This window comes from Aplidium turbinatum, chromosome 14 (genome assembly GCF_918807975.1).
Source record: "Aplidium turbinatum chromosome 14, kaAplTurb1.1, whole genome shotgun sequence".
NCBI lineage: Eukaryota > Metazoa > Chordata > Ascidiacea > Aplousobranchia > Polyclinidae > Aplidium > Aplidium turbinatum.
Window position 1 is genome coordinate 4,729,058 of NC_137485.1, and position 133,599 is coordinate 4,862,656.

Sequence of the window (133,599 nt, forward strand, 5' to 3'; positions counted from 1 at the left end):
TGGTAAATGTCCCAGAACCGACTAACTGACAAGCAGTTTTTTGGCTGGACAGTGAACAAAAGAAGTAAACCATGTTATTGTAAAATATGGGCTGCTTTTGTGCAGCCTACTGTTTTAATAAAACAACGTTGCTTCGACATAGCGGTGCTACTGAATAAAATCGAGATTAAAATAGCTTTAACTGAGATTATAATAACTTTAAAATTGTATTAGCACCTTTTTTAACCTAAATAACGTCAAAAATAACCTCGCCTATGAAGGAAATTTTGAAAGATTTCCGACTGAGAAAAAAGGGATTTTTCGGGACAAAAAAGGAAATTGAAGAGGATTTATCAATTGTCAGAAGTGGAAGCACTGCTTCGAAGTTAGAGAGATTTACCTGTTGTTGGCTGCAGTGGGTTACTGGGCTACAGCTTTTTGGGAAAAAGTATGAAATTAAAAGTATGTATGGCCTACTGTGGATAGTCTGGCAATGGGCATAGGCGCATATCCCAAACTGCTAGGGCGAGTGAGCCGGTTGGGCAATTATTTAGAGACAGGGCACACTTGAACTTTGTGGCCAAACTGTTCAGCTCTATGACTGAGCTGCCTTTTATATAAAATTTAATGAAAACCTGAAAAAAATAAATTCTGTGATGATGCATTGATCTTCAAACCGGTACAGATATTGCGTATGTATCTGAAAATGAGCCTCTCGCCAAACATTATGTAATAACAGCAGGTACCGTTAGGCCTACTGGTACAGTGAAGGACAGTTTCACTTGTATGTGTTGTAAGCCTACTTGAACTTGAATATGTGTTTTTTTTTGAGATGGCAGAATACAATACTGTAGCAGTTTAATATTTACCCGTATCTGCATTCAGCAGTACCGTAACAATTTAGCTTAATATAAAACATTAGGCTGCTAAACCACTGTTGATTAACTGTAAATTTTAAGGTTGATCAACCTAATTAGCTAGAGTTGATACGAAAGCTGAGCAGCAGATTAAGCTATTATTGTCATACAGTTTTTTGTACAGTATTATATATGTGGCAAGTAAATTTCTTATTGTTTGTTAAATTATTGTATGCAGGTCACAAAGCTGTTCAACTGTTTATAAATTGTAAGCTAGGCAATAGGGGCTGCTCTAATAAACGAAACGTACAGGACTTACAAAAGAAGCAATTTTTTTGTGCAGTGAATTTTGATAAAACTCTGGTTCGTTTTTGATCTGCTGTACAATTTCAATATGCATTAACATTTTCTTTATTTTGTCATAGATGTAGTAGGCCTACATGCTAATAACTTGACACGCATGCCGTCATACTAATTTTTCTGGATTTGGAGTGAATTCAAGAACTTTGGAAGTTGGATGGATATCGGAATCATGAGTACAGTATCCGAATACCACTTTTATACTTAAACGTAACCAAGGAGGAATTTAAAAAGTTTATTGGAGGAATTTATATTTTCACAGTTCTGGATTAGAAAGATGGTACTGCTAATTTGCATTCATCAAATGCTGGCATTTGCACAACAATCTAACCTCTTAGTGTAATTTATTAAGTTAAGAATCGATTTCGCTATAGTAATAGCATCTTCAGCTAGCACATGTAAAAAAAGAAGAAAATTTGAAAAATACGTAAAACGAACAAATAAAGCAAACTCCGATGTTATCAACACGCATAAAAATTATATTTTAAATAGATGGTTACATAATATTAAAATCAAAACCTGCAAGCCTAAATCTTAACTGGTGTTCTCCCACGATTTCCAATAATATACTGGTGCAAAATTCAAGAAATACATGATCATTTGTCTAGTAAATTACAACAGTTTAAGAAGGCGAATACAAAGAAAAAACGCAATTTAGTTTCAGTCCATTGCCGTAAGTTTATATCGATAAAGCGTCAATAAAGAATAAGTGTAAATGGGCATCCATCTAGTAAATTACAACAGTTCAACAAGACGAATACAAAGAAAAACGCAATTTAATTTCAGTCCATTGCCATAAGCTTACATAGACAAAGCGTCAAAAAAGAATACGTTTAAATGGGCATAGTTGAAGAATCTACACCACAGGGGTCGGAGGTTGCTGATGACATGGGATTTAAGTGGTTGGTCGAATCAATTTCTGTATGTTTATGGTGGCTTTGATTGTATGTAACCATTTATCTTCAGCGATGTCTAAATAATGTTTGCTGGGTTGTTCGGCGAAAGTAACGACAAAGCAGTCTGCCAGAGCTGGTTTCTTTTTGAGTTCAATATTGTGGAGTTTCGCATAATGTTTCAATAATGCTGCTTTGTCACCGGATTTATCAAAGTAATTAAAACTGTTCCAAATAGATCTATGTGTGGCCCAACGTGTGGAAAATTTTGTCATGGTTTGTCCTACATAGTGTTCGTGACATATGGTGCATGTTGCAATGTATATCCCGTAATTTTGGCAAGTTAATTTTTGTTTGAGACTGTATGTTTTGTTGAGTTTACATTTAATAGAGGTGCATTCTTTTACCATAGGCTTATGCGCTCCATGGTTACCACACAGTGCACATTTGCCGCATGGTTTGGAGTAGCCATTGGTTGGTGTTACTGTATTCAGGGCAATTTTTTTGTATTTTGTGAGTAAATTTCCCAGCGTGCTTGGCTTTTTATATGTCATCATTTGATTGGGCTGTAGTTTTTTCTCTGCGTTGGTGGTCTTGAGTAAATTAGGAAAAGATGTAGGCCAGATTACTCTGTGGGCTTTGGTTGCATTTTTTTCTGTGGGTTTAGGTATCCGTTCTGTCCATTTTTCAGCAAGTTGAATTTTTTCTTTGATAAGTTTTTGGGGAAAATTTGATTTCAAAGCCTTGTTTTTAAGATGTTCAAGTGCTGCAGTGTAGTCGTGTTGTGTTTCACTTTTCAGCAACAACAGAAAAGCTCTTCGCATTCTTATTTCTTTTCGCATCTGAGTGAGTTTGCGTATCAGGATTTCCTTCTCTATTACAAACTGAAAGCAAGAAAAGATATCAACTTGATGTTGAGGACGTAGTGTGTGAATGTACCTGTACCTACGTAATGCACTCACCGTCACAAACCATACCTTGTATATAATATACTGTACACTGTACAGTAGAGCTTGCATGTAAGTTACTGGTTCCACAACCAGCACATGCGAATACAACATTGGAGATCTACCTTCCCTGATTCATGTACACTGTACAGTTACTCACGGCGTCAGACAGGGTGAAATCCTAAGCCCTTATCTTTTTGCTGTTTATGTAGATGACTTGACAAAGCGACTAAATGCAATATCAATAGGCTGCTACATCGGTCATGCATGTTTAAACAATCTTAAAACAATGAAAACTATTAATACTACAAAAAGTGCTCAATGCTAAGCAAAAAAGCAAAGCAGAGCGAATTAAATCAAATATAGTTATTACTATCTGAATCCTTAACAGCCTGTTTCACCTCAAACGGATCATCAGAAGAGTCCTATTCAAATAGAATCTATTATAGAAAGATTATATTTGAATAAGACTCTTCTGATGATCCGTTTGAGGTGAAACAGGCTGTTAAGTATTCAGATAGTAATAACTATATTTGATTTAAACAATCTTATGTTTGCTAACGATATGTGTTGTTTTGCCCAGAGTTTGAAAGGTCTCTAAGCTATTTTGTCACTTTGCTCCGAATATGCTAAATCTCATGATATTATGTTTAATGCATCAAAGACACATTGCATTTGCTTTAGTAACAAACGCATGAACTTACAATGTGATTCTGTTGTGACCCTTCAAGGTCAACACGTTGAGTTTGTGCAGTCAACCAAATATATTGTTGTGCTTATTGATTACATGTTGTGTGACAATAGTGATGTAAAAAAACAAATCTGAGCTTTGTATTGTGCCGCTAATAATGTGCCTTCGTTTGTCAAACATTGTAGTGTGGATGTAAAACAAGCTACGTTTCGAGCTTATTGCATGCCTCTTTATAACGCACACCTATGGACCAATGTCTCTGTTAGATGGAAAAGAAAGTTTAAAGTTGCTTGTAAACAACAAGTTATATAGAGGTGTATTTGGTTTATGTGGATTTGAAAGTGTGAGCACTCACCAAGTTCGCTGTAATGTACTAACGATTGATGCTCTACAGTCATTCCATTATAATTCAACAAATGGTGAACACCACCATCTCTTAGATTTTCTTCATTTTTACACATTTGGTACATAATTTAGAATGATTTTCATAGCTGTTGGAATTTTTTTGATACGTTTTGTCGTTTTCAAGTTATCGCAATTTAAAGTTTTACATTTTTGCCACTAGTTTCTTGTCCAATTATGATGAACAAAGTGTCTATTCCTATGTTCTCAGGGGTGAAGAATTCAATTATATTGAGAAAAAATGTATATATTTTTTGTAACGCTGCCCAGAGTCTAAAAATAACCTGATTTGTACCATGCTAAATGCTGATGTTCATTTAAAAATCGAAGTTTTGTGATGTTGCTTGTAATTTGTTGTACAAGGAAGACTGACATGCAGCCTACTCATAGTAGTGGTAAAGTGTCATCGTCCAGCGATTTTCTCTTGTTTCACGTATGGTTATGTTTGTAGTTTTCTGACCTGAACGTGTATTTTTCTTTTCTTTTCTTCTTGTATCACCACATGGATGTGTAACATGTATATTGTATATATATCTGAAGCAAATAAATAAGCAACGGACAAGTCGGGACCAGCGATATTCATTCGTTATATACGAAATTGACCCTCGGCACACCGCGCAGAGTTGCTACGTCGTATTCATTACGTCTGCAGAGTTAATTACAAGACGTTTTCAAGACATAAAAAACACTGTATTTCACTGTGAAATGAGTGCTGTCACAAGTAGAAGATCTGCAACAATAAATTTCTATTTTTCTTCGTATGTTTTGCTTTTTCTTTTTTGGCGTTCTGTTTAATATAGTGCTACAATATAGGCAACATACCTCAAGGTTTAATGGAAGAGAAAGGGAAGTGAGCCAGGGAATATGTTGATAAATATCTAAGTCCTTAACTTTTTCTGAGCTGTATGTATGTAATTTTTAATAGCCTAGCAGCGATTTAGCCAATTATAGATATGCAAAGTGCAGAAATTTAATTTTTTGCATCTGCTTGATAAAGTTTAAATCGCGAAAGTTTTATCTTAACTTTTCATTACAATTTAGAGCTGAAGATGCGCACAGAATGCACCAAATTAAGTGTCATTTTTCAAAATTTTCTGGGGGGGGGCCCCCAGACCCCCCGCCGTTTTACTCGCCTTCGGCGAAGACGCGGCCGGGCTGCGCCCGTCCGCAGCACCACCACTTTCACAGCTCACCAGCCGCCACTGATAATAGCATTACATAATACTTTACCTACAGTATGTAGGGTATGTTCAGTATGTACAGTATGTTCCAGGCATGTATTTTTCTAGAAGGTGGACTCCAGGGTAAGCATTTCCGTCTCTCATGACTTGACCAGTCTCTTTGGAGCCATTGTTTAAATATTCTATTAGCGGACGTTGAGAGTAATAATTACCATATTGCAAGCTGGGAAGAATGGTGCCGTTTATTCTAATGCACGAAATTTTTGTAATTAAATCTCCCTGGGTAATAGCGGCATGTGTTCCACCTAACAGGGCAGAAAGTGATTCACCTGGATATTGTTTTGAAATAAGATGATACAAAGTGGTGAAGAGGGATTGAATTTGGCATTCTAGAAAGTGAATCTCGTTGGTTTGTTTTTGAAGAAATTCGGTGATAGTGTCAGACGCTTCCTGTAGCAGGCGAGTGGGGACCAAGCCTAGTTTCCTTCTAGTTATTGGGTTAGCATTTTTTATTGTTTTTCTCATAGTGTCGTGAAATGCAATTGAAGAAATGTTAGTACAATTAAGCGGTTTTAATATTAGGCCAGCGACGTCACACAGCGCATTTTTTCCATAACAAGAGGAGGTTTTTGGAGGACACTTCGCCTGTTGATGAAGACTGATTCCCAGATCCTTAACTTCTATACGGTATGGTTGAGGCGATTCGGAGTGGAAATGCATCAATAGAGTATGATTACCCATTGGTGTTGTGTTTGGACAGTGTATGCGTGGTGGGACAATCCAAACGAATCGTCTGGATCCGACAGTACAAGAACCCCGATTAATATTACATTTAGACATTGTAGCTAAGGTATTAAATATGGTGTTTGTTAATGGGTCGTAACGGGCTTTGGTTTGAGTAACTACTGAATTTAAAGTCTTCCCCTCGGTAGTTGTAGGCCATTTATATTCTAATTTAACTGGGTTATGGGTGCCCCACATTTTTTTAGAGATTTGTTTTAGAAAGCCTATATTGGTAGCGTGATGTGCTTTTGTCCAATACCAACAGCTACTGCTAGATGGCGGTGTTACTGATTTTGTTGTCTGATGATGGGTTTGCGCTCCGAAAAAATAGTGCGTGGTTGACCATGTTGTTTCAAAGATTTGACACCAGTGAACAGTTAGCGGGACATAAGCTGCAGACGGATTATATACTTCAGCAGTACAGCTGTGTACTGAATTATGTTGATGTTTGATGTATCGTATCGGTTTTTCTATAAAATATTCAGCTTCCGTCAATTGCGGTCTGCACAATTGAATTTCTATTTCCTGTGATTGGCCAAGCGCCAAAAAACAGAGGCCCAGTAATGTATAGACCATACATCATGCAACGTAATCACTTAACTTTGCAGGTCTGTAAATGACTCTTCCTCTGCGGCTGACGTGTACTGGTAGTTTCGATGGGCGTGGAGAGTGTTGTTTGTCGTTGCGTTGCGTGGATGGAGACGTGACGTTTGTCTTCGTTGTTCCAACGTTTGGCGTGAGCGAGTTGGATTGTGCGGAGTTTTCTGCAAAGGAATTGAGTGTAATTAAGTTTGCTAGCCCAAGTAATTGATTACTATCGTCTGACATTTCCTCATTTCTGTTTTCTTCCAATAGATGTTGTGGGAGTCTGGCTGCTTTTAATCGGTCAATTGATACTGAATCAGATTTACCGTTTATTGCTAAAACGAAATACTTTGACTTTTTTTCTAATACAAAATAGGGTCCTCTATACGGCGGTACTAACGTCCCTGCCTGCAGGTCGGTTCGTACAAAAACGTGCGTGGACTGCCAAAGTGCATTGTCGATGTATGGTTTCCTTGACGTGTTATGGTGGCGTGTCGCAGTGTACCTTAAATTTGACATAATTTGTGATAGTTCAGCGGCATAATCTGATTCTTTGTGTGGTGGCGCTGTTTCGTCAAAATATTCACCTGGCAGCCTTAATTGTGTGCCGTACAGCATTTCTGCTGACGAACATTTTAGATCTTCTTTCACAGAAGACCTGATGCCTAGCAGATTTAAGGCTAGATGGGGGAACCAATTAGGGGTGTCTGAGCATGCTTTTAAGGAGGCTTTTAGTTGCCTATGGAATCTTTCTACCATGCCATTCGCAATTGGGTGGTAGGCGCAAGTTGTTGAATTTTTCGCTCCTAGTTTTTTACACATTTCTTGCCACACGTGAGATGTGAATTGTGCGCCTCGGTCCGTTGTTACAATGGCAGGGCAGCCATAACGGGCGACCCAGCCCAAGAGGAAATGATCAGTAACTGTAGAGGCTTGTATGTCTCTTAGAGGTATTGCTTCGACGAAGCGGGAAAATCTGCAAATGCATGTTAATAAATAGCGGTAGCCATGGCTTTCGGGAAGAGGGCCGACGATATCTACATGTACGTGCTGGAATCGTTCTTTCGGCTGCTCAAACCTTTGAAGTGGTGCTACATTGTGACGCGTTATTTTAGAGTGTTGACAAGGGATGTAGGAGTTGCATCGCAGCTTGACGAAATTGCTCAGTGCAGGCCATATAAATCGACGAGATATCAAGTCTTTGGTTGCTTGAAATCCTGAGTGCGACAAGTTGTGATAAATGTCAAAAACAAGCTGTCGCTGATGCATTGGTACAAGTGGGCGAAAGTTTCCTAAACTGACGTCACCTTTTAGTACAACATTGGTGCCTGATAACGCCCTGTCTTCTATCACCATGTTGTTATGCGACTTGTTGAGAAGTTGGCTTATAGAGGGGTCTGTGAGTTGGTCCTTTGCCATTTCTACATAGTTAAGCTCTCCCTCTGGTAATTAAAGTGAGTTAATCTCTATGCGTGATAGTAGGTCAGCGACGTGATTGTCTTCGCCTGGAAGATATTTAATCTCAGAAGCGAATTGGGAAATAAAATCATAATGGCGGACTTGTCTCGGGGTCATTGTGTTTGGCGGTCGGTGGAATCCAAACATTAGGGGTTTGTGATCAGTAAAAATTGTAACTGATCTGCCCTTCACATCATTTTGAAAATATTTAACGGCAAGGTAAATGGCCAACAGTTCGCGGTCATACGTACTGTAGCGCTTTTGTGCGGGAGATAGATTTTTGCTAAAATACCCGAGGGGTTCGCATACCCCGGCTTCATTTACTTGCTGTAATACAGCGCCAGCGGCGACGTTAGAAGCGTCTGTGTTTAGTTGTAGTTCCGCGCCGTGGATTGGATGGGATAGAGCCGTAGCGTTAGAAAGCTTTATTTTTACGTCTTCAAACGCTCGCTTGCCTTGGTTAGTCCAAGGGACAGCTTTTTTGCACTTTTTTGGATGATTACCCAGGTAGTTGTTGAGCTCTAGAAGAGTGCTGGAGCAGTTAGGAATAAACTTGCGGTAAAAATTCAAACAACCTAGAAATTTGCGCAGCTCGGTGATAGTTTGCGGCAGAGGCGTATTTCGGATTGCTGCTGTCTTATCGTTTAAAGGCGAAATGCCTTCTTTGGAAATGTGATGGCCTAGAAAATCGAGTTCTGATACGCCAAACACGCTTTTCTCAGAATTTATGTTTAGACCATATTCATTTATGCTCTCAAACAATTTTTTTAAGTGGCGAAAATGGTCGTCGTGCGATGTGGAAGCGATTAAGATATCGTCTATGTAAGGAAAGCAAAATGGTAGTTTTTCTGTTACCTCATTTATTAGTCTTTGAAACACTGAAGGGCAATTTTTAAAGCCAAATGGGGCGCGGTTGTAAGCAAAAGAACCTAAAGGCGTGCATATTGTTGTTTTCTCAATAGAGTCGGGGGCCACTGGAATTTGAAAAAAATGCGTTTGTTAAGTCAATTTTAGAAAAAACTGTGCAATCACGTAAATTGTTGCGAAAGTCTTGCAAGTTTCTCAAGGGGTATCTGTCTGGTTTTGTAATATTATTTATTCTTCGGACATCGGAACATATACGTATTTTTCCATTTGCTTTTGTGACCACATGAATTGGAGAAGCCCAACTAGATCCAGAGATTGGAAAAATGACTCCTTTCTCTTGGAGGCGAATTAATTCTGCTCGAACCTTTTCGAGCATTTCTGGGTGAAGTCTGCGTGGCTTGCTAAAAATTGGTTGCGAGTCATTCGTAATAATATGCAATCTGTGTCGATGCTTTACTGCTTTCGTACAATCGAATTCGGCTGTTAGCGCAGGAAATTCTGCCAATAGGGTGTTATAAGTATTTGCGTGTGAAGGGTTTGCGTTACGTGAAACCTGATTTACGGAAAAAGTTTTGGTAGAGATACGTGTTAATTTTTTTTTAGCGATGTCAACGGTTATTTCGTTCGCCTTTAGAAAGTCGCAACCTAAAATTCCTTTATTGATATTGCACAAGTAGAAGGTTTGGTTGAAAGTTTTCTGCAGTCCGATATCTATTTTTGCTTGAATCAATCCATAGCATTTGATGCTTGGTCTACCAGTTACGTCGCTAAAGTGCATGATTGGTTTACGCTTAGTTTGACGGCTGTTGACTGGCAGAATTGACACTTCCGAACCGGTGTCGATTAGAAACGTAGACCCTGTATTTTTGTCGATAACATGTAGTAGGTTTGTGTGGTTTTCACAATTTTCCTTCCCAACAACCCTACTTATTGTTGGATAAGTTGCGCGTTTTTTGGAAAGGGACAGTTGCCTTCGCATTTTCTTGCTCTGTGACCGAAGCGAGCGTGGTAAAAACACGGTTGTCTCGGATTAAATTGCGCCCTAAAACCGCTTTGATTTGGCGAAAAGTTAGATCGATTCCCGTTCTGTTGGGAAAACTGCCGATTCCAAAGCCTAGGTTTAGGTTGGGAAGGCGTATTTCGGTAAGGAGGTTGGAACGGTTGTCTCGGAGACCAATGTGAGAAAGAAGCGCGCGGGTTATTGCTTGCAACGTTGTGGTACGGAGGCGTATGAGTTGTGCGCTCTTGAAAATTTACCATTGTCTCCAATTTTTTTGTCAAAGTTAAAAGTTGTTGCTGGAGATGATCATTTATCAGACCTTGACTAAGGTTTTCCGCATTCGACAGGTTGTCTTGACCACAGGCGTCGTTGTTTTGTTTAATTAGAAATATACTGTCTGCGATTTCCGCCAGTTGATCGACTGTTTTTTCTTGTAAATGCCCTGCCAAGGCGACGCGTACGTGACTAGGCATTTTTTGAATGAAAAGATTTAAAAGTAAATTTTCGCAATCCCTACCGAAGTATCCAATCTGCCTAACGAGCGTTTTCATCTCGCCTAGGAGGGTGGAAGGTTTTTTATTTTCTAATTTCAGGTCGGTCAGCAGCAACTGCAGCTTTGACGCTGCAGTTTGTTCATAGTGTTTAATCAGTGTTTTTTTTTAGTTTAGTGTAGGGATGTGCATCTACGTCGTCAAAGATGTGGTGCACCAACGCAACCTGGTCCTCGTCAAGAAATTCTAAGGCGTTAGTGAACAGATGTTCTTCATTGGCTGTATGGTTCGCTGCTGCTTTTGCCTCCAGCATTTTGAACCACAGTTCCGGTTGATTTTTGTAAAATTTCGGGAGAGATATTTTTTGTCTTGCATTAGCCAAATACAGCGACCGGTCGTTCCTAGAAGTAGCAAATGTTTCGCTTTCTGTATTAAAAAATGCGTTGTTAAGCGTGGCGTTTGGGGGTTGAATCGCGGTCTGCGACATCGGTGGCGGTTCGTGATTTCCCCGGCCTGATTCCAATGAGCTGGTTGTCGCGTTTTCGTTGTTCATATCCGTGTTTGCGGCCGAGTTACGTGGTTGGGCGCTTAGTACAACAGCGGTCTTAGGCAAATTAGTAGGTGGATTTAAAAAAAATGTAGTGGCGCTTTTTGCGGAGAAAGTTGTCGAATTTTCAGGCGTTCGAGGTAAAATTGTTGTGTTTTCTACCACCGTGACTGGGTCAGAATGGTGTCTCGTTCTTTGGCGGACGAATGGGAAAAATTTGGTAGTTGCTTTTAAAAAAGTGGACATTTAATATAAGTAGCCTAAATATAAATATTAATACGTTACCGTTCTTTTGGTTCCTCTTTTCTACGTCTTTGTTTCATACACAATTAGTTACCGGTACTTACTTACAAGAAAAATTCTTCCCAAAGCAGAAAGATTTGGAGAAAAAAGCAGAAAGATCAGCCATGAAACATTTGGCATGTAAGCTCTGCCACAATTTCTATTTCTAACTTAAAAATGCACGAACTCATCAATCTTTTAAAACCTGTTAGGCCTACACTTCGCCTTTGGACGAGCCCCCAGTGTAGGGTTTTATTATCTAATAGTCGTAATTTGTCGTAAAAATAAAATAAAAGGAGAATTTAAAAGGATATTGAGAGACTCTAAGTCTCTAATTAAAAGGATAATAAGGCTTCTGGCTGTTTAGTCTAGGGGTATGACTTCCTACAAAAAAACAAACGAATTAAATAGAATTAAACATTTTTTATTTAAATCAAAGTTACAATTTTGCTGTTCGGGAATTGAAAAATATCTAACCAATCTAATTTATTGCGACCGGTGTCAGAAGAGCGACATTCTCCAGTCGTGAATTTTAGTTCTCTCGTTCTGCCGTTGTTTAGTCTGTTCGCTTGCAGTCTAATTTCGAATGCCTGTCTGAGTGTTTGCATTTTTCAATTCCCCGCTTATATCATAATATCCCGGTAGAGCCTTTTCATCAATAATAGCTATCGTAAGAATCAAGGGAAACGCTATACCGGTTTCATAGTTATGTCGCATTAGAAATACAGATGTGTTGAGCTAGATTCTGTGTGAGTGGCGTTTGTTAACAGGAAGCTTGACTTGACTTATGTTCTGTGAGAGCGTTAGGTTTTGAATTTGCAGCATTGAAATGCACTTTGCAATAATGATGAATTTCGGTTAAATGTTAAAATATAAATTTGTTATTTAAAAACATGGTACATGTTACAAGTAAAACTGCAGTCGTTTCTACATGATAAAACGGCTTTTGTCCAACCGCGCACCAGTGGAAATATTTGTGCTGACCTTTTACTAATGTTCAGTTTTTACTCATTTCAGAAATGAAAATATGATAGGCTATTTAGTTTCATCACTTAAAACCTTTTAAAGCAGAGATTCGTAAAATCTTTGGCACGCCCACCTTTAGGTCACTTGGAAAACTTTGTGCCCTCCTTTCCTCGTTCAAGTTAAAAATCAAAGTCAAGCTACAAAACTGTTACAGGTTTTGGATTTTACTGTAAAACAAACTTTATTTTTTAATTTTAGCCATCAATAAAGAATAAAGTGGATCACAATTTACTTTTCCCCTCGTGAATGAGAAGTATGTAGCTGACTTTTTTAAGCCAGCGGTTTAATTCGTGTCTTAGTTGAAGACTATTCACATTGCACAATTCAGGGCCGTTGACAGGATTTCTCGGGCCCGGTACCAATTTATTTTCGGGCCCCTTTCATCGACAATGTTATGAATATAAAAGTTGCTCTTAAAATGGGGATGACACATGCCGTTCAAAGTAAAAAAATTAAGAGGAATAGATCAAACCCGATATGCCAAAAGCATGGTTGTTTAACAAATCTTGCGCAATCTTAAAATTTCCCGAACAGCGAAACTTACTATCTCTATTTAGCGATTGTTTTTTTGAACTTTTATTTGTCACATGGCGCTAGATTATTACTTCCGATTCCATTAATGTTTCACTGGTCATTCTAGGCTCACCAGAAGAGAATTTACAGCAAAGTTAGTGCAGACGGTCAGAAAGTTTTCAATTTGATTTGGGAAAGGTTGGGCCTAACTCAAACATTTGATGATTGCTGCAATCTGAAAAGCCGTTTTGGTCTAATTTTTAGTCCAGAAATAGGGATGGCAATTGATCTTCTTACTTGTGCCATTTCAGTTTTTAAGTTTAAACAAACATTAGCTTATATATTTTGAAATTCGTGTTTTGGGTTAATATTATTCGTGGTTAGGGAAAAATTCGTGGTTTGGGAAATCACTATACAGTACTAGACTAAACTAAATTCTTATTTTACTGTTAAGTGGCTGAAGTGGCTATTTTAGCACCACAGAGCTGAAGTGGGCCCGGTACTCAGAAGGGGGCCCGGTACTTTACCATCTGACGGTTTAAAGGACTGTTAGTGTTTTAACCTCTGATGCCAATTTCTTTAGATCTTGATAATGTTTGAAGTCGCGACAAATCTTTTAAATCCGGGCCCCTTAAATATTTCGGGCCCGGGTCCAAAAGTACCACCTAGACCCCCCTGTCAACGCCCCTGTTGCACATCGCTTGTCAGGTCCACAGTTGAGTTCATTCCAAGCTTGTGTCTTCACACTTGCAAGTGCAGAAAAGCAGGGGCTCTATCCACTTTTAGAATTCGGGGGGGTGATTTTTGGACAGTGGGCTAAAATCGTCATAGTCATTTCAACTTCTGGGGGGCGCAGCCCCCCAGACCCCCCATTGAAGCATCAGCTTCTTTCTGATGGTAGCATAGGGTTTCCAACTCGTTTCACAAAGTATGTTTCGAAAAGGGAATTTTTGGGTAAGCAAACTGGTAATCACTTAACAAGAAATAATTTTGGCACTGCAAATGAAAACTCGAACCAATCATAAACTACGTTTTCCGTGACGTGAAAAATGGCGAAAAGAAGATGATACAAAGCAAATCAAGTGCTGGATTTTCTATCAGCTGTTTGTTTGTTTATTTGGTTTTCATATTTTTATCCTGCATTGCGACAAAGCGGACTTGAGCGCTATGCATCGGTGTACGCCTTCCGACGTACACCTGACCCACGCTGCAGCTGACGGCAATGTCTGTTTCCGGTTGTCTACTCTACTTATGACTTAAGTTTGTTACTACCCATTACTCGAAATCGATCACTGGGTAGAGGCAATTATACTTATAGTGAAGTTTCTTCCCCAGAGAAACAACAGCAAGTGCGGAGGGGGGTGGAGTCGAACATGCAGGCTCTCGACTGCGAGCCCAACGCGTTAACCACTCGGCCACTGCTGCCGACTAAGTTGGCAGCTAGTTGGCTTTTTAGAGGTTAGGGTTAGAAAGTAGTCATTTCATTCACGCGCGTTCAATTCCCACCACTGCTATTGCTCTTTTTTCTTCTGTAATTACCAAATAAAATTCAAAACAAAGATTAACTCTCTGGCTAAGTGCGAAAAAGGTCACACTGTACAGTTACGTCACTAAAGACTATAGCAATCAGCTAATCTCGCAATAATTGTTACTGCGGGCGATTTGACTGTAGGCTATGTATGTAGCCTATGTATGTACATCAAAACAACACATTTCAACATCAAAACATCAGACAGTTTGCTCAAAACATCAGATGTGGTAACGTGGCTTTTGTTATTGCTATCTTTAGTGACGTATTCTCGAGCAGTGTTTGCACTTTTTGGTCATTTTAAAAAAAATGAAAATAAATGAAACATTGGACTTTGGGCCTTACCAGCGCCATTAAAAACAAATTTTTTTCGGTAATTTTTTTTTAAATGTATTCTTGAATGTTCAGTTTACTCATTTTAATGCTTAATTCCCGTTTGAAATTTTCATTTAGTATGCCTTTAAAGTGGCTACCAAGCAAACTAAGTTAAAACACAGTGTAAACGCCTGGCTCGTAGTTCAGGGTTGCCAAACCAAAAAATCATATTGAAATGAAATATATAATCATATTGATAAAAAATTCAAAATGTGCTAACAACGAAAATATTTTTTTCAAAATTTGATCAATAAAATATCACAAAACCTTTTCAAAGCCAATTGAGTGGGGGAGTGATTTTGCATTGATCACCCCCCCACTCCAATTAGTGGGGGGGTGATCACCCCCCCTCACCCCCCCTTGGATAGAGCCCATGCAGAAAAGCCATTTTCATTCAAAATATTATCACAAACAGCTATTGTTACCGAACAATGGACTAAACAAAAACCACAAAAATAAGCACTGGAAACAAAACTCTAAACTATGTCACATTAGCAGTCAATAATGGTGACACAAGATAATGTGTTGTCAACGTTTCTGTTTGCGACTTGTACAAAACAATAGCATACTAGTGCAACAGTCTACCTCATAGAATAGACTCTACTGTACCACATTCGCGCACGCTTCCCAGTTTGAGAACGCTTAGAAGGGTTTAGAACCGTTTTAAAGCAATTTCAGCATGCTTTTTTAACAAGATTGAGGTTTATCTAAGTTCAACAAATATTTGTTATTGAAAACTTGTTAAAAGAGGAAAACTGTAAGCAGTTTTTTCTTTTTGCTTAAAAACAACACTTTTTGTGGTTTCGTTTAACAATAATAATGTGTGTCTTTATACAGCGCTCCTCTCAAAGCGCACAGTGCTTTCAATATCACTCTGACTCATATTCTTTGTTGAGTACAAAGCAGGAATAACTCAGTACCAGGTATAGAAAAGTCTTTGGGATGACTCGACCTTGGGGAAGCAATAGCAAATGAGAAAAATTAAGTTGAAAAACGCAAAATCAAACTGTTATTGAAAATTAACAGTCTGACTAAAATCTTCGAAATCAAATTTTCTTTGTTTTTCAACATGTGAGGATGTTAAAACCTATTGTGTCATCTGGGAAAAAAAATAAAGAAAGCGTAAAAATCTAATTTTTAGAAAAAATTATTTAAACGTTCGCCCAAAGTTAGAAAAACTTGGAAATTTCTGCAAAATGTGACAAATCAGGCCGTATCTTTAGGTGGCCATGGTTAATATTAAATTTTCAGTTTAAAGTGTCTTGCAAACATTCACTTTATAGAAAAATATCGTAGTTAACTTGTAATAAAGTAATGCAACAGTAAACAAAGGAATTCGTCTAGTGTAGCTTATGTTAAATTATTGCGATAAAAGTAGATTAAAAATAATTAATCGTTGTCCAAAAGTAGAAACTATTAAGACGGCAACTACATAAAGAAATGTTGGTTGATATAAAAACAATTGGACAATCACATTCAATCAATGAATACGCATTGAGGATACTTATTGAGAAAACAAACGGGTAATTAACTCACACGGGTTGAACATAACTAGTTTGGCCAAAATATTAATCACCGAGTGTAAGCCTAAACACGCCAAAATTTCTCATAATAATAACCACTTAATATACTTATCGCTCTCTATTAAAGTTTTGAACTAACAAACGACATTATTAGTTATTACGTATCAATACAACTTGACTTTTGTTGGAAAGCGCATTATTGAATACAAAAACCTTTTGTTTACAAAATATGGAAATCTTTGTTATTGCGATGCATCTGCAAATTTGTGACTGTTACTTATTTTCGGATTTCAGAATTATAAGTTCTGGTCGAGAGTTTTGGTAGAGAGTTTGTTTTGTACCACAAGCACACAAAGCCGAATAACGTATGGTAACTAGATTTAACAATTAATTTTCTGTGAGTGTTTACAAATGTATATGTTCAATCTCGATATGTTACTCAGCTTTGTGTCCTTTAATTTCAGAAATTTTATGGTATGTTTTTTAATATTCGTACACTACGCATATACTGTACATTTTCATTATGTTTGTATTTACAAAAACTGTTGTAAGTTCTTGTTTGGCGTATTTAAACTAGTTTTATGCTGATTGCAAACTGTGCTCTACTGCGTGTAGAATTTAACTCTTATGACTCATACTGGTCACTCTCGATCTCTGCTCCTATTTAAGTTTCTTTTTGATTGAAACAATTTAAATTTATTTTCCCAGTTCAAACATTTGTGTGCGATAGTTTTGTTTTAGAAATTGAATTTCATTTGGCATGTTTAGCTGTTTTACAGAGAGAAAGGAACTGGCCACCCTACTCTCGTTAGTGCGGATAGCTTTGTATAATGAGAACCTTATCTTCTCATCCCCTAAGTTTGGATTAAGTATAAAAATCACCTTCACCTTTTACATCTATAGGGTCGGCTTCTCTTTTTTGAAAGTTGTGAGTATTGTTTTGCTGAAAAAGTTTGAAAGTTAGCACAAATGGTTTATTTAGAATTTAAAGCTTTGTAATTGGAGTATTGTATATGATTTAAAAACATTTGCTTTGTGATATCTTAATCATTTTCCGTGTTTGTGAAAAATTTTGTTGTTGTTATGTATATAAATATAGTTTTTGTTTGTCATACGCGAGTAATTACTGTATTAGAACATTGCATAACCGCATTGGCTAATGAACGCATTTGTCAAAAAACCTGTCCATTGCTATCTAATTACTTGCAAAGTAATGCCGTAGGCTATGCTTGCACGAAAATATGTTTTTGAACAAGCAACCGAAACCAATTATTCAAGGATTTTGTTGTGTAAGAATAATTAGCCTATAACAGTAGTAGTAGTCCCAGTGTTGGGCGCGATAACTCATTTTTCAGTTAAGCGATAACGATAATCGATAAACGAAAAATGCCTAAAGCGATAACGATAAACGATAAATCAAAAAAAAGTTAAGCGATAACGATAAACGATAAATTATCGCCGATAATGTCCGATAACGATAAAAAAAAATTTCTTGATTAGCGTTGCCCCATCCCATGCAGCACGAACTGTTTTCATCAACATGACGAAAAATCGAACATAATATACTGTAAAGGGACAAAACTTTTTCTAAGTTATGCATCAATAGATTCGCAACAGCGGCAGTATAGGTATCGAATCTTCAACCTCTTGATCCAGAATCAAACCATTGAGGTAACCGCCGTGCTTATAATTATACCTTCAGATACCAGTTGGATGCTTTTATCAATTGAGTTACACTGCCGCTTACGTGCAGTAGGCAAAATAATTAAATCAAATGAAAATACCATGAAAAATTCCAAACTTTGTATTTTGCTTTCTGCGGGCTGTTAGCAGCAAAATCAGCAATAATTGAAAAAATTCCAAAAAACGCAAAATGCTTGAAAATTTATCAGTAATCTTAAGCGTTAGTGGTAGTAAAAATGTGCATACTGTGAAATCCATCAAGCTTGTCAAATTAGTCGGGTTTGTTTTAGAACAATAACATAATTATTAGGGTGTTTTTAGCGTAATATGCAAAATTCTAACCATTGTTAAAATTAATGTACAGGGTGGTGTTCATTTCCTTTCAGTAAAAAAATCCTTTTGGCAAATTTTTGTTGAAATCCGTCGACATTTACTACTTGCGCAAGGAAGCTAAAGTTTAGTTTAGCGGCTTAGCCTATAATCTAGCAGCGGAATATAAGCAATTACTGGTACTTGTAGGCTACGTCACTCCACAGAACAAATAAAGCATTGTTACGTCACAATTGCAACACCTCGTAAAACTACAAAAATTACACGGTCAAGTCTGTTGTGCTATTGCATTTATTTCAGTTTACTAACAGTTTGCGGTTGTACAATGGCTGCGACAAGGTCTAAAGATAAAATTTGGCTGGTAGGTAGCAGTTCAGGTCATTTCAGCGCTGTAAAATTACCATCGAGGGGAGAAGTGCTTCAAGTTTTGTTTGATTTTCATTGTAAAAAAGGTTTTGATTTGCAAAGTAGTGTCAAGAACACAGTATCTTTGCTTTTGCCTATTTGGAGTCGAGCACGAATTCCAACACGCCATCAAAACCATGTGATTAATCAGGTGAAAAAATTACACTAGGAATGGAAAAAACTTGAAAAAATCTATCAATTCGTAAGAGTGCGCTTGAGTTAGTAAAACGGACAGACTTTAAGAAATCATTGGATCACCTATTTAATGCTTTGGAAATGATCAACATAGAAGAAGATCGCCAGTTCCTTCTTGCCCAGAGAGAAGAGGGGCGCCTAGGTTCCATGGTTGGCGTTGATATGGTTCTATGCAGGAGAGACGAGCGAGTGAGGAATAGAGCATTAAAGGAGAGAGAGCGAGTTGAGGCGGAAGCAGTTCGTGTTGCTGAATCTACTAATTTAACCATACTGGAATCCAGTGATTCAGAAATGGATACTCAGCAAGAAGATAATCTCGACAAGTCTGGAGATGGGCGTCATCCATCAGCTGGTGGATCGACGTGCTCCGAACAGCTTGGGCTCAGTGCTGCAAGCTGTCTGCCGAAATTCCGACGAGGTAAAATTGCTGTAGTAACCCCCGAGATAGCAGCAGCATTGAACAGGACCAATACTACCTCGAGGAAGGCCATTCATATTTTAAATGCACTGGCGGTGTCCAAGCAATTGCTCCATCCAACCGGTGATCTGATGATTAGCCCAAGTTCAATTCACAAAGCTCGCCAGATCTATCGCCAAAAGCTGTCGGACGAAATTAGGGAGGCTTTTGACCCTTGCACCCCACTGACCATACATTGGGATGGGAAGATCGTGGGTGATTATGAGCAATACAATCACATCAAAGTAGACCGTTTGCCAATTTTAGTGTCTGACAAAGACTTTACCAAACTTCTGGCTGTACCAAAACTAGAATCGGGAAAATCAATCGTCAAAGCTGAAGCAGTGGTCTCCGAAATATATAGTTGGGGCATAGCGGATCTTGTACGTGCAATGTGTTTCGACACAACCAGTGTCAACACTGGCTGGCAGAACGGAGTCTGTGTTTTGATCGAAGCTTCTCTCAAGAAACAACTCTTGAATTTAGCCTGTCGACATCACATGTCGGAGATTGTCCTTGAAAAAGTTTTCTCTCTGGTAGATGCTGTTTCTAAGTCCCCAGTCATCGACATATTCGCTCGGTTCCGCGACTTCTGGCCAAATATAGATCAAGCAAACTTCAGCACATCTCTGGACGATCCTGCTGTTTCTGATCAGTTACAACCGTTCAAATATCATATGACGGTATTTTTGGCGATTCTGGACCGCTACACGGCTGACTGACACAATGTATTGCCCCCCCCCCCCCCCCCAATAAGCTTTCTAAATACGCCACTGCTTCCGATCATCTCGGTTATGGGTGAAACAAGGTGTAACGTTTGTTAGAGGAATAGTTGCTTTGTTGCTATATTTGCTTTGTTATCTTATAAACGTGCCTGAAATGCGTGCATATTAAAAGTACTGAATAAAGCTGGTTATTTGGTTGCGTGTTGTAAAGTTGCTTGTTTTATTGATTTTGCGAATTTTTCAACCTCCTTGCGCAAGTTGTAAATGTTGAAATAATTTCGTGAAATTTGAAAGACATTGTTTTCTCACCAATTGTAACAACCTGGTGCCCTGTACAAATCAAACTTACGATATAAGAAAATTAAAAACACCCTAATAATTATCGTAATTTACTGATAATTTCAGATAATTTTTTTTATTTTCTTTGTGAACACCATCATTAAAGCAATGACAGAACGCTGAGTTGTTGTCGAGATAAAAATTACAATATAGGCACTGTATTATTAGTGGGAATAAAAATATTTGATTGAGGTAGGCTATGTCGCATAGGTAAATCGTCGTCGTATCCAGGCTTACGCCCGGTAGTTGAAGATTTAGATTAAGTGGACGGTAAGATAAGGAAGCCAATCTTCATGTCCACCTTCAGGCATGCCTTTAAGTGTCCTGCCAAAGACACAGCTGTATGCTCATGAGCGGCGTCGAACCGGCGCCCTTTCGATTGCCGTTCCAGCGCTCTCACCACTCGGCAATGCAGCATAGGTAAATGAGAAAGGTTAGGCTATACTGTATTTTACCACGCAACTCGATGCGCCTATTGTCATGCAAAAACTACTACAAGATGCAAAAAGTGTGATGTCGGTCTGCATGTCAAATGCTTCAAGCAATATCATATTCTGCATTGACTTGTTTCAGTGATGGTGACGCGAAAGACCATGTTTCCGATGTAAAAGCGGCCTCGTATTGCGATACTTTCATAAACCACTTGCCAATTTCTTTCGCTTCGCTTCAAAGGAATCTGTACCGCCTGTGCGCTTACATTTTAATTGTAAAATTCACTCGCAATTGCTGATTGCCGCAAAACAACAAGAGACTTGTTGCATGCATTTCATTGCATTGCAATTTGCAACTCTAAAATTTATTGTGTTGTCAGGGCCGTCGCTGCAGGGGGCGTGCCCCTCCCATGACAACGACCTGTGCACACACATTTCAGGCACTGAAGAAGAACTGGTTTTAATTTTAGTTTCATGAACTAGGTGGCTAGTAAAAATATTACTTTTCATGGTCTTCCCACTTGTGTGTTGATCCGAAATAAAATTTATCGGCGATTAATTATCGGCGATAATCAAATATTGCCTTTGGCGATAACGATAAACGATAACTGAAAAAATAATTAAGCGATAACGATAAGCGATAAAAATTTATCGCCGATAATTATCGCCGATAAATTATCGCCGATAATGCCCATCACTGAGTAGTCCAATATTAATCCGGTGATGTCCCCGTTACCGAGAGTGACCGGATTCACCTCAAAGTGCCGCAATCGCCTTCACACCCTGCCTCCACATCGATCTGTCTAAAGCAGGGGTGACAAACTATTTTGCGGTCGCGGGCCACTTTGTCAATTACACATGAGTTATCGGGCCACACAACTTAGCGCTTGTCAAAATTATATGACGTCATAGATTGGAATCGACCAAAAATACAAGGTGAAGTTGGTGAATGGTGTTTTTACAACTTTGCCTTATAGCTTTCCTATTTTCTAAATTTAAACCTTGAAAGTTAGTGTTTAGGGCAAGAAAATAGCAAAGGAAAGGTGTACCAGTGAATGCATAAAACAGCTTTGAGATGTCTTTGTCTTTAATGCATGAGCGATTGTCAAATCGTTTTGCGGGCCGCACAAAACTCTTTGACGGGCCGCAGGTTCGTCACCTCTGGTCTAAAGCGTCCTCTCTTGTCAAGCCCACCTTGCTGTGTTGGATGTTGGATAATAATTAATTTTGTGTTAAACTTTGAATAATTTTACAAACAGCAACACTTTATCAGACAACAAAATCACAAACTTCACTCTGTCAACATCAATAACCGAACCTCGGTCAGTAGTTCAAAGCCAAATAGTACAAATATGCAAAACCGCCAGAATTAAGCTCTCAAAGTAATTTTCCCAGTTTGTGAATAAACATTCCCAGAACCAATGTTTAGACTGATATGCTCAGCTTCATTATCCCATTTATTAGTTTTATCCACTTTAAATTAGGTTTATGTTAAATAAACGTTTAGATACCATTACGACTGAGCTACTATTGATTTTGTTAATCTTCTACTTGTGTGTTCATTACTTTGTTTATATTGTATTTGCATTGCAGCTAAGAGAATTTAATGAAATAGAATTACGACTTTAATTTACGTTTCACTATAGACCAGTTTTTTAATTTTCAAGCTCAGTTTCATGATTCGACATCTTACTTTTATTGTTTAACAAACCACAGAACTAAATTTATAACCTTATATTTTGCTTTGCCATCCGCAATAGTTGATGATCTTTCTGATCAAATTCTCTCTCCAAGTTCCGTATCAGTTATTTTTGTTGTCATAAAAGTGATACATGCGAGTTAATTTTTCGATATTTTCTGTATGCACACGTGTTCATTTTCTCATCTCATGTTTATTCTTTGCAGATTGTGTTTTAACTGTTTTAGTGGAGTTCTGTAGTGGCTAATTTGAGACTTTTAATCAATGTACAATAAACATAATCACAACATCATCTTGGTGTTTATCTTGATCTAGCATTAATTTTCCACAGCATAGAAACTATTTGCTCAAAGCAAATTGTGCTCGAAGTTAACGCAACAAGCATTCTAGGGTTTCCGGCAACACAATTGGCAATGTCATAAGCGTCGCGCGCTGTTTACACAAGGAAGCATGCCATTTGTCAATCGCGTATAACCTGCCACGTTACGCAATGGTTACTTTAAAGTCTTTAGTTTGATATGTCACGGTTGAAGTCTGGCCTATAAGGAAGCAACGGCATAAACAAGGCTTGGACGTCACTATAATAGAATCTGGACTGAAAGCCGTCCAAAAAGGGGCCTGAAAAGGGTTGCCATATTGGCGGTTTTAACACAAAATTTGAGAAATTTGGCGTTTTGTTTTAATAGATTCTCTGGTTGAAAATGGCAAGGTCGCAACACTTTAGATTAGACGATGGCAATGATCATGTTGTTGACAAAATTAGCCCAAGATGCAATATTAGGAAAAGCATCATCACGTGGCTGCATCATCAGGATTTGAGAAAATGTTGCCTTTTTAAACCTGATGGTTTGTAAATAGGCTATTGCGAATTAAAAATAAGAGTTTTTTAACTATTTAGAATGCTAATAAAATTTAAAAATAAAAACAAGAATATGTCAAATGCCAAGCTCAAAATATCCTGTCAAATGCAAAAACGTCAAATCTCTTAAATTCGGCGTTAAAACCACCAATATGGCAATACTTTCAGGCCTCATCTTGGACGGCAGCGTTTGGCTTCCAGTCCAGATGCTGTTATAGCGACGTGCTTCTAAAATTCACTAGAACTACTTGTGAGTCCTTCTTTTTTTCAATTCAAAATTGTGTAGTTTGTTCAGTTGTTTTTTACTTCTGACCATCACAAGGAAAACAATACACGTCAACATAGCAAGGGTCTAGAAAAACGTAGAAGCGACAAAACGCGAACGTCATAACATGCTTGAGATCGAAATAGGCTAAGTACGGTACCGCAATTAAGTTAAAATAATGGCGCGGTTGCAACGCCTTCATTGCAACACCTGTTGCTGCGAAGGTGGTTCATTCAATCGTAGCAACTGTATTTTGAAGGGAAACTTAAAGATTCGTATCGTAAATCTATTAAAACAGTTTAAGTTTATTTGGCAATGTTTGTTATGAGCACAATGGCAACGTCGGTACTGTACTGCAATCACAGTCTCTATATTACTAGTCTGGAAGGCTAACGAAAAAGGCAGTTGTCGTTGCTCGTGAAACAGCGCTCCTAGTGGTGGTAGGGTATATTATGAAAGCAAAGCACCAAAGGTATGCAAATACAGGCATATTGTCTACTATCAATGGTGAAATTGTGAAAGAGATTGTGGTTGCAGACTTGTTTTTAACTAATGTAGAATGTTTAGGATGTTAGTTCCAGTATTTATCTAGAAAAATTCGTTTGGTTTACTTTTCTGAGGCTTAGGTTAGCATAACTACAAGTAGTTAAAAGATGATGTGAGTTCAAATTATTAAGGAATTGAATTTTGGCTTCTTCAGCAGAAGACCAAAACATAGGTTGTTGAAAGGCTGGTTAGTTGATAAACTTTTCTGCCAGGAATATTAGGCACTGGTTAGTTTAAAGGAAGGCACTTGTTGCCAATGGAAATTGACCTAGACTGAAGACTAAACAGTAGGCTACTTTTGTCTATTCAAAGTCTATAAATATATATGTACAAGGTACAGGTTATTTATACTGAAGAATTTTTAAAAGATATTAATTACATTATGTAAATCTAGATAAGGCTATACTAGACATGTGCAAATTATGATGCACTGGTCAAACCTATACTTGTCACAATCAACAATTTTGCTGTTCATTAAGAATATGTGAATTACAGTCAAAAAATTTCCCATTCTTGTGGCTAGTTTTCTAGGTTAGGCCCAATAAGTTTATTCTAACTTGCCATTGAATATTTATTGTTTGTCAGTTTACACTACAGACTGCAGATATACTGGCAAAAAACTTGTTTGTTTACTAGCCTACTGATAAAAATGTAAAGTTGCATATGTTATCTCCTTTCTTGTTCCTCTTAAGATATTTTGCACCAAAATGAAGAAGTGCATTTGACATGACACATTTGTAGCCTATATATTATGGGGTTCTTACTCACTACCGTAACTATGGTTGATTTTGAGCCAATTCCACTAAAAATATGCTGGTGGTAATTCTTGTAAGCACATACATACGGTAAGCAAAATAACTCTGTTTGAATAAAACATCGGTGGGCTAAAATATTGGTTACCGGTACTTACTTTTGAATGCAAACAGCTAGCTTCATAGAAAAGGAAATACAGTACTTCTATATTTCAGATATGTCACATTTAGCATGTTACTCGTGGGCCACTCATGATAAACAAAACAATTTATATGCTTAATACAAATAGAGAATGTTCATAAATACAGTATGTGTTTATTATAAACAGCAATAAGTGTACAGAAAGGTTTTTTATTATATTGTTTTAAAAAGTCATTAAAATGTTGTCACAATGTTTGGAGGCTCTTCAAGACATGAGTGAAGAAGAACTTATCGTACAATATTTTTTGATAAGGTATGTTAAACTACACTTAATATTTTTGCAGCTTAGGCCTACTCGTTAACAATTCTCCGCAACAGCATTATCTGTTAACCGGGTTATTGTGATTATTCTTGTATTTTTTGTTTTTGTCTTTTTGCATGTATGGTAATTAATATGGACTGATTGGTCTGATGCAAATAAATAGTAATAATAATATTATCAATATCAAATTTGGAAATATAGCCAATGAAATACATAATTGCAAGTTGAAAAAGTTAGCTTTCAAAAGCATAATATGCAATATACACCATTATGATGACAGTGCTACTTTAGAAGTGCATTAATTCAATAATTCCGTAGCTATATTTACATTTTGAGGTCCCGGTAATGAACGTTCTTCTTTGGGTGCCAATTTTGCCTACTATATATAGCAATTGAACGTGACTTATGTTACACAAAACATATGCATTACATTACTGGTATGCTAAAGAACTATGACATCAAATGGTCACCCAAGTTCGGAGAGATTAATGGCACTTCATGAAGATGATGCATTACTGAATTTATTTGTATTTTACAGTTGAATGAAGATTTGGAAGGTGGAAATTCGCATATGACGGGGATATTCCCTTCGAAAAGTGGGGTATTACACCGACATATTGCGCGCAATGAAATTAACAACCTTAATCTGCCTAATGCATATCATGACTATTATGAAGAAAGCTTATTGCCTGACTTGGACTGTGCAAGGTATACAGCAATCCACACAGAAACCCTCTACGAAGGCGCTTTTAAAGAACTTTTCTAGAACCTTACTATGTTGACATGTATTGTTTTCGCTGTGATGGTCAGAAATAAAAAAAAAAACTGAACTTATTAAGTGCTGTATACATATGAGGAGTCATATTTTTTGCCACTACAAAAGCTGTGGCGACATTTACACTATATAGTGTAATAATTACCTCAATAGTGTTGCCAGATAAGGAATTCTGGTCTAATTTGAGAAAAGTTTAAAGCTGTTGAAAACAAAAGCCTGAATTTTGTAATTTTTTTTAGTCTTGGGCAAAGATGAAAACGCTAATTTTATTCCTAACTCTAACCCTTACCTTGACCCTTCTTAACTTTAATCCTAACTCTGGCAACACCTGCTTGTAACCACGGCATTAAGTGTGGAAAAATAGCCACTTCCAATTGAGTATATGGTGAGGAAAAATATGCAAACACTAATAAAACGTAACTTTAGTATTATAAACATTTCACTATAACATTTAAAATCATAAGAATACATGGAATCGCCAATAATATAAGACTGTAAAGATTCATTTTTTTGGAAAATTAAACAAAGATAATGAATACCGCTGCAACGCCAACATTGTTAGGCCTATGTGTTTCCGGTGGCTCCAGGTCCCCTGCTGCCATGGGCAAGCATATTAACACTTGAAAGGGGGGTATCACGACTGCCACGTCGCTCATTGTTGCCTGGTTTCGAAGGATGTTTGAAGTTCCTTGATTGTGGTAGGATCTCTACACAAACATATAGAAAGTCATGTAGTGCAGTCAAGCATCTGTAGGAGCAGACAAACCTACACGATCAGCTAACTCAAACAACTGGGCATATTCCTCTGGTACACAGTCTTGGATTTTATGTACATTTATAATCTTGCACAAGCAATTCTTTGCAAGCCGAGCACTTTCTTCGGTGAGATACACTACGTCTAATGTGTCCACTAACAAAGCACGTACCGTAACATTAGCATCAACAGTTCAACATCAGATAAATCATCTATGCTAACTGCAACAAAGAAATCATCAAACCAATTGAAAGAGAAATTCACATTCAAATGACCGTCGCGACCCCCAGGTTGAGAAACGCTGCTATACCGGTATATGCTATATATACAAGTTAAATCTCAGAACTTTTAACCTTTGTGACTTTGTCGCTTTAAATTACTGAACCTGCATACTTACCAGTACCGTACTTAAAATTGTCTTGCTAATGCTCTTTGTTTACAAATTATTTTTGGGAGTGACTATTTTGAGTGCCACAGATTGAAACATATCAACTTTTTGTTGTAGGCCTATCACTAAATAAAACAACTTTATGCACTTTTTTAAAATAAGTGTCAACTGAATTAGTTGATCAATCAATGTTTTTGGAAATGATGCTGGCTAAGTAGCATCTGCCAATTACGGTACTAATTTCAAGCCTACTTCAGCTTAAAGCTTCCACAAATATTTAGTAATTATAAACCCTTCAATTATTAAGCTGCTGTATACACTTGGTACATTGAAACTTATGAACTTTAAAGACCACTACTTCAAACTATAAAGTAATCAATTCCTTAGCAATTTGAAAACTCACATCATATTTTAACTACTTGTAGTCATGCTAGATATTAACTGTAACTAACATCCTAAACATTCTACATTAGTTAAAAACAGTCTGCAACCACACTATCATGCAGTTTCACCGGTGATAGTTGGCAATATGCCTGTATTTGCCCCAGCCAGCAAGCCCATATGGGCCCCATATACTATTTTAATGGGCTTGTGGGCATGTGGGTTTTATGTGGGTTTTTTTGTTTTTGCCATATGCGCCCAATATGGGCTTTCTTGCAGAATGTGTTGCTAAATGACAAGGTGGAATATAAAACTTCCAATCTTCAAATGCGTGATCATATAAATGCATTTTAAGAAATTTAGCCACATAAAATTATTGATCTTACTTTGTTTATGGGCAGACCATGGGCTGCCCACATTTTTTATGGGCAGAACATGGGCAGCCCACATTTTTTATGGGCAGATCATGGGCTACCCACATTTTTCATGGGCAGCCCATGGGCTGCCCACATTTTTTATGGGCAGACCATGGGCTGCCCACATTTTTTATGGGCAGACCATGGGCTACCCACATTTTTCATGGGCAGGCCATGGGCTGCCCACATTTTTTATGCGCAGACCATGGACTGCCCACATTTTTTATGGGCAGACCATGGGCTACCCACACAGTGATTCAAAGGTTTGTGGGCAACCCATACTAATATGATATACACCTCGATCAGCATTTGTCTAGACTTTCAGATTTTTTAGTTGTCTCAAACGACTTTTGTTGATCTTTTAAACAAACACAAAATGAAATTGAACAAGCAAAATTACTGGAGGCACCTTGCTATGCATTGCGCAAAGCTCACTGCTTGCAGTTGGAGCACTTTGGCAAGGTTAGCAGTAGTACTATTTTTTGTGCTTACGTACCACAAATAGGAAAATGTCACATGGAGCTATATACCTACTCGTGCGTTGTTGATCAAAATAAAACAGTTCATCGTCGTGTGCACTGTCTGCAGTCGACGCTCTTGGCTTACGCCGATTGAGCACTTTACTGGGGGCACCTTGCTATGCATTGCGCAAAGTTTACTGCTTGCAGTTTGGCATCTGTCTGCAGTTATATACCTGATATACATATGGGCAGCCTGTATTAGATTTATGGGTTACATATGGGCAGCCCATATTAGATTTGTGGGTTGAGTGTGAGCAACCCATAAATGAATATGGGCAGCCTATATGGGGGCAATGTGATGCCCGCGGACACAATGTGTATGGGCCCCATATGGGCATCTCACATGGGGCCCGTACATCAGCCCATATGGGTCCCCATGTGGGGCCCATATAGGCTTGCTGGCTGGGGCATAGCCTACCTTCCAAGCAGATTCTGTAATTTGACCACAGTCTCCATATTAAAAACTTAAGACTAACTTAGAAGGATAATCTGATAATAAGAAAAAATAGCCTAGGCCTATTTAGCGGTAATCTGCAAATAAGAATTTAGCCTACTAAAAGTTAAAACAACCTGCAGTTGACATTACTCGGCTAAGCCTACCTAGTGCCTAGACTTTTGGCTACGACTTGCAAAAGTACCCTACCAACACTTGAGGCGCTGTCTCAAATGCAAAGACACAGCCTTGCCTAGCAATGCCATTGAGTTTCCAGACTAGTATTATAGAGACTGTGCTGCAATAGCGGACATCTAAGGGTATGAGATATGACACTTTATGAACATTTTAACCCTTTGAGTGCCCTTGACGTTTCTCGTACGTCATAAGAATGCATTATTTGTATGCCAAGGACGTATGTGATACGTCAAGATATGTAGTTAGTTGTATGCCAGGCTTTTTGTTTTTTTAAGATGGTTGGACGTTTCTGGTACGTCCAAAGCAAATTCGAAATACATTCTGAAGACAAATATGCACTGACAAGATACTTGATGAGGTTGAATTTTGCCTCCCAAGTGTATAACCATTAGTCATAGCAGTGCCTCTCTTAAGGGGGTACCTCTAAATACCCATTGTCAGGCATTGTCGGGTATTGTCAGGCATTGTCATGCATTGTCGGGCGTTGTCAGGCATTGTCGGGCATTGTCGGCTATTGGGGGGGTTGTGAAGCATTTCTAGGGGTTGTCGAGCATTTTCAGGGGTTGTCAGGCATTGTAGAGTACCGGTAGCTACTTTCAGGCATTGTCTAGGATTTCTAGGCATTGTCGATCATTATCAGTGGTTGACGGGTTTGTTAGGCATTATAGAACATTTTCAGGCATTGTCGAACATTTTCAGGGGTTGTCGAGCATTTTCAGGGGTTGTCAGGCATTGTAGAGTAGCTACTTTCAGGCATTGTCTAGGATTTCCAGGCATTGTCGATCATTATCAGTGGTTGACGGGTTTGTTACGCATTATAGAACATTTTCAGGCATTGTCGAACATTTTCAGGGGTTTTCGAGCATTTTCAGGGGTTGTCAGGCATTGTAGAGTAGCTACTTTCAGGCATTGTCGGGAATTTCCAGGCATTGTCTAGGATTTCCAGGCATTGTCGATCAATATCAGTGGTTGACAGGTTTGGTAGTCATTATGGAACTTTTTTAGGCATTGTCGAAAATATTCAGGGATTGTCGAGCATTTTCAGGGGTTGTCAGGCATTGTAGAGTAGCTACTTTCAGCCATTGTCGATAATTTCTAGGCATTGTCTAGGATTTCCAGGCATTGTCGATCATTATCAGTGGTTGACAGGTTTGTTAGTCATTATAGAACATATTCAGGCATTGTCGAACATTTTCAGGGGATGTCGAGCATTTTCAGGGGTTGTCAGGCATTGTCAGTTGTCAGGCCTAATCCTAGACAACGCCTGAAGATGTCCCACAATGCCTGCCAGAAAGAATCTAAAGTACTTTACAATGCCTGAGAACCCCTGACACCTGAAAATGCTCGACAACCCCTGAATATGTTCGACAATGCTTGAAAATTTCCGACAATGCCTAACAAGCCTGTCAACCATTGATAATGATCGACAATGCCTGGAAATCCTAGACAATGCCTGGAAATTCTAGACAATGCCTGAAAGTAGCTACTCTACAATGCCTGACAACCCCTGAAAATGCTCGAAAACCCCTGAAAATATTCGACAATGCCTGAAAATGTTCTATAATGACTAACAAACCTGTCAACCACTGATAATGATCGACAATGCCTGGAAATCCTAGACAATGCCTTTAAATTATAGACAATGCCTGAAAGTAGCTACTCTACAGTGCCTGACAACCCCTGAAAATGCTCGACAACCCCTAAATATGTTCGACAATGCTTGAAAACTTCCGACAATGCCTAACAAGCCTGTCAACCATTGATAATGATCGACAATGCATGGAAATCATAGACAATGCCTGGAAATTCCCAACAATGCCTGAAAGAAGCTACTCTACAATGCCTGACCACCCCTGAAAATGTTCCACAACCCCTGCAAATGTTCGACAATGCCTGAAAATGTTCTATAATGCGTAACAAACCCGTCAACCACTGATAATGATCGACAATGCCTGGAAATCATACACAATGCCTGAAAGTAGCTACTCTACAATGCCTGACAACCCCTGAAAATGCTCGACAACCCCTGAAAATGTTCGACAATGCCTGAATATGTTCTATAATGACTAACAAACCTGTCAACCACTGATAATGATCAACAATGCCTGGAAATTCCCAACAATGCCTGAAAGTAGGTACTCTACAATACCTGACAACCCCTGAAAATGCTCGACAACCCCTAGAAATGCTCCACAACCCCCCAAAAAGCCGACAATGCCCGACAACGCCCGACAATGCCCGACAATGCCTGACAATGCCTGACAATGCCCGACAATGCCTGACAATGCCTGACAATGGGTATTTAGAGGTACCGCTCTTGGGGCATTTTGGCCCCTGTGCAGAATATGCTTTGTGGGCCCCAATGACAATGATCCAACTCAGTAGCGTAGATAGGTATTTTGAAAGGGGAGGGGGGGTTTGACGGCCGGCGGGCGAAGCTTGACAGCTTGTTCGCTGAAGGCGCCACCCAGGGGTGGGGGGTCTGGGCCCCCCCCCTATCAATGATCATTTTTATGACGTCATAGAAACCATCGATGACGCAAAACGTAACCTTGACAGTTCCAAATCTATTTTGACAAAACAACCTAAATCAGCCTTTCAAAAACGCGCCGAAATTCGTTTTTCATAAAAAGTGTCAATTTTGGCAAAATACCCTTGGCACAGAGGTAAACCCAATTGAAATAAGCTGTGGCAGTCAAAGGGTTAATAGAGTTTCATGAAATAATCTAGTTGAGTGAATAGACTGCCACGTAGTATGCAGCTAAAGTCATGACGGCTGAAGTGCACACTCAATACTTCTCAAGTTTGGCAGCAAGTGAATTCTTTCGCGCAATCAAAAATTCAAAAAATTAAAACGCAAACATTGAAATAAAATGTGTCAAATTGCATGAAACGTAGCATACAATATGGAATAATTTTTTAGTTTAAGCTATTTTACAAATACATTTTTTACAAATTTTGCAAATATAAAAAGCGAAAAAGTGCGTGACTTTTGAACAGCAGTTTCATAGTTATTGCAATTTTTCATCTCAAGATAAAAACTTCTTGATATATAAAAAAGTAAAAATGTCATTTCACAGTATAGTCTACTTCACTGCAATTAGTTGTAACATATTATATCAATTGTCTTGGTTTTTTGTATTTGGCTAGTGTAGTTCTACCAGCAATGATTGCCCTCACCAGCATCACCAATGCCTGCTAGCTTGGTAAAAAATGTCCCAGCGTATTTCGTTTCAGATAGCCCAAAATATTAAGCGATCAATGAGCAACGAAAAAAGAGGTACAGAAAGTGATAATTCAATAGTTTGCTGGAAAAATAAATATGGTTTGTCGACAAGCCTCGCTATAACAGAAAAGGAAGAATTTGAATTTTGTCACCCACAGCCATAGATTTTCATGAAATTTTACACAGTTGTAAAGCTTACTTTTCTGATCAACACTAATTTGAGAAAAATTGGGCCAGTATTTTTCAAGCTATGGTCCTTGGAAAATGAACATTTTTTGTGGTCACTTAAGCATAAAATTATAAAAAATTTAAAACAAAAGTTTTAAAATTGTTACAACAGACGAAATTTTCAACTTATAAATATGAAATTTGATCAATCAACTTGTTGCTCGTTCATAATAATTGTGACATGTAAATTTCAAAAAACTTTGATTACGGTTGAGTGATTTACGACACACTTTTCTGAATCTGCATTTCTAATTTTTTTTAAATCACTCAACAAGTTGATTGATCAAATTTCATATAAGTTGAAAAATTCGTCTCTTGTTACAATTTTAAAACTTCCTTTGAAATTGTTTATAATTTTATGCTTGAGTGATCACAAAAATTATTTATTTTTAAAGGACCATAACTTGAAAAATACTGGCCCGACTTTTCTCAACTCCGTGTTGATCAAAAAAACTAAGGTTTACAAATATGTAAAATTTCATGAAAATCTGTGACCATGGGTGACAAAATTCAAATTTTCTGTATGATTTCACAAAGAATGACCCTGGAACGTTTTTTCAATTTATGCGGCAAATTCAGTTAGAAGCAGTTGAGTTCATAGCTTCAACGCATAGCTTCAAACAAATTCCACAGCATCTTGGAGCATCTTCTTCACTTGACTCTGAAGAAATTTTTCAATCTTTCAAATCGCTTGTCTCGTAGATTCCAAATCAAACGGCTCAATGTCAATAACATAGTTTTCAAAGAAACTCTGTTATGGCATAACAAAGAAAACAAAATAAAGTTAGGCTATATATATAATATACATTAGGCCTACAACAGTTTTGTTACGTAGCATTCAAGATGTATTTTATGTGCTTTATAATTATACTGTGGCATTAGCAATGATTTGGACAACAAACATCACAAAATGGACCAAATTAAACTATGAAAATGCAGTACGAACACCTCATGCTCGAGAACAATGGCGCATTGTATCCAACCCTCCATACGAGGAAGGAACATAATGATGATGATTAGCACAACAACAAAAAATGACCTAGCCTGAATAGCATCAAAATTTCTATTAATTTTTGCTACCTTCAGTCTATGCTTTTGTTAGGGTTTATGTTTATAAGGTTTATAGGCCTATAGTAGAGCTGTTTGAAGTAAAACTAGGCTACTGTCGGCTCAGGCGGACAACTCACGAGTTTTATAAGATTGTTTTTATTGGTACAGAACTTAATTTCAGTAGACTACCGTTTCAATCGTTTATTGGATCACTCACTCAGTTGTACATCTAGGCAATATTGAAAAGTCTTTAAAAAACATTTTGGTTCGTTTCGACACTAAACAGTTTGGTGTACTACCATTTTAAAATTGCAGAAATTTTAATCAATGCCTTCTAAACAAATATAAAATAAATTAGAATATTTACCCAGGAATCGTTATGAAGTTCAAAAAGCTTGACCTGGCATACAAACTCCTGGGTTAAAATTTTAAAATCATTATTGTCAAAGGTTGTTTCAAACAATACAAATTTTGTTTTGTTGTGTTGTAGAGCTTCTTTATTGTAATCACATTTCCAGATGATTTTAGGGATAAATTTGTTTGAAAAATTATTGGTTTTAAGTATAACCACTTAATAAAAAAAATGATTACATTCTAGAATACGAAAACTTCGCTTTTTACAAAACATTGAAAATTTATAGATCAGTGTAGTTCACCTAAGCCATCCCTGGCCGTTTGAAGACAATGCCTATGCCGGCTCAAAACAGTTTTTGTAAAATCATTGTTATTTCCAGAATGTTTTAACATTGGTGGTTAATGTGGCATCTGTAATAAAGGCGGTGTATCGGGTGAAAGCACACGTTTTTATCATTTCGAGCTTAGACTTTTTTCTGTCCTAACGAAAAAGTAAACCACTGCAACTTAGACCAGTTAGCACCCTATCTCTAAGAGGAGAAATGTTTACCCATTTCTAATTGGTTTATGAAGGTAAGACCTACAATATTTTGTGAGCGACGTGTGTTGATACATTGCATTCATCATTTAGGTTTTAGTGCAATGCACACTAGGGTGCATCATCTGCCCCTCATTTTTTTGTTTGGTTTTCTGCAGTGGATTAAAATGTTCCTTTTTATGATTGTTGAAGATGTGCAACTTTTCAGAAAAATTCATTAACATCTAGGAGTACCACAATTGGATTATATTATGTCATTTTGTGTTATTTTGAGGTCGTTCCATGGCTACTGGTACAGTTGTAGAACCACATGTCGTATATTTTTTATGAAATTTTACAATATGTAGAATCTCCGTGCAATTCTGAGAAAAGTGATACCAATTTTACCAAAATCAGCCAAGTACTTTTTGAGATATCGGCGATTGAAAATTTGCCCTTTTCGTGATGGCTCATGCGCAGGGCCTGATTAAGGCTCACCGGGGCCCGAGGCACAGCTAAGTTTAGGGGCCCCTGTTGGTAATCGCTTTCAAAGCAATGCCATGTAGTCTCTGCGAATGATGAAATATGGGCTAAAATATAGTTTAAGCAAATTAACTATAACTTCATAAATATTAATTTAGCCAATTTACCTACAACTTTCTAACAGTATGAACACTTTTATACTTATTACAAAAATTATTGGATGAAAAATCTCTCTAACAGATTGGCAATTGAGCTCATTTCAATTTCATACAGGAAACACTAGCAAAATATAGGCTACATTTGAATTTGAACTAGCAGATTTTATTAATGGTTCCTTGAAACTAGTGCTGTGTTAAACCCTTTGTGGGCCCCGGGGCCAGAATAATTTTGGGTCCTCTATCGTCAAGCAGACCTATAATATTGTGTATATTTTCACTGCATCGACATGGAAATGTGGTTCATTTCAATAGACTTTCTCACCAGTTTAGAAAACAACACAAGTGTAAGTAACTGCAAACACAGGTCTATCATTTCTTAGCTACATCTTTGCTCGGAATGAAAGCCAAAAGTGTTAACAATTTGTAATAAAAAAAATACTAGGGAGCTGGTATACAAGTCCCCCCCCTCCCACGCTTGGCAACTCATGATAAAGAGGAATTGACCAAAACATGTGGATTGAAGTGTGTGGACAGAAAGGTAAAGTAATTTCACCCTATATGTTTAGTTGAGTCCTGTCTTTGTCATGAGTTGCCAAGGGGGGTGGGGGGGATTTGTATACCCACTCCAATACTGGCAATGGAACATTATCGGTCACGACGCGGTCATACCATCGTACCACACAAAATTTTTATTAATTTCCATTCAGATTTGGCCATCTGGTAACATTATTGTTTTTCACTATTTTTATGTTTTATCTGGCAACATTACTTGTTCTGTCAACCAAGGTGAAAACATTGTGATTGTACGGAATTTGTAAACAAAAGCAGTGTGAAGCGTTTTGAGGATCAGGTGTTCAATTATTTTTATTCAACATTATTTCATTCCAAGGCAAAGCTTTCATAATTTTGCGTAGGTATTCAAGTTAATTAAAGTTTTTAGGGTATGGTAGCCTAGGTTAGTGGCATGAATAAACAGGTCCCTTGTGTTAAGAATGATTTTTGTTTTGTACCGTACAACATGTGATATGCCAGGCTTATAAGCCAAGGTATTTGAAGATAAGAGCAATTTCATGTGCATATATTCAGAAAAAGTAAATACAGAAGAACGTTTCTGCTAAAAGTACAGAACAGGTTTTTCCTGCTCGCAACATCACTAGTCAAGGATATTTATAGTATTGTACCGGTAAATGTTAAAATTGAAATGATAATTAAACTATCTGAAATGCTATTTTGCTTACAGCTAACAATTTTTTAAAACAAAACACTTTTATTGATGAAAATAAATTGAATATGTAAATTCACAAAGGGCCCAACCCCATTTTTTATGTTACTTTTTGTGCTTTCCGATTTCTTTCAATGAAAAGAAATTGAATATGTGAATTCAAAAAGGGCACTCCAGTTGTTTTTTTTTTATTTCACTATTTGTGCTTTCCAATTTCTTTCTATGTCTTCTAAATGATACTTAAAACAAAACAGCCAGATTTTTCAAACATATCGGTAAACACATAAAAAATACCCTATCAATTTTTCCATTGATTTTGAAATGGGCCCAACTACAGCAATTGCACTTCAACTTCTCTATAGTTTCTCCACAGAATCCTCACTGAGTGAACTTTGTAGGTATGATGCTTACCAGTATGTTTAAGCATATAATCATTATCGAAGTTCACCACAAAAGTAAATGACCAAAATAATTAAAACAGTTGTGCCAAAAACACTTTGTGGCAATTGGGCCCTTTTTGAATTCATATATTCAATTGCATCCAACCTGTTATATGTTAAATACATTTCTGCAGATCATGTTACTAACGTTATCGCATTTTAACTTTGTTTTTAGATAGTAATGGTGTTTTTAGAGATGTTTCAGTGTAGTTAGGGCCCAAATTTGTATAATAGGCCCCAAATTTGAGATGTTTTAGTATAATAAAGGCCTAAATCATCTTCTTAATGGACAAGTACATGCAGTGAACTTTAGCAACTCAAAAAACACTTCTGAAATGCAAAAATGTATTATTTGTGGGCCCTTTGAGATGGTGGGCCTGGGATCCGGGCCCCCCTTGACACGGCACTGCTTGAAACCTATAAAAGTATTGACGCCTACGGTACTAATGTAAAAAAAAATTGGGGGCCCCCAAAACCAGGGGGCCTGAGGCCTGTGCCTCGTGTGCCTCATGGTTAATCGGGCCCTGCTCATGCGTAAACATTAACTGCAAATTTTGTTTGACCTATTATGAAGGTGTTTCAAATGGTAACTTGAAAATTCCACTGCATATGAGTTATCCAAAGTAAGGAGATTCTAAAAAGATGTATTGTTTGTTTGTTTTTATATCACTACAGGCCACCAAGTGGTTAGTTTCACAAATGACTTTTTGTGATCAGTCATGCATGACGAAACTTTGATCGCTTATAGCAAAAAACACTCTACTTCGATTTTTCTACAACTTAGCTTAAATGAAAGGCAATTTTCTTGGCTTTCTAGCTTCCAAATATGAAGTGGGATATTTGAGTAGAAATGAGGTAGTTTGCTGTAGTAAGTGTATCATGTATTTTTTAAAGTGAAGTAAGGATGAATAGCACAGTTTAAACAACTGACTGAGGGGAGACGTTAAAACCAATTCCGTGACCGGTTACAATTTCAGGACTGCTTTCCATTCAGCGGCACCTAGTGAGTGGAATAATTTCTCGGCAACGACACTGCAACAATCGGAAAACTTCACTCTGTCAATCTCGGTAACTGGCCCTGCGTCAAGAGCCCCTACAAGTATGTGAAACAACCAGGAATAACCTATCAAGGCTTTGTCAGTCCGAGGATAAAGATTCAAAAACTAAACCAACCAAACCAAACCAACGTCGTATGCAACGGTTACAACGTTAATTTGGGATTCTCATGAATTGGACAAACACAAACTGAATGGGTTCCGGAAGCTCCTGTCAAAACGCACCATTTTGGCCTTTATGTGCAAAAATTTGACAAACCAATCTTCATATCTGGTTGTCTCTTTTTTAACTCCTGATACAACTCATTTAGTGTCACCAAAACCAATCTTCCAAAACCTCAACCACGTCAACAAAGGGCTTTCCTTCAAGAGATTATTGATTCTGTGTTGAAGTTCTATGAAGATGATGAATTTTAAGGATAAAGTGTCTGTGGGCAAAAAATGCTATCTACAAAAAAGATTGGTTTTGGTGACACTAAATGAGTTGTATCAGGAGTTAAAAAAGAGACAACCAGATATGAAGATTGGTTTGTCAAAATTTTGCACCTTAAGGCCAAAATGGTGCGTTTTGGCAGGAGCTTCCGGAAGCCATTCAGTTTGTGTTTGTCTAAGACTCTAGTTCATGAGAATGCCAAGTTACCTATAGAGGCGGGAAACTTGGCAGAATCTTACAAAGGCTTGCTTTCTTTAATAGTCTGTGATATTAGGCCTACCTCAAGAGAATGCATGTTCTGCAAGTGTGACCAATGTCCATCTTTAGAAGTTTTGAGAAGCCGCCTTAACTCGCTGTTTGAGGATCATGACGAAGACATCACTTTTAAACATTGGACGACAGTTGATAGAGCAGAAATTGTTACGATGATCACGAGTGTGTCAGATTTCATAGAAACCTTGATTGAGAAGCTGGTCTAACTTCTTCCACATACTTATGTGTCCAAAGCACAATCAAGTTATTACAAGTCCAGAAAAGAAAATTTGCAAGGTGAAGTTTTGATTGCAATGGACTTTTCAGAGAATTATTCCTTTCATGTGCAAAATGAAATCCAGACCTTTCACTGGACACACGCCCAAGCAACTGTGCATCCAGTACTTTGCTATTACAAAAAACGCCGACTCCGACATGGTTGAACACTTATCTCTTTGCTTTCTATCAGACATACTGGTTCGTGACGTGCAAATGGTGTATTACATTCAAATTGCAAAGTTTAAACGTCCTGTCAAATTTATCTTGTGCTATGGCTGGTAGGCTACTGGTTTTTAACACCATGCCAAGTCAATGCACCAACAAACGACTTGCGCTTTATTGAAGTCTTACACCAACAAAGAAGAAGAAAAGCTGTTAGCAGAGGTTTGTTTGTTTGTTTGTTTATCTTTATCCTGCATTGCGGGAAAGCGGACTTGAGCGCTATGCATCGGTGTACGCCTTCCGACGTACACCTGACCCACGCTGCAGCCGACGACAATGTCTGTTTCCGGTTGTCTACTCTGCTTATGACTTTAATTTGGAACTACCCATTACTCGAAATCGATCACTGGGTAGAGGCAATTATCGTAAAGTTTCTTGCCCAGAGAAACAACAGCAGGTGCGGGTGGCTGGAGTCGAACACGCAGGCTCTCGACTGTGAGCCCAAAGCGCTAACCACTCGGCCACTGCTGCGCTCAAAGCGCGCTCAAAGCGCTCAAAGCGCGCTGCGCTCAAAGCGCGCTGCGCTGCGCTCAAAGCGCGCTGCGCTCAAAGCGCTCAAGTATTTCATGCTACACGCACCTTACTTGTCTGGGGAGTGGGGAGCTTGCTCCCATTGCCCTTTTCAGCACCAAGACACTGTCAGCTGAGAAAGCAGCAATTATATTACTTCTTTCCCAGGGCCCACTAAACCTTAAGGCCACCACTGCATAATTCTGTTAGCTTTATTAATGAAACAGGAAAATACAATTTCTCTTTATGAAACTCTTGTTAAACCTGCAAGACAGATTTATCATAATTAGGCTAAATCATCTCTTTAGCCTATTTGAGATACGATAGGTAGACCAATACGTAACACTCAAACACAGCTCAAAAGCCGCCAGTTTGCAATGCAGTGACAAGCAATGCTTTAACAAACTCTGGATTTCAAACTGTGGAATCGTTTATCAAATTAATATATCTGATTGCAAAATAAGCCTGTTGCGTCACCGCAATCGATTACTCTCACAATCATAAATCGTAGAGCAGAAAGTAGCTTAGACCTAGTCCAGGGGTTGGCAATCTGCCGCTCCAGAGCAATGTGTGGCTCTTTTGCTCTTCTGAAGCGGGTCCCATTAGATTTGACAAAACTTGGAATTTACATTTGTGTTTTATTATTATTACGATAAAAAATAAAACTGTATCAAAGCATTGTTTGCTAGTTGTGCAAGATGACGCAACAACTAACCCTCACTGAGTGATACTCTGTCAGAATATGATAGATTTTTTTACACTTTTGCTATTCAAGTTTTGACTATCAGGTCAGTTTACAGGTTTTAGCGTTAACACCTTTTCTATCAACAGTCATGCACAAATCAAAAAAGAAAAAGATTTTAGACTGAATTTTAGATTTAGAAAAATAGCCTACTGCTGGAATGAAATTTTGTTAGTGTCCTGCACCAACCTTCATACAGTAACAAATTATTTTACAATACATTAAAAAAAAAACTGTACAGACACTCAGTAGGCTACACTCCTACACACATAGTGTAACAAAGCTAACTTTCGCTAGTTGTCAGCATTTGGAATTTTTCTGACCAAGAACAACTGCCTGCCCGTGACGTAGGCTATTTACAGTCTAGTAGTCTACAGTGTACATACTGGTTGTTGTCCATCAAAAGCAACATTTCCCACAATGAAATGAAAAATATCTATTGCATGTATCAGTGTGACCTTTCGTAATGTAGCAGTAACCTACACTTTCCAATTTCAACAGATCATGACATCAGAGAAGAGTGAATGCCACATAAAACGACAAGCCAGTTGTGTTTCAAAGTTGTCACCATAGATACGATTACGGCGTTACTGGTTACTCTTTTAAAGGATACAGAGTCTTAGTGGTTTACTGTTTGAAAAAATTAAACTGTTCGTTTGAAGCTGAGTAGGTATTGTAATATGGCCAGGCGAGAATGTTTATTTAGCCCCACGAAGAGTAATTTCGATGCTAACAATGGTCTGTATGTTTTTACAATATCAAAGTATTGACAAATGCCGAGTAGACTGCTTTTGTTTTAACAAAATGAAACATATCTGGAAAGTAAGTCGCTAAAATTATCCGATCTAACATACTTGCAAGCACTTTGGAATGGCATTGATACAGAAGACGCACCCTTTGTGTTGGATCGTTAATCAACAATGCCAGATTTTTATACATAGGCTACCGGACTTTAAGCTTTTGGTTTAAAATTGAAATAACTAAGATTTAAAACCATTTTCAATACGATTGCACAAGAATACCAGTACTTTAGATTGAATTACGAGAAGGTATGGGCACTGTTCCGATTGAAGGAGATTTCGGATATTGGATATAAAATACCTGTCTATTTTTGCACGTGAAATTTGTTGAGTTATCTCTGCGTGCTATATCTCACATGCTTTTGCAACACCATGAGCACAAACGTTGTCTGCGACGGTGCCAGGGCCTACGAGAGGGGGTACGGAGGGTACGGTGTACCCTTGAGGGCCCAGGCCTGTGATTGTTGGAAGGCCCAAAATTGTGATTTTATACTTTACGCACAAAAATGTTGGTTAAAACCATCCTAAACAACTAAATTCAAGCATAAAAGTTGTCATTCTTTAGTCCTGGGGGCGGGGGCTACGTGCAAACATGTTCTGTTAAAAGCGCCTTAAATTAAATCATAAAAGTTGATTATTCTCCTGTACGGGGGGGGCATATGGTAGCAAAAGCAGGATTAATCAAAAATTAGGGGTTCGGTTATAAAATAATACATCACTAGGCAGGCAGGGCCTATGAGAGAGGGGTACGGCGTACCATTAAGAGCCCAGGCCTGTGATTGTTGGAAGGCCCGAAATTGTGGTTTTATACTTTACGCACAAAAATGTTGGTTAAAACCATCCTAAACGACTAAATTCAAGCATAAAAGTTGTCATTCTTTAGTCCTGGTAGGGGGCCCGTAACGTAGCAAAAGGGCCCGGAAAAGTAATTGAGTGCATTAAGCACAAATTAGGGGCCCAAAGTGGTGAATTAATGCTTTGCGTGCAAAAATGTTCTGTTGAAAATGAAAGCACCCTAAATTAAATGATAAAAGTTGATTATTCTCCTGCACGGGGGGCGGCATATGGTAGCAAAAGCAGGATTGAGAAAAACCCGGGCTTCTTGGTGTTTTTTTTTTAATTATTTGAAAAAGGTAGTTTCACGCTTATTTCACTTTAAAATGAATTTTGGAGCAGGAGCCGGAGTCAATACTTTCGGAGCAGGAGCGGAGCCGGAGTAAAAAAAGTGACTTCGTTCACCTCTGCTAGGCATGTAGTGAATACAATAGTTAATGAAGAAAGGTTATTGGTCAGATGATTAATTTGATTATGTTTTAACAAGATGTTATGTTTGAGCCTTGGTATAAAGAGCTTGACCTGTTGTACCAGATGACACTCAGTAACGTTAGCCGATTTAACATTTTTTATTAAACACACAAAAAAAACACAAAAAACTACTAAATCCAACGTTTTCGACACCACATGGTGTCCTCATCAGGAATAATTACATCTAAGAGAAATAAATAAATGAATTTGGAAATTTTGCATTAACGCTGTAGCCTACAAGCGACACCTCTCAACAACACCTGACACACGAATCCAATGCAGGACAGCCTACACAAATTGGCGAGGGACAGATCACATGATAGCCTATGCCAGGCGCGGATTTATGGGGGGGGCCCAAGGGGCCCGGGCCCCCCCCGAAATTTTGTGAGAAATTGTTGAATGGTTTGATATGCTTCTAAACAGCTGATATTAGTCCCACAGCGGACTTACAACCCCCCCTTTGGCACGCGTGTGAAGTCACGATATTGAAAATGATGCTTTCAGTCTTTATGTCTCTAAAACAAAGTTTGCCTAATTTTAAGCGAAACTGCATTGAAAGAGCAAGTTTTGCCAATACCAAACATCTCAGCCAGGAATTAGCAACAAGAAAACATAGAGACTTAGCTTTATTACCGAAAAAATGCCGAAGAAAACATGATCTTATCCTTTTGCTATGCCACCGGACAGCACCATTTTACAGGAATATTTATACCCATATTTTTGTTGAAAATGCTCTCAGAATGCACCAAATTCAAAGTAATTTTTCAAAATTTTCTGGGGGAGGCCCCCCAGACCCCCCGCCGCTGGGTGTCGCCTTTGGCGAACACGCCGTCGGGCTTCGCCCGCCGGCCGTCAAAACCCCCCAAATTCCTGGCTACGCCACTGATTGTTCATATCTGTTTTATCTTTATTACTTTTTAATTCATTTTCAAATTTTCTGGCCCCCCCCCAAAAAAACTCCTAGATCCGCGCCTGGCCTATGCACAACACATTAGAACACTAAATAATAGTTTTATTGCAGCCTGATGCTATTATTACCCACATATGTCAAATTCTGCAGTAAAATGTTGTATGGTGTGCAATACGCCTAAGTAAACATCACGTGTTTTGCCAAAGACAAAGGGGGCCCGGAGTGAGAGGGGGCCCGGAATGACTCTTCGTACCCCTAACGAAAATTTCTCTCAGAGGCCCTGGACGGTGCACCACACCTCTTCGATAATATGAAAGCATAGTGTACTTTATCTCATACCTTTATTAAACACTGAAATAGATTGATTTTTGTTAACTTATTGTAGTTAGGCCTAGTGGGTCTGGTAAAGATCTGGACCAGATTAAGCGGTTGTCTGGGAAAGTTTTAATTTGCACCTGTTTTTTAATGAAGGCATATGACCATATATCTTTCCAGAAACCTTGTGCGGATTTCAAACGTTCATGAGCTATGCTGAATTGTTGACCGCTTGGTTAAATGTAATGGAGAGGCATAATCAGAGGTGGGCACCCGCTACTTTCAAAGTAGCGCGCTACCCGCTACCGCTACTTGGACCAAAATAGCGCGCGCTACCGCTACCCGCTACCAATTTACAAAAGTAGTGCGCTACCCGCTACTCGGACCAAAGTAGCGCGCGCTACCGCTACTTCTTCCGTTACTTTTGTCTAAAATGACACTAAGTTAGGAAACACTCTTCAAGTCCCTAGTGACGCAAAAATGACCTTGAAAACGAATGTTATCATTTGTTTACACTGTCATTTTAACGTCGTTATAGAAAACACATTCTAAGGGAAATTTATTGTTACGCATCTTTCAAAAACACGAGCATTTCAAAATGAGAGTCACTTAGCCCTGCCCGCTTTGGCTTAATTTAAGCACATCTTTTCCAACAGAGAAAAGTCTCATCAGCGCAGCACTGGAAGGAATAGGGTGCTGTAGCTTATTTAATGAACAGATATTTTAACTCGATATTTGAAAAGCTCAAGGACTTGCTCCTGTCCGAAAAAGGGCGTCCACAATTGCTGTTTCCTTCTGCACCGACGTTTCACGGGATGGCACCAACACACCAAAAAATTCATCCTTGAAGTCGTGACTGGTGTTGGTGTCACTCTTCTCAGTATCAACCTGGCTTGATGTCTCCCGCAACAGTCGAATGACATCTGTCTTGACTTTTTCTCGCAGTGCGTCAGCATCATTCGTGGAAACGTAGTGCAGAAATTGTAGCCACGACGTCTTGAAGGAAGGATGAAGACATGATGCTATAACGCATTTCATGTTGTTGAAGCACTTGTTGAATCGTTTCTTCACCCCTTCAAGGACTTTCACTCTCAACTCCTCACAGCTCACAAGATCACTGATCTCGTTCAACTTCTTCGTGCAAATTGTAATGGTTGGAACTTGGTAACAAGACTCCGTAATACGCCTTGGACTCGCCCTGGAGAATGTCTAAAGCCTGGCAGATAGACTTCATCACACGGTCGAAGAAGTTGACGTAAGCTATAGAAATAAATGAGCTGTTTAGAAATAAGACAAACTATGTTGTAACTTCAAAGTTGTAAGCAAAACAAATTACACAAAATTGCCCTGTAATGATTTCTTTTAACAAAAACCATCGTGTAAGAAAATGTCATCAGCAACAAATATCTTAGCTAAACATTATTGTCAACAGTTTTGCTTTAACCAATACGATAAAACCTTATTTTTAGACATCTTAACATAGGTGATGACTGATGAGGCAATGCTCACCGCATGTAGTCTATATTCTATAAACCATATAGGCTACAACTTTACTTCGGCTATTATTAAAATTAAGATGAACATTATCGATTTCATACCTTGATCGCAGCTTCACACCAGAAAACGAGATTCCCAAAAGGCCGAAACTTTGCAACCAAACCGATCATATAGGATTATAGGCTATATAATATAGCTGCTTGACCACGCCAGTTTTGCGTAAAAAACGAGTAATATTTTTACTTTAAATTAAAAAGTAGCGGGAGTGCGACTGAAAAAAAGTAGCGCCTCTCCCGCTACCGCTACTTTTGAAAAAAATAGCGCCGCTACTGCAGCCGCTACTCCAACTAAAAAGTAGCGCCGCTACCGCTACTTTTAACAAAATAGTAGCGCCGCTAGTAGCGGCGCTACAAAAGTAGCGCGCTACTGCCCACCTCTGGGCATAATTGTTGGCATCCCGTGATTAAGTGCCCCCTTCTGGATCCGATACTGCCGTGGAAAGAGATATCCTAACACTGAAAAAATAAGAATATACTGTAATTTGTTTTACGAATCAAGCAGGTGCTCATGGAATTGATTGTTTGTCTTGGAGAAAAAAAGAGTAAGTAGCTTATTTTGAATTGTACGACACAGTATCTACCGTCATTGCTTGTTTGCGTCATCAGAATAGCTGGTATGCTATGCATTTGTGACCTGCACGTTTTATAACTTGAACCAGTTCCACAGCGAATGTAGGAAACGTATTTCCGGTCCTACACTATAACGCTTCAAAACAAACACTTAAAGAAAAGTGAACAAATGAACTATATAAGTTGAGGTTTGAGCAATGATAGTAGCTGAGAGAGTCCTCCCCCCAGAAACGATAACAAAATTATACGTCATGTTCATTTGTTGCGTATTTTTGTACCAATAAAGTTTTTTTGCTTTAATACGCCCTTTCAGTTTATTTTTTCCTAGATTGCGCTAATTTAGTGCCAGCACTTGTCAACTTTCAAAATATAAAGGTGAGTTAAGAAGTCATGTAATTTTCATCATGTGTAGATGTGCTCTGACCAAACTGCCTTTCTCAGTAGGCACTTTAACACTACCCACTTGTCGAAAAGGTACGCAATCATGCGTGACATGTTCATTCGCGATTCGCTGATTTCAGTCATGTGACTCGACACGTGATATTCTGATCGAAAAATTTTGATACAGAGAAATTTAACTCAATATACAACCACCGTTGCCTAATGGTTAGGACAGAGGAGTAGTAATTTTGATTTCGTGGATTCGATTCCCACCCTCTGCTAATACTATTTTTTCTTCTGCAACTCAACTGAGTGCAAGAAGGATCTTAATGACTGATCGGATCTTAATGAATGGAGTTTATAAGGAAAATTGTGACTAAAAGACAAACCAATTTCACATTGAAAAGCAGGCACTCTTCGACGAGTGGGTGAGATAAAAGTGCCTACCGCCTTTCTCAATGCTCTTTAGCTCCACCAGACGTTTGTCATCACAACCATAATTAACTTTTTTATTTCTCAAAAACGGCAAGAGATTCGACAAAGAGCGTCTTTCAATGATACGCATTTTTTTAGTATGGATAAACTTAAGCTAAATTATTATCTGCTGCAGTACGATTGGCCACCTAGTGAATTGTGGTCGAGATCTAGAACGGGGACAGTCCACCAATTCTTCTGCATCCCCTACACAGTGCTGAAGAGTTTGCTAATTTATTTCATTTTAAGATGGTTGGTTGGTTTTGAATCTTTATCCTCGGGCTGAAGCCTTGATGTGTTATTCCTGGTAGTTTCGCATACTTTTAGAGGCATTTTTGACCCAGGGCCGGTTGCCGAGATTAGCAGAGTGAAGTTTTTCGATTGTTGAAGTGTTGTTGCCGTGGAATTACTCCATTTACTAGGTGCCGCTGAATGGAGAGCAGTCCTGAAATGCGTTGCTCTAGCGCACACCCCGAGAGTCAAACCAGCGCCGCGTAATCTTGAACCCGGCGCGTAACCACTGAGCTAACGGGGCGGATAAAGTTGGTACGTAAAGTCTACTAAGTTGACATTTTTGTGATGCATATTTTCTGAATCAGTTAGATTAAATGATGAATATGAGAAGTAGAGAATTTAAGGATAAATATGAGAAATCATCATCTTATTTACATTTAAACAACAGAAAGAATGCTGGACTGAAATCCTCATCGCAGGTTAGTGAGGTTACTCAGTGGTGAGGTGTAGATGACTAGCAAATATCGCCGAGCTAGGTAATATTGGAATGGATCGGACTAGAAACAGGATGCTCCTTTGTGTACACAGCGCGCGACGCTTATGGCACTGCCGGTGACCTTCAATTATTGTTTTGCCAGAAGCTCTAGTCTAGATGCTTGTTGCGTTAACTTCGAGCGTAATCAGATTTGAGCAAATAGTTTCTATGCGGCGGAAAATTAATGTTAGATCAAGATAACTTCCAAGAGGATATTGTTTTATTATGTTTATTGTACACTGATTAAAAGCCTCGAATTAGCCTCTACAGATCTTCACTAAAACAGTTAAAACACAATCTGTGAACAATAAACATGAGTTGGAAAAATGAACACAAGTGCATACAGAAAATATCGAAAAATGAACTTGTATGTATCACTCTGGTGACAACAAAGATAACTGATATGGGAACTTGGAGAATTTGATCAGAAAGGTCATCAACTATTGCGGATGGCGACGCAAAATATAAGTTTGTAAATTTAGTTCTGTGCTTTGTCAAACAATAAAAGTAAGATGTCAAAAAATGACTGTACTTGGAAATTAAAAAACTGGTCTGTAGTGAAACGTAAATTAAATTCCAAGTTATTTAATTAAATTCTCTTAGCTGGAATGCAAATACAGTGTCAACGAAGTAATGAACACACAAGTAGAAGATTTACAAAACAAATAGTGGCTCAGTCGTAATGGCATCTAAACGTTTATTCAACACAAACCTAATTTAAAGTGGATAACACTGATAAAATGGGATAATGAAGCTGAGCATATCAGTCTAAACATTGGTTCTGGGAATGTTTATTCACAAACTGGGAAAACTACTTTGAGAGCTTAATTCTGGCGGTTTTGCATATTTGTACTATTTGGCTTTGAACTACTGACGCAGGTTCGGTTACTGAGGTTGACAGAGTGAAGTTTGTGATTTTGTTGTCTGTTAAAGTGTTGCTGTTTGTAAAATTATTCAAAGTTTACCACAGAGTTAATTATTATCCAACACTGCTATAATCATTCTTCTACAATCGAAGCCTTAAATAATAATTTAATTAGTTTCCCTAGCTTGTTCAAAACATGTTTTTGTGCAGGCATACAGCATTACTTTGCCAGTAAGTAAATAGTAATGGACAGGTTTTTTGACAAAATCCCCCAATGCGGTTATGCAATGTTCTAATACAGTAATTACTCGCGTATGACAAACAAAAACTACATTTATATACATAACAAAAATGAAATATTTCATGAACACGGAAATGATTAATGATGTCACAAAGTGATTTTTTTAAATCATATAAAATATCCTATTTACAAAGCCAATTCTAAATAAACCATTTGTGGTAAATTTTTCAGCAAAACAATACTCAGAACTTTCAAACAAGAGAAGCCGACCCTATAGGTGTAAAAGGTAAAGGTGATTTTTATACTTGATCCAAACTTAGGGGGATGAGAAGATAAGGTTTTCTTTAAACAAAGCTATCGGCACTAACGAGAGAAGGGAGGCCAGTTCCTCTCTCTCTGTAAAACAGCTAAACATGCCGAATGAAATTCAACTTATAAAACAAAACTATCGCACGCAAATGTTGGAACTGGAAAAGGAAATTGAATTTTTTTCAATCAAGAAGAAACCTAAATAAGAACAGAGATCGAGAGTGACCTGTATGAGTCATAAGAATTAAATTTTACACGCAGTAGAACACAGTTTACAATCAGCATAAAACAAGTTCAAATTCGCTAAACAAGAACTTACAACAGTTTTGTAAATATGAACACAATGAAAATGTACAGTATATGCGTAGTGTAGGAATATTGAAAAACATATCATAAAATTTCTGAAATTAAAAGACACAAAGCTGAGTAACATATCGAGATTGAACATATACATTTGTAAACACTCACAGAAAATTACTTGTTAAATCTAGTTACCGTACGTTATTCGGCTTTGTGTGGTTGTGGTGCAAAACAAACTCTCGACCAGAACTTAAAATTCTGAAATCCGAAGATAAGTAACAGTCACAAATTTGCAAATGCATCGCAATCACACAGATTTCCATATTTTGTAAACAAAAGGTTTTTGCATTCAATGATGCGCTTTCTAACAAAAGTCAAGTTGAATTGATACGTAATAATGTCGTTTGTTAGTTCAAAACTTTAATAAAGAGCAATATTAAAAATGACACAAGCTTACATTCGATCAATTACTCCAAAATTGATATAACTTGTGGACAACACTGTACACCAGTGGTTCCCAACCTGGGGTGGGTTCGCGGACCCCTTGGGGGTCCGTGAGAAAGCATTTGGGGGTCCGTGATTACCTTGATGGATTTTGGAAAATAAAACGAAAAGCGATCTTTTTACTTTCATTTCTCTCTTTAAATGCAAATGTGTCAAGCTCAAGACGCGAGAATATAAACTGTACCGGTATGCATTAAAATAAATCTATGCTGCTGCCTACAGTGTGTACATTGACCTTAAACTACATCTACCACAACGCATGTCGATTACAGTCAAATCAGGATTGGCTCGTCTAATACGTAAGGGAACGTTCAAATATTACGTAACGCCTTCGAGGGGGAGGGGGGGTTTATGCAAAGCGTTACGTTAGCGTCACATCGGGGGGAAGGGGTTCAAGCAAAACGTTACGTAACGCTTTCGAATACGGAATGGTAGTTTTTTGTGCTGAATTCGTAGTGAAAAAGCGTTACATGGGGGAGAGGGGGATTGAAAAAAGCGTTACGCTGGCGTTACATGGGGGAGGGGGGGGTCAAAAATTCTGAAAAAAAGCGTTACGTAGTATTTGAACGTTCCCTAATAGAAAACTGAGAGAAAAATTTTGCGCACACTTGGATAGCTTGCAAATCTCATTTCAACGTTATATTTTAATTTAGAACACCTGCCCAACGAAGTTGAAACATGGATTCGAAATCCTTTTCTTTTTGACTTGAACAACATTAGCGGTGACGATCTTAGTAAAGATGACCTAATTGATTTGAGATCAAAAGAGTTATTATGCATTGAATTTCATTCAAAAACTGTGGGAGCAGTTTGGTGCTCACAACTGCAAACCTACCCATTCTGGGCAGAGCAAGCGATTACTGTTTTGTTACCATTCAAAGCCACTTACCTTTGCGAGGCAGGATTCTCAGCTTTTATTACAATAAAAACTAAACATCGAAATCGCCTGGACGTTGAAGATGACATGCGTGTTGCATTGTCAAAAACTCAACCACAGTTCAGTCGTTTAGTTCAGGAAAGGCAACAACAGCCCTCTCATTAAATTTGCATACGTTGAAAAAGTTTCGGCATGGCAATTTGGGTCAACTTAATATTCAAATACTGCTGACATTTCTTGAACAATTCATTCATTTTCTAATTTGAGCAACTGTTTAATCTGATATTTGCCGCTGGAGTCATAGCGGCATTGCAATATGACCCAGTACAGTAGTTGAGTAGCATAATTATTGCAATAGTCAATAGTATGTTAATTGATTTTCAGGCAAAATTTAAGTAGGGGTCCGCAGAATTAATAATTTGTCTAAAGGGGTCCGTGACAACAAAAAGGTTGGGAACCACTGTACACTATGAACCTAACTAGATTAAACCAATGTCATCTGTAGGCTAAGCAGAAAATAAGCAGGAAGGGTTTACTTCCTTCTTGGTTAAAAATTTTTCACCTTTCCAGGTATGTTGGATCAAATGTCTGGCAAACGCTTAGTCAAAGCATCACCAGTTTTCAAGTTAAAACAAAACAAACCGTTCAGTGACACAGAAATCAGTAGGCTTATAGCAGCAGATTTTACGTATTGAAGCAATTGAACATGGCCTTCCTTAATACGACAACGATCTATTCTTGATGAGAAACAAATGAAGTAGCATCTGCAATACAATGATGAAAAACACTTGAAACTACCCATTTCACTCAAAAATTTGTTCATTTTTAAGTTGGTACATTTTTAATTTAGTAGTAAAAAATGGGCCCCCTTCGGAAGTGAAAAAACAAAAAAAAACTACTCGTTTTTCCTTAACAATGTTATGCTAAGGAGGAAAGGAGACTTTCCCCCTCTCGGAGCCCCTGATGACATAAACGTAGCCTAACGACGAAAATCTTTGCATCCGCTTATTATAAAGACAAACGAGGTAGGCTACTTCATAAGCGAAAATGAGTTTCATAAAAGATGATGGGATATACGAATGAGGGATCACTGTTGCTGGATTCTTGGTGATGATTTGCATTTGAAAAACATTCCCTGATGTTGTGGCGGATTGTGGCCACATTTTCATCAGTGCGTTCATCCATTGACACTCGTTGATTGATTTCCAGTGATTGTTCAAAATAGTTAATTGCTTCTCTGTATTCGTGTGCAAGCATCAAACAGCGGCCGATATCATTAAGTGCATTCGCTACACGTTCATCAACGTCTACATCCATTGACACTCTTATTAAAATTTCTAATGTTTTTTTCAAATAATCAATTGCTTTTTGGTATTCAGATGCATGCATAAAACATAAACCAATATTGCTGAATGTGACAGCCAGAGAAACATCAACTTCTGCAGACACATTTTCCTTTATTGCAAGAGATTGCTGGAAATATGTCATGGCTTCTTCGTGCTTATCCATTTTCAAATAACACCGACCAATATCGTTGAGGACGAAGGCCACGTGTACATCTGTCTCTTCATCTATTGATATCCGTTTTTTGATTCGCAATAATTGTTCCAAGTAATTCAAAGCTTCTTCATATGTGCCCATGAGGAAGCAACATTCGCCAATATCATTAAGCATATGTGCAACATTTTCATCACATTTTATTGGTGACATTCGTTTGTGTACTTCCAGTGCTTTGTCGAAGCAATCCATGGCTTTGTTGTAGTTTTGTGTGCGCATCAAGCATCGCCCAGTGTTAAATGACATTTCCGCTACGCCTTTGTCGTCAGTTCTAGTTTCTGCTCTCTGTCTTTCATTTTCCAGTAGATTTTCAAGCAATGGCAATGCATCGTTGTTGCAGTGGTTATTGTAATGACAAAATGCCACTATTTTGTTTGCTTGTGTTTTTCCGTCTTCAAGTGTTGCATCTCCAGATTCATCAACGGACTTGAGATATCTTTTAGCATACTTCAGTGATTCATTGTAACTGCTTATGCGGTAGAAAGCTTCACTAATTTCTAAAAGTACTGTAAAATCGTTTTTGTCATTTACAGTCATCTCATTTGTTGTTTCTACAACGTCTGTGTTTGCTTTTGTAAAGTTTTCTTCCAAAAAACGAAGACTTTTATCAAAATCGTTCAACCTCGCATCGGCACCTGGATTTTCAATGAAAAGCTTCATAAGTTGAGCAGCTGGTTTGTCTAAGCAAAGAAACTTGCAAATTTGTACATTCAACAAGATTAAACTTGGGTAAAAATGAACTGTTTTCATTTCAAATTTTTTACAGATGTCACACTGCAGCGAGTAGGCAACTTGAAAGAAACTGATGCAACTGCGCTTCCCAACATGATCCAGTAAAGAAGTGTTTTTGTTTTTTGGGTCTTTGGCCTGGTGGACATTTTTCAGAGAATCGACTTGTCCGTTGTTTTGCATGTAAACTCTTAAGCGTATCTCACACGCCATAGCTACTGCAGTTGATAGTTTATGTTTTGCATACTCGCTGATGATATTTTGTTCAAAAAGTTCATCAACTATTTCGAAGCAAGAATTGGCTGAAATTTTATGTAGTCGTTTCAATGCAGACAGAAACAGCGTCAAACTGCGATAAACAACTCGCTTGTGGTTGAAATCGTCTTGATCGGAAGATATTGAAAGACTTGGTTTTGTTGCAAAGTTGTTCAAATCTTCTTTAATTTGTTTGATTATATCCTTTACCAAAACTTCTCTTGAAACTGAATGTAATTTTTCTTTCACTCCATTGAAAAAATCTTCGTAAATTTCCTTTTTACCAGCAACGAAAACTGTTTCAGTAAGAATATCACTGAGGTGATATCCATTCTTCAATGATTGTTCTGTGCTTAGATAATGCAACATTTCGCTCACTGGTTTTATGAGCTCGGTCTTCCATGGTTTGCCTTTGGTGAATTGTTGGCGACCTAGAGGAGACTTGCAAGCATGCGGCATCATTCCATCAAAAGACACTCCCCTGGTGGTGAATGCATCAAAGAACCAATAGCCACCGTTGTCGTCTTTGCTTCTCAAACTGTCAATATCTACACTGGGCAATATAGTTTCTTGAAGGTTAATCAAAACAACTTGAAAAACGACAGCAAACCAACGGAAGTATTCCAACACATCTTGATAGTTGTCAAAATTTTGGCAACCTTCTTGTAAAACAATCACATTTTCAAAATCCGAAAATGGTGTTATTTCCTTTCTAGCCAATGATCCCATCCCCACGAGAGCATACTCACAAGGGGGTTTTCCCATCACGGATTCGCAATATTCACTTATATCTTTCATGATTGATGTATATTTATCACTTATCATGTCTTGAATGTATTTTATTGCTTTAGTCTTTTCAACTTCCTGTACATGCAATTCATCATCTCCAATCTCGTAGGGAATGTTTTCTATTTTAAGCAACAAACGGTTCACTGAATCCCTCATATCTATCAAACGTGTTTTTACATGTTTTGCCTTTGTAATTAAATCCGAATTGCTGTTTTCTGCGCTTGCCTGATCAAGAATATGAGAGCACAAGTTCTTCAAGTCAGTTTCTATTTGCTTTACATTGTCAGGTTTCCGCGCAATGGAAGCGTTCAACAGAGCAGCACTTTGTATCAGACTGATTTTGTCTGGGGCCCTTTCTCGGTAAATCAGCCCAATTTCATGCAAAAGTTTTGCCGACTTTGAAATGTCCTTTTCTTTACCATTAGTGAAGCAAATAGCCCTAAGCTGTTCAGCAAGATAGGTTTCTTTGTCCTTGGAGACTTCGATTGTCTGTTGCTGCTGAAAGTGTAAATTCAACCTTGAGTGATTTTTCCCCATTTTCGAATGGATACTAATTTGTTGAGACAGTACAGTAAAAAGTACGGTACAGCCTACTGTACAGTAAAAAGTGCATAGAATCAATGGAAAAAAGATCAAAAAAGGAATATTGTAGCCGAGTAGCCTACAAGCAAAAAAGTAAACAAATGCAAAAAAAATTCTAATAATCTATTTTTGAAATAGGCTACAAATGCAAAATATTTTTTAAATAATAACAATATTGTTATATTTAATTTAATGTCGCTTTGCAATGGCTATAAGACTTCAATGACTGAGTTAAGGTTTTTGTAGTACGAATAGCGTTCAACATGAACATAATTCCAGTGGTGGCCTTTGGGGTGGGCAAACTGGGCAACCGCCCAGGGCCCGCAAATTTATGGGGCCCGCGCTTATCCAAAATATGCACAAATTATATTTACATTAAGCACTAGAATAGTCAACATGTTTTCAGCGTCAACAAAACGATGGGTTATTTTGAGGCCCTGTCTTCCATCTCAAGTGCAGAGACCATCAGACACACCATGGGAAAGTAAAATGTTTTACATCAAGGTTCTTTTGAAAAATTCTTCTTAGGTGTATTCTGCTATCCATAAGATGCTTCTTGATGCATCTAGTCTAGATCCTCAAACATTTTCAGAAGCACCAAGCTTGACAAATGAGCTTCATTCCTTCACGTTTATTGTGAGCATGGTATTGCATACCGTTCTCAATCAAATTAATATGGTCAGAAAGCTAATGCAGTGTACCAGCATGTCACTTGACTCTGCAATCACATTAATACAAGGAACAAGAAACTTTCTGTTGGAATATAGAGAAAGTGGCTTCGAAGATGCTATAAAGATTGCTGAAATAAAAACAATGTCTTTTGATGACCCTGTGCAAGCTTCCCTTCCAGAAACCTGTCTACGGAAACGCAAGAGATTGTTGTTTGCAGCTACAGAGGAGGATGCTAAAAGCAACAGAAGCAGCAAGGAAGCATTTAGAATAGACTTTTTCAATGTTCTCATAGATGAAGCTATTACCAAGATCGATGATAGGTTTGAAAAAATCATGGAGTTCCAAAAAAATAATGGTTTTGTGTGTGATAGGCCTATTTGTTTGCCGACTTCTATCACAGAAGAAAATCTCTTTAAAAAAAATGCTCTGAAGCATCCCCAGACTTTGCTCGAGACCTTGACAGTGAAGAACTTTCCACTGAAGCGCAGAGCTTCACAAGAATATATTGACCATTGAAAACAAAAGAAACCACAGTTCTCTCTGTTACAACGTGGGCAAAACATTGGACAATGCTTTTCTTATGAAAGAGTTTGCCGCAATAAAAGCTAGAAAGGTGCATTTTGTGTAATAGTTAAGCAGATAACTTTAGATTTCTCGTAAAATACTTCATTTGGTGACACAAGCACGAAAATTGGCACATATGTACCTTAGACCATGTACATTTCAAAAGTTTAATTAACCAAACGAAAATTCAAAGCGGCGGCCGTGACGTCAAAATTCAAAATGGCCGCCATTCCGGTCCTGGACTGACGTAGGAAAGTTGTTTTATGAGAGCAATTTAGGTGTTTTCATCTCTTACTATCTTGAAAATGTTTTTTGTGACATTTTTAGCCAGTGTTTATGATTTCAGATTGTACCTCTCATTAAACATCTTCACATAAACGGGGGAAAAAACGTTTTTTAGTGTTTTTAGTGAAAAAAAGGTGGTCATATGTTAGGGCTACCATATGTCCTCTTTTTTCAAGAAAAATGAATTGTCCTCCGAGGACACTAAAAAATGCTCAAATGTCCTCTTTTTTGACAGTTTGGGTTTTCATGCTGATATTTTCAACGGGATTATATTGCTTGATGACGTTTCAGCGACGGCTTGTAGGCTATTTGTTTTCTAAACATTTTGTATACCAATGTAACATGTTGACTTATAAATTCTACAAGAAATTGGCGCATTTTATGAAACTGTTGTTGAACGTTCATTGCCTGGTTTATTGTAAGATATTAAACGACATTTTAAAGACCATATGCTCACACTTTCACAAAAAAAATATTCTTTTACCTACATACGTTTTGTATTGATACAACGCTTGTAGATTAGGCCTACCAACTGAGTTTAGCTCGTTTGTTACTTAAAACAAATCGAAACGAATGTCCAAAAGTGCTCCACTCCACAACAACGCTGTTCGTTTAGGACAGGGGTGACGAAACTTTTGCGGTCGCGGGCCACTTTGTCAATTACACATGAGTTATCGGGCCACACAACTTTTTAATCGTAACATACTATGAAATCTTTTAGAAGCGACTCAAGATATTATTCATGAAAAGTAACAAACGGCAGGTGAAAGAAATAAAACTCAAACAGTTGAAATTGTTTTACGCAGAATCGAAACATACAACAGCAAAAAATAAAAACAAATCAACTTGAGCAAAAAAGATAGAGCAACAGTACTTGCACTGATAATGAAGGCAGTTTAATTTTCGAAGCGTTTGCTTTCATATGAGTATGGTTTCTTCGTTTTTTGGCTCTATCCTTTTTGCTCAAGTTGACTAAACGTTTCGACCATTATGCTCCGAAACAACAAATCAGTTAACGAAATTTCTTTTTCAAATAACAAACAAAACCCTATGCAAATCATACAGCTGAAGCTATCCAATGCAACATTGAAGCATAATATATTAAAAAATAACATTGAATTTTTTTGCTTAGTGGGATTTTTGGAAATTTTTTGCTTGACTAAGGGTTCAATATTCGGTAGAACAGACGATGTGGCATTGTGGCAACTCTCAACTGCATACTAAGATTTTCATCTGTCAGCCTCGACCTGTAACGACTTTTTGTGAAGTGCATTTTATAAAAGAACTGTTCGCATAGGTTCGTGCTGCTAAAAACAGATGACCCTTTGAGATTGTCAAGTTGTTTTGCGGGCCGCACAAAATTTTTTGACGGGCCGCATGCAGCCCGCGGGCCGTAGGTTCGTAGTAGTTGGAGAAGTATGGTATTCCCCCCGTGTATCACCGGATGTAGTATCACCACAGGTAGGGTAACAACAAAGGTAACAACAAAGGTAGCACCACAGGTAGGGTAGCAACAAAGGTAACAGCATCTGATTTCGGTGCGTGACATCACTCTATGAAAGTTTATTTTATTAAATACGATAAATGATGATAGTTTTTGAAATACGTTTTCTGCAACAAGGACATGTACTAATTTTTTGTTCACAAGTTCGGCAACAACATAAATGTCCGCACGGTAAAAGTATAATATTGGTTCCTTTAGTGTTTGATCAATTGTTGTTAATGTAGCATCAATTATATTTTGCACAAGTAGGTTACTACATGAGAGTAGAATATATACTTGGTAACAAGGTTCTTTAAACATAAATTTCATTTTGTCAATACTGATGAAGTCGTTTGGCTTTACACAGCTGTTGGTGGCTTGGAATAAAACTCTCAAACCTTTTTGCGTGTGTCAGGATATGATATAGCTTCCCAGGTAGCAATAGTCGGCGTGCAGCTGGCGTCATCAGGGCGGCGAGCGCTCACATTGGCGACATCGAAAATCGTTAGCTGTAGGACAGCGCCTCACTGGCGAATATCGTCATGATTTTTTTTCTTTAAAGACATGACGATATTCGCTAGTCAGGCGCTGTCCTACAGCTAACGATTTTCGATGTCGCCAATGTGAGCGTTTTCTGCTAGCTTCGCGCCGTCGCCTTTCGAGCGAGAGACGCGCTTTCGATTTTCGCTCGCTTTCCGCTGGCAACGCGCCGTCGAGTTTCGTCAGATGGTGTTGGTTTCGTACGAAAGGCCGAGCTTCGCGCTTGATTAGAAAAATTTCGTCATCATACCGTTTAGTTGCGCTTGATTGAAGTCACGTGCCATTTCAAACACGCGGTTGATTTGAGTTGAAGAGCCTGTTTGTCTGATTATTTGTCTTTTGCGCTTGCTCAGTTATTGGGTAGACTGCTGTACAATAAAGCTTACTTTGCACTTATTTTGCTGTACCCGGTTACGTCTACAGCATGTAAGAAAGTGTCGAAAGAGGGAACTGTGTCCTAGTCTATTGTGTTTTAACCTTAATTACATGAAGATTTAAGCTACCAAATTTAAGCAAGCTTACAAACGCTCTCTTTTTGATCTGGAAGAAAAGTTAGAAGAAGATGCGGATGTTTTGGCAGCTATTGTAAGTCACTGTACTCATTTTTTATACACTTTTATGTCACAAGCTACATGTTTGGTAGGCCATGTCGGAATAGGTACATGCAATCCTATTTCGACATGGCTACACCAGCCTTATGTCATGCAACAACCGATCAGTTAAATTCTAACATGACGTGTTGACAAAATATTTGTTATTGCACCTATAAAGTAACTGTTGTCATATTAGTTACATGTTTGTTTTCGCTTTGCAGGTTGTAACTACAGTAAATCATACTCAAAAAAGATTAGAACCTCCCAGACAGCAAAATCCGTCATTTTTACATTGATGTGACGTCTGCGGACATTGAACCAATGTAAAAATGACAGATTTTGCTGTCTGGGCTTTTAATTATTCAACTGCTAAGTTTCAATTTTTAAAACTTGTTTGTTTTGCTCTAAACGCTTCGACATACATTTTGTGTGCAGAAATAATTTAGTTTGTAAAATAGAATCATGTTTATTAAACCAATTTATGATGATTTTTAAAGAATAACCTAACAATTAATCAATATATAGAACATGTAGTTGTTTGGTTTGAGTTCACGATCTAGACTTCGCTTGTTACCTTGTTCAGTTTTAAACTGACTATTGAGTAACGCGTGGATGTTCGTTTAACAGCGATGGAAAATAACAACGGTTGGAGGAAATGATTGTACCGAAACTGTGTGGAGAGTTATGCGACTTTTAATGAATGACGATCTAGCCGCTCAGTTTAATTGGAGTGGAAAAAACGAAAAAACTGCCTTTCTTGATCTGAAAATAAAAAAAGTGTTATTTGGTAAGTTTGTATTAAATTGTATTTATATAATTGTATATTTAAGTAGTTTTACGAGCTACCGTCAGTAATAAGTGCTGCAATACTAACACCATGTATACTAGTAGTCTAGTACTACGTACGATGGTGGAAAATGCCAGGCCTCTTTGTTTTTATGAATGGAAGTTAAATATAAATCAAATCAACTGAGGATTGACAAATTGGAAGATTTATCAAGGAATGGAATATTTTTCTGATGTAAACGTTAAAATGTGACAACGTCCTGTAATAGATCAGTTTCTACTATTTAGCCATCCCTTCCCAATATCACATGCGTGGTTGTTGTTGCAGTGAAAATGAAAAGAAAATCGTACCTTTACATCATGTAAATAAATAAACATTTACCGAAAACTAAAATAAAACCTTAAATGCCACAAAATCAATTTGAAAAGATATTGTGGTCGATTTAAAATAAACCGCTAATTTCATATAAATCGTGTTCAAACTTGTCAAAAAATGGGGTTATGTCGATTCTAAACGAATGGGTGGTGTTATATGGTTGGAAATAATTACTACTTTTGGTATTGCTGTATACAAACAAGTAAAATGTTATCGTAATATGTGTTTAACTTTGGTTTAGTTTCAAAATTGACATTTTGTAGGCACAAACTTATCGCAAATCACGAAGGTTACACCATTCTAAGTTGAGTTTCTTTATTTTTATCCGCCATTTTTATTATAAGTAAACTCATGATAAGTAGATTGTAGCTAGAACACACGAACACACGTAAAAACCTAATAAGTTGTTGAAAAAGTCTTGCCAAAACCTGATTGTTTGTCAGAAAGTAGTAAAATAGATCAAAGGCAAAAAGATTTTTCATCTATTTATGTTAAAATCTAAGCAAACAAAAGGTGACTTATTGAAAATTTTTAGATTTCTGTGTTTTTATGTAAAAAAGGAATCTTGTTATGACTGAGAAAAAATACAACCGTGTGTACAAGCAACTGAAGTGATGTTAAGAAACAAAATAAATCGAATTATGCGTTAAAAAATAACCCAAAATCAAAATACTAGATGTGGGATTCGACCCCATGCGGACGCTAGTTCATTCATTTGGTTCTTAAGATCAACACCTTAACTTAGTACTCAGCACGCATGACCCACCTTAGGTCTGTTTTAAACAACATATAACAGTTTCTTGCAATTTTATTTAAAAATGTTTTGGCTATGATAAAACAAAGACGTTTAAGCCATACTTCGACTGTGAAAACTCGTGATCATTAAATTATGTGCTATAGTAGGAGCCTAAACTATTCAAACAGGCGTTGCTAGCAGTTTATTAAAGGGTGTCATCCAACTAAGGGAAGTGATTAAGTTGTATGATACACTTCGTTAGGCGAATTTGATAGGACTTAAGGAAATATGGGTTCGTTTGTATACAAATCAATCAGTGTAACACATAAATTTTGTAGTTTGGATGCAATACAAGACAATGTATTAGGACAGGTATAAAATAGTTTTCGTTTCCAAGACCTGCTTGTGTGCTTTCACCCAACAATGAGTTGAAGTGAAAAAATTTAGTTGTGGATTAATACTCATAGAAAGTTGTTGGTTTAAATGTACCTTACCTCACTGAAATTAGGTTATAAGTAGATGTGGAAAAATCATTACGTAAAGTTAGAGGCACATAGAACGCGTAAAACAATGGGTTACTGGAAAAGCATGTTTCAATGTGATAAAATAGTTTAATATATCTGTTAGAGGTTACATATTAGGTTAGATATAATTACAAACAGTTTAAGCACTGAGCTTTATAAACCTGAAGAACCCTAACGAAACAGCAACCTGTTATGAAAGTTCATAAACAACATTGATTAGTTACTTATGCAAGTCAACAAGGAAACTAAAGTAAATCGCTATAAATAAAGTGAATCTTGTGTTATAAACTTATAAACTACCAACCCTTGAATGGTAAATTTACGTCAATACTACAAAAGTTTTACCCTTCAAAGTATTTCATCAAAACAATGCAACTTCGTGACTTCCTCTGTTTCTTAAACAATCTTGTACAGTGGTTGTGGAGTTTGCAAAATGCAACGCATATGACTCCTACCAATAATACGTTTTTAATAAAACAACATTAAGACTGATTTATGCAATACAACTTACCACGATTCAAAAAATATTGTGTTGTTACTTCAAAACAGTAAGTTATAGGTAATCATTATCTTTACAGATGAATTGTACTTATGGAATAGGAAGAATATACATAAGTAATCTCTAAATCGCTAAGAATGAATGTGAAATTAAATTGCAGTTGTAGCAGGTAGAAAATATAAATCACTTTAAGTAATCTGCTTCATAAAACTACCAGTATAAATTTTTAGCATCTACAAAGAAAACCATGCAAGTGTTTAACAAAAATAACAGGGGTTGAAAATGTGAAGAAAAAAAATACTTGTAACCATAGTATTAGATGATATTTTTGCTGTTTTTGATGATGAAGATTCGTGCTCAACTTTTCTAAATGTGCTAAATTCCCAACATAAAAACATAAAATTCACAGTGGAAAAAGCTAGAGAAACTATACCATTCTTGGATGTTGAACTAAAGATTAACGAAAGTACTTTTGACACATGGGTTTGGCGAAAACCTATTAACACTGGATTATTATTAAATTTCAACGCAGTGTGTCCTATGAAATGGAAATTTGGGTTGGTGTTAGGTTTGCTTAATCGTGCTCGTTCTATCTGCTCAGACAAATACCACTACATGAATGAAATCGCCAAAATTAAATCTATGTTATGTGCGAATGGATATCCCGGGCAGTTTTTTGATAAGGTTCTACAACGTTTCAATTCAGTATCTTCACCGAATACTGACGTCATAAATTTCCAAAACTCTATATCCATACCTTTCCTAGGAAAGGAATCTCTCGTATATGCTAAAAAACTATCTAAACTCTTTAAGTGTAAATTTGATATCGACATTGTTCCTCTGTACAAAACCTTTAAAATCAGTAGATATTTTTCGCTGAAATCTCCCGTTCCGCAGTCTCTTCGTTCCAACATTGTCTACAAATTCACTTGTTCGTGCGACACGAACATGACATACATAGGTATGTCCACAAGACACTTGGTAACAAGAGCAACGGAACACCTAAATTTAACAGACATCAATAAGCACAGTGCAATCAAAGACCACATTTATGACTGCAGTATTTGTTCCAACATCAAATTTACATTAGATTCATTCAAAATAATTCGCAACTGTCAATCGGAGTTTGAAACTAAAATTCATGAGGCACTCCAAATAAAGCAGCACAACCCCAGGCTCAACAAACAATTATTCGCTGGAGGGGCATCTTTTTTGTTGAATTTGTATTAGCTTACGTTTATTTTATGTTATGTTGTCCGCTCACTATCTCGTCTCATGACCACACTCCCACATAATTATGACAGATTGCTACCACCTTTTGTGTTTGTTCGTCAGTTGTTGCTTGTACGCAGGTCAGTGCAGTTTTATTGAATTTCAGTCATTTATTATTAACATTTCACGAATAATTGTTTTGTTTAGATGAATTAAGATATTTTCCTGAAGAGGGCAGAAAGTTTTGCCGAAAACGTTCGAAATTATGTATCTATTTCATTTCTGTATTAATTTTGAATTATGCAATTCAATGTTATTAAGTTGTTATCGATTGTCTGTCTATAGTATAAACAAGACACTAAACCTTTTTACAAATGTAAGCGTGGGATCGATCATGGATCCAAATAAAACCTTCAGAATCGAATGGAGGTGAAACCCTAAGTAAACAGTGTTGTCATTTAAAAGTCTCATGTAACACATCCAAAGTGTTTTATGATTATTAGATAAAGATTATAAAAATAATATAAGAGTTTGCAAATCATAAGTGGGTTTTAAGTTGCTGGAAATACGCTTAAGGTTGCTGGGAGTAAGCTTATGGTTGCTGGAAATACCTCATCTTTTAAAAAAAAATGAATAAATAAGCAGATTTATTATACTTGAGAGAAATAAAAAATTATTTCAGCAAACTGTAAACTAAAAGTTTTTGCTCTAAAAACATTGACACGATAAAAAATATAAGAAATTGAAAATGTTAGTTCTGTAACTAACAAAACTGAAAAAATAGTTTTAATAAATCATAAAGTTTTCATTGCAAAAACCAAAGACTAAAAAATACTTTTAACAAACTTTTAAGTTCCATAATTTAAAACTAAAAACAAAATTTTCAACAAACTGTAAACTAAAACTTTTTAAACATTAGCACGAAAAATTCTTTTTTAAGAAATTAAAAATGTTAGTTCTGCAAATTACAAAGCTGAAAAAATAATTTTAATAAATCATAAAGTTTTATTCTAATAACATACATACTAAAAATTATTTTAAATAAAAAATAGTTAAGTTTTGTTCTACAAACTAAAAAGTAGCTTTGACAAATCGAAAACTAAAAAGTTTTATTCTAACAACATACACACGAAAAATTATTTTGAATAAAAAAAAATAGTTGAGTTTTGTTTTACAAACTAAAAAATAGTTTTGACAAATTGTAAACTAAAAAGTTTTATTCTAACAACATACACACGAAAAATTTATCACAAACATAACTTTTATTAAACTGAAAAATACTTTCAGTTTGTATGATTGATAAATCAAAAAAAAAAAACATTAACTAACGAGGTGCAAACTTTATGTTCCATAATTTACAACTGAAAATTAGTTTTAACAAACATCTAAGTTCCATAATTTACAACTTAAAAAATAGTTTTAACAAACTACAAACTTATAAGTTCCATAAGTTACAAACTGAACATAAAAAAATAGTTTTAACAAATTGTTATCTGAAAGTTTACCTCTGAAAATATACACATGAAAAATTATGTTAAGTCACAAACTTAAGTTTTCTTTTACAAACTTAAAAAATATTTTCAAGAAATTGCAATTTTATTTTTACAAGCTTAAGAAACTACAACAAAATATCACAAGTTTTTGTTGCATAATTTGTAACGTTGACCTCTGTGTTTGGAGGTTTGTTTGTGTGTTTTTATCAGCAGGTGTCATTACGTGTTGCAAAATTTGAGCTCTCATTCTGCAGGTTTGTATTTTTTCATGCTTGTCTTAAGGTAACAATTTGTGATGTAGATTGTGCTAGGTTTGTTGATTTTTTTTCCAGTCCTTTGATTGTAGAAGTATATGTTGCAACAATTTGTTGTACAGCTGTTCATTTGGGTGTTCTCATTGCATAAAAGAAATGTTAATTGTTTAGCTGTTATTAGCACCATATAAAAAACGTAAAAGTTATTTATGCAAACACAGATAACAAAAGTTATATTGTTTTAACCAAGCCATTATTCTTACAAGTTTTAAGTGCCATCATACCAACAAATTTCATTTCCAGGTTAGTCATATTTATCAAAATTACTATAAATGATAGGATACATGGGTTTAAACTGAACGCAACTAAAACAGGAGGATCTATATGTCTTAATTTAGTAGTTGTGTATGGAGTTGTATCGTCATATCATTATCATAGAGTGGTTTAGTTGTAATAAGCATCATAAAACAAAATCGTAAATGTTATTCCTGCATGATAAGCCTAAAGTTACGTCGTTTTGACCTAGCTATTATTCCAGGTTAGTTACATTCATCAAACGTTACTATAAAAGTATAGCTGAAACCACTGTTAAAGCGACACGGAGACCTGGTGAAATAAAAGGTTTACCGAAACTAACATAAACCGAAACTAACATAAACCGAAACGAAGATTAACCGAAAAGATGATAAAATGCAGTATTTATTACTGTTCAGGATGATTAAATGCAGTATTTATTAAGGTTTTTGGACAAGTCATAGATTATAATAATTATAACCAACCCTTTGATCATTTGCCGTACAATAAACTAAAACCGATCCACAGATAAAAAAAACTCATCAATGTACAACGAAATCTTCAATCAGCCTAAACATTCGAAACAACAGTGAAACCTCATATACCAATAAAATTACCAAAAGATCCCACCAATCAATGACAAGTTATGAAACTCGAAAGATCTACTGCCCATAAGAATGAAACACAGTATTCGGAAAGACCTGGAATCGAACCAGTAGACCTACTTACCAGAATCAATAGTGAAAACTCTATTCCTGCAAGCAAACAGCTTTACGAAAAAACATGGTTGCAACCAAAACGATAAAAAATTAACAAAACTTTTATAAAATTAACTTAATTAAATCCTACATATTAAACGATCTATAAATTTTATGTCCATATGCATACAGACAGTTTGCTAACTTAAAACCCGATCAATCCGCACTACGTATTGTAAGGGAAAAGGAACAAACATGTGTTGACATATAGTAGGCTATTTAAATCGTAATGTTCTATATGCCTAGAACCAAAAGATCTGCAGTTTAAATCAAAAACACTACATTAGTTAATATTTGTGCGATTGATATTTTTATGTTGGTTGAGCAAGAAACATAAATGACGTTAATAAACCTTTATGACCTTCAAGTATGCTTTAGGTATATTTAGGACTTGTATTGTAGACAATTATGAACGCCTACAAGATTAAAACGATTACGCGATTAAAGCATTCAATGTGCAGCATCATGAAACAGAAGCGATGACACAAAGGTATCCTGTAACGTTAAATAACCGCAAACATAGGTTGTTTCCTTGCTAAAGCGTTTAAAAAAATGTAATTAAGCTTTGTAAAAGGTTACAATCAGATTTAATGTCTAATCGAAATCAACTTGGAGATATGTTTCAGCTTTAATTGGTCCATAACCAACGCAATCTTAAACTTTGCTTACATATTTCAGTACAAATTATTACATCTAAACTTTACTGACACACTCAGGCAATCTAACAACACAAGGAAACTGGATATATTAACTGGCTATGAATTCATCATGCCTGCATTCCGCTTACTAGACAATTCTACTACAGGATGCAAACCAAGCTATATCATATCCTGACACACGCAAAAAGGTTTGAGAGTTTTATTCCAAGCCACCAACAGCTGTGTAAAGCCAAACGACTTCATCAGTATTGACAAAATGAAATTTATGTTTAAAGAACCTTGTTACCAAATATATATTCTACTCTCATGTAGTAACCTACTTGTGCAAAATATAATTGATGCTACATTAACAACAATTGATCAAACACTAAAGGAACCAATATTATACTTTTACCGTGCGGACATTTATGTTGTTGCCGAACTTGTGAACAAAAAATTAGTACATGTCCTTGTTGCAGAAAACGTATTTCAAAAACTATCATCATTTATCGTATTTAATAAAATAAACTTTCATAGAGTGACGTCACGCACCGAAATCAGATGTTGTTACCTTTGTTGCTACCCTACCTGTGGTGCTACCTTTGTTGTTACCTTTGTTGTTACCCTACCTGTGGTGATACCACATCCGGTGATACACGGGGGGAATACCATACTTCTCCAACTACTGTTCGTTACCTCTGGTTTAGGAGCAACTCATGAGTGAACGAATTTACAGACGCCTTCATTTTTACAAGCAGAAACTTAGCTGTCAACCTCAGTGACCGGGTCTGTGTCAGTGGTTCAAGGCCTCCACACAGTGCAGCCTACTGTTTTAATCCTATTTCTTGCAAATATATAACTTAACAATTTCGGGCTGACCATTCCTTGTTGAAAAAGTTAAGGCTTGACCTGGAGATCGTGCCTGATTTGTCACAGTTTGCAGATTTTTGCAATCATTGCTGTCTGACTGAAACTGTCTAAAAATTAGGTCTTTTTTTCACTTTTTGCTGACTTTTAAAAATATAAAATCATTTGTTGTCTTAAGGAAGCACTAGAAATGAGAAAAAATAAGTTAAACGTTCAGTCAATCGGTTTTCTTGTTTTTTTTTGGTAACTTTGGCTGCGTAGGCCTATACTGTAATGATCTAAAAACATGTAAAAGATTCTTCAAGCGTAAAATTCTACTTGCTGGCAAAACGTGTCCTCTTTTTAGGCGATGAAAATATGGTAGGCCTATCATATGTTACTTAAAAAATGATAGCCTCAGCAAAATCCATCGTTACTGTTCACCCTCAAATTCGGTGTATATAAAAAGAGACAGAAGTAGGGGTCCAACTCGAAAGTCACCAGAGTAAATTTTTTGAGCAAACAGAGGTGTTATTTGTAGTAAAATTTGATTGTTGGTTTGTCAATTATTACAAATAATTATGTTTCGCGGGCGTCAGAAATGAAGTTTTGTGCGTAACTATTGGTTAGCTGCCAAGAGTAACGCACAAAATTTCCTTTAAGACGCTGCCAAAACGACAATGTTAACCTTGACCAATAGCAACGCACAATCACGTATATATATTAGGGTGGGCCGTTTTGGACTTTTTTTCAAAATTCAAAAACGGCTAGTCATAAAAAGTGGCACATGCATGAAAAAATTACGTGTGCAAAATTTCATCAGTTTGGGGGTGCATCTTCTGCCCCGCAGGGGAGTCAAACTTTCAATTTTTCGAAAAAAAGTGGGAATTTTACTTTCCGTTTTAACATAATTTTTTTTATAATTTTTCTTATGGCTAGTTATAAAGTGTAAGTGGGATGTACCCAGAACTTTCCTATGTAAAGGCATGTTCGAAGCTCAAGGTTTACTGCCCCCGCATCGACGACCAAAATGCTGAATTTTCACCAATTTGAGATGCAATTTTGTCATTGCTCAATAAACAAACTTGTCACAAAAGGGCGAGATGGTGTTACCGCAGTACGCTCATTTATGTTCTGTCCAGTAAATTTGCATGATAATACGAATTGACAAACTATAATACGTAGTCTTGTTTAATTAAAAGCAATAGTAGCCTAAGCTCGATCAGTTACTGCTATAAAACGCAACCTATAATTTACTTTTAGAATAAAAGCAATATGATCTGCAGGTTCCGTAAATGGAATGTACTGTACAGTTTCGACGTGAATTGTTATCATGCTTTTGTTTACACAAATTGGTCATTTACAAACCAAAATTAAACGTTCACTTGAAAGGCTACGGTACTACAGGAACCACATACAGGAGTAAACTTTGTTTGACAGCAATGTAACGATAAAAAAGAACTTGTGTTAACAAAACAAAAAAACGAAATTGTGTCAAACATGCAACAAACAACAAGTATTTTTAACCAGTTCACCAGATTATTGTTCAAACTTAGTTCTGGTTTAAGTCTATTTAATCATAAAATATTGTTTCGACTGGAACCGAGGAATTTTTTTCCTTGATTGTAATATTGCTTTAATGTACCCATCTCTTTCAATGCTGTCCACCACATGTGATGAGGCATCTGTCACGAGTTTAATGGCTCTCTCAACCGCTTGTGGTTGGCAGGGAAACATAGGAAACAACTGTTGGGGAGGCACCTTTGTTTGATGTGCTCTTCTATCACACTGCTGTCAACACCACGCATCACTGGGGGTTCCGTAACTGGAATATTTTGCCAGTCTATCATCTCAAAGTAACGTTCAGAACTGAACTGCAATATTGACAGGGTGATTTTTTGCTGACGAGTGCTGTGAGATGATAATATTCTTGAATTGAAAATTCTTCTCCATCCTAGTTCCCTTACATACTCTTCGGTATCACATATCATTGCAATCAAAATTTTTTCAGGATGGGCATAAAACGCATTCCTCTGTAGTACTTTGTTGACGATATTGCGAGCTTTATTCGATAGCTTCTGAGCAGAGTGTAGAATTTTAAAGAAATTTTTTGGGCCATTAGTGAAATTGCTTTCTTTTTTAATGGCAAACCATACTGGAATGTAAACATTCAACAGCTGACGGTTCGTTAGATGCAACATACAAACGTAGAATTCTATTGGCTGTGGTCAACCATCTTGAGTGGTTCATCATACATGGACTACTAGATGCGAAATGATATTTCTCCACTTTTCACTGCTCTGTGCATGTGTAGAAGATATTTTTGGTCAGTGCTGAGGTCATTTTCATCAATTCCCATCTCTGGTGCCCGAACTGCTTTATATTTTACAACATTTAGTTGTGTGACAGTGGCTAGCTGCTTTCCAATGGGCCCAGTGAAGCTATCAGGTCCGCTAGTATTGCCATCCAGTTCTTTTATAAGATACCTAAGAGGCAATTCATTGCCGTGGAGTAGGCATATTAACCATTGAAGCGGCTTTTGGAAATGATCTTCCAGGAGTTTTATCACGCCGCCTTTTTGACCTGTGTTTACTCTCGTATCCAATTGCCATTACATTATCGTAGCTAATTTTATTGGATCCAAGATATTCAAGAATCCGGTAGCTATTGACACACTAGATCTGTTGGCTGCAGTAAAATGACCAATGAAATGAGAACTTGGCTCCTCAATTAAAGTAATGTGCTCTTCAACTGCGAAATGTTTTAGAAGTCGCCCAGCAATTTCATCTTGTTTGATGGTTTGATCTTTTCAGCCATCAAAGAATATGCTTTGCAAATTTAGGCAGATGATACTTTCCGTTTGAGTTGTAAGCCTCAGTTTTTTTCTCGCTCTTCTCACTTTGTTTTTGTCTATTACGTATTGAGATTCGCTATCCGTTACAACTCCGGCATCTTGTAGAAGTGATGAAGCAATAAGTGCTGCAGACCTATCTGAAATACCAGTACGATCGCATGATTCAGCAAATACTACTAAACTGGAAGTAGCTTTGCTTTTTCTGGGGTTTTCCGAGGCAAAACTGGGCTGATAATCATCATCTCCACAGCTTTCTTCTTTGGATGACAACGCTTCTGAGCTTGAATAAGCAGTTAAAGGTGTTTTAACCAAAGCGCTACTTGTGCCTGCTCCTGGGTCTTCACATAAAGAACAGAATTGTTCTGATCTTGCGACTCTCCTCTGAAAACGTTTAAAATTAGATTTTGTGGTCGATTTATCAAGTTTATGAATCACCATTATGCGGGTTGTTCTTTGATCAAGAAGGAACTGTTGTTCTGTAACAGGGACACGATTTTCCTGCGGGCAAGTACATTGCTGAAAATTGGAACACTTACAACAACCGATATCAAATAATGTTTGCTTTGCAGATTCTTTCATTTGCTCCAAATTTTGCTGAAATTTAGGCGCACCTCTAGACTGTGACTTCAAAAGTTTATTCATTTTTTCTTTGTAACACTTTATCATAAAACATATACGTTTTTGTGAAAGGTGCGGGATCGATGCAAGTTTCCACAAGTACTGTAGCTTTTCAGCAACAGTTTAAGTGATGGCCTGAAAGGTTGGCTCCTTTTTGTCTCGTAAATGTATTCTCACAAATTGGTAATATCTCATTACATCTTCGTACGTAGGCAGATTTCGTAAACTTAGCTCGTTTGCCGGACCAAATATCGGACACTCTGAAGCACTACGAGTAGCCATTTTAACAATTAAACCATAAATTAACCATAACAGAAGTTCTGGAATAAATATTGTAAATGATCAAAAAAACCTATGCTTTTCGTATGAATTATTTCTATGTTACATGGCAATATTAAGTCTAACTAGTTTGCTAGCTTCATAAATTATCGTAAGTTTACACTGTATTTACGGAACCTGCAGTTCATATAGCTTTTATTCTGAAGTAAAGTATCTGAACAAACCGACTACTGTAATATTTATAAGTTGCGTTTTATAGCTGCAACTGATCAAGCTTGCCATTGCTCATCTCTTTTATCTCAGTTCGTAACTACGAATCAACCCAGTCAGCAAAGTTTTTCAGCAAAGCAAAGCAACATGGTCCAACAAGAGTAACGTGACGATACCAAGTGGACTGATGTACCTCATTTCGTATCATCCTGCAAAGTTACTTGACAGAACATAAATGAGCGTACCACCTCGCCCTTTTGCGACAAGTTTGTTTATTGAGCAATGACAAAATTGCATCTCAAATTGGTGAAAGTTCAGCATTTTGGTCGTCGATGCGGGGGAAGTAAACCTTAAGCTTCGAACCTGCTTTTACATAGGAAAGTTCTGGGACCATCCCACTTACAGTTTATAACTAGCCATAAGAAAAATTATAAAAAAAATTATGTTAATACGGAAAGTAAATATTCCCACTTTTTTTCGAAAAATTGAAAGTTTGACCCCCTTGCGGGGGCAGAAGATGCACCCCCAAACTGATGAAATTTTGCACACGTAAGTTTTTCATGCATGTGCCACTTTTTATGACTAGCCGTTTTTGAATTTCGAAAAAAAGTCAAAAACGGCCCACCCTAAATTATATATATTGACATATTTTATTTACTTAATAAGATTATCATAACAAAGGCTTTATGAAACATAGTTAAACATAAACATAAGTTAAGCACTTAAACTCACAGATACAAAATCACAAATTCGACGTCATCTTTTCGTTCATTTCACCACTTTTGAGAGATAAAGCAGACAGTGTGTCTGCAATAAAGCATGTTATGGATCAAGTCCAGCAAACTATGTCGTATCTTAATCCGTCTCAAACATCTGTTATTACAGCTGACCAACCTCTTTTTGCACTATCCAAACAAGTGCAATGGTATTGGCCTGATGAATACGGAAACTTGGTCATCATTATGAGTGGTCATTGAAATGGCTGCATTAAAACTATTAGGTATATTTCTGAAAGGTAGTGGCTGCTGGACAACTGCTCTTGAAGAAGCCAAGGTAGCATCATCAGGTACAGCAGAATCTTTCATTTCTGCATCCAATGTAGCAAACAATAAACGCATCTACCAGGTCACAGCGTATAGTTACTAGTTTGTACGCATTGATGCTTTCTGCAAAAGAAGTGGAGACACCAGGCTGGATTTACAATGAGGTGTAATTCAAAGAATGGTGCGCTAGGAAAGCGGATGATTTTCCAATGTTCAACTACTGGTACACTGCATTCAATCTGGAACTCTCATTGCTGTGTTTTGTGGGCACTCTCCGGGAAAGCAATTTTCCAGGATACAAGGAGGCTCTGGCAATACTTCTTCCAAAATTCTTTAGTGGTGACAGAACTCACTACTCAAGGTGGCTGACCATACACCTACTTGACATGTTGTCATTGAAAGATAAATTTCCTGATGTTTATGAGCAGTTCATGAAAGAGAAGTTTGTGATTCAGAAGACCAACAGAGAATATTCTGCGATTGCTCTTGACCAAGTCCATGAACAGAATAATGCTGTTATGAAAGGAGATGGAGGGATAATTATTGGAATCACAGAACACGAATCAGTCTTGCTACGATGGACGGTAGCAGGCCCTGAAGTCTGTAGAATTATACAGGAATATGAATGTGTTTCTAAAAGTCGAGAGAAAGTAACCCTAAATCATCATGAAGCAACACCATCAACACAGATTGCATTTCTCAAAGACGTCATTTCTCTCACCCGAACCATTGAAGAGATGGGCAATCCCTATCTTGAGGAGTCAACTTCAGATCTGCTTACTCTTAATACGAAAAGTGTCATGGAGCAAAATGTAACAGATATGCTAAAAGACTATGATACAAAATGTAAAAATCAGTTGGAAAACTTCACATCAGAATTAGACAAATTCTACTCACCAATTGCTCGGAACAAATTCACACTGTTTAACTCAAAAAACACAACACGAAAAGGGAATCAGAGCACATTGAAGGGTGACTGCAGCCTTTTTTCAAAACTCTTTATTTCATGCCAGATCCGACAAGTTGATCTGCTTGAATTTTTTAGCCATGAAAACCAACGATTCCCAGCAGCTTTAAGTTCAGGAGGTGATTTTCACCAAACACAGAAAGCAGATTTAATGGGTTGCCTAGAGAATGTGGTACCTGCACAACCTGCTTTACTGGACGATGTAGAAATGATGGTGATAGATGGAGCATGTTTAGTACACTCTACTACACCAAAACATCATACGTTTGGTGAATATGCCCAGAAGGACTTCGTGGAGAAAATTAAGCCATATGCCAGAAAGCACAAACGAACGGATGTTGTGTTTGACACTTACAAGGAAGGAAGCATCACATCTCATGCTCTTATAAAGAGGGGTAAAGGTAGCAGGCGGAGAGTTACTCGAGATGGGAGAGTCCCAAAGAACTGGCCAGACTTTTTGCAAAATACAGACAATAAAAAAGAACTTTATCCATTCTGAGCTGATTCCATCCAAGTATTCATGCCATCGCATGATATCGTTTACGCTTCCAAGAATGAAAAAGCTGTTACTAATCATGACAATCCCGCTTTAGTCAATTTGAGCTCATGCCAAAATGTTTGTTCATCTTCATCATGGTCTCGAGTATGAAACTATACAAAAAGCAGCCATCCTGGCTAATGACATTGATGTGGTCGTTATTGGAATTGGCTTGTTTGAAAACTTGAGCAAAGGATGGACTTCACAAACTCTGGATATCTTTCGGGAGAGGAAACAAAAGAAGATGGATTCCTATTCATCAGATATTTTCTGTCCTGGGTCCACAGAAATGCAAAGGGCTGTTGTTTTTTCATGCCTTTAGTGGCTGTGACTCTTGTTCAGGCATGAAAGGAAAGGGGAAGAAGTCGTTCTTTGCAACGTAGTCAGTGTATCCAGATGTGACGCCAGCATTTCAGAAGCTCAGTCAGTGTCCAGAGCAAATAAATGTGCGAAGATATTGCGATCCTTCAAAAATTCACGGTATATTTTTATGATAAAAGTAGCACTGATGATAAGGTAGACACTGAAAGAATGACTTTGTTTACACTTAAAAATGAACAATATAATAACATTCCACCAACAGAAGATGCGCTGAAATTGCATGCACTTCGGGCAGCATATCAGGCCGGACACATTTGGGGACGAGCTCTTGAAAGGAGTCCAGAATTGCCATCTCCAAGTAACTGGGGGTGGAAATCTGGAGATGGGGGAACATGGAACATTATGTGGACAAGAAAAAACCCAGTAGCCGAAGCATGTAAAGAACTAAGACGATGCAATTGTAAAAAAGAATGCAAAAGCTGTAAATGTAAAAATGCAAATTTATCATGCACTTCACTATGTTCCTGTCCCTGTGACCATGAATAGATATTATTTACATGTGAATCATTGTCATGAACATGATTTACGTATACTCAGTAGTAATAACTTATAACAGAAATGTTGACTGTACATGAATTGTCTTTTTAAGGAAGTATTTTAAGTCTGTTTAGGTGGAAGTATTAAAGTTTAGACTATTCTGCACACCTGACTGTCAAATTTGTGAAACCCTTTCTCTGTCCATAGTACGTTACACACTTGTTTTTGTTGAATACCATCTTAAATCATTCATACTGTCTTAAAAGTAACAGTTTCAAGGTGTTAAGAAATCAGACACATCTACATTGCTTTCATAAAGCAACTTTCCTACGTCAGTCCAGGACCTGCATGGCGGCCATTTTGAATTTTGACGTCACGGGCCGCCATTTTGAATTTTCGTTTGGTCAATTAAACTTTTGAAATCTACATGGTCCAAAGTACATGTGTGCCAATTTTCATGCTTGTGTCACCAAATGAAGTATTTTCTGGGTTATCTACCTCACTATAAGTGCTGCAGACGGGTACCGCAGTGTAGGACTCGGAGGGCACTGGGTATGGTGGTACAACATAGTATCAGGGTGATGTGCAGATGTCACAGCATGAAATACACCTTTCTCTCTTACCGTCGCTGTTTGTTGTTGTATCATGTTAATTCCTTTTTGTGTTATTGTAATTTACGGTTATTTGAGTTTGCGTACTTTGATTTGTCGATACCGGGCTTTAGGGAGCCCTTATATTACTTCTTTCCCAGGGCCCACTAAACCTTAAGGCCACCACTGCATAATTCTGTTAGCTTTATTAATGAAACAGGAAAATACAATTTCTCTTTATGAAACTCTTGTTAAACCTGCAAGACAGATTTATCATAATTAGACTAAATCATCTCTTTAGCCTATTTGAGATACGATAGGTAGACCAATACGTAACACTCAAACACAGCTCAAAAGCCGCCAGTTTGCAATGCAGTGACAAGCAATGCTTTAACAAACTCTGGATTTCAAACTGTGGAATCGTTAATCAAATTAATATATCTGATTGCAAAATGAGCCTGTTGCGTCACCGCAATCGATTACTCTGACAATCGTAAATCGTAGAGCAGAAAGTAGCTTAGATCTAGTCCAGGGTTTGGCAATCTGCCACTCCAGAGCTATGTGTGGCTCTTTTGCTCTTCTGAAGCGGGTCCCATTAGATTTGACAAAACTTGGAATTTACATTTGTGTTTTATTATTATTACGATAAAAAATAAAACTGTATCAAAGCATTGTTTACTAGTTGTGCAAGACATATACAACCAAGCAACCACACGGCATTTAACATAATCCATTAAAATTGAACATAAACTGTTATCAAACCATATTAGTCCAGTCAAAATAGGGTTTGACCCACCACTAATTGCAAATGTTTCGACCCATACATTTTCTGAATGCTTACATCATACAGAATAACATACTAAAAATCTGCCACGAAAAATTTAGTGGAACCCTTTTTTAGGGGTAAAAACAAAATGGCCGCCATGTGTCCTAAAAGTCTTCATTTTTCCATATTTTTTTCAACTAATTCATATAATTTAGGTCTGTAAAAGGGCTCATTCTATATTTCTGGTACAGGAATCCAAAAACAGACATTAGAAAGTTGCAATATGAGACAAAAGCGTGTCTTTTTAAAATTTATAACAATTTAAAAATAAAATGGCCTCCACAAGTCCCAAAGATCTTTAATTTTTTCATATCTTTTCATCTAATTTAGTTCTGCAAAAGACCTATGTTAATAACTCACTGTAAATCGAACATTAACTCTTAAAAAGTTTGCTAGTTTGATCATATTCATGTTTCTTCAACTTGCAAATCAATATTTCACAAACATTACCGCTTGTGTTATGACGTAGTCTGTACACGTGGAGTGCAGAAAACGTTACACCAATCCAAAAGCACTCATGGTACAAATGAAAAAGCGTCAGGAAGATCAAGATGAAGATCATGGTCAACACTCACTTCGTTTAGAATGCACTTTCTCTTACAGAGACAACTGTATATTATGTGGATGTTCTGATATGTATAATGGCAAAAAAATGACCATAAGCTTATTCCGATTAGAGCTTTGGACTTCCGTGATAGGCTACTTCAAGCATGTGTTGCTTTTCCTGGAACCTGGGCTGATGCTGTCAAAGGGAGAGTCCTCTATGTACACGATTTGCCAGCTGCAGATGCAGTCTACCATACTGCTTGTAATGTCAACTTTCGCACTGGCCGCAGCATTCCAAAAGTTTTTGATGGTGATTACCCATTATCTACAGGGAAGCGAAAGAAAGTTGTTAGAAGTGGAAGACCCAAAGATGTTAAACGACACGAGGCATTCCTGATGACAATGGAATACTTCACAAACAACGATGATGAGACATTGTCAATTCAAGATTTGAGAGATAAAATGCAAGAATTTTTGGAGGGCACCGACATGGAACCATATAGATTCACTCATATGACAAATGAGATGCAGCAGGAAGGTAATAATTACAGACATGCAAGGAAAAGAGAATATAGTTACTCTGTACGCAACTGCCTCACAGATTATTGGCAACTTTCATCAAGAATTAAAGCAAGACAGAGATTTGTCGTATCCAGGCTTGCACCCAGTGGTTGAAGATTTAGATTAAGTGGACGGGAAGGCAAGGAAGCCAATCTTCGTGTCCACCTTCAGGCATGCCTTTAAGTGTCCTGCCAGAAACACAGCTGCATGCTCTTGAGCGGTGTCGAACCGGCGCCCTTTCGATTGCCGTTCCAGAGCCCTTACCACTCGACTATGCAGCCGACAAGAAAGAGATGAGGAAAAGAGACACATAATGGAAACAGCAGCAAAGTTAATAAAGCAAGACATAAAACAAGTCGAACAGTTAAAAGACACCTACCCAGACTTTGAAGACTTGTCAACAGAGACGGCACTGCAATTGATACCTCAGTCCCTACTTCAATTTCTTCAGACTATGGTTTGTAGCAAGAATGCTGACCCTAAAATAGCTTCTATTGGACAGGCTATTATGCAAGCAGCAAGACCAAATGCTATTACTGCTCCCCTACAGTTAGGCTTAGGCGTGCAGATGCATCATCTGTTCCAGTCAAAAATGCTTGTTGACTCTTGTTTGTTGTTTGAAAAGTATCCACTTGTACCTAGCCAAGATGTCCAAACTTCAGAGTGAGATGCCTCTTGTCCACAAGCACTTCATGGAAGGACATCACGTTGTTCGTCGCACAGACAGATGCTGGGCTGGTCTCTGGACTGACCTGACAATCGAACAATGTTTAATGAGGAGCCTGAAGTCAAGGGGTGGACTTACAAGGGGACGTGGATTGACAGAGACACAACGACTCATCTGGGTTCTATCTGCACCAGCATGCGCCCAAGTAAATGAAACCATGCAAGAGTTCACAGGGGTGAAATTTCTCACCAGTGAGCAACATAAAGAGAGTACCCCAGCAAGGATGAGCAGAGATATGAAAGATCTTCAAAATCTAATTTAGTATATGACAGTGAGAAATCCATTTCGAAAGGATGGCCCACCAAGCCTGAGAAGCATAGTGAAAGGCATTGCAGCTCATGACAGTGTCAACTGTGACTCAGCATGGGATGTAGGTATGAAAATCCTTGCACTAATGCCTGGAGTAAGGGTGACTGAGCATTCCTTCAGAAAGAAACACAAAGCCATCACCATGGGTGCAAAAGAATCGGTCAAAGTCAAGGACAGGGAAGTGAGTGTTGATCCCATCCTTCTATTTCAACGTTTAGTCTGTGCTGGCACAACAACGAATCAGCTACCAGAGGTATTCCAGTATGAACTTTGTCAATTTCCATCAGCTTTGATTGAATCAACGTCCATCATTAGACCAACCAACAAGGCCTCCTTGGCTGACTTCTTGTGGTCTTCATCAATTGAGTCTGCTCCAAAACCATCTAAGCCCTTAGTCCAGCATGTACTAGATGGAGGTGCCCTGCTCCATAAACTTCCTTGGACAAAAGGAGCTGCATGGGATGAAATCATGCAGATGTACACTGATTATGTGATGTCCAAATATGGAGCCTGTATTGTTGAGTTTGATGGTTACACAGATTTGCCTTCCACAAAAGATGGTGCTCACTTCCGAAGAACTGTTGGTAGGATTGGGGCTGAAGTAATCTTCGATCCATCAATGAAGCTCCAAACCAAAAAGGAAGACTTTCTTGCTAACCATAAAAATAAACAGCGACTAATCTATATGATAGGGGACAGACTCGAAAGAGCAGGATGTGTTGTCCACCATGCCAGAGGAGATGCAGATGTCCTGATAGTAGAAACCACGATGTCATCTGCACAGCAACAAGACACTGTAGTTTTAGCAAGTGATACTGACATTCTGATTTTGCTCATACATTACAAGAAGAGTAATACTACACACAACATCTGGTTACAAACAGCATCTAAAAAGGGCACTAAAAAACCATCAAAGCGCTGGAACATTTCAGTCACCAGAAAACTTCTTGGAGACACTGTGTCAAATAATCTTCTCTTTGCTTCTCTTTGCCCATGCACTGCTGGGATGTGATACCTCTTCAAGGGTATTTGGAATAGGCAAACAGAAAGCTGTTACAAAACTAAGAACTGATAAAAACTTCAGAATAGCTGCAGCAACTTTCATGTCATTCTCTGCAAATGCAAATGATGTTGTAAAAGCAGGGAAGTTGGCTCTAATTGCCATGTACAATGGAAGGCAAGATGACAATCTTGACGATCTGAGATATCAAATTTTCTGTGGAAAGACAGCAAGAAGTGCGACTGCAGTAGACCCATGTTCTCTTCCCCCCACATCATCAGCAGCGAGGTTTCACAGTCTCTGGGTATATCATCAAGTGCAGATGTGGCTGGGTCATGAGACAGATGTGCCACCGGAACAGTGGGGTTGGCGTTTTAGTGAAGGCAGTCTGGTGCCTGTGATGACCGACAAACCTCCAGCTCCATCTCAGTTCCTGGAAATGATTGTCTGCAACTGCAAGACCGGCTGTTCTACATTTCGATGCACATGCCGGAAATCTGGTTTAGAATGTACAGTTGCATGTGGTGAATGTCATGGGTCATGTTCAAATTCGTCATTAGGCCTAATGGAAGACATTGACTCTGATGATGATGCCTTGGTTTCAACTATTAATTGTTTGATATCTTTTACAGAACTAAATTGTGCGAATTAGGTTAAACGATAAGGAAAAACGAAAATTTTTGAGACTCATGGCGGCCATTTTATTTTTATATTTTGTTATAAAATTTTATTAGGACAAATTTTTATCTCATTTTTCAACTTTCCAGTGTCTGTTTATAAATTCCTTGTACCAGAAATATAGAACGAGCTCTTTTACAGAACTAAATTACACGAATTAGGTGAAAAGATACGTTAAAATGAAGATTTTTGGGACATATGGCGGCCATTTTGTTTTACCCCTAAAAGGGGTGTTCCACTAAATTTTTCGTGGCAGATTTTCAGTATGTTATTCTGTATGATGTAAGCTTTCAGAAAATGTATGGGTCAAAACATTTGCAATTAGTGGTGGGTCAAGCCCTATTTTGAGCCGGATTGACTGGACTAATATATACCGAATGATTACATGCTCAACTCTACTAACGATTTTTTGGAAATACTCAATAAATTCCAGTGTGCTTCCAATCAACTGATGGTTAGTTTCGATGTAAAGTCATTATTCACCAATGTTCCTTTAAAAGAAACTATAAACATTATCGCCAATTGTATTTTTTCGCAAGACCAACCCAACCAACCACCTACCAAAAAAGAAATTTTTATAAAACTGCTGCACATCGCCACCGAAGGTACGTTTGTATGTTTTTATACAAAGACAAATTATATAAACAAATTGATGGTGTGGCAATGGGCTCGCCTCTGGGTCCAACGCTTGCTAATTTCTTTCTGGCACATATTGAAAAAAAGATTTTTTCTGAAACTGATGTGAACTGCCATCCTAAATGAACCTACCTTATGTTGACGATGTTTTTGCCATATTTAATGATGATAATTCTTGTATGCAGTTTCTCAACATTCTCAACTCGCAACATCCTAATAAAGCTTTCACGGTAGAAAAAGCCAACCAGACCATTTCCTTTCTCGATGTCGAAATTAATATTAATAAAAACAAATTTGACACTTGGGTTTGGCGAAAACCAACCAATACCAACCTCCTTCTCAATTTTAATGCTGTATGTCCTTCTACCTACAAATCTGGATTAATTGAATGCCTGCTAAAGCGAGCACAAGATATTTGCTCTAATTTTAATAATGAAGTCAATCGTTTACGGTCTTATTTTATTGCGAACAACTACCCCACATGGTTTTTCAATAAGATGCTGAGGGGATTTTTGGATTCACGTTCTACGCACTCTCAAGCGGACGAGCGTGAATGGAAAAACTTTCTTACGGTTCCCTTTGTGGGTATAGCATCGAGACGCTTTGTCAGTAATATGTCTACTTTTATCAAAATGAAGTGCAACGTGGATATTGTTCCTGTGTATAAAACGTTCAAAGTTGGCTATTATTTTCAGCTTAAATCTAGGACTCCCTCCTACTTGTGTTCAAATGTCGTGTACAAGTTCACTTGTTCGCATGACGCGAATTGTACATATATCGGTATGTCTACGCGGCATTTGGCCACGAGAGTGAGGGAGCACTTAGATTTAACTAATTTGAACAAACAAAGTGCCATTAAAGACCACATATTCGATTGCCAAACATGTTCAAATAACAAACCATCCTTGGAGTCGTTTAGAATTATGCGTAAATGTTCCACCGAATTCGACACTAAAATCCACGAGGCTTTGCTAATAAAATCAGACAATCCTCGCCTCAATACACAGTTGTTTGCCTCAGGCGCTTCTTATTTACTCAACGTCTTTTCTTGATGCGTCATATGATGCCTCTTTGCTTCGCGTAATTTAAACGTCATGTGATGTGCCTGTCTTCTTTGCTCTGCCGTTTCATTTTATGCATTTCGTTTTCAATTCAGTGTTTAGATCATTTATTCATTTTCATTGTAGATATGATAAGCAGTTATTTTTTTTTTGTTACTTGATAAGGGCTAACGTGTGTATGGCCGAAAACGTTTGTAGCTTATAGTTTATGTTCAATTTTAATGGATTATGTTAAATGCCGTGTGGTTGCTTGGTTGTAGCCTATATGCCTGTGGTTGAAGAAAGTGACCTCTTTACCAAAATTGTAGTTGTGCAAGATGACGCAACAACTAGCCCTCGCTGAGTGATACTCTGTCAGAATATGATAGATTTTTTTACACTTTTGCTATTCAAGTTTTGACTATCAGGTCAGTTTACAGGTTTTAGCGTTAACACCTTTTCTATCAACAGTCATGGACAAATCAAAAATGAAAAAGATGTTAGACTGAATTTTAGATTTTACAAAAATACTGCTGGAATGAAATGAAACCTTCATACAGTAACAAATTATGCTGGAATGAAATGAAACCTTCATACAGTAACAAATTATGCTGGAATAAAATTAAACCTTCATACAGTAACAAATTATTTTACAAAACATTAAAACTTTACAGATACTCAGTAGGCTACACACGTAGTGTAACAAAGTTAATTTTCGCTAGTTGTCTGGATTTGTAATTTATCTGACCAAGAAAAACTGCCTGCCCGTGACGTAGGCCATTTACAGTCTAGTAGTCTACAGTGTACATACTGGTGGTTGTCCATTAAAAACAACGTTTCCCACAATGAAAAGAAAAATATCTAATGCATGTAACAGCGACCTTTCGTAATGTAGCAGTAACCTACACTTTCCATTTCAACAGAACATGAAATCAGAAAAGAGTGAATGCCACATAAAACAACAAGCCACTTGTGTTCTAAAGTCACAAGTGTCACCATAGATACGACTACGCGCTACTCAGGATACAGATTCTTGGTGGTTTACTGTTAGAAAAAAATTAGCTGTTAGTTAAAGCTTGAGTAGGTATTAAAATATGGCCAGGCGAGAATGTTTGTTTAGCCCGACGAAGAGTAATTTCGATGCTAACAATGGTCCATATTTTACAATGTCAGACATATACAACCAAGCAACCACACGGCATTTAACATAATCCATTAAAATTGAACATAAACTATAAGCTACAAACGTTTTCGGCCATACACACGTTAGCCCTTATCAAGTAACAAAAATAATAACTGCTTATCATATCTACAATGAAAAATGAATAACTGATCTGAACACTGGATTGAAAACGAAATACATACAATGAAACGTGTGTTGAGGCCAGGATTGTCTGATTTTATTAGCAAAGCCGTTGTTTGCCTCAGGCGCTTCTCATTTACTCAACGTCTTTTCTTGATGCGTCATATGATGCGTCTTTGCTTCGCGTAATTTAAACGTCATGTGATGTGCCTGTCTCCTTTGCTCTGCCGTTTCATTGTATGTATTTCGTTTTCAATCCAGTGTTCAGATCAGTTATTCATTTTTCATTGTAGATATGATAAGCAGTTATTATTTTTGTTACTTGATAAGGGCTAACGTGTGTATGGCCGAAAACGTTTGTAGCTTATAGTTTATGTTCAATTTTAATGGATTATGTTAAATGCCGTGTGGTTGCTTGGTTGTATATGTCTGTGGTTGAAGAAAGTGACCTCTTTACCAAAATTGTATTTTACAATGTAGATATTAACGACTTGTTTTAGCTTGATGCTGCGAGTTCGCTGTGGTTATAGCGAGTTGCACAAGCTTTCGGAACACTGTTCCCTAGCCATGTGCTATGACGAAGAGTGCGATGTCATGTGCTATGTCATGTCCTATCTCCACCACAATGTTTCAATATCGAAGACAAAAAGTGACAAAATTAAAAAAGTACGAAGTATCAATTAACTTAAAGTTTTCTTTTATACTGAACAAGCTTTTTGGAATACGCAAACATATTGCTGGCAAATAACCGATTGCAACTGCAAATCAAGCAGGCTAACTGTCAGTGCTGCATTGGCAGCAAAACCGACTGTTTACCAGGGCCATCACCACAGGGGGCCTACCATCGCCCAGTTGAAAGCAGCCTGAAATTTCTTATAAGCAAGAAAGGCAAAATCGCCGAATTGAAAAGCAATAATCGTTAGCTTGAAAATTCTGATATTACGAAAAGTAAAGTAAAACGTTTTGCACAAAAATACTTTCGGCAAAACGTGATACGAAACTCACGAACTCACCATCCCATAACGCTTCACTAACATTTGAAGGTAAGTCAAAGTTTTCTTTCAAAAACCCTTGAAATTCTTCTTTAGACCTTTGAGACGAAATTCAGCGAAAAAGCAAAGAAGAAGGCCAAACAACTTTGAAATATCAACATCACTTTTAAACAACACCGCAATATAGTAAGTCACATTTTATATCAACCCCGCCGCATAAGCCTAAAAAGTTTCACAATTTAAGCTCCATCTAACCCTTTCCTTCTCAGCGTTGCCGTTCGGTAACACTAAATAAAATAAACAAATAATTTTTTTTTTCATTTTTTCTTTTTTGAAGTCATTACTACCTCATGAGCGCTTTAGAAAAATTTTCCCGCCCAAAATAATAATTCGGGAAGGAAAGGGCTAGATAGACTTTAGATAGAGTAAACAAAATTGAGAAAAAATTGGAAAAACATTACAGGTTGTTGTCAAATTAAAAAATTGAAAGGTAAATTGTTAAAAAATAATGAAAAGCCAAATTTGTTACCAAATGAAATAGGAGAGAATTTAAAAAAAAAATGAACCAAACATTTTAGGTATTCCGCTACCTTTCAAGAAGAAGATATTGTCGCAATCAAACATCGTTGCTTTTAAAACAACTGTAGCCTATTTGTAGGCTACTAGGTCCTTTGCAAATCGTTGGTGAATGTGACAATGGTGGTTTATTTCTGTCCAATTATGTTCACGTGGTATTTGAATTGAATGTCACACGTACAACTCAAATTTGAAACAAGCTAATCAAACAAATTTTGAAAAATGAGTTCAGGGGGACTTTTGGATTCGGGACCCAGATGATTTAGGGGCACAGAGTTTATTCAGGAAAAGCGAAAACAAAGAAAACAACACATATATTTTAAAGTATTTTTGTTTTCTAAAAGTGTCTTACTTAGGAAGCCGGGCTTTCTGCGGACACCGGGCCCTTCTCTGCTTAGTGCAGTCGTGCAGCTTAGGCTATAGATTGCTGTTTTTTGTTTTTGTTTTATGATGCTTGGTTGATCAGCAACAGCTTTACTTTTAACAGTAAAACTTTTCCAGACTTCCAACACTTCTTACTTCAGTTGGAATCTCTCTTCGCGTTGCCTTTATACTTCCGAAAGAAGTTATGTTTTGCTCTAAAAGCCACTCTCCTAACGCCACTGAAGTGTTCAATCAATTGTAGGAAATGTTACGTCCCTGCAAATCAATGTTTTGTGCCAACTACGATACTATTGTTTTCAATATGTCAGCCCTGTTAGCTCAATGGGTACTCGCCCGGCTCAAGATCAAGCGGCGCTGGTTCGACTCTCGTGGTGAGCAACGCATTTTAGGACTCCCTTTGCTTTTCAACCTTTTTTTGGAAGTTAACTGCTCAAGGGGGGGCCGTTTTTGGATCAAATTCAATCAGTTGTTACGTGTTATCCGCTGGTGTAATTTCAACAGAAGTTGCACTGGTATGAAAAAAAATCATTTGTCTATAAGTTTGAAAAATCTTTATTTCAAAATTTTATATGTTAAACTTGATATTTCAATTTTTGCAAAGGTACCCAAAAACGACAATTTTGATTTATCTTGCCGCTATTTAATTACCATGCTAATCCGATTTCATGCAAAGTTCTGAATAACAAAGAGCTCGATCAACCGCACGAAGTGTGTGTGCGGTGTGCCGAATCATTGCATTGATAAAGATTTACGCCTTGCGAGCAAATCTTATTGTAGGCTACTCATTGATTCTAAAATAGTTACAATCAGAGTAATATTGTTACACCAATTTGAAAAAAAAACTGCGTTTGTTCTTTTACATTTTTGTCCTAAACTAATGCTTTCCAAAACTTATGGCTAGCTTCTAGTTTTAGGGAACAAAACTTCTCATAAGTAACACCTTAGCCTGCTTGAATAGCTGTTTACATCTTCGTTTGTGTATTTTAGGTCTACAATTGAGTTTGTGGTATGAATATTTTTAGTAGAGAGAAGACAGTTGAACAAGTTGTTGACATTATCTGAAATTTCTAAGTTCAAATTAGGTGCTTTTGAAATTGTGGATTTGTTTCAAGTCGCATCACAAATATTATGCAGGCTGCATCATAAGTCATTTCGCTTGCGGTTGTTTATAAACATGACTCATAAATTACATCCACAAAAAATACAGCATTTACATCAACAAAGCTAAGTTCGAAGCTCACTTTTTATTGAAGATTCTGTCAATCAATTTGGAAATACATTTTTAGTCCGCCAGCGTCGAAACAATGCAACTGCGAATTGAGGATCATGCGTAAACAAAAGAAATGTGAAATAACCCACAGTCAGCATATCTACATAAATTTAACGTTTACAAATGTTGAATCAATGTAAAAGGACTGGATTGCTGACTGGGTCCTTATTGTTTGAAGCACAAAAAATACGCCTAAAGCCGACAACATCAGCAAGGCAGCGAATATGTTTCTGGCCAAAAAAAAATTAACTTTTGACTTCAAAGATAAAAATGATTATAACGAAGCTTCAAAGTTTGTCGTAAAAAATATTGCAGAGATACAATAAACATAATCATTTTGTGCCAGACTGTGAGAAGACTTCCTACATTCTTTCCAAACATTTGCATGATTGCAAATTATTTTCTATAACTTTATATTTCCAAAAAATGGCTTCTTTGTTGAAACAACGTGGCTACAATTCTATAAAAAATTCATAGGCCTACTACATTGAAGTAATGAAATGTTTTATAGTGATTTTGCTGATGACGTTTTACAACATCCGAGAAGTAAAAAATAATAATAATGAATTATTTTACAAAACCGTGGTTTGCAAGCGCTTCACAAAAATTGTTGGGGAAAATTTACTATTAGACGTAAAACATTTGTAAAAGAAAATTGTCGGTCTATCTATTTAATAATGTTTATTACGCTGTTATCGAATTATCAACTGCCTGTATTGTCTACCTTTGTAGTTACCGGCCAGCTTAGGGCAGCATGTAAACTACGCGTTTATGGTATTTGCATCGTGTTATGATTCTCGAAAATTTCCCACAAGGTCTTTATTTTTATCGTGATATTTTTGTGCTTTTTCTGTCCTAAACTTGAAGTCATTGTGCAGCACAATCCACATCTGTTTTTAGACTCAGTCTTCATTGAAAATCTTTTGTGTGGTGCATCATTTCAAGTAGTGTCTTCCCCTAAACTGTTACACAAACCGCCCAGAACCAGGTTGATTATGTATCTTACAGCTGTTGAGAGCCCGTTATTGTATGTGTGGAATTATTAGATGTCTGACTAAATTCATGCCAAAGTCGAGCAAATTCTGCTTTCGGGTCCTTGCCGTTATTTACTGTATTTTTTGTTGATAAGTTTAGGCAGCATTTTTCCAAGATAAATGAAGACATCGGTATTGTTCGTCACTTGGATTTAGTTTTCTCAGCATTATTTATTCATTCTTTGATCCACTAGTTTGTCTCACTTTTGGTATAATCGGATCGTTTATAAATGGCGGGTCTTCACAATAGCCGGCCTCTTATACATTGGTGTAACGTATTCAGATGTTGAATCAATGATCAAGAAAGCTGATTCGTTGTTTGTCTTATGTGACGCCTGGCTTTATGCCTCTTCTACATTACAAAATATTTTGTAATGTATATTTTGTAATGTAAGACAAGGCATTATCATGTTTATTTTGCGCTCTTTGGAACAACACACAGTGCACTGTGAAACAAAAATGCAAGACATAACAGCAAGTAGGCAACATAAAGCAGGGAAGGGACATGTAGCCATCGAGTTAGCTGCTACGTGTAAATGGAGCCTATCTCATAATTTTGAGTGTATCTCACAATTACTGTTTGCAAAAACGCTATTTCTCCGGCTTCTCCCAAAAGCATTGGCAGTGATACATTTCCTCAATTGCAAGTTTTGCCAATGAGAGCATTTCCATAGAACGTTTAATTCGAAACCAGGTTTTTCGTGTCTTTACCCAAGGGTAGATTTCTTATTGCAACGTTTTTTATTCGTCAATGAATATTATCTGCTTGAAACATCTGTTTTGAATAGTTTGTGGCCTACATTGCCTACTATTTTGATCATGGATTGCTATTGTTCGTAGAGCTGATAACGCAAAAAAACGTTTGCTATTATTGTTTCCAATTAACAGCTTTGTGATCACTGGCTTTTCTTTTGTGGCATAAGAAATAACGCGCTTTGTGTTATTGAGGTCAAACCAAACAAAGGAAAACAAGAGGATGTTTCTCTCTGCTCGCGCATATCGATGCACAAAGCAATTATGAGCTTATGGCTTGTCATCGCAATGTAATCCATTTCACGCTTTGCTGGAAGTTAGCCTGAAATAGCAAAAATTCACCAAAATCTTGAATTTACAAGAAAACTACACAACTTTTAGCATCAAATTTAATATCATCAGATCCGCCTGGCAATTTTAGGAAAAGTCAAGAAAAACCAAGTGCATGGCGTTACTGTGCTTCAAGCAATCAAAGGAAATATGAGGGGGGGGCCAAATCTGGCCTCCCTTTGAGGAGCAAAGTGTTAGGACTGCTCTCCATTCAGGGGCACTTAGTGAATGAAATAATTCCTCGGCAACAACACTTCAACAATCTGAAAACTTTACTCTGCCAATCTCGGTAACCGGCCTTGCGTCAAGCGTCTCTACAAGTATGCGAAACTACCAGGAATGACCTATCAAGGCTTTGTCAGTCCGAGGATAAAGATTCAAAAACCAACCAACTAACATTTCTTCGGTGACACATATAATGCAACTGAAATATTTTTACTGACTTCTAACCTACACTTCTGTCGTGGAATAAAGAAATGGGTGCTGAAAGACTTAAAAGAATTCCGTACTTTGCTACCTTATTAGGGTTAAACTGTTTAAAACCTATACGTCTTTGTGCCCGGCTTTTGTTGTGTAGGTCTATTAAACAATTCTCATAATTAAAATTGTATTTAAAATAAATCGTTTGCTATTGCTATGTTAAACTATTACCTTTGGACGAGAAGTACAATGCTGATGTTATCTGCAATCAACTTCACTTGCTGGTTATTATATTTTTATATTATTTAATTGTGCATTCTAGGAATTGAGAAAGCTGCTTTTAAGGTGGCTACAGCCTTATCTAAGTAAACAATTTCAAATTGACATAACTGACTTTGTTGATTACTTTTAAAATTAATGGTAAACTTAAGCTTCAACGCCCAGTGTCTGTACAAAGCCAAGTAGCTTACATGCTTTCTGCAAACAAAAGCCAATCAACAAACAACGAATGTCACAATTTTGTTAAGTTTGCCACACAATACCTAGCCATACTAAAAGGATTTCTTTGACTTTATGCATGGACTTCTAAATAGTAGCATTTGGACTGGAAACTCAGTGGGCAACATGAGGCCAAACAGTTGGTACAACAGTGGGCCAACAGCCAAGTAACTAACCCTGTTGGCCCACTGTTGTACCAACTGTTTGGCCTCATGTTGCCCACTGAGTTTCCAGTCCAGATGCTACTATTTAGAAGTCCATGCTTCATGCTATTCACAAAGCTAAACTTAGAACCAGCCAACCATAACCGCCACAACCTTTTCAAACTAACCCTTCCATAGCTGCCGTTAGCTCTCTCGCATGTTGGCTTCAAAAACAACAAACAAAACACTAAAAAAAGGAAGGAATCTGTAGGTAAATAACTTGCATTTTCGTACCAAAACCACTTCTGGATCTACTCGACAATTGTTTTGCAACCCTCGGTTTTATTGATTCGGTGTTTGTAGACGTTCAATCAATGCAAACTAACCGATTGATTTGCTGTATCAGATACAAGCAGCAATTTTTCTTCAAAAAGCTTTGCGTTTGACTGAGTCACTTGATAACTTTACGTTGTCCATTTTGCTTGATTTTCGGAACCTAAATTGCGGTGGAATGATACGAGTATTCTGCATGCTTGACTCATTTACATAAACGATTTGTCTGGCTTGTGAACTGTAGCTGCAAGCAAAATTTATGCAGAGCTTTTGATTTTTGTTAATTCTCACAGCTCGTGTGCATGCAAATACCAAAGCAGCACTCGACGGCCGACGAAATAAGTTTTTAGAATTTGTCACGCATGGACAGATACAGGTATTGTATTTCAATGTTGCCCAAATAGTTTTTGATTTATCTCAAAGTTCATGCAGAAGATAAATACGCATTGCAGGCAAAAAAAACTCTTCAAATTCTTTTGGCAAAAAGCTTTAGGCTACGTCCATTAAAAATCTACCTTCGTAGTTAATTTCCAGTTCCCATCCATGGCATTGTTACAAAAACGCCTTTGTCAAAATCCACTACAGCAACGTTGCAACAGAATACATGTGTACAGTGTACAGTGTACATTCCCTCTTTGAAATACACCCACATGAAAAACAAAGATGCCAGTTTGTTTGTTTTTTGTTTTTTTTCTAGAGAAAAAAAAAACAGTTTGTGAATCCGATAATAAACCTCATTATGATCAAATGATGTTCAGTTTAAAAATCGGTTGCAAAATTTATGTCCAGCTTATATTCTAGACTGCATATCAGTTTTTTCTATTGTTGATTCAACGTCTGCAGAAGTTGAATCGATGTAACAATAGTTTGATGTGGGCGCTATAGCTTATCATAAAATATTTTACTTTCAAGAACCAACTCGAAAATTGCCAGTTTTTTCGCAAAACATTTCCTTGTGACCAAACAACAAAACCCGCGGTTGTTTTGATGAGTTACGCCTTTTTTGATGTTTTGTATGTTTTTTTTAGTAGAAGAAGTAATGAAAGTTTCTAAGCTCCTATTTTTTTCCGGCCCCTGATCCAAGAGAATCCCCTGTCAACGCTCCTGGCAGTACGTATAGCTACTACAGACTATACAATACATGAGGTGAGCGTGTTTCAACTGTTCCATATTTTCACATAGTTGAAAATTTGTAGTTATCAATTTCCTATGAATAACATAGGCTTGTTAGGTGCAAACAATCGACACAACAAACCTCATTGTGTTGCAATACAATGGAAATGAATTGACAAAAGGGAATTTTCAATGTAAAAATCTTTAAAAATTCAAAGAAAATGAAGGAGTGTACCAGCAAACATCTATAGGATTGGCCCATGATACTAGAGAAGGATCCACAGAGGATACAAACTGATATGAATGAATCAACAAGTGAATAAAAAAATAACAGTTAACCTCTCAAGTACATGTAGCTCCACACAAGAGTGAAATTTACATGCCTTTTGACTCTTTTTTATTTCTTTAAAAGTAATGTCTAAACCAGAGGCGTGCAACATACGGCCCGCGGGCCAGAGCACGGCCCGCGGTACCCATTTACGTGGCCCGCACATTCTTTATCAAGTAGCCCATTATTTTTAAATACTTTTCACTGTTAGATCGGAGGATGTTGTTATTTGTAACGTCATCATTAGCATTATTGACTTTTAGCATTATTACATCATTAGCATTATTGTTGCGTCATTAGTAAGCGTTGTAGAAAACCGCCTTGTTCTTCTGGCAATAATTCAGTAACATAATCTTACTTTATGGGTGCAGTGTGGTGAATATATTAATATTTATTTTACAAAAAGCTTAGCATAGTAAAAATGTCTACAAGTAAGAAAAGGAAGGTTGATTATGAAAGGCGGAAGTTCAACAATGAGTGGTGTATAAATTACTTCGTTGTTCAACACAATCAAGATGTCGTTTGCCTGATTTGTCAAAACACTATAGCAGTAATGAAAGAGTACAATATCAAGCGTGCAAAACACTCTGATAATTATTATAGCATGATAGCATTGCACTATGAGAGCAGTTCTTTTTCAAAAATGAAGCTGTTCAAGACAAAATGCAGGAATCAGCTTACGGATGAGCACTTGTCAAGTCAACTTCGAGTTGCCACTTCCTCCGTCAAAGCTGACATTGGCAAGATCTCTGGACAGAGAATATATCAGACATCTCATTAATCACTCACTCAATGTGTAACTTGATTGTGTGTACTTTTCTATTAAATAGTTTTTTTATATAAATTCATGTGTTATTCGATAGACTGGCCCTCAGCATCATTATAATTGTACGTTGTGGCCCATTGCGATAAACAGTTGCACGCCCCTGGTCTAAACAGACATTATTGACCCAAAAAGAATGTCTAAAAAGACATTCTTTTTGGGTCAATAATGTGTCTCACTCGGCATTTTCAAATACTAACAATGTTCGGTTCCACATGTCTATAATTACATTTTCTACTGCAGTTGCTGACAAGACCAAGTTGAAAGTTGATAACTTTGGCTAGGTTGTGCAATCCCTGAAGTAAAACCTCGCATTAAAAATCCAGTTGCTTAACAGTAAATTAAGGTATTTCACTAAAATGTAGCATAATTGAGAAATTAACAAAGTCTAAATCGCTTTTGATGCTACAGTAAGTTGTATGAATTCGAGTTTGAAGCACAAAACTGTTTGAAGCACAAACCATCAGCTATAATATAGTGATCATATAGCTGCTATATGATCATTGCTTAAGGAGGCGTGTTCGAAAAAAAGCTTAGAAAGGGTACCACTGTATTAAACCCAACGATCCAAAACTGTTTACACCAACCTACCAACCTCGTCGAATCTTTTGATATTGCTATATTATCATAAGTCATAAAAAAAGCAGCTGGTAACAAATTGTTTTGCCAGGACGAATTTAACGAAAAAGACAGAACAAAGTACAACCTGATTGATCTCTTCAGAACGCGTCGAATGCTCATTATGACGTTAAGCGTTATGTTTAACTGGTGGGTTATGTGATGGTTCTTTGTAATTACAAGGATGTCGTTTTTAGAACTGCCTTTTATATAGTTGCATTTTCAAAACAAAACGTTGAGAGTTGGTTGTACTTGAAAACGTTGTTACGTCGTTTGATTTGAACGAGTTTGTTTCCCCATAGGTTCGTCAACAGCTTCGTCTATTATGGGATTTCCCTGAACGCCGGAGCTCTACCTGGTGACATCTTTGTCAACAACACTCTAAGTATAAGCAGAAGAACCAGAAACTTAAAATACAATTAACGGTTTTACATTTTCTTAACAAAACTTGAAAATATTTGTTGTTGTGTATTGCAACAAAAACACATTTACTTTTCTACTAGTCAGTTCAATAATAAACAGCTAATAATCAATTTATATTTGTTAGCAGCCAGATCATCTTCCGTTAAGCTTATTCAAATAAAAATGTTAGCTTCTTCTTCTTCTCTCGTATTGTCGCTATTTGTCAGGGCATCCGTTGGTTAGCCACTGCCTGGTGTCGTCATCGATGGAAATTAGGCCTTCCATACCATGGGGTGATCTATATAGCCGGCAATCCTTGATAATGTGGGCTGCCGTCTGCATTTCGCCACACTCACAAGCAGCACTCTCTGCCAAGCCCCAACGCAACATGTCTGCACCATAGCGTCCAACACCAGTGACCAACGGTTACGCCTTGATGAGGCAAGTCTAGAAAGGTCATGTCCCAGCTGGTTTTCGGACGGGGATCTGAATACTTGGCGAAGTGGGGACGTGCTGCTTGACCATTGTTTACACCCCGCCGCGTGGCACCACTGTTTGCTAGGGCTTCCACCAGAGGCTGCCAGAAGGTCTTGTGCAGCGCGTACAAATGGCTTTCTTGATTTTAACCGCTTTTAGCCTGATTTTAGCTGATTTTAGCCGCCGCTGCAAAATGTTAGCTAATTTAATCAATATAAGTTAAACTTATTCTATTTGAATAAGCTTAGCTGAAGATGATCTAGCTGCCAGCAGATCGAATTCGATTTTTAGCTGTTTATTATTAAATTGACTTCTGTGAAAATAATTTCATTTGCATTACAAGACATGTAACCGAGTCGTTCATATCAAGCACTGTTGTGTTCATTTTCTTTTGTTTATTGTGTTATGCTTTTTGTCTGCATAAATACTTCAGTAACAATTTCATACTTGTGGTATCCATTTATAACAAATTTGAGGAATCTTGTTTTTTGCAAAATTATAGCCATTGTCCTATTTTTTGCTTTGCTCGATTAGATGCAATTATATCTTTCATCACAATGTCAGTTTAACTGTTTTGTCGAAACAAAGTTTTATTTTATTCATATTTGTCCGCCAGATGGAGTGTTTGACATATTAGCAAACATCGTTTGCATGCTGCTGATCATCAGAATAGGAAGGAGGATTTTGATTTCTGTGTCGTTTTTCGTGGCCGGGCTGGGACTTTTAGGCAGTGTTGTAGTCAATGAATACGCCGGAAATGACGAAGGTAAGTAGTAACCTGTATCAGCTGGTGGTCATTCTTGGCCGTTTGTGATCGAACGATATGATGCAGCTCTTCTTCTTCACTTCATTAAATTACCTCTCACCTTGTCTAATGGCCGTTCCTATATTTTTAACCCTTTTCTGTGTCTGGCAGTTGTCCAGTAAACTTTGCCTTATTTTCACGTTTATGTCGACATTGTTTAAGCAGTATACTGTAGTTCTGTTTGTTTGTATAAAAAAGACAATGCATAAGTAATTCATAAAATATAGTAATCATTGTACAATTGATATATTGAAACATTACCGCATTGTTTGTGGATTGAATGACTGGTTTAACTTGTCATTTTACATTTGGATTTGCTCTTGCGTGGAACTCGAGTTGAAAGAATACTTTTTGATTGAAACAAAGAAGTGATTGCCTTCAAAGTCTTCATGGCTAGTTTCTGTTCTAATTAATCTTGTCAAGCTGTCATAGTACTGTAAATTAATTATTGCGCATGTTTGATATGTCACAATGCCTTCTTTATTCTTATCTTGTTCAGGACTGATGACTCTCGGTGTCGTGTTTGCCTTCATTGCCAAGTTTGGAATATCAGCTTCCTTCTCGACCATTTACAACCTTACCATTGAGCTGTACCCAACCTTGTTGAGGTAGGTTATATAGCTATAGCGTACAAACGTTTTCAACAGCTGGCCATACATAATGTTATTTATCCACATAAAGGCCAATCGATGTATTTTTCAGCACAATGGTTCTTGTCAGCGGCTTGGCTACCCAACCATGCATTCAGCATAGGCCTACAGTTGCATTGAAAATTTATTGATACTGGTAATACCAAAACGCTTGGTGGATCACACTAAGCCAAAGGTCTGCAGTTTGGTCACAGCTGCTGTATATTGACTCAAACAAATATGTAGTAGAAAGCGTCATAGCTCTGGTCATAGCATTGCAAAGATGAATGTGTTGCTACTACAGCAATGACATAGCTAGAAAGACAATTTGATGAGGCAAAAGCAACTCTTGGAGTGATCAATATTTTAATGATTGAAATAACAAATTTGTTCAAACATATAACCACTCAATACAACCAAAAAAATATGAAACGTTATTCAGCATATACAATATCAATTAAAGGTTATAATAATTTGAAAACATATTTTTGAGAGCAACAAGATAAAGTTTTGGGGAGGCGATTGTTCTCTCAAGCCTCCCTTCATTGTAGCTGTACGTCCCTGTGCTATAGACAGAATTGTAGCTTTTTGTTAAAGATGAATTTGTTGTTGCCAATAAACCTCTTTTTCACAATTTGGATTCTTAAGCTAGATGGCTCTACTGAAATTTATTTTATTTATAGCGTTTTTAGTCTGCATTAAAAGCTATTTTTGAACAACTTTGTTTTTTTTACATTTTGGTTTTTACAATCTCGTACAATTAAAAATCGATTTAAATTTACCGATGCTAAAAATTAAACCATCATGGCCAAACGACAACCCGCATGCTAAATCCGGCCCTTTAGGCCTATCTGGCCCGCCAGATGTTAAGATAAAAAAATAAATAATAATAATAATTAATCATCAAATCAATTTATTTTGTTCTTGGTTCTCGTATGCAATAGATCTCACAAAAGTGCTGCAATTCACACACAAACAATCTGTCTCAAAGTTGCCAGACGCCAAAAAATAATTTTTTCAGCAATCGCTCAGAGTAATTCCCAATCACAATTTCCTTTGCAGCACTTTTTTATTAAAAATCGTCCTTGTGCCGATGCGATTTACTAAAAGGTCTTTGTCGTCTTGAAAGCCAGGGATTACAGGGATTCATTCCATATTTTTTCCACCTTTTTCTTCCGGGGACCTCAAAACTTATTCAATTACAGCTATTTATTTAGTAACGGCCTGGAAATTGTCCCAAAATTGAAGACAAAACTTAAAGCGCAAATCATTTAACTATCAAAAGCGCATATCATCTATTTAAGTTAGATTAAGTTGAAGGACCAGCGTAGCAAGAATGGTAAACTCAAAAAAAGTTGGCATTCCGATTTAAAAAAGCTTGTCCAGTGAAGTTATGCAATTGTAAGGTGGTCAAATACTTGATTCAAGTGTCGGGTGTGAGGAGATAAAATTCTCGTTGTATACTAAGCCTTCGGCATTAAGAAAAGTAGGGTGGCCAGTTTCTTTCTATCGGCCGCCTTTCCTGCAGCAATTCCTGTATGCCCACCCAATTTATTATACCTGGGTAGAGGTGAGCGGTGTTTTTAGCAACCAGCTGAAGCCAGAGTCGAACCAGGTTTGCATAATTGAAAAGCCAACGCTTGCGCCCTCCCACTGCTACGTAATTGTATAAACTTCAAACGTTTAACAGTTGCACATGGTATTGCAGAATCAGTGCTGATTGATTTAAGCTAATAGTTACTAAGTAGTTAAATTACAAGTGTTTAGCTGGCCAGCTAAATTAGACAGCCAGCTTGTCCACTTCCGCCTGCCAAAATTTGAGAAATTTTTACTTTGTAAGCTAAAAAGTTTTCCCGTCCAATCTAATCCAAATCATCTTCAATTAAGCTTTTTCAAATAGAAAGAGTTAATAAAGTTGCAATTCTGCTTGTAGATGACTTAACAAATCAAAATCGATTGTTAGCTGTTAAAATTGAACTGATGGGCGTAAAAATAAATTTATTTGTATGACAAGACATCCAATGCAACTAAGTTGTCCATATCAAGATTTTCTGTGATTTAGATACCTATCAAAAGATTATTTCATCCTTTTTTTTTGTGAAATTATGATTCAATTTTAACTTTATTTCTGCATTGCAGGAGCAATGCGTTGGGAATTGGATCCTTCTCTGCAAGAGTGGCTGGAATCATAGCTCCATACTTTATTGTGTTGCAAGATTATGTTGTGTGGCTTCCAAATGTTGTATTTGGAGTGCTTGGTAAGTTAAAAAAAAAACGGATTGGAAAGCAGTGATGCTCGGTTTATTACAGCGATCGTATTGCAGGAGTGCTCACTTTTGCGCGGTCTCATTACAGGAGGGATCGCCAACGGTGTGTTGTAGGCCCAATTCATTATGTACTGCAAACGAATAATTGGAAAATTGGCGTAGCTATTGAAATAAGTCTTTTTTGGTTTGATTGATTGATTTTGATTTCACAGCGAATTGGCCACGCGCCATCATTGGAACCACGATCAACTATTATATTAACAGTGCCGTTTACTATTTATAACGCGATGATTTATCTTGCAAAACCTCAGATCGAACCTCTTCCAACCAACTTAGAAACTATTTCTATAGCTTTGTTTTATTTGTTTCTTGCTATTTTAATTTGATCCTGTTTAAGGATGAGCTCAAACTGAAAAAACAAGTTTAATAATAATTAATAGACTCATTTTCTGAAGTCCAACACCATCGCCTCTACGTGGCGGAACTAGTAATGCTGAGGATTAACCCGAAGCAGCCAAGATGGTGGGGCACTGTAGATCAGGACTGGCCGACCTACTATAGTAAACTCTTGGCCACATATACCTCGATGAAACAAAACTACAAAATTTGTTGAACAAAGTAAATGAAAGAAGTAAAGAATTTGGAATGGAAATGAATGAAAAGAAAACGGAAACGATGGTAATCACAAAGAAAAAAGAAAGTGAAATTCCAATCTGTCAAATTAAAATGAATGGAACAACTTTAAAACAAGTAAAAAGTTTTCGATATCTTGGGACAACAATAAACTGTGAAGCCAAAGATGATAAGGAGTTCAATATACGTATTGCTCAAGCAAAAGCTTTTTTCCAGCAAATGAAAACAATATTATGCAACAAGAACATATCTTTCGCAACCAGATTCAGAGTATTGAAGTGTTACATTTATCCAATTTTTAAATATAATTCAGAAACCTGGACAATTACCAAATCAATTAATAAAAGAATAAGTGGGTTTGAAATGTAGGCATTCCGAAAAATGCAGAGGATTTCCTGGACTGACAGAAAAAGCAATCAAACTGTTTTAAATTAAGTCAAACAAACAAACAATTTACTAAAAAATATTAAAGAAAAACAACTTCAATTTTTAGGACACGTGCTGCGAAAAGGAAAGTTAGAACATCTCTCTCTCACAGGCAAAATTGAGGGGAAGCGTGCCCAAGGCAGACAACGATTAACTTACTTAAACCAACAAACCGACAAAACTAACACCAACATACACCTAATACACAAAGCAAACAACAGAGAATCTTGGAAACTTTTCATGCAAGAGGCAGTCAATGCTTGGAATCAAGTGCTACAATCATCAATCAATCAATCAATCATTTTATTTTTCGTCATTAACGCGTCCGTGACGAAAAAGATACTAACTACAAAAATCGATATAAACCTACCAGCACGTTAACGAACGGGAAAAGGTGGCAAAACCTTGAAAGGTTTAAATAAAAGAAAAATAGACTCATTAGTCGTTAGCTTAAATTGTTTTTTTTTTTCAGCATTGAACATTCTTTTTGTGATATAAATACCATTTAGTGTATTATTAAGCGACGGCATAAAAGCAATCATAGTAATAAATTTTTAAAAGTTCCAAAAATCTATTTAAATAGGATTCTAATACTAATGAAGCCATACTTGTGTGGCGAAAGCTGCGCAATAAACTTGATTTTGCCAATTTAGTGTAGTACCCTACTCCGCTTTTTTTGATATTTCATTGTTGTCAGTCAAATCCTAAAATAAATAACTTTTTGCTAGCAATCATTGGTGGCGTAATATCACTGGGCTTCCCTGAAACAAACGGACGCTATTTGATGGAAACAATAGAAGAAGCTGAAGCATTTTACGAAGAAAAGTCTAACAACCAGAAGTCAGTATTTTTTTACATTTAAAACCACATATATGCTTGTTGGGTTGTTAAGCAACAAATACAATTAATACTACTAAAAAGTAACTCAATGCTAAGAAAAAAATCCAAGCAGACCAATTCACATCAAATACTGTACAGATACTATTTACTTTTAATTATCTTAACAGTCTGTTTCACTCGTATTATTAGAAGGTTCTCATTTAAATAGAATCCAATTATCGAATATAAACAAAATTGCTGGGATGTTATATAAATCTTTGCACTTTATATAAGTTTTAGCCTACTTTTACATAAACAAAATATATTTATTGTTTTTTTCTAAATTATTTCATTGATAATTTTTTTTTTTTATATATTTGCAGAAATAAACAACCACATGTCGAAACAGTTGCTCAAGACAAACGTCGTTTTGAAGACATTTTAACCCGTTTGTAGTTAAACAAACAACTTAATATTTTTTCATTTTCTACATTTAAAACGACTTTAAACTGCATCACGCCTTTGTCGTGGGCTCTTTAGATTATGATGTAATAATATATCATCGTGGTGGTTTGTAGTTTAACTATCATTTGCAAACGTTGAATCAATGTAAAAAAGGACCGACTTGTAGGCTGGGTACGTATCGTGCAATGCAAATTTCTTGTTTTCAAGTTTCATCACAATTGTAACGTGAGCAAAACTATAGCTCCAGTTTTCAAAATTATTGTTTTAGGAAAAGTTTTCTTTTAAAATTTGTTGTTTGTAAGTGATATGCGTGTGCCTGCTGTCTCTGCATGGCACACTAAGCAGGTATTTTCGACTTTTAGTTAGTAGGAGCTTCAACTTCGTACATAATGTAGTAATAATTTTTGTTCTTTTGTATATACGTAACACACATCATCGAAATGTTATATGAGTTTTTGTTATAAAACAAGTTTTGCGCGAATGTTTTTTGTTGTATCAACGTCAATTAGATTTTTTAATTGATTGTGTGGAAGTCTACTAGGAGGAGTTTTCACATAGCCCGGTGTCTTGTACGTTGATTTCAGCGCTTTACACGCCAGACAGCCATGCAAAGAATGTGACCGAAGGTTTGCTTCGTATATTGTGACGTCTTTTTACTATTTGTCAGACTACCAATTTACGACATTAACAAAGTTTATGTTTTGAACAAACATAAAATAACTAATGCGCTGCTTATGGTTCATAGCTTCTTAAAAGCTGTCAGGTATACCGGATGTGGAACGGAAGCAAGAAATACTTCGATTGAATTCGATAGCTTCTTTTTTCCACCTTTTTTCACAAAATGCTGCTGCGTTTACAATTGCTTATAAATCTGCCATCAATAGGTTACCTACTTATTTTCTGCCTTTTTTGACAAACTCAATCACTTGAGCATCATGCAAGTTAATAATTTTCTTCAATATTGTGCATCTCATTCCACTATTGTGTCTTGGTTGGTTGGTTTTGAATCTTTATCCTCGGACTGACAAAGCCTTAGTAGGTTATTCCTGGTAGTTTCGCAAACTTGTAGAGGCTCTTGAAACAGGGCCGGTTATCGAGATTGGCAGAGTGAAGTTTTCCGATTGTTGAAGTGTTGTTGCCGTGGAATTATTCCATTCATTAAGTGCCGCTGAATGGAGAGCAGTCCTGAAATGCGTTGCTCAAGCGCACACCTCGAACCAGCGCCGCGTGATCTTGAGCCGGGAGCGTAACCACTGAGCTAACGGGGCGGACGATGCTCACTAATGATCAAATTGTCTTCAAACAAAAAAAGTTGTTTGTAAATTGGAAAATTTTAAAAAAATAGTAATTGCTCCGTATCAGAAACAGGTACTTGACAATAAAGTAACATTATTTAAATCAAAAAATAAATAACAACAGAAAGATTTTGAACGTTTTTTGAGACAACAATGTTCTCAGAGAAACACTGTGTTTTAAGAAACACAGTTCTTTGAGAAACGCAGTATTTTGAGAAACACAGTGTTTTGAGAAACACAGTTCTTTGAGAAACGCAGTATTTTGAGAAACACTGTGTTCTCATAAAAACACAGTGTTTTGAGAAACACAAAATGCTCTCAAAGCATTGTTTGTGTTAAGATTTATGTTGAAGATTTATGATCCTTTGACAGCGAAAGACTTTTTTTCACCAATACGACTAACCGTGATAAATTGGTGCTGTTTTTTAAGAAATGCACTTATAATTACTGGTGCAAATTAGTCAACTGTTCCGAGCAGACAGTTTGCCTGGGTTATGAGAGGTTTTGAAAGCAAAAAAAATTTTTTTTTAGATCAATACAAGCTTGTTGGGCTTGCGTCTTTATTCAATTGCCACAGATCCTGACTTTTGATGGCGTACACTGATTTACAATCACAAATCGTTTTAAAAAATCGGAATATAAAAATTGAAATCATTTTTTGGGCGAAAAAAGATTAGAGCCAATGTCGAAAGTAGGCTTACTGCAATACCGAGGTAACTTGTGGGTGCGACGAAGCGAGCTTTGATTAGCAGAGAAGCGATAATGAATTCAAGTTTTATCAAACGTCCAAAAGACGTCTGTTTAGCTTGTTTTGTGTTTTGTAGATGTAATAAGTTGCAATCAATAATTGTCAGCAATCAGAAATACTTTCAAATCTTCCACATCAACTCTCGGACCGATGTTTATAATTTTAAGTCTATGTAAGTATGCAAAATTTTCGTGTTTATGCTTCACAACAGCTTTCTCATTCTAATCGTAAATGTTCATTTAATGAATCAATAAACACCATCGACTATAGTTCGAACATTTAAACAATTCTTTTGATTTATCAACAAAAGTCTCCGATCACGGTCTTAAAATAAACAGCGGTAGAATATTGAGAAGTTTTAGCCAAGAAAGTTATGAAACCGACAAGGCGTCAATCGCTACTTGACACTTGAGTTCTTGCCTGGACAGAATTGATTCAGTCATCGATCAATGTGCTATGATGCTCAATAGTGCTGCATTATGAGTAAACAAACCTTGTTTGCTAGAGCATATTGTTTGTTGCATGTCGTTCACTCGTTTGTCAATCGTGAATGTTAATTTATTGCAGCTTCAGCAAATGTTTACTCGATTGCAAACTAAATAACTTGCTTGAGAGGATAGTAAGGTCGGGATTCAATGATATTAAAGCTGAAAAAGTTGAGTTAATGACAACATAATCACAGAAAAATACTTTCTTTGGCTAATTTTATCTAAATGTCATTTACACTTTCATCCAAGCTGAGATTTTATTACAAGTTAAGTGTAAGCAATGACAAAAAGACTGTAGAGAGATGTTTGCACCTACAAGCATTAGCTTATTTTCCTACATTTCTTTGCTGTGTCAATTTTAACATTAGACATGTACGAAAGATGTTAATCTCTTGTTATAATCCTTGAAAAAAAAACGGTATTAAAGGTACCGGTAGGCAAAATGCAAAACAAATATGTGCTTTGTTGTTACTCTCAAAATATCTATAGTTCATGCAAATACCACTACAGCCACTTATGGCTGAATGTTCAGATGTAGGCCTAATGCTATCATGCTTAACAAATAAAAGAGTAGGCTAAATATTATTAATGCTATAAAAAGTGTGCAATGTCAAGCAAAAAAGTAAAGCAAAGCAAAGTAAATTAAACACAGTTACTATTCTTTAAAAGCCTTCATATGCTGTTCCATCGTTATTTGAATCATCCCAAGGAAGCGATAAGCAAACTATATATTTATTTTTAATCACAGTTCTTACAACAGGCCGTTGTTTGTTCATGATGAATCAGTTTGATGTAATTTTGAAACATATTGGTGAAATTGGTGTTAGTCAAGTTTCCATTTGCGCTATCCTGTGTTATATAACTTTTCTTTTTGGCTTCAACTCTTTCTCAAGTATTTTCATCGCTTACACACCGGAGTATAGGTAGGAAAAATTATCGTTGTAGTCACAAGAAAGCTTTAAAGTGAATAACATTTCAAATTTCAACCAATTAATTCTCTGAGAATATTTTGTGACATTTTTTAATAATTAAATAATTATGTTATAACTGCAGACAGTGGCACACAGTTTCGGCCTCCAAGCCTCGTCAGTGTAGAAGATACATTAAATAAAGCCATTAATTATAATGTTTATTGACAGCATTTCCTGCGAATCTTTGGCTATACTGCAATCGAGCAAGTTATTTGCAACCCCGACAGTTATGAGGATATTTTGGGCCCAGCACCAATAAGATCCTCTGGCCCAACTTAAGACACTTTAAACAAAAACGAGCTATATCTAACAAATACGAGATAGTTTCTTCAAGTTTTTGGCGCCTTTGAAAAGTTACGGGGCCCTCTAGTCATTCCGGGTACTGGTCTAAAAATACTCCCTGGACCCCCAGTCAATGCTACTGTTTGCAATTGATTTATTTTATTTTTGGAATAAGTATATTGTATTTACTGTAGTTAAACCGTAGCAACCCTGAGTAGTTAAACCCTGTATATATATCAAATTTAAATTATAGGCTATGGCTTTATACCTAGGCCTATACTTTAAGGTCCTTGGTAAATATAAACTACGTTTAGGTATTAATAACTAAATTATATAAAAACTAAATTATATATGCAAATATTTATAATAACTAAATCAGGATGACGCTGTCATAGTTAAAAGCTGATATACGTTTCTCAACCTTACTAAAAACATGCAGAAAATAACGAAAAGAAATAAAAGTTAGAATGTTTTGAATTCTAGATGCAATGTTCCCCCACTAGACAACGCAACAGTTTATCCTAACTTGACTGAATCAGACATTCTCAACTTCACTACACCCTACGATGCAAGCAAACAAGAGTACAACGGTTGTCTAAGGTAAGTAACCATAAACAGAGCTTAACTTTATTAGGCTTTCCTCATTCCTCACTCAGTAGTTAAATGTGGATGAGCTGGTTGTTCCTTTTTGGCGTGTAAAGTTTTCATTTAAAATTTTGGTTCAACTTTACAAAAAGTGATGGCATTTTTATTACGCTATTTATCATAAAATAAACGTTCCACATATGAAAACTATTTTATCCAACTAGATATGGATACGACTTGGAATCTTGCCAAGGAAACACCAGCTGTGTGAACACGTCGTATCCACCCATACCTTGTGATGAAGGATACAACTACGATCGGTCGCTGTTTAGCGAAACTGTTGTGACAGAGGTAGGCATTTCATAGTTTGAATAAAACAATTCTAGTCCAACAAACTCGAGTAATTTAATAAACCACAAATTTTATATAAAATAAAGAGCCCAAAGTGTAGATGTAGATACCAATCGTGTTTAGCAAACAAACGTTTCGAAAACTATACTGTCTTCACCTTCAGTGTTATAAATGTAAGCAACCCCTGATGCCGCTTAGTTTTAAATTGAACTACGGCTGACGTCATAATGACTAAATAACAGGCTTTATGAGCGAAAAAACGTAACAGAAATTAAGTTTTTTATAAAATGATACGTAACAGAATTCAATTGTTTTGATGAAGCAAGTTACTTTACTCCTTGTGACGTCAGCCGCAATTCTAAAACTAAGCGGCATCGAGGATTGCTTACATTTATAGCACTAAAGATGGACAGTATATAGTATTAAAACGTTTGTTGAACCTGAGTTTATTATCTGCATTTTTAGCTCTTTATTTGTTTAAAAAAATCGTTCCAAACATTTTGCTCCAAAGCACAGATTCTCCTAGCAAAGTAAAAGCCGTCGTGTATTTGCTACATCTGCACTGAATAATTTTGCTAATATTTTAAATCCTAACAGTTTGACTTGGTATGCAATCAAAAATATCTCAACGCATTATCAACGTCATTATATTACGGAGGAATGATGATTGGATCCTTGCTGTTTGGATACTTTTCCGACAAGTATGAAAATGTTGCTTATTATTCTACAATCATATAATGGAAGTAGATTTTGATACAACTTCGTATACGTTTTTTTCATTCAGCATTCTATGGCGAAATAGCTAACTTTGAATTTTCTGCTATTATTAGAACTCCTGACAAAACAAAAGCAAGAAATGCCTCTTAACGTCCACCTATTACAGAGACGTAGCCACGGGAGAACGTGGAGGAGCAATTTCTCAAAATTTTACTTTACTTCCTCAAAAAAATATGTCTTGGTACTATTGCAATGTTTCATACCTTTGCAATTTATGCTGTATGCTGTATACCCCATCAAACGTTACTTTTACGTTCCTAAAAATTTCTTTTTAGTTACGTCATTGACCTAGTAGGGTCAACAGTGAGGTCCAGAGAGTACTTTTAGTCCGGAATGATTTTAGGGACCAGCAGTAGCTGTTTCAGGGACTCAAAAAATGTAAAAAACACCTTCCCAATAGGTTTACTAATACTTTTCCCTTAAATATTTCTTCTTTGAAGAGAGTCAACATGGAATCTCATAGGTATCTCGCCAAAATGACCATTTCAATGTCCCTGTTTCCAACAAACAACGTTTACATGATGGTTATGAGCTTTTACTATTTAACTGCACTTCATTTTAAAGATTTGGACGGAAAACATGTTGTCTGGTGTGCTACATCTTTTGCATTGGAAGCATGTTTGGAGTCACCTTCGGTCCTTCTATAGAGCTGCACATTTTTTCTAGATTTTGCCTGGGTGCGTTTTGTGCCGGCGCAAACATTGGAATGTATGTTTACAGTAAGTTTTGCGTCCTTGAGATAAAAACTCATCATTGTCAGTAATAGCCTCTGGTAGATTCATGTGAAGCTTGTTATTTTATTACAGTAGGCGTTTTCTACCATAAATGGATGAAGAACGTTTGGAATAAAATAGCATACAATTTTAGGAGCAAAATGGTTGGAACGTCTAGTTAAACCAAACAAAAAAATAAAGAGCCTAAATTGTGGATACTAAACTCATGCTCAACAAACAAACGTTTCGAAAATTATAGGCTACTGCAGTGTTACATTTGTAGCAGATGAAGACAATATAGTTTTCAAAACGTTTGTTTGCTTAACATGAGTTTGGTGCAGGTATCTACATTTCGGGTTTCTTATATTCTGGCTACAATACAATTTCCTCTGGAGTTTCCTTGTGTCAGTGCGAATTACAAAAAAGCATCTAAATTATAAATTTAAAAATTTAATCTAAAAGATTATTTTGTCGTTGAGAGGCAGCCGTTGATACCTATAATAAGAATAATGTGTTAAAACATCTTCTTATTTTTTCCAAAGCTATGGAAATCGTTGGAAAAGATTATCGAGCTCTTTTTGGAATAAACTCTGGAATTGTATACGCGCTGGGATATATGACGTTGAGTGGATTTTCTTATAACTGGAGAGATTGGAGAGAAATGATGGTGAGCATTGTTTGCAAATAATAAACTAAAGTTTAGTTAAACAGATGAACGCAAGTTTTCTTTGTGTTTCTAACATAGTGACACCAGTAGAAAATAAATAACCATTGAAGTAAGTAGGCGTGAATCGGAATTATGTGTTGGAAAAGTTGTTGGAAAAACTTACCAAAAAGAGAACATTATTTTCTTGTCACTCACACGTAGATCTAATCTTGTTACTCGAACGAAGTTTCGTTTGATAAGCACAGTATAAAGCAAAACTAGTGAGAATGCCAGCATTGCCACAACGAAAAAAATGTTTAGTGTAACAAAACAAAAAAGTGCTTTATTGCACAAATTTGGCTGACAAACTTTTATTATGACTTTAAAACCTAATATTTGAAAGCGTGAGAAGTCTTTTGAAGTAAATTATCATAAATATATGTAAGATGCAGCATTCAGTATACGAAACATATAAAAACACAGGTTCAATTTTACCCCTCAAACATAAAACAAAGGACCTGTAAACGAAAAGGCTCAATGATTCATCATGAGCCTATATACTGACTATGGACAAAAAGCAAGCTAAGCGACATTTTAGTTTTCTCGTCAGTATAGTTATAACTTACTTACTTGTTCAAATATAAAGCATATGCGACCACTCTGTAGTTTATTTTCTTGATATACAGTTTTCCTACACGGTTTTAAGCGCTCCATTCGTACTCCTCCTGTTCCTCATCCCAGAGTCCCCGCGGTGGTTGTTTGCTCATAATAGAGAAAAAAAAGGGAAGAAAGTGACACAAATGCTGGCAAGGATAAATAGAAGAAGAGTAACCGAAGAAGATTGGGAAGAGGCAAATAAAGTTGGGAAGCAGGTCAGTAAAGCGACAAAAAGAAATTCTTTTCAAATGTGCGCTGCTTCCAAAAGTGTAGGAGAACTAGAGCTGTCTTTTTATAAAATAGCTTCTTTAGATTCGTTTGAAACAAGAACGTTATGCTCTTTTTGAGTAGTTTCTTTTGTGTTAATAGTTAGCCTACTTTCAAAGTGATCTTACTAGCGTAATCCAAAACTAACTCGTTTAAGGGTAGATTGAAAATATGAAAAAGAAGTATAACACAGCTGAACTACAGTAAAAATATATTCTACATCAACCAATCTCGTAGAGTCTTTTTTACCTCATAAGCAGGAGGTGTTTACGGACTGAGAATCTAGTTCACCAAAGGCTGCATTGCTATGATATCCTACAAGCCTTCATTAATTATATGTTATTAGTTTACCAAAACGGAGTAGTGACGTGGACTGCAATCTGCACCAGCCACCCGATTTGAAATGAGAATAAAGCCAGAGGAAGATTGATTGATTGAATAATAATAATAATAATAAAAATGGAGTAGCTTGTTTGAAATATCTTACAAAGTTGGAACGTGTAATTGTTTTGCCAGGACGAACTGAACATAAAAGACAGAACAAAGTACAATCTGATTGATCTCTTCAGAACGCGTCGAATGCTCATTATGACGATAAGCGTCATGTTCAACTGGTGGGTTATGTTTTATTTGTCGTATCCAGGCTTTTACCTGGTGGTTGAAGATTTAGATTAAGTGGTTGGGAAGGCAAGGAAGCCAATTTTCATGTCCTCCTTCAGGCGTGCCTTTAAGTGTCCTGCCAGAGACACAGCCACATGCTCTTTAGCGGTGTCGAACCGGCGTCCTTTCGATTATTATCGTTCCAGCGTTCTCACCACTCGGCTATGCAGCCTCTAATTAATGGTTATGTGATGGAATAGTTTAAGTTCTTTGTAGTTGCAAGGATGACGTTTCTGGAACCGTCATTTATATAACTCCACTTGGAATGAAAAGTTTATATTGTTTATAATTACACTAATGGCTTTACCATTAACTGCCGTTTTTATAGTTGCATTTTCAAAAAACGTTTGCTAGAAAAGCATTGCATATGGCAGCATTGTGTTGCGTTGATTTCCAAAAACAAGTTGTTTCTTTACAGGTTTATCAACAGTTTCGTCTATTACGGAGTTTCCTTAAACGCGGGAGCTTTACCTGGGGACATCTTTGTCAACAACACTCTAAGTATAAGCTATAAAAAAACCAGAAGCTTAATTCCAATTAATGACTTTTTACGATTTTCTTTAGTAAACTTAGAAATTTTGTTGTTAATCATTTCATCCTGTGTCTGCTTCGCACTTCAATAACGATTTTACAGTTCAACATTTTTCTTTTATGATCAATTTTATGACTCAACTATTCTCGCATGTTCTTTGAATGTTTTGACTAGGATGACAGAGATAATGTGACTCGAAGTCTTTAATAACATATCAGCAATCAAAATGTTTTTTCGTATTGCTAGGTTAGATATACCATCAAGTTATTTAACATGGTAGTTTATCATTTTAAATATTTTACAAAGACGAAATTGCCAACGCAAAGTGACTTTCATCCGCTAGGTGGAGTGTTCGACGTATTAGCCCACATCGCATGCATGCTTTTGATCAACAGAATAGGAAGAAGAATTTTGATTTCTGTGTCGTTTTTTGTGGCGGGGTTGGGACTTCTAGCCAGTGTCGTTGTGAATGAATACGCCGGAAATGACGAAGGTAAGTAGTAACCTGTATCAGCTGGTGGTCATTTTATGGTCGTTTGTGATCGAATAATATGATGCAGCCTTTGTCCTTCTATTTATCAATTTACCCTAAAAATACCTTGTTCTTAAATTTTAAACCACATTCAGTACGAGTAGGCTAAGTCAGTGTTCAGAAAAGTTCGATGCTTTTCTGATATTTCTGGCGGCTTTATTTCAACTCCAGTAATGCACTTGTAGAAGGAAATTGACAATGTGCATATTTGCAATTACAATTCTAATACAACGCATTTGCAATTTATAAATTAATGTTATGTAACAAAATATTGCTGTTTCGGTTGAATAAGCTCATGAATGTTCAATGAGCAGTTGAGTTTTCACTTTAAATTACTTTTGGGTGGCACTCAAGTTTGAAGAATAGCCTATACCAGGGGTTCTTAACCAGGGGTGCACGCATCACTAAGGGGTACTAGACCTGTGCCTAAGCGGTGCGGGGATGCTGAATTATCAAGGTTTGTTATAATATGACGTAAGAAGCAAAGTTGTTTTACCAGGTTTCAACAAAAATTTCGAACTGTAGGCGACTATTACTTTTCAGCCAATCTTAGGAGGGGGTGCGAGAACTGGTTGGTAATTTCAAGGTGGTGCCGACAAGGCAAAAGGTTAAAAACCGCTGGCCAATACCGTTTAGCAGAAATGAAGAAGCGTTTGCCTCACTAATCTTCAAGGTTACTTTGTGTTCTCATAAACCTTGACGAGCTGTCATAACAGATTAATTGTTGCGCATGTTTGATAAGTGACGGTGCTTATTTATATCAACCTTGTTCAGGACTGATCACACTCGGTGTCGTGTTTGCGTTTATCGCCAAGTTTGGAATATCAGCTTCCTTCTCGACCATTTACAGCTTAACCATAGAGCTGTACCCAACTTTGTTAAGGTAGGTTATAAAGTGACGGCGTGCCAACGCACTCAACAACTGGCCATACACGATGCCATTTATCAATCTATAGGTTAAGTGACAATTGTCTTTCAGCATACTAATTTATCTTGACTATTAATAATAACAATTTATTTCACACCAGTGGGGTGCAAATAGCGTGATTTAAAAGTCTCCGTAATTGGCGATTTCAGCCAACTGTCACAGTTCTTCCGGGCTGTGTTCTGTGTGCAATCGAACACTTCGCTTGAAAGTTTGTGCTGATACTCCTTGATTTCTTTTCCCTTGGATCAGTTTTGATAGTATAGCAGAATTTCATCCATCTTGGGTACAAACGGCATATTCAACACGTAGTTGCATTGAAAAGTTCAAAATACTGATGATGTCAAAAAGCTCGGTTGATGACTCTTTGCCTGATACCTGCAGTTTGGCTCCAATTGATTTTTTTTAATTAAACAAATACCAAGTAGTGTTAAACCACAATTCTGTCAAAATTTACTAATCGCAAAAGAAATTAATTTGTTTCTATCAGACATCATAGCCACCTGAAGTCATGTAACTAAATCGTTTGCATCATGCATTGATGTGGCTTTGATACCTGTCAGAAGATATTTCTTAATTTTTCTTCTTTGTAAAAACATAGTGCAATTTTAACTTCGTAATTACGCTGAAGGAGCAATGTGCTTGGAGTTGGATCCTTCTCTGCAAGAGTGGCTGGAATCATAGCTCCATACTTTATTGTGTTGCAAGATTATGTTGTGTGGCTTCCAAATGTTGTATTTGGAGTGCTTGGTAAGCGTAAAACAACCCAGACAACAGATCACGTTTTTCACATTGATTCAACGTCTGCAGACGTTGAATCAATGTAAAAAACAGCCGCTTTGCTGTCTGAGAATAGATTAGAAAGCAGAGATGTTCACTTTATTACAGCGGTCTTATTACATGGGTGATCGCCAACGTGTTGTGGTGAAATTTATTGTGTACTGCTACAGACAAATTATGTCAAGCATTTTAGTAAAGTTGACTCACATCTTGCTATAAGCTGTTTATTCTTTTGTTTGTGACAATAAGGTAAAGGTAAAGGTGGTCCCATACTTGATTCAAGTGTCGGGTATGAGAAGATAAGGTTCTCATTGTACTAAGTAAGCCTTCGGCACTAAGGAGAGTAGGGTGGCCAGTTCCTTTCTCTCGGTCGCCTTTACTTCAGCAACTACGCCCACCCAATTTATTACACCTTAGGTAGAAGTGAGCGGTGTTTTCAACAACCAGCTTAGCCGGGAGTCGAACCAGGTTTACATAATTGGAAAGCCAACACCTTATCAGGTTACGCCATCCCACCGCCACAATACTACGACTTCACTTTGAATTGACCACGATATCATCATCGCTACAACCGCCACCAGCTATCGATGGTGTTATTCAATATCTATAATGCGTTGACATGACCTTCAATACTACAGATCGTACTTTCTGCAGATCATTCAGTAAATAATTGTATTGCGTATTTTTTTTTATAAAATGACTTGCGCTCTTCTGGTGACTGTACTAGACCACCACCTGATGGAATGATACTCAGTTTTTATGTCCGACGTTTCGTCAGTCAACACGACTGACTTTATCAGGTGGTAGACTAACTGGCTGTAAAATTTATTTTAATAATAATGATTCCATTAACTTGAATTTGTTCTTGTTAACAGTATGCTTGGAATGAACGATTTTTGTGTGGTATCAATGTTGTTTATTGTATTTGTGCACAACTATATAAAAAACAATGATAATAACTTTCTATCTGTCAAGTCTTGATACAAATAAATAACTTTTTGCCAGGAATCATTGGTGGCGTAATATCATTGGCCTTCCCTGAAACAAACGGACGCTATTTGATGGAAACAATAGAAGAAGCTGAAGCATTTTACAAGAAAGATTCTAACAACCAGAAGTCAGTATTTTTTATTCCACGCTTTAAAATTGCCCTAATAATTGCTGGGTTGTGTATGAAAGCCTACGCTATGCATTTCATGCATAATCACATTGTTTTATTTTGCGCCCATTACGACATCATACAGTTAGGCCTACACTGCAATCACAGAAGCGATACAACAAATACCAGGATGCAGCGAAGGAACATAATAGTCTTCGAGTCAGCTGCTCCCTTATTTTGGCATACCATAAAGTGTGTTTTTGTTGATACACAGCCGAGTGCTCTGGAGCGGTGTCGAATCCACGTCCTTTCGAACGTCGCGCAGACGTTCTCACCCCAAGCAGCAAATCAGTCACTTCTTACATTGATTCAACGTCTACAGACGTCTACGTCTAAAAACAATACCGATTCGCTGACTGGGACCACTATCGGCCACGCAATTGACGTTACATGTCCTGCCATTAAATGAAAATTAGTGTTTGCAAGAGTTATTATTATTAATTACAGTAAATATATTTACAGAAACAAGCAACCAAAGATTGAAGACAATGGTCAAGACAAAGTTTTTTTTAAAAACACTTTAACGCGATTGTGACGTGTCAAAGGATCAATTTATAGATTTTTCTGCATTTCTGCATTTTCTGCATTTAAAAATATTTTAAAATTAATTTCATTCTATGTTTGCTTTTTCTAATGTGATGAAAACATATTTTATTGAGATGGGCGGCTGTGCAACGAAAGCCGTGTCTCATGACGGAAAACGTAACTGAAGCATGCTTCTTATGCTCACTTCCTATTGTTTTGAGTAGACCTAATAAAATAATGCAAATGGTGTTTTTGAGTTTCAACACTTCGTTGTTTCGTTAAAGTTTTTATTATCAGGCAAGGTTTTGCTGCCAATGGAAAGGTTCAGCTGCACTGACAGTTACTTGATTTGCAGTTGCAATCGGTCATTTACCGGCAATATGTTTGTGTGATCCAAAAAGCTTGTACGCAGTGTTCCCTCTAAGGTGCGCAACTGAGCAAATGCGCAGTACCACCAGACTATTTGCGCAGTAAAATCTCATTCTTGCACACTTGCAATCTCCAAATTTAAAAGTAAAATGATCTTCAACATTATTTTTGGACAGAACGCTTCTGCGCTTATCGCATTTATATTGGAAAATTGGAAAACCACGAAAACAAGAAGAAACTATTTGAAGTAAATGTGTAAGTTGTTCGCTTTTTATTAAACTTCTTCTAGACCAGTGGTTCCCAAACTCGGTTCACAAAGTTGGTAATTGATTTTAACTCAGCATTAAAATGCTTATGCTCACTAAATCAAATATTTGCTCAGCGTAAAATTTTCTTAGAGGGAACACTGCTTGTACGGTACAATAGAAAAATTTAATGTAATTGATACTTCGTACTTTTTAAAGTTTGTCACTTTTTGTCTTCGATATTGAAACATTATAGCGAGATTTTTTTTATTTTCCTATGTGCGCAAAATTTAATTCTATAGTCAAAAGTTTCCCAAACTGGGGTCACAGCCCTTCTGGGTGTCGCAGAGCAAAGTTTATGGGTTGTAAGTATACTTGTTTCCATCAAAATGTTGTACTGTACATCATGTTTCATGCATGCATGATACATGCAAAATTAGGGTGACCATAAGTACTCATTTTGAAGGACATGTTTATCGTTCAGAATATTTTATTCTTTAACGACGTTTAAAGTTTCTAGCACTAATTGCAGTATTCAAAAACGTTTAAAGCACTCAAATATTGTCTTTTTCACATTTTAATCAATTTAAATAAAATGCATATTCCTTCAGCTTGAAAAAATATCTATCAAATGAAAAATACAGTATAACCATGAAAAATGTTAACAAAGATTTGAAATAGTTATAGGCATATGGTTCCTTCATTTCATGTTCAAAGATTAATTTCTATGGTAGCCTATATTGTTTGCACTTTTCTAAGTTTGCAGGGTATTGTTGAAAGTAGCCTACTCAAAGCAACTTAATTTAATTTTGCTCTCTAAAAGTGCTCTTTCAAAAGCTTACATGGTTTACGGTAAATTGCATCAAATCGAGGGCTAAATAACAGAACGAGCTAAGTCCATTTTTGCATTTTTTGTGGTTAGATACTGGAAAGTGTTTCTCAAGCCCGTATTTTTACTGACAGAAAGAGCTAAGTTCTAGCCTGAACAGGTTTCTCAGAACTGACTGCTCATTTTAAACTAAGTCCAGAGGGCTATACGACACAATGAGCTATTGCTACATAGCTCATTGTGCCGCTTCTGCATCTATACCATCTCTATTGACAAAATGAGCTAATGTGACATAGCTCATTTTGTCATCATTGCCGACTTGCCGTCACAGGTCCAAAATATAGTCACACAGTAAAAAAGAGTGGTTTGACTTCAAATTTAAAATTAAAATTTTTAAATTTTAAAATGCCATTTTCTCAAAACTACTTTTGGGTGACTTGGCTCGTTCTGTCATTTAACCCTCGAAATGCGGTTATTTGTCTCTAAAACTCAGAATCACTTGTTTTGAATTACTATTTTTAACGATGTAAATTCAGGGTCGCAAAATAGTTTAGAACTTAAAAGGGGTTGCAGATTAAAAAGTTTTGGAAGCCCTGCTCTACTGCGCTGTTATCACTTGAGTAAATATCGGTTTGAGGTTTTCATCATCATTATCCAAGTCCGGTTTGTCGTCACTAGTGGGGTAGTCAGATTTCCTGTCTTGCAGCGATTGTCTTCACCGTTTTTCGACATCTTACGATGTCCATTGCATCTTCCTCTTCCACTCCCACCTTATCTGCTTCATTCTTCATCTGTTCTTTGATTTGATTGAATCTTTATCCTCGGACTGAGAGAAATTCTTGCAGAGCTTAATCCTGGCAGTTTCGCATACTTGTAGAGGCTTTGAATCACTGACGCAGGCCCGGTCACCGAGATTGACAGAGTGAAGTTTCCGACTGTTGAAGTGTTGTAGCCGGGGAATTATTTCATCCATTAGATGCCGCTGAATGGAGAGCAGTCCTTAACGTGCGTTGCTCAAGCGCACGCCTTGATAGTCGAACCAGCGCCCCTTGATCTTGAAGCTTCTTCATTCCAAAAGTGACGCGCTAACCAAATGAGCTATAGGGGCGGACATTTCCATGTTCGTTTTAGACATCTCCATTTTCTCTTCCTATCTACCTTTGAAGTCACTTCTTTTCAAAGAAAACGTTCTTTCTCTTACCTTAGCACATGACATGCCCATATAATATATCATCTTAAGATAAATTAACAAACTCTCAAGCACTGTGTAGGGGATGTATTGTACACTTGTACAGTAGAAGAATTGGTGAACTATTCCCGTTCTAGATCTCGACTACAACTCACTAAGTAGCCTATCGTACCGTAACAGATCATAATTTAGCTCAGGGTGGTCCAAACCCTGGCACGCGGGCCGCATGCGGCCCGCGTGAAGCTTTTGTGCGGCCCGCGTACACTTTGTGCATGCCGGAATTATCAGTGCTAAATCGAAGGTTTAAAAATACACCTACGTTTTATAACTACAGTACATTCGCCACAACCCTAAATAAGTCGCGCATAATCGGGTCAATAGGTAACTGTGAGGGAACGTTGTCGGTTTGTGACGACACAAACGTGCGTTGATATTTTGCTTTTGTTGCTATTAAAAACCGACACACGGAACAGAATGGCTGATGAAACCCTGGATGCCTGCTTACGTCTGTCGACCACTGAATTTAAACCAGAGATCGACACTATACAGCAGGGGTCGGCAAACTGCGGCCCGCGGGGCAAATGCGGCCCGCGGAAAAACTCTTTGCGGCCCTCGAACGATCTTACTTTTAGTGCATCAACTAAAGTTTCATCATTATCTACGCATGAATTTATTTTATATCATAACAAAAAGCCCTTTAACATGTGTCCCGACATTACTCGGTAACTCCCATGTAAAACGTGTAATGTGCATGTTTGGAAGCACATATTGCTGTAAGTAGCTTTTTTCAGAAATGAATTACGCAAAGAATAAACTTCGCACTCGCCTGTCAGATCGTCATTTGAATGACGTATTGCAAATATCATCAACAAAGTTGCCAGTTGGTTTAAACACCTTGGCCATGACACAGAAACAACAACATCAACAGTCGGCAGCCGTGGCCGAGTGGTTAGCGCGTTGGGCTCGCAGTCGAGAGCCTGCATGTTCGACTCCAGCCACCCGCACATGCTGTTGTTTCTCTGGGCAAGAAACTTAACGATAATTGCCTCTACCTAGTGATCGATTTCGAGTAATGGGTAGTACCAAATTTAAGTCATAAGTAAAGTAGACAACCGGAAAACAGACATTGCCGTCGGCTGCAGCGTGGGTCAGGTGTATGTCGGAAGGCGTACACCGATGCATAGCGCTCAAGTCCGCTTTCCCGCAATGCAGGATAAAGATAAACAAACAAAAAAACAAAAAAAAAAAATCATCCTTCACATGGATAAATGATAAGTAAATAAAAACAATACATTGCGTTTTAATACGTGTTTGATAATAAATATGAAACGGCAGCAAACACGTCTCATTGTGCAATAGACACAGGAATAGGAGTTACAGGTGCGCCATGATTTTAAGGATAATGTGCCGATTGTTTATAGGTTGAAATTTATGCGGCCCGCACGTTACCGGAAGTTTGTAGATTTGGCCCAGTAGTACAGAAAGTTTGCCGACCCCTGCTATACAGTATGCAAAAGCAAAAAACAATCAATTGTTTTGATTTGCTAATTTGTTGACGTGTTATGTATGGTATCTTCTTTACTAGCTGAAGATCACTTTTTGAGTCGCAAGCAGAGATTAAAAAATGAGTTATGCGGGGTTCACACTGAGCTTGTCTAGCATTTAGCATATAGCGGGTGGGCGTGTTTTCATGTCTGGCGTGTTTCGGCTTTATGATTTGCGCTGACATGTTCACATTGGTTTCCATAGAAATAAGACGTTAAGCGTGTGGAAGCCATTGAGTGAGTAAGCTTGTTCATATATCCGTTGACAAACTTTCAAAGTTATAACAAAGCCCGACATTGCATTTAAATCCGCTCGGATGCTTCGTCAACAAGAAAATTTGGTATTTTTTTTTTGAAAAGTAGCCTATGCAAGACTACTTGCAAATAACAATGAAGTTTTTCTTCTGGCATAGACCTGGGCTACTTTAAAAAAAGTTTGTTTATTGTTCTTTACAAGTAGGCCTACTTCACTTCCTGGCTGATTAACCAACAAAACAAACTGAAGACGGTAGCCTACGGTATTTTTAATAAATTTTTCACAAAACATTTAGATGGTTGGTGCACCCATATTTCAAAGAAGGGATGACCTGGGTCCTGGGAGAACAAAATTTTGTGACATAATGGAGGAATGCTTCCATCGTTACCGTAGTTTAGAATGAGTAGTAGTAGGTACCTTAGATGATCTGCTTTCTTGACAAAACGTGTCAGCTCCGCTTTGTCGCTTCTACCCTTTTTTGGACCTCTGCTATGTTTGCCATATATTAACTTATATGGTCACAATAAAAACAAATTGCAAGCGCAGGTTACTTTTATTTCAGCGATGTTAGAAAATACAATTGGTGGACCAAGTGGACCATTTGTGAAATTTCATTTGGAATCTTGTGTTAACTTCCCCGCTTCTCTTACAACTTTTATGGTTTGCCCTTAACCAAGACGGTCTTGCCTTAACATATCTCCGCATCACAACTGTCCAAAAAGTACAGGCTGTGGCTGACATCAGATGCTCTGCAAACATCAACAGTCATGTAAGACTGGCAATATAGGCTACAGCTACACGCGTCGGGCTCTTAATTCTTTGCTCTAAAAACTACCAAACCAAGCACGGATGTACCAAAGCAAGCAACTGCGGTGTACCAGTATATTGTATTATTGTAATAAGGCTTCGAAGTTGAGGAAAACGAAAATTGACGATAACTACAACGTAAAAAAACGAAAAATCAAGCCGCAGATAGTGTAGCTACATTCATATCTACAATGGGCAAATAGGCCTAGCATAAGGCTTAGGCATATGATGAAACCAAGACCTGAACATACACTGCAATATTGAATCCTTTGAAAAAGAACCTACACCAATCATCTTAAACTTACTCTACTCTAACGACTAGAAATATTCATAATAATGATAAGTGATATCAATCATACCAGTGGCAGTAAACGTTCTAAGTCTAAACACTGATTGAACCAAGTAACACAACGAACGATTACTATAGCAAGAAATAATCTAATCTGGTATAAGCATGAAAATGACGGTACAGTGCATATATGTAAGTCCACACATCATTGTGAATGCACAGTCCACACATTTGCAGACAATAAGCACTTTATCAGCCACACATATCAAAGTAAACTAGATATACAAATTCAAATAATTGCAAACAATATACAGAACAACATATGTAATGTAACCAGGGCTGTGAAATCGGAGGAATTTTGGCGTGTCCGGAATGGAGTAATTTAAAAGGCTCACTCCGACTTGATACAAAATAACGAAAAACAAAATTTTTGTTTAGACTCTTTTTAAAAGAATATAATTTCTTGTTCGCCGTATTTGGGTCTAAAACTTCACCCGAAAATAGAAGTGCTTGTTTTTGTTAAATTTGTAAAAGTCGCTGTATCAATTTCGATCATAACTTTGATGAAATTAAATTTTACAAAAATGGAAAACGATAAAAATTATAAAAAAAATGGAAACTCTGAAGCCGGAGTTGGCTAGTTATAAAACGAGGAGTCGCATATTTTTCGCAAGACTCCACAGCCCTCCCAGACAGCCACTTTATCTGGTCCAAATCTTTACCAATTTGGGTACGATTTTGGCCAAATAGAGTGGCTGTCTGGGTTGCATATAATGGCTTCTTTACGATGTTCAAATAATCTCAAATGAACTGAATAACGCCAGTGCAAACCATATTGTCTAAGCCAAGGCTTACTTCAAATTACTACAATACATACAATACAATTTTAGTGCCAAACTCCCCTCCAATCTTTTATCACTTTTCAAACCAGTCACATTGCAATTTGCAACAAACTGATGGCAAGCAGGGTGATCATTTGATCAAGAAGAAAAACACAATTAATTTGATTTTCACGTGCGCTCACATATCGTGACAGATTATGTAGCGTTCTAAACTAATCATTATAAGTTACTCGTAAACGATTAAAACAAAAAAGACGATATTTATGCAACAGTTACAAAGCATAAAAAGACGTACAGTATGAGTAAAACAGAGTATGGTTAACAGTCGTTGAACATTTATAAAATAGCGATTTTCATTTGTTGGCAATGCAGCAAAGTGAGCGCATTTGCCGCAAAATATCCAGTTCATTAGACAAACAGTTACATGTATATTGTATACACACCTAAACACTTAACCGACCCAACAAAGAGAAATTTCTCAGGCTCAAGCGAGTGTGATTCAAGAAAGTTTGAAATGTTGAGAAAATAACACCCAAAAGATTTTTTACAATTACAAACAATGCCATGTCTGGAGGCATAACCGATTAACCGACACAGTAGTTTAGAAGATATTTGTTTGGGACCATGTAAACTGGGGGAAGAGTAACAAATATCATCTGCAAACTTTATATGATTAACACAAATATTAAAAAATCCGACAAGTTAAGTCACACTTATGTGCTTTTCTGTTGAATGGTGCATACATACTAAACACTGTGTGACATGCACATATCAGAGGCGTGTTTGTCAAATTCAAAGTTTGGCGTGGTTAATCAATTGACCAAACAATGCTTCTTCATCTGTATTGTATGTAGCAGTAGACAGTGCTGTCCCTATTGCTGACGAGTTTTCTTTTAACATGGAGAGCAAACATTCCTGAAAAAAAATATAAGTTATGATGCAGGCCGCATAAAAAAGAACCACAAAAAAGTACTGAAGTTCCTTGATTTATGTCAAAAACCTTCAACACTTCTATTTCTATTTGAATAAGACCTTCTGATGATCCGTTAGGTGAAACAATTTGTAAAGGCTTCAGATAGTAATAACTATATTTGATTTAATACAGTATATATGTATACCTACCTAACAGTATACCTAATTTGAAGATATTTAATATTTTTAATATCAAGGACAAGAGACACAATTAGCTCGACATCTGTTATAGTTCTTACAATGCAATGCTTTTTCATGTCCTGATGTTACTTGCATTATCCGCTTATCAGACAAGACAAAAATTTTCTTTTTCTTACTTGTATTTTATTTTTGTGTGAACTTTTTGGTCTTTCTTAAATACCCCCAGCAGGACTCTCACATCATCACCTTGCATTTTCTGATTCTAGGTAATAATTACCCCTCAGTGAAGTCTTCAAAGGAATTTATGCTTTAAGACAGAAAGTCATTACAAATTTATGCTTTCACAGTCTCACTGAACTTGTCATCCAGGTCTTTCAGTTCTACAGCTGCAAATAAAATAAGCATTTGTAATTAACTTTTACTAATTTTAAGCATGAAATTTCTTAATTTTAGCAGATGAATCTCCACAATAATTAATATATTTAGTAACAAGAAGAGATTCTATTTGAATAAGGACATTCTGATGATCCTCCTTTAGGTAAAACAGGCTGTCAAGGGTTTAGATAGTAATAACTATATTTGATTTATATTTGGTAACATAACATGTATATATAAAGGAAAAGTTTTGTTTTGAAGGTAACCAACAGCTCCACCACAATCAGATTTTGCATTCATATAGCTCATGCACTTGCACTTAAGAGTAATTGTCATTGCATATATTCAGCTTCACAGTGACATTGTTGAAACAATACTATAAAGTCACTCACTAAATATAACCACACTCTCTACTTCATACTTTGTGAAGATTCTTCCATTAAAAGCAAGAAATTGAAAGCATTTCCAACAAAGCTGTTGTGATCTTTCTTGTGCAAGTTTTGTGAAAAATATCCATTTAAAAGACTTATCTGCACAGGACTTACACAAACAACTTTTCAATTTCTGTAATTTTAGGTATGGTATTAATTATTTTCTCCCATATCATCATTTTAGAAACTAAAATCCTCACTCACAACATAGTTGTAGTATCTGTGAGCTTACAGTAACAGTACTTATTCGAAGTGATTATATTTACAGTACTAGTGTTACCAGATAAGAAATTTTTCCATAATTTAGTAAAGTTTAAAGTAGTTGAAGACAAAACCATGGATTACCATGGTTGCAATCAAAAAGCATTGTTTTGTAAAAAGTGTTGCCAAGGATAGGTTTAAGCTAAGAGTTTTGCCCAAGATTTCAAAATCTCATAAATCACAAGTTTTTGTCTTCAGCTACTTTAAACTTTACTAAATTATGGAAAAATTTCTTATCTGGTAACACTAGTGCTGTAAATATAGCCACGCCTTTACTTCGTATTGCTAATTTCAATCCATGTGTTTATTCATCATCAACATCCCTGATCATCAAATACATAAATAAAACAACACAAAGTTTGTTTAGATAGCTCAGTTGCTACCCTGTAAATAAGCATTACGTACAGTCGTACACCTGAGATTAGTATGATGACACAAAAGCAGTAAAACACACAGTGAAAAACCAAAACATTACAGTTTACAAAAATATGAACAACACATGTTTTCACACTAGAACTAGATTTCTCTTCAGCTCACTGACATCAGCAACAGCAGAAACGTTTTTTTACCATGTCAGCAACGTTTTCTACCTACCGTAAGTTGTTTTGTTATCAATCATTATTTAATATTTTTTAAGTCAGAATATAAATTAATAATTACCCGGATGGCCTATATCTTTTTTCATTTCTTTCCGTAGCTTTTTCTTCAACTTCCTACCGGTAGTTCCTATCTTTGTATCTATTATGCTTTTCATCGTACAGGGCAGCAACATTTTAAGTTCTACCAGTTTTTTATTTAATTGTATATATGTTTTATTTTTTAATTGAAGCAATATTAACTGCAATATAAAAAAATTAATACCACTTGATCATGTAGGCTACCATTGACATAGCCTAGTCTATGTCATGACTTAGGTTTGTTTGTTAAAGTAGGTACCATACTAAACTTTACTTTTAAATCATAGACCTAGCCTATATCGAATACCGGTACATTGTGTTATACCGGTACGGTACTGCCCTGTATTGTAGCAGGCCAAGTCAAATATAGCCACTCGGCCTTCATAGATTTAGGGCTAATAAAACAGCATAGCCTACGTACAATACTGTAGCCTACATATTCTAATTCAGTATAATGCATCTAAACCTGAACTACGCTTTCATTTATTTGCCAATTATATACCGTATAAAGTTGTAAACTGTATTAGCCTTATTGATCTTTTTGCAATGAGGTTGTTTGGAAAAAAAAGGTTAACTTACGGTATCTTTGATTAGTTTTAAAACAAAAACAATCTGGTTTTTCTGTAAATTTGGAATTATTTGTCAACTATTTAGTCTCACTCTCACTTAAGTATTCTAGTGAGATCTGACCCTGGTTTATGTTACAGCAATATTATAGGCCTAGTATTTTTTCCTAGGCTTTGATCTTTAAATGCCAGTATGTTAAATCAATTACATCTAGCTGCTGGCTAGAATTTGAACTGAGTGCTGATAATAATGTGTTACAAAATATCTACAGAGCCAAAACTGCTGACAAACTATAGCCTAGCCCTAAGCGAGTACAATCAGCCGACCTCTTCCAAACCTCGACTCGAAAGTCGAACAGATCGAGTTCTCAACTTCTCATGTCAAGCGCGAAAGGGAAAAGTTGAAATAATTCAACTTCTGTTTTCACGCTTGAAATCGAGATCTCCAAACCGGTGGCGCGATTCGGTCACGCTTCACGCTCTCAGTGTGAACACTTTTTTTTCAGTGTGAACCATCGTTTTTTTGACACGCTTTATGATTTGCGCTTATGCTTGTCAGTGTGAACCCCGCATTAGGCGTGCAGCAAAACATTAGGTCGATCAGAACAGCAAACTCAGTCCTTTCATTACAACTGTATTTTGTCAGCGACAAGATTTGTTAATGTTCATAGCCTGCGAACAGTAAGAATATAGCAAAAACAGATCGAAATCTATAGAAAAGAAGTTCAAAATTGCAACTTAGTTAAGTTTTTATTTAATAACGTTAACAGGTAGTGCTGACGCTAGGAAGATCGCTCCTTTTCAACAACGTTTCTACTTTCAGCAACGCGTTATCATTTCTCACTATGCGGCCCGTGAAGTTTTTCTCAGACCCTAATGTGGCCCTTCATGTTTGTAGTCTTGCTCTTGGACCACCCTGATTTAGCTTATATTTATCAATACTCAAAAATGCGTACCATTGAACGACGCTCGTTTTCGAATCTCTTGCCATTTTTGACAAATAAAAAAAAGTTAATTACGGTTGTTATGACATAGCCTACGTCTGGTGGAGCTAAAGAACATTGAGAAAAGCAGTTTGGTCACTAACCTACACATGGTGAAAATTACATGACTTCTTAACTCACCTTTATATTTTGAAAGTTGACAAGTGCTGCCGCTAAATTAGTGCAATCTAGGAAAAAACAAACTAAAAGGGCGTCTCAAAGCAAAACAACTTTGTTGATACAAAAAATACGCAACAAATGAACATGATGTATAATTTTGTTATCGTTTCTGGGGGGAGGACTCTCTCAGCTACTAGCATTGCTCAAACCTCAACTTATATAGTTCATTTTTCTTTAAATGTTTGTTTTAAGCGTTATAGTGCAGGCCCGGAAATACGTTTCCTAGATTTGCTGCTGAACTGGTCCAACTTATAAAGCTTGCAGGTCACAAATGCATAGCATATCAGCTACTACCAGCAATGGCAGCAGATACTGTGTCGTACAATTTAAAATAAGCTACGGTAGCCTACTTACTATTTTTTTCTCCAAGACAAACAATAAATTGCATGAACACCTGCTTGATTTGTAAAACAAATTACGCTATATTCTTATTTTTTCAGTGTTAGGCTATCTCTTTCCACTGCAGTATTGGATCCAGAAGGGAGCACTTAATCACGTGATACCAACAATTATGCCTCTCAATTACATTTAACCAAGCTGTCAGCATAGCTCATGAATGTTCGAACTCTGCACAGGGTTTATCGAAAGATTTTTGGTCATATACCTTCATTAAAAAACAGGTGCAAACAGGGGCGGATTTACCTATGGCGCCGGGGCGCCGCGGCGCCCCCTAAAATTCCAATTTATTTTTTATGTCTGCATGCAAATTTCCTTTTTATGCTATACTTTAACTTGTAAATTTTCATTTTACTAACGTAAAACAATACGTGATGTTTAGTCTCGGCAAGTAGACATGCTATGAACAAAGATGTGTTTTATTATTTAACGTTGATAGATCGGCTAATCCCATTTTGTTTTCGAGAAACTTGTGTATACATAAAAAAAAACTTTTTTAACTCAAGTTTAAATAATATAATGCATGGTAGCAATCTAGATTTTAAGGCAGTTTAGGCAGAGAGATAGGCTAGGATGGAATGCCATACATCAACCTTTTGGACAATAAAGCTGGATCTGGTCTTGAACACATATCTGCTAAATTTATTACGTATTTTATTCAAAACATGTTTGTGATCGAATTACTTGTTTGAGGAAATCTAATGTCACTTTTATACGTAGTTACAAATTACCATTACGTATTGAGACGTTTTTGCAACATTATCAGCATGAATAGTTTTATTCGTATTGTTCTTTTGCTCAATTGCATCATTGTCAGTTCACAATATTTGTTTTGCTGATAGGGCATAGGCCCGATTTCGTTTATTCTACCAAATAGAAATAGTAGACTCTTATTGCTGCAAGCGCTTTGTTCATATTTGAATTATTTTTTTATTCGTAATATCTTAACTGAGTACCACTCACTTGTACTAAGTACACCTAGGCCCCGTTTGAATGTTTTTAATAATGCATTTTTTTGGGCCATGCACCATTGAGCTTCAGGCGCTCTAGGTTGGTGATTTATTGAAATGGATTTTGTTAGTTACCCCTTTTCATTCACTTGGAGCAATCACTGTTGTATAGCCTAAAGTTTTAGTGGAAAATACCTAAATTATCATTTCACGTTCGTTATTGCTTTTAATTGCCACGAGCGGCATTATGGCACCGCCTCAACTTTACAACTGATTGTCACTTGTGGTGTTGATTTGCGATGTGGGAATGACTGGTAGCCTACCTGACTTAAATAGGCAATTTTATTGATAAAAGCGCAAAAAATTTTCCCAAGTCATTTGCGGCGAGGTTGTTCCATATTTCTTTGGCGCCCCCTAAAATTTTGCCCTAAATCCGCCACTGGGTGCAAATTAAAAACTTTCCCAGACAACCACTTTAATCTGATTCAGATCTTTACCAGATCTGGACCAGATAAAGTTGCTCACTAAGTACAATAAGTTAACAATAATCAATCTATTTCAGTGTTTAATAAAGGTATGAGATAAAGCTATGCTTTCATAGTATAGGAGAGATGTGGTGCACCGCGGGCGAATTTACTTTGTAAAAGTAACAAAGCGCAGACAAACGTTTGTGCTCATGGTGTTGCAAAAGCAATGTGAGATATACCCGAGATATAGCACGCAGAAATAACTCAACAAATTTCACGTGCAAAAATAGACAGGTATTTAATATCCAATATCTCGTTCCATCGGAACAGTGCCAAGTTGTCAACCTCCTAGTGGTGAGCCCTGGTAATTGATTCTTGCAATCAAGCGAATGACAACAAATCGAGACAGCAATTGTAGCTCACAGAGCTCCATGCAACCCCATCCTGTACAGAGTGATGCCGACCCAGAGCATGCGCCCTTCATGTCTAATAGCTGTTCAGGGCGGACAACTTCAGTTGTCGTATGGGAAGGCATCACCTTGCTGCGGTTGAATGTGGAAGGCCTGACCAAGTCTAAAATCGACATCTTAGAACAAATAGTAAAGGCCAACCAAGTGCTCATACCTTCTCGTAATTAAATCTAAATTACTGATATTCTTCTGCAATCGTATTGAAAATGGTTTTAAATCTTAGTTATTTCAATTTTAAACCAAAAGGTTAAAGTCTGGTATGTATAAAAACCTGGTATAAAAACCTGGCATCCAACACAAAGGGTGCGTCTTCTGTATCAAAGCCATTCCAAAGTGCTTGCAAGTATGTTACATGGGATAATTTTAGCGCCTTACTTTCCAGATATGTTTCATTTTGTTACAACAAAAGCAGTCTACTCGGCATTTGTCAATACTTTTGTATTGTGAAAACATACAGACCATTGTTAGCATCGCAATTACTCTTCGTGGGGCTAAATAAACATTCTCGCCTGGCCATATTACAAAACGAATAGTTTAATTTTTTTCAAACAGTAAACCACCAAGACTCTGTATCCTTTAAGAGTAGCGCCGTAATCGTATCTATGATGACACCTTTAAAACACAAGTGGCTTGTCGTTTCATGTGGCATTCACTCTTCTCTGATGTCATGATCTGTTGAAATTGGAAAGTGTAGGTTACTGCTACATTACAAAAGGTCACACTGATACATGCAATAGATATTTTTCTTTTCATTGTGGGAAATGTTGTTTTCGATGGACAACAACCAGTATGTACACTGTAGACTACTAGGCCTAGACTGTAGACTACGTCACGGGCAGGCAGTTGTTCTTGGTCAGATAAATTTCATATCCAGACAACTAGCGAAAGTTACCTTTGTTACACTACGTGTGTAGCCTACTGAGTATCTGTAAAGTTTTAATGTTTTGTAAAATAATTTGTTACTGTGTGAAGGTTTGTACAAGACACTACCAGAATTTCATTCCAGCAGTCTTTTTCTAAAATTCAGTCTGAAATCTTTTGTTGATAGAAAAGGTGTTAGCGCTAAAAACTGTAAACTGACCTGATAGTCAAAACTTGAATAGCAAACGTGTAAAAAATCTATATATTCTAACAGAGTATCACTCAGTGGGGGCTCGTTGTTGCATCATCTCGCACAACTAGTAAACAATGCTTTGATAAGGTTTTATTTTTCATCATAACAATTATAAAACGCAAATGTCAATTCCAAGTTTTATCAAATCTAAAGGGACGCGTATCAGCAACGCAAAAGAGCCGCGTATGACTCCGGAGCGGCAAATTGTCAACCCCTGGACCAGGCCTAAGCTACTTTCTGCTCTACGATTTAAGGTTGTCAGAGAAATCGATTGCGGTTAAGCTACTGGCTCATTTTGCAATGAGACATATTAATTTAGCCTAATTTAACGATTCCACAGTTTGACATCCAGAGTTTGCTTCCTCTGCATTGCAAACTGCCGGCTTTTGAGCTGTGTTTGAGTGTTACGTATTGGTCTACCTATCGTATCTCAAATAGGCTAAAGAGATTTAGCTTAAAAATGATAAATCAGTTTTGCAGGTTTAACAAGAGCTTCATAAAGAGAAATTGTATTTTCATGTTTCATTAATGAAGCTAACAGAATTATGTTCATGTTGAACGCTATTCGTACTACAAACACCTAAACTTAGTCATTGAAGTCTTATAGCCATTGTAAAGCGAGTTTAAATCAAATATAATAGTATTGTTATTATTTAAAAAATAATTTGCATTTGTAGCCAATTTCAAAAATAGATTGTTAGAATTTTTTTGCATTTGTTTACTTGTTTGCTTGTACTCGGCTACAATATTCCTTTTTTGATCTTTTTTCAATTTGTTCTATGCACTTTTACAGTACAGTAGGCTTTCTCAACAAATTAGTATCCATTCGAAAATGGGGCAAAATCACTCTTGGTGGAATTCATGCTTTCAGCAGCAACAGACAATCGAAGTCTCCAAGGACAAAGAAACCTATCTTGCTGAAAAACTTAGGGCTATTTGCTTCACTAATGGTAAAGAAAAGGACATTTCAAGGTCGGCAAAACTTTTGCATGAAATTGGGCTTATTTACCAAAAACGGGCCCCAGACAAAATCTGTCTGATACAAAGTGCTGCTCTGTTGAACGCTTCCATTGCGCGGAAACCTGACAATGTAAAGCAAATAGAAAATGACTTGAAGAACTTGTGCTCTCATATTCTTGATCAGGCAAGCGCAGAAAACAGCAATTCGGATTTAATTACAAAGGCAAAACATGTAAAAACACGTTTGATAGACATGAGAAATTCAGTGAACCTTTTTTTGCATAAACAAGAAAACATTCCCAACGAGCTAGGAGATGATGAATTGCATGAGCTGGAAGTTGAAAAGACTAAAGCAATTAAAAACATTCAAGACATGATAAGTGATGAATATACATCAATCATGAAAGATATCAGTGAATATTGCGAATCCGTGATGGGAAAACCACCTTGTGAGTATGCTCTCGTGGGGATGGGATCATTGGCTAGAAAGGAAATAACACCATTTTCGGATTTTGAAAATGTTATTGTTTTGCAAGAAGGTTGTCAAAATTTCAACAATTATCAAGATGTGCTGGAATACTTTCGTTGGTTTGCTGTAGTTTTTCAAGTTATTTTAATCAACCTCCAAGAAACTATATTGCCCAGTGTAGATATTGACAGTTTGAGAAGCAAAGACGACAATGGTGGCTATTGGTTCTTTGATGCATTCACGACCAGGGGAGTGTCTTTTGATGGAATGATGCCGCATGCATGCAAGTCTCCTCTAGGTCGCCAACAATTTACCAAAGACAAACCATGGAAGACTGAGCTCATAAAGCCAGTGAGCGAAATGTTGCATTACCTAAACACAGAACAATCGTTGAAGAATGGATATCACCTCAGTGATATTCTTACTGAAACAGTTTTTGTTGCTGGTGAAAAGGAAATTTACGAAGATTTCTTCAATGGAGTGAAAGAAACATTACATTCAGTTTCTAGAGATGTTTTGGTCAATGACATTATCAAACAAATTAAAGAAGATTTGAACAACTTTGCAACAAAACCAAGTCTTTCAATATCTTCCGATCAAGACGATTTCAACCACAAGCGAGTTGTTTATCGAAGTTTGACGCTGTTTCTATCTGCATTGAAACGACTACATAATATTTCAGGCAATTCTTGCTTCGAAATAGTTGATGAACTTTTTGAACGACATATCCTCAGCGAGTATGCAAAACATAAACTATCAACTGCAGTCGCTATCGCGTGTGAGATACGCTTAAGAGTTTACATGCAAAATAACGGACAAGTCGATTTTCTAAAAAACATCAACCAGGCCAAAGACCCAAAAAACAAAAACACTTCTTTATTGGATCATGTTGGGAAACGTAGTTGCATCAGTTTCTTTCAAGTTGCCTACTCGCTGCAGTGTGACATCTGTAAACAATTTGAAATGAAAAAAGTTCTTTTTTACCCAAGTTTAATCTTGTTGAATGTACAAATTTGCAAGTTTCTTTGCTTAGACAATCCAGCTGCTCAACTTATGAAGCTTTTCATTGAAAATCCAGGTGCCAATGCGAGGTTGACCGATTTTGATAAAAGTCTTCGTTTTTTGGAAGCAAACTTTAAAAAAACAAACACAAACGTTGTAGAAACAACAAATGAGATGACTGTACATGACAAAAACGATTTTAAAGTACTTTTAGAAATTAGTGAAGTTTTGTACCGCACAAGCAGTTACAATGAATCACTGGAGTAGGCCTATGCTAAAAGGTATCTCAAGTCCGTTGATGAATCTGGAGATGCAACACTTGAAGGCGGAAAAACACAAGCAAATAAAATAGTGGCATTTTGTCATTACAATAACCACTGCTACAACGATGCATTGCCATTACTTGAAAACCTATTGGAAAATGAAAGACAGAGAGCAGAAACTAAAACTGACGACAAACGCGTAGCGGAAATGTTATTTAACACTGGTCGATGCTTGATGCGCACACAAAAGTACAAAAAAGCAATGAATTGTTTCCAAAAAGCACTGGAAGTACACAAACGAGTGTCAATAATAAAGCAACAGAGTGATGAAAATATTGCTTATATCCTTAATGATATTGGCGAATGTTGTCTCCTCATGGGCACATATAAAGAAGCTTTGAGGTACTTAGAACAATCCATGCAAATCAAAAAACAGATATCAATAGATGAAGAGACAGATGTACACGTGGCCTTCGTCCTCAACGATATTGGTCGATGTTATTTGAAAATGGATAAGCACAAAAAAGCCATGAAATATTTCCAGCAATCTCTAGCAATAAAGGAAAGTGTGTCAGCAGAAGCTGATGTTTCTCTGGCTGTCACATTCAGCAATATTGGTTTATGTTTTATGCATGCATTGGAATACCAAAAAGCAATTGATTACTTAAAAAAAGCATTAGAAATTTTAACAAGTGAGTCAATGGATGAAGACGTCGATGAACGTGTGGCTGATACACTTAATAATATCGGCCGCTGTTTGATGCGTGTACACAAATACAGAGAAGCAATTAACTATTTTCAACAATCCCTGGAAATCAATAAACGAGTGTCAATAGATGAACGCACTGACGAAAATGTGGCCACAATCCTCTACAACATCGGTAAATGTTTTTCAAATACAAATCATCACCAAGAAGCTGTGAACTATTTCCGACAATCAAGGAAAAAATTTCCCAGACTTCCAAGAAATTTCAACTACTCCACTGTGACATCGTCATCGCAGGAAACCGTTATCAGTATTCCCACTCGAAATGACGTTGACCAGTTTTCACGATTAGACTCTTCTGTTGACCTTTCTCGAAATGACGTTGACCAGTTTTCACGATTTTACTCTGCTGTTGGCCTTTCTCGAAATGACGTTTACCAGTTTTCACGATTAGACTCTTCTATTACCCTTTTTCAGAGATGTACGTATGCGCCGCAAATTCTACGCCGCATACATGCGGCGTAGACTTTTTGTTTGCGCTAACGCTTGCGGCCACATTTTTTTGGATAGTTTGCGCTTGAGGATGCGCCGTAAAGTTTTCGCGGTTTTTTAGCGCATAGCGTCAACGCATACTTTTTAATGTCTTAGTTGTTGTTTGCAATTTATTTTTTTTGTCAAACTGCGAAATGTTGACGTCTTGCAATTGCCCATTGTTCTAGTGTTGTGTCACAGTGTCATCTATTGTTCAGTCAGCTGGAGTTTGTTTGTATATCGCACTACTGCCTTTGACGCTAGAGTCCCACGTGGAGACTGAAGTCTTGCAGAAAAAAAGAAAGAATTAGTTAAAACAACTTAGGCCTACTGCGAAATTACTTAGTAAATTACGGGTCAGAACAGGAATGTAATGTAAGCAAGCAAGTAGGTAGGTTGGTAATGTCGCTCCATGTAAAATGTAAACAATGACTTGGCTTTGTAGTGTGAAGTTTTTTTAGTCAAGCAGTGTTGAAGGCGTTTGTAAGCAATTGTGAGCACTTTAATTTATATTAGTTAAGTCTTGCATTTTGGTGCAAATCAGAAACTTCTCAGGCAATGAGCAGTGCAGCCTATGTATCTAAACAAACTCAAATATTTGGTCTCCGACCGTGATTGCTTGCATGATGTTGTACTCTGTATGTTATATGTAGTACATTACTTTGCCTTTGCCGGTCATTCTTGTTGTAGGCTATGAAGCGTAGTAATGTGTAGGCCTACATACAGTAGGCTATCAAGCTAAGGTAATTTTTACTTGACAATTTATACATTCTGTTGCGTAAGTATGTAATTATATATGTTTTGTAACTTGATGAGCAGTTTAGCAAGACATGCATCCAGGGGCCAATTGTGAGAGGCTTTTGAGTAGCCTACTGCTAATAACACTAGTAATGCTAACTATCCCTGAATGCTAATAACAAAGAGTTGTGCAGTTCAGAATCTAAACTTGCTTGTGTCTGGCAGTTTTGTCTTCCATTAACCCACTTTTTAAAAATCTTATCAAAAAAAAGCATAGAGCTTACTGAGAGAATTATGGCATTACAAGCAACATTAGTCTTATTCAAACGGAATCATTTTAAAAATAGTGTTTTTTATAATGGATTTTTAGGGAGCGACAGTTAGTATATTACTAGGAGCGACAGTTAGTATAATACTAGAATTTTCTTGATAGGCATATGGTACAGTTTCTTACACTACACTATTGTATTCAGGGAATAACTTACGGTAATACTAATCTCCAAGTGAAATGGAGCATGATAATACAAATCCATGGCCCTACAATCATGGAAAAGTATTTTAAGCTCTCTTCTTCGAAAGGCAAAAACTTATATTTTGAATGCCAGATGTGCCTTTCGGCCAAAAAGATAATTTCTTGTAACGAGAAATCGCGAAGTGGCTTGAAAAGTGTGTTGTTTCAAGTGGTTTATACCGTGTGAATGTTTGGCACCTAGCAAACAAAATGAGTTTGCGCTAGAGTATGCGCTAACGCTGACGCCGCCAACTTTTTTTACAAGTTGCGTTGACGCATGCGGCGTATAGTTTTTCGAACGTTTGCGGTTGCGCTGACGGCGTCAATATTTTTGGTATGCGCGTACATCACTGCCCTTTCTCCAAATGACGTTGACCTGTTTGCACGATTAGACTCTTCTGTTGGCCTTCCTTCAAATGACGTTGACCTGTTTGCATGATTAGACTCTGCTGTTGGCCTTCCTTCAAATGACGTTGACCAGTTTTCACGATTAGACTCTTCTATTGACCTTCCTTCAAGTGACGTTGACCAGTTTTCACAATTAGACTCTGCTGTTGGCCTTCTCTTGTTTGAAAGTTGTGAGTATTGTTTTGCTGAAAAAGTTTGAAAGTTACCACAAATGGTTTATTTAGAATTTAAAACTTTGTAAATAGGGTATTGCACATGATTTAAAAAAATTACTTTGTGACATCATTAATCTTTTTCCGTGTTCATGAAATATTTCATTTTTGTTACGTATATATATGTATAGCTTTGGTAGAGAGGTACTTTTTAAAAACCATAGACAGACAATCGATAACAACTTAATAACATTGAATTGCATAATTCAAAATTAATACAGAAATGAAACAGATACATAATTTCAAACGTTTTCGGCAAAACTTTCTGCCCTCTTCAGGAAAATATCTTAATTCATCTAAACAAAACAAAATTATTCGTGAAATGTTAATAATAAATGACTGAAATTCAATAAAACTGCGCTGACCTGCGTACAAGCAACAACTGACGAACAAACACAAAAGGTGGTAGCAATCTGTCAAATTATGTATCTGTTTCATTTCTGTATTAATTTTGAATTATGCAATTCAATGTTATTAAGTTGTTATCGATTGTCTGTCTATGGTATATATATGTAGTTTTTGTTTGTCATGCGCGAGTAATTACTGTATTAGAACATTGCATAACCGCATTGGCGAATTTTGTCAAAAAAACTGTCCATTGCTATCTATTTACTTGCAAAGTAATACTGTATGCCTACACAAAAACATGTTTTTGAACAAGCTACCGAAACTAATTAAATCATTATTCAAGGCTTCTGTTGGGTAAGAATAATTATAGCAGTGTTGGATAATAATTAATTCTGTGGTAAACTTTGAATAATTTTACAAACAGCAACACTTTATCAGACAACAAAATTACAAACTTCACTATGTTAACATCAATAACCGAACCTCGGTCAGTAGTTCAAAGCCTATACAAATATGCAAAACCGCCAGAATTAAACTCTCAAAGTACTTTTCTCAGTTTGCGGATAACGATTCCCACAACCAATGTTTAAACTATAATACTGTATGCTCAGATTCATTATTCTATTTTATTAGTTGTATCCACTTTAAATTAGGTTTATGTTAAATAAACGTTTAGATACCATTACGACTGGGCAACTATTGTTTTTTTTAATCTTTTACTTGTGTGTTCATTACTTTGTTTATACTGTATTTGCATTGCAGCTAAGAGAATTCAATTAAATAGAATTACGACTTTAATTTACGTTTCACTACAGACCAGTTTTTTTAATTTTCAAGTACAGTTTCATGATTCAACATCTTACTTTTATTGTTTGACAAAGCACAGAACTAAATTTATAACCTTATATTTTGCTATGCCATCGCAATAGTTGATGATCTTTCTGATCAAATTCTCTCTCCAAGTTCTA

General features: G+C 36.9%; 3 protein-coding genes and 1 long non-coding RNA gene across 4 annotated transcripts; 2 read left to right on the plus strand and 2 right to left on the minus strand.

Annotated features, from left to right (window-relative positions):
* Positions 1 to 5,379: 5,379 nt before the first annotated feature.
* LOC145782828 (uncharacterized) lies at positions 5,380 to 6,669 on the minus strand. The gene has a single exon (XM_082594594.1). It carries the CDS (start codon positions 6,667 to 6,669, stop codon positions 5,380 to 5,382), a length of 1,290 nt encoding a protein of 429 aa, XP_082450720.1.
* Positions 6,670 to 79,145: 72,476 nt separating this feature from the next.
* Positions 79,146 to 99,660, plus strand: LOC145782829 (uncharacterized). Its single transcript, XM_082594595.1, has 9 exons — positions 79,146 to 79,640; positions 80,542 to 80,661; positions 92,367 to 92,464; positions 92,617 to 92,699; positions 93,810 to 93,959; positions 94,498 to 94,606; positions 96,767 to 96,885; positions 98,682 to 98,793; positions 99,156 to 99,660. The coding sequence occupies exons 1-9, from the start codon at positions 79,146 to 79,148 to the stop codon at positions 99,226 to 99,228; spliced, it is 1,359 nt and encodes a 452-aa protein (XP_082450721.1). The 3' UTR covers positions 99,229 to 99,660.
* Positions 99,661 to 102,545: 2,885 nt separating this feature from the next.
* Positions 102,546 to 112,467, plus strand: LOC145782830 (organic cation transporter protein-like). The gene is made up of 14 exons (XM_082594596.1): positions 102,546 to 102,691; positions 103,505 to 103,621; positions 103,831 to 103,957; positions 104,555 to 104,658; positions 105,299 to 105,453; positions 105,990 to 106,114; positions 106,780 to 106,965; positions 107,534 to 107,631; positions 108,096 to 108,178; positions 108,553 to 108,702; positions 109,516 to 109,624; positions 110,298 to 110,416; positions 111,452 to 111,563; positions 112,428 to 112,467. The coding sequence occupies exons 1-14, from the start codon at positions 102,546 to 102,548 to the stop codon at positions 112,465 to 112,467; spliced, it is 1,671 nt and encodes a 556-aa protein (XP_082450722.1).
* A 4,970-nt stretch (positions 112,468 to 117,437) lies between these two features.
* Positions 117,438 to 121,513, minus strand: LOC145783316 (uncharacterized). The gene is made up of 4 exons (XR_014290919.1): positions 121,341 to 121,513; positions 120,410 to 120,552; positions 119,790 to 119,999; positions 117,438 to 119,415 (listed from the first exon to the last, which is right to left on the minus strand). It is a non-coding gene; the product is annotated as an uncharacterized LOC145783316 (long non-coding RNA).
* Positions 121,514 to 133,599: the final 12,086 nt, after the last annotated feature.

Excerpts from the sequence above, each read along its gene's own strand:
- LOC145782828 (XM_082594594.1), bottom strand. The coding sequence starts at position 6,669 with ATGGTCTATACATTACTGGGCCTCTGTTTTTTGGCGCTTGGCCAATCA.
- LOC145782829 (XM_082594595.1), top strand. The coding sequence starts at position 79,146 with ATGTCATTCTCTGCAAATGCAAATGATGTTGTAAAAGCAGGGAAGTTG. Across the intron at positions 94,607-96,766 it reads CTGTACCCAACCTTGTTGAG|GAGCAATGCGTTGGGAATTG; the intron begins GTAGGTTATATA and ends TCTGCATTGCAG. Across the intron at positions 98,794-99,155 it reads GAAAAGTCTAACAACCAGAA|AAATAAACAACCACATGTCG; the intron begins GTCAGTATTTTT and ends ATATATTTGCAG.
- LOC145782830 (XM_082594596.1), top strand. The coding sequence starts at position 102,546 with ATGAATCAGTTTGATGTAATTTTGAAACATATTGGTGAAATTGGTGTT. Across the intron at positions 105,454-105,989 it reads CATTGGAATGTATGTTTACA|CTATGGAAATCGTTGGAAAA; the intron begins GTAAGTTTTGCG and ends TTTTTTCCAAAG. Across the intron at positions 111,564-112,427 it reads AAAGATTCTAACAACCAGAA|GCAAGGTTTTGCTGCCAATG; the intron begins GTCAGTATTTTT and ends TTTTATTATCAG.